General features: G+C 35.6%; 10 protein-coding genes and 1 long non-coding RNA gene across 13 annotated transcripts; 4 read left to right on the top strand and 7 right to left on the bottom strand.

Moving 5' to 3' along the window:
• Window positions 1–421: 421 nt before the first annotated feature.
• Window positions 422–6,071, top strand: LOC136805034 (multiple epidermal growth factor-like domains protein 8). The gene is made up of 5 exons (XM_067061570.1): window positions 422–997; window positions 2,315–2,497; window positions 2,915–3,054; window positions 3,647–3,773; window positions 5,066–6,071. Exons 1-5 carry the CDS (start codon window positions 743–745, stop codon window positions 6,029–6,031), a joined length of 1,671 nt encoding a protein of 556 aa, XP_066917671.1. The 5' UTR covers window positions 422–742; the 3' UTR covers window positions 6,032–6,071.
• A 146-nt stretch (window positions 6,072–6,217) lies between these two features.
• LOC136805036 (alpha-1,3-mannosyl-glycoprotein 4-beta-N-acetylglucosaminyltransferase B-like) lies at window positions 6,218–21,435 on the bottom strand. Its single transcript, XM_067061571.1, has 4 exons — window positions 21,266–21,435; window positions 8,364–8,537; window positions 7,861–7,938; window positions 6,218–7,618 (listed from the first exon to the last, which is right to left on the bottom strand). The coding sequence occupies exons 1-4, from the start codon at window positions 21,378–21,380 to the stop codon at window positions 6,450–6,452; spliced, it is 1,536 nt and encodes a 511-aa protein (XP_066917672.1). The 5' UTR covers window positions 21,381–21,435; the 3' UTR covers window positions 6,218–6,449.
• Window positions 17,517–20,767, bottom strand: LOC136805002 (alpha-1,3-mannosyl-glycoprotein 4-beta-N-acetylglucosaminyltransferase B-like). The gene is made up of 4 exons (XM_067061532.1): window positions 20,701–20,767; window positions 20,285–20,428; window positions 18,864–18,941; window positions 17,517–18,731 (listed from the first exon to the last, which is right to left on the bottom strand). Exons 1-4 carry the CDS (start codon window positions 20,765–20,767, stop codon window positions 17,563–17,565), a joined length of 1,458 nt encoding a protein of 485 aa, XP_066917633.1. The 3' UTR covers window positions 17,517–17,562.
• A 1,236-nt stretch (window positions 21,436–22,671) lies between the features above and the next one.
• Window positions 22,672–25,899, bottom strand: LOC136805037 (alpha-1,3-mannosyl-glycoprotein 4-beta-N-acetylglucosaminyltransferase C-like). Its single transcript, XM_067061572.1, has 4 exons — window positions 25,699–25,899; window positions 24,996–25,142; window positions 24,248–24,325; window positions 22,672–24,115 (listed from the first exon to the last, which is right to left on the bottom strand). The coding sequence occupies exons 1-4, from the start codon at window positions 25,811–25,813 to the stop codon at window positions 22,953–22,955; spliced, it is 1,503 nt and encodes a 500-aa protein (XP_066917673.1). The 5' UTR covers window positions 25,814–25,899; the 3' UTR covers window positions 22,672–22,952.
• Window positions 25,900–35,041: 9,142 nt separating this feature from the next.
• Window positions 35,042–36,973, bottom strand: LOC136805030 (uncharacterized). The gene is made up of 3 exons (XM_067061563.1): window positions 36,834–36,973; window positions 36,065–36,191; window positions 35,042–35,814 (listed from the first exon to the last, which is right to left on the bottom strand). Exons 1-3 carry the CDS (start codon window positions 36,837–36,839, stop codon window positions 35,645–35,647), a joined length of 303 nt encoding a protein of 100 aa, XP_066917664.1. The 5' UTR covers window positions 36,840–36,973; the 3' UTR covers window positions 35,042–35,644.
• Window positions 36,974–47,371: 10,398 nt separating this feature from the next.
• LOC136805031 (serine-rich adhesin for platelets-like) lies at window positions 47,372–68,974 on the top strand. The gene is made up of 9 exons (XM_067061564.1): window positions 47,372–47,516; window positions 49,377–49,517; window positions 59,996–60,119; window positions 60,337–60,606; window positions 62,440–62,629; window positions 65,302–65,574; window positions 65,922–67,850; window positions 68,267–68,341; window positions 68,786–68,974. Exons 1-9 carry the CDS (start codon window positions 47,453–47,455, stop codon window positions 68,885–68,887), a joined length of 3,168 nt encoding a protein of 1,055 aa, XP_066917665.1. The 5' UTR covers window positions 47,372–47,452; the 3' UTR covers window positions 68,888–68,974.
• A 16,300-nt stretch (window positions 68,975–85,274) lies between these two features.
• LOC136805038 (arginyl-tRNA--protein transferase 1-like) lies at window positions 85,275–92,427 on the top strand. 3 transcript variants are annotated; one of them, XM_067061575.1, is made up of 14 exons: window positions 85,275–85,404; window positions 86,247–86,310; window positions 86,663–86,725; window positions 86,916–87,148; window positions 87,546–87,628; window positions 87,834–87,932; window positions 88,424–88,552; window positions 89,109–89,141; window positions 89,562–89,658; window positions 90,073–90,187; window positions 90,465–90,564; window positions 91,158–91,278; window positions 91,529–91,593; window positions 91,809–92,427. In XM_067061575.1, the coding sequence occupies exons 1-14, from the start codon at window positions 85,314–85,316 to the stop codon at window positions 91,923–91,925; spliced, it is 1,410 nt and encodes a 469-aa protein (XP_066917676.1). In that variant the 5' UTR covers window positions 85,275–85,313; the 3' UTR covers window positions 91,926–92,427. The 3 variants fall into 3 exon arrangements, with proteins under 3 accessions (XP_066917676.1, XP_066917674.1, XP_066917677.1); XM_067061573.1 differs by having other exon boundaries at window positions 85,275–86,017; XM_067061576.1 differs by lacking the exon at window positions 85,275–85,404 and adding an exon at window positions 85,857–86,017 and having other exon boundaries at window positions 87,546–87,619.
• A 355-nt stretch (window positions 92,428–92,782) lies between these two features.
• On the top strand, window positions 92,783–93,673 carry LOC136805009 (thiol S-methyltransferase TMT1A-like). The gene has a single exon (XM_067061539.1). The coding sequence runs from the start codon at window positions 92,783–92,785 to the stop codon at window positions 93,671–93,673; it is 891 nt and encodes a 296-aa protein (XP_066917640.1).
• A 3,225-nt stretch (window positions 93,674–96,898) lies between these two features.
• On the bottom strand, window positions 96,899–97,269 carry LOC136805102 (uncharacterized). The gene is made up of 2 exons (XR_010846337.1): window positions 97,230–97,269; window positions 96,899–96,952 (listed from the first exon to the last, which is right to left on the bottom strand). It is a non-coding gene; the product is annotated as an uncharacterized lncRNA (long non-coding RNA).
• A 2,264-nt stretch (window positions 97,270–99,533) lies between these two features.
• On the bottom strand, window positions 99,534–100,574 carry LOC136805029 (tubulin alpha-1 chain-like). The gene is made up of 2 exons (XM_067061561.1): window positions 99,944–100,574; window positions 99,534–99,729 (listed from the first exon to the last, which is right to left on the bottom strand). The coding sequence occupies exons 1-2, from the start codon at window positions 100,557–100,559 to the stop codon at window positions 99,608–99,610; spliced, it is 738 nt and encodes a 245-aa protein (XP_066917662.1). The 5' UTR covers window positions 100,560–100,574; the 3' UTR covers window positions 99,534–99,607.
• A 2,269-nt stretch (window positions 100,575–102,843) lies between these two features.
• LOC136805028 (tubulin alpha-2/alpha-4 chain) lies at window positions 102,844–106,295 on the bottom strand. The gene is made up of 4 exons (XM_067061560.1): window positions 106,185–106,295; window positions 105,726–105,948; window positions 103,266–104,273; window positions 102,844–103,052 (listed from the first exon to the last, which is right to left on the bottom strand). The coding sequence occupies exons 1-4, from the start codon at window positions 106,185–106,187 to the stop codon at window positions 102,931–102,933; spliced, it is 1,356 nt and encodes a 451-aa protein (XP_066917661.1). The 5' UTR covers window positions 106,188–106,295; the 3' UTR covers window positions 102,844–102,930.
• Between the last annotated feature and the right edge of the window lie 15,601 nt (window positions 106,296–121,896).

The following is a 121,896-nucleotide window of genomic DNA, read 5'->3' as shown; positions in this document are numbered from 1 at the left end:
CCCTTTTGAATTTTGAATGGACCAAAACGCCAAAAAGCACTTTTACATTTTAGATAAATCTTTCATATCATGATGCCAAATAGATGAATTCACATTCAGATCTTTCTGTGTGCTGAGCATTCAGGATCAAAACTCGACACTGCATATGGAAAAAACTTAACTGATTTAGACCTAGCATAAAAGGAGTGAGCATAGAAGTATAAGATATCCCCGTGAATTCCTATCTCTTTATTTATCTGAAATATTGAAGCTTTATACTTGATATAAGATTCTGAATAACATATCTCACGTTACTTTTCTAATACATTACTCAGTCTTTGAATTTCTTCTTATCATGTTCTTATAAAAGTTCTAAAATAGCAAATAAGTGTCTTTAATTATCCAAAGTTGTCAAAGTTTCACTTCCACGTCTATTTGATTCGATTTGATTAATTCATTGCATCACTGTTGACAGAATATTTTTTGACAAGAGCATTATTGGTTTTTGTTTTGAATGGAAAGGACTAGCCACTAATGGTCTCTGAGTATACTGTCGCTGAATAAGCCATCGTCATCATAAACATCAGAAAGATTAGATTCAGCAAAGGGGTTTTCATCGCCAGGTTTTCAGGCTTTTAATGATTCGGGTTTCGCAAATGAATAATTCGAGTACCTCTATATTTCAACGAAAAGTAATTTCTATCTTTTGGTCCTTTTGAAGATTAATAAACTGTACCAAACATTCGATGATCAGCTCTTAGAAATGTTAAAGAAGAAAACCAGCTGGTCACTAACAGCTCTGGTGATCCTCAATATCCTTTGTGGGCATCTGAAAGCCAAGAGACAATGTGGAAATATCACTTGTAACTCACTCAATGGATTTTGCATTGGTGATTCTAAATGTGAATGCAACTATGGCTGGTTTGGGCAAACGTGTGGGCAGCCTTGCCAGTGTAATGGTTTGTCTCCCTGTGACCAAGATTCTGGTAAATGTTTGAAATGTGTCAATCATTCTGAGGTAAATAATATCTCAATGATGTTTCACAAAGGATTATCCAGTAATCTGGAGCTTTTTAGACAGTCTTTCAATTTGTTTTGACACCTCTCTGTACCTAAAGTCTGTTCACGATAAGTGTGCACTCTTTTTTCTTTTACCTATAACTTTTGAAGGAATTCTTCAATCTTTGTAAATTTGGTATCGTTGGAAAGATATTTGTGAGTGGAACAATTTGAAGGCGTAGTGGTGTAGTGGTTATCGTGCTTGACTTCTGTCCAGGAGGCTCGAGTTCGATACCCACCGTGGCACTACGATTCACTTGGCAAGTGAATGCTCCTTCGCCCGGGTCAACCCATGCCATGTGAGGGGAATTGGGTACCATAACTCTGATACAAGAGTATGGGTAGATATTTCAGACATTGTGGTGCGCCGTGACACTCAGGAGGTTCTACACCTGCGAGGACATCCGTTCTCCCGTGTAGTTCGATTGTCGTGGTATACACCATGGCTCGGCAGCTCGCATCTGCAGGGTTGCAATGTCTGCTTGCGCTGTGATTCCTACTCCACCGTGGGTAGGACCCATTCTGATGCATCGGAGGGCATATCTATATCTATATCTATATCTACAATTTGAAATAAAAAGTCTTTAAAAAAGTTCTAAAAATGAAAAAAAAAATGAAGATCTTGCAGAAAAGCGCTATAACAATCATTTTCACTGAAGTGAATTCTTGATCATCGAACGTCATCAAACTTCTCAAAAACATTAGTTTAAGCTGTTTTCTGCTGTTTTTTGGGGTCAATCACTTATTAACTTTGTATCATAACTTTATATTGAATGAATAAATATTTCAGTGAAATTTCTTCACAGTGATAACTTCCTAAGATCAAAGAATCTCTCCAGTAAAAATGAAAGTTATAGCACTTTTCTACAAGATCTTCATTTTTTTCTTCTTCATTTTCTCATCTTCGTTTTTAGAATTTTTTCAAAGATTTTTTTATTTCAAATTGTTCCACTCGCAAATATCTTTCCAACGATACCAAATTTACAAAGATTGAAGAATTCCTTCAAAAGTTATAGGTAAAAGAAAAAAGAGTGCACACTTATCGTGAACAGACTTTACATTATATTATCCGCCTGTCTCCATTAGTAGAATTGAGTGTCTTACCCAAAACTGGAGGCAACTGGGGTCGGGACTATTTTCTAAAATTTGAATATCAATATTTGTTGAAAAGGTACGAAAGCGTAACGATTGCAACTATTTTCGATAATTCTCTTTGTTTATGCTATATATCCTTTCCTGTCAACGAATACCACAAATCCTGTCAACCTTTCTTCAGGGTGAAAATTGTCAACGATGCAAACCTGGTTACATAGGAAGTCCACGACACAACCAACAATGTATTTCATGTCAAGAATTTTGTCATGGAAAATCAAACATCTGTGTCACTTCAAATTCTTACAACTTTTGGAAAGGCATCATTGAAAACGATAATCTGAGACCCTATCAAGTTATAAAATTGGTAGGTGTATTATTTTTAGATACCCATGTTTTGCTCTCACTGGAAAATTTGTGGAAAATCATTCATTGAAAAAGTTTTTACATATGCCACCTCACAATAAGTCACTTGGTGCTTGAATTCATTCGCAATAAATGCCCACTAATTTAGAAACTACTCTCATGCTGATATTTTCTCTACATGGTAATGCAAAAAGTCCACAATCAAAACGAATGAGCTTTGGTTATGAGCTTCAATTAAACATAAGAGATGGACCGCTTATGAAATCTTATCAGGAATTCAAATAATGTCAAAAGTCCAGTTAGTTGCTGCTTAAAATCTCTTTGTCTCGGAAAGTATACAAAGTATGCGAGAGTATGCGATATTATGTTTGGATACTCTACATGTATACGAATTACCCTCTTTTTTTCCTTACCATAGCTCTCAGATGCTATGGCCTTGAATCCTTCCATTCCCAATGAAGCGAGCTGTTTGTACTGCAAAGATGGAAGATACGGTCATCGCTGTCAACTTTCTTGTGGTAAAGGTTACTATAGAACAAAAGACAAAGGTTGTAAAAGGTTAGTAATTGTAGCTGAAACTTAAGGGCGTACAGTGAAATCTTCATAACTCAAACATCTATTACTCAAATGTCTCCTTAACTCGAACAAGTTTGTTGGTCCCTTCAATAAACAATGCCTTATAAACTAGTCTCCATAACTCGAAATGTCCAAAACTCGAACAAGTTTGCGTTGGGTGTTTATGGGACTCTACTGTATAATATTTTCCGATATTTGCGTATTTTTCATAAAAAGTAAGTTTTGTGCGTTCCGATGATTAGATATAACACCACAATGCTTCTTCATAGAGATTCAGCCCTCAATTTTTACTGTTTTTGTAAGTTCATAAACAGAGGATATCTGCTCATGAAAATTATATTTTCCTCCAAATCTTGTGCACTTTCTATCGGAAGCCTCCAGCTTCGTGATGTTTTACCGTACGAGCCAGATAAAACAGTGCCAATCAGTAAAAGTAATAAAGCCTTGGTTAGGCTGCTGGTATCCACTAACGGATTCGTGCTCCTTATATATACTACTTGCAGTTTTGCAGTCTTGGTGAGATACACGAGGACGATTAGGTTTTTCAGATAACCGTAAAAAATGTTCGTCTTAGGTGTAGCTGTAACGAGCATGCGACTCAGTGTGACCAAGGAACTGGTCAAGGTTGTCGTTGTCTTCATAACACACTGACTAAAGGCACTTATCAATGCCTCGACCATCGAACTTGTCTTCTACTGCAGGTTAGTAACTCAGCTTTATATACCTTATAACACACGTATTACTAGGCAAGTATTCAACGGCCTTGAAATCTGCTTTTTCAAGGAAACAATGGCTGGTTTTAATTAAGGGGGTTTTTATTAAGACGAAATTTTTCAATTCGTTTTAATAAAATGACTAGGTAATACAAATTATCTTATACAAAACATTTATTAGATAGGGCTACTCCATCCTTCCCAATCCAAGGCATTTAAAGTAAAATATTGCGTCATATTTACAAAAAACAGACCCCAGTCGGCGCCGGGAATCTGTTAATCAAAACAAACCACTACTACTATGGCTCGAAGTGAGAAGGGGAGAGAATAGTCTTGATTCATCAATTTCCAGCAACAAAACCTGATTTACTTTTAATGCATTATTTAGCTTTAGCCAAGGACGGAGTAGCCTATCCATCTAGTACAGACCCAGTAGACCCCAGCCCAGTTACACAATAAAAATTCGCCTCAAAATCGTTGATAAATACACTAAACTCACATTCTTATTAAGAAAAAGACTGAAAAAGATTTTAGCTAATACTAACGAGTCTTTTCGAGCTGTAAAAAATAGTTGAAACTTATAGCTCTAAGCATATACCGTGAAAAGCACAGGTCGAAATCACATATTGACGCTGTGCCGACGAATCGAGATTCTATTCAGCGCGCAATCAACGAAGACAAGAGTTAACCATGACGACCATCCAAGATCTTGGATGAGGTTCAAAGTTGATATTTTTATTCCCGTCGTTGAAAACACAACTAAAAAATATCATCAATGCTTTTTAAAAAGAGTCAGTGATAGAGAATCATAACATAAAGTCTGTCTATTATTTCGATTCAATCAAAGTGGCTTTTCCATAATTAAAAGTTTAGTAATTAGTGTTATACATTTGGGGATCATGTATAAAGATTTCTTTTGAAAGAAACTCATTTCAATTACACTTGGAGGTTTCTGGGGAATTCGTAAATAGTAAACTGCATACTGATACAGTCTGCTAGACATTAATAAGGTAATATTTGCTCTTCATCTTTGATTCTTTCTACAGTGATTAAATTGACACATGCGCGATAAAGTTTCTATTATTGGTCTTCAGAGGTTAATATATTCTTTTAAAACTTAACCTCTGATACTCAGGGTACTAAGCATAGCAATCTGAAAATTCTTACCTCTATTCTCAATGAACTTCTTGATTTTATCACTAGATCCCAATAAGGCAAAAAAAAAAGATTCTTACCTTGCCACTAATTTCTAACTTGTTTAAGCATCAATTTCTTTACAGTGTTCGTATTGTCGTAACGGTTACATCGGGTCCCCTACAAACGGTAAACAATGCTACAAAAAGACCAATGAGAATTTCCTCTACAAAGACAATCTTCATCCGGGAAATATAAAATCGTACGTTTTAAGCTACGATCAAGATCAAGGGATACGACTCAATATTGATGTCCCAGAAGGCGCTGTTGATATTTATCTCACCGATAACGAACATGTTTTCAGAGCAACGTTAAATGAAAATGGTACACAAAACCTGTTTTACAACGACAATGAAAAGCCGACTCCCGAGTATACAGCTGATGAAGATATATCGGCGATACTTCTCGGTAACCAACTAATCACTTTTAAGAGATACCAGAAAGGAGTTTTAGCTATGAAGAATATGCAACACCGCGCCATAATTACTATAGACCCAAAAGATAAACATTTGCGGAGAGTTCAGTTTTACGTAGTGATTAAGAAGAGCGACGATTCAAGACCCATAGCAAAAACAACATTGTATTATGACCAGGGAATGTTGGCCCTAGACATGAAGCTACTCTTTGTTGGCCTCCTAATGAGCGCTTTAACGCTGGTTGTTGAGCTAACTTTAGTGTTCCGATTAAGGAGCGAGTATATGAATAACCTGAACAACGAGCTGAATAATACACATCTAAAGGAGCTTGAAAATAGACCTATGCTTCAATACATATTTGATGCACCACCGTTGAGTTTTCAGCACGAGAGAAGAGACTTAAGAGTATTACCGGTAGCGGTACAACAAACAGCATTTGATGATGATGTTGCATTTTTTTCAGTACTGGTTCAACTACCAGGTTATCAAAACTCGAAATGTGATATCACTTTTGGTACTGGGATTTTCCTTTTGAAAAGTGAGACTAAAGATTCGAAAAGAATTGAACCTATTAAACGAACCACGACAGAAGAGTACGATCTAGAACATATTAATTACGGGCACAATATAGCATGATTTATTTTTTCTGGCGCTTTATAATACAGATATTAGACCATTAAAATTTTTCTTACCATTTTTCTTTTCCCTCTTTCTGACCATCTTGCTCCACATCCGTGTCAATCCAATGTTAAAAAGCTTGTGAATTCAACTTGATGATTGATTAAGCAAACGATATTACTCTTATTCATAAACAAAACTTTTAAATTTTGGACATATTTATATTTACCACATTACCATTTTCGGAAACTTTTAATAAATAATATAAAATCTTCGCGTATAAAATCTTTGTAAACAGAATGAAAATGAACTCACATAACATTTAAAAACGGTTATATTTAAAAATATGTAGGAAATATTGGTTTTTACCAGGGCGTTATCTCCCAACATTTCCATTTAATCTCTAGCGAGTCAACTTCATTTCGAAGGTATTTCATCAACTATCAAGAATAGCAATTTCTTCAATAATCAACCAGTTTGAAATTCCTTTCGTTTTCTGGACAGTTGTCAACTCCAGTTTGACACACCGAACGTTTTCTTTAGGTTCATCAAAAGTAATATCAATTATTGCTTCTTTGTAAAATTTCACCAGCTCAAACTTCCCACATTTCGAATTCGCTTTACCTCTCATTTGAGAGATGTATAATTTAGTTTCATAGAAGCTGTCTTTTTCATGTCCATCCATTCCGCTAGAGATAAAGATGCTCTTGATTTTCTGTGGAGAATTAAACATTATCGTCAGTGTGTCACCATCCTTAGGTTTTGTTGCCCACATTACACCTTTGCTCGAGTATGGGTTCTCTAACACATTGCTTTTATAGAATCCCGATAAATCCGATTCTATTTCGGCAACGGGATTTCCTTTTACCGATTGGAATTGTCGTCGACCAACTATCGGGATATCCTTCAAATCCTCGAGTTTTCTCACTTGACCATTCAAGGAAGAGAATTTACCGACATGCAAGAAAACAGGTTTCTTTATGCGAAAGTTCTTTGGATTTTCATACAAGTAGATATCATTATAAACTCGAAAAAGTAAATCAACCGGCATGGTCCAGAAGAAATATCTGACAAATTTTGCCAACGATTCTAAATGCTCTCCCCGATAAGTCATTCCGATAAATCCTCGGGCACCAAGCTCAAGAACTGACCAACGAAGTTTCTCGTTTTTCGTTATGAATTGTCGCATTTTCTGCATAAAATCGTCCACAGCGATAACGTCATCTTCAAGCTGAACAAAATATTGCGCCATATCTTTACAGTAATAATATAAGTATGAATAATCGAGACATTGCTTCGATCTCCAGCGGACTCGATCTTGTTTATCGCCAAACAGTCTTGGCAAATTATCCAGATTCTTAGGATAGTAGGCTTTATCAGGAGCGACTACTTGAATAATACCGTTTTTAACTTCGCCTGGAAAGTTCTCTCGAACATCTTTTACGACTTTCCTAAGAAAACCTTCGTCAAGATCTGCCACAAAAATGACGATGACAACATTTTTCTTTTCTAAAATGTTCATGTGTTTGAGCAAAGAGGATACCGTTTGGATGACATAATAAGCTTTGCTTCTCTTGACGGTTGGAATCCCAAAAACAACGAAAGCTGAAAGAGCAAAATAAATGAAGGAAATTTCTTGCATATGCAACTTTCTCACATTCGCAAATGCTTGTATTCGGCTAGTCTACACAATAAATAGCTCCAGACTTTTAGGCCTTACTAGTTTTGGTGAAAAGAATGATTTCTAGCTTAAGAGGGCTCCGAGATTGAGACGGGACTCGTTAGATGGGATACGGCACAGTGAATGTACTTTAGGGATATTAACAAACTAAGAATGAGCTCCGTACCTTTCCCTGTTCGTTTCTGACCAAGTTTCAAATTGTTTGACTTGAAATATTTCTCCATGTCATTTATTCCAGCAAAACCTTAAAAAAAATGAAAATTGTTTATTTTGATTCAATTCGGAACCTATAAATAGTTGAACCATCGTCAACTAATTAGGGGGCGTACGCTCTTTTTCTATCGGTATTTCGGTTTCAAAAGTACCGTTCAGTGACCAAATGAGGATTTTGTCTGTGTAATGTTGATAGTGGTTCAAGAAAAATTTGTTGGTTTCTTGGTGTTGACCACTCCCGTACGTCTCCGACAAGAGATAGTTTAATAAGATCACATGGTCAACTACTCAATAAAAGTTATCATTAGAAATTGATGTAAAAATTTTAGGCCTCTATTTTAAGACTTTAAATTTTCATTGATTGTAGACCCACCACCTGATATTTTCAAGGAATTTTTTCTGCTGTAAAAGCAAACATAAATGAATTTTCCAGACCTGTAATACAGTACAACATACCCGGCTTTTTGAGACTTTTGACGACTTGTTTACTTTTCATCCAATCTTTGGAGATCTTCATAAAATCCCCATCAGCCACCGGGTTCGAAGATTGTTTATCAATCCATACGTGTGACACTGCAGAGCTAGTGTTTTGAAAGGACTCTGATGGAAAGGATGACGGTATTTTATCGTCTACAAAGCGAAAGAATATGCATTAGTAAGTCAGTAAGTCTGCGACCGCAGTCGGAGGCGACCAGAAGACTCCTCTTTCGATAGTTATCTACCCGAAGGTACGGAAGGTACGGGAGGGCGCCACTTTTTCTCCCTGGATAGCTCCACTTACCTTGATCCTTCTCTTAATTGCTAAGCATCAAGCAGAGAGGCATCAAGTACCATCTTGGAAATCTTTGGTACGAGGTACGAGCTGGCTGGGGGTTGAACCCACAACCTTGCGAACCATAGCTGGATGCTCTCCCACTGCACTACGGTCGCCTAAATATAAATATGCTTTAGAGAGTGGCTACCATGTGTTTGTAGATGCGCTTTGGTTGTGGTGTAAAAAGATTTTCTAGGGAAATGGGTGTTATGAAACACCCTTTATCCAAAGGCGAACATCATTGACCTTTTTATTTGGATTTTATATGATGAAATTCAGCTCTGGTCTAAAAAAAATACAGAGGCTTTCAGGGCAAATCTCCTGATCAATCTAAAAAGGAGATGAGGCATGGGTACTAGGTAGTGGGTAAACCTATGTTGGACAAATCAAGAGGTTACGTCCATATTTTTACGTCTATGATATCAATTGAATTATATATGCCCTTATAGTTTTTGTTCAAACCGTAGCTGAAAAAGTGTTGGATCCAATAAAGTATAAGCCCGAAGGGCTAGAATCGAATCTATAACCTTTCTCAGGCAAGAAAAAGTGAAGCCTTAAAATATGCACCATATTTTTGACGATGATTGAATCTAGTAATTTTTTTGTTTTTGAGTGATATTCTTTTCGAAATTTAGCGGTAAATCTTAGTTTGAGTCATTTTTTTTAAAACTAGGCGGATCGTGCTAGGCCGCGCAACTTTGGTAGGATTTGTTGGCTTAAAATCCTACCAAGGAGATTCGATTCTAGCCATTTGGGCTTATACTTCATTGGTTGGATCAGTCTTCTATTATGTTTGACCTAAGATCAATTCGAATAATAAGGGCAACATTTGAGGTATATCGCTTGGGGGTGGGGTAAAGCAACAATGTGTACTGAATATGACATAAAGAAAACGTGTCAGAGAGCTGCTGACATACCTGATTCCGCAGAGCGACGAAAAATAAATGACACATTAACAACGATTAGAAAAATGAACATGAAAACTTCTAAAGCATGAAAAATCTTTCTGATGAATATTGCATTCCACATCTTGAATGTTATTTTCACTCGACCATCCGTTATTGATATTTTTTAGTTGATGAACTGCCACTAAGATAAATAATGATAAGTTGGCATTGAAATTATTGACAAAAAACTTATGAATTATTGAGACAAGTTCCGTCATTTCATATTTGATTTGATAAGTTCCGTCCTCGCGCCTGTTTTATTGAAAATAATGATTTTGTCTGATGTTTCTTCAGTTTTTTTTTATAACCAGTAGATAGATGGAAAATACTGGAATCTAGGACTTTTACATACAGAGTTTTTCGATTGTTTTAAGAGTTGTACACAATGAAGTATAAGCCCGAAGGGCTAGAAGTCAATCGCCTTGGTAGGATTTGAAGCCAAAAAATCCTACCAAAGTTGCGCGGTCTAGTGCGATCATTTTTTAAGGCTTCACTTTTTCTTGCCTGAGAAAGGTTAGAGATTGAACTCTAGCCCTTCGGGCTTTAAACTCAATGGTTGTACAGCCAGAATGGTGGGGGGGGGGTACGATATTTCGGAATTGCGGAAATCGACCCTTTTTTCTTAGGAATTTCGGAAATCGGACAATTCCTTCGGTAATTACGGAATGCTTAAATTGTTTCGGTATCGAAAATCCATGAATTTTTGCTTCGAAATTTCGGTAATATAAAGTTTTTATCCACCTTTTTCGGAATTCATACATGAAAAATCAAATTTTATGAAAAATTAGTCAAAAAGAGGAAAGATACCCAAAAAAATGGGTATCGAAATTTCCTTTTTACGGAATTTCGGAAATTTTGGCAAAATTATTCGGTTTTTCGGAAATTGCAAACCCCGTACGCCCCCCCCCGCCAGAATGTAGGCTCAGCTATCATTTAATGAGGCCCCCCCAGCGGTAAATCACGATATCACGCAATTTTTTGTCTTCAATCACGATCACGCAAATCAGCAAAAAAATGAAAAAATCACGCATCCCTTTGAAAAAGTTCATACCACGTATCACGGCTCAAAAATCTTTCAAATCACGATCACGTTTTGATCTCTGATCACGCAATCACAAAGAAAAAAAAATTCAAATCATCACGTAATTACGCTGCAAAAAAGTTCCTACCTTATCGGGGAAAACTTCGCCGGGGTAAATTTTCGTCGGGGAAAATATTCGTCACTTGCTGGTAGTTGATAAACGCATTAAGGCCGGGGAAAATTTTCGTCGGCGAAAAATATTCGTCCCTTGGCCAAAATTTCGTCACTTTTCCCCGACGAAGTGTTCCCCGATAAGGTATCACGTCATCACGATAACCACTTGGGAACCTCTTTAATTGAAAGAGGCTTTTGAGAAAAGCAGGGCTTTTCTTTTAACTACTTCTAAATTTTCTTTTCATCTCGGTAAATAGTTTTTTAAAAATGAACCATTTTTTGAAAATAGCAAGCATCGCAAGAATTCCATGGCCCCTGTGCTGCCCCCAAATAAATTGCAAAGTAATTATTGTACTAATAATATATTCTAAATATACCTTTTGAGGGGTTAAAATAAGGGTTAAAAATCTAAAATATTCTTCCTCGCCCAACTATGGTAGGTGACGATCTTTTGGCCCCTTCAACCTGATTCACACGATTGGGCCATGAGTTAGTGCGCATTTAAAGCTAATAGTAAATCTCATCTACATGGAATCAAGGGGATGAAATAGACTCAAAAGACTAGAAAAGATTAGAAGAGTTTTAGAAGAAAATATTCATGCAAACTCGGAATCTTTGAATTAAAAAAAACCTATTTAGATAACATCCAATCCTCTGGGCTCTGACCATAGTCGGAAAATTGATTTTAGTATTTGAACATGAAGGTTATGTTTTAATTGCAAAAATGACGTTATGGACTTTAAAAAGACGTTAATAATATGTTGCATCACCTTCTTTTATAAAAAGTGCTTTAAGTTTTAATGGGTAATTAACGTTATTGTTTCGAAGTTTTTTCAAACTGTCCGCAAAGAATTGAACTGTTTTAAATTTTTCGGAAAAATTTTCTAGATTAATACATCAAAAATTATGGCTGTTTATCTATGAAAATTGGGATGAAAAATTGGTCAAAAAGCACTATTTTCAAGATTTTGAAGCAAATAAGCTTTTAGAAAAAAAATTTTAGTTCGATAAAAGAATGTTTTTTCTTCGCCGAAACTAGCTCTTCAAAGTTGAAAAATTCTTCTTCGCAAAAGTCTTCATTTTCTTTTTCATCAAATTTTTTCATTGCAATTCTTAAATTTTCAGGCTCACGGAAAATTGGGCTAACAGAAAATGTATAACATGCTACAGTTTTGTGGGCTACATCAAGTAGAACTTTATATTTAGTAAGTGGCAAATATTAAAAAATCACTATGATCAGAGCCCTTAAATTTTGTTATGCCTTTATCCCTGAAATAAACATCGAGCCTGGGGCCACTAGGGTTGTGAGCTGACCGGGGAGTGCCACCCGACTTTCGACCCTTGGCAATTTTAAGGGTGGCACATCCCGTACCCTTCACTTGCCTAGTACCCCCACCCCGGGACATCGATTTAAAAAAACTCTCCAGTAATAATAACAAAAAAAACCTCCATATCCTCCCCCTCTCAAAAAGGTTGGTAACCTTTCATGTACCTGATAAACACTGTTGTAATCAGTATAAAATTCTTCAAAAAAAGCTGAAGATATTTACAGATGTGATGAATGAAAAGTAAACTAATGAAGAAAGCGAAAGTCCTCATGAATCAGAATGATGAATGAATAAAATATAAGTTTTGAAAACTTGTCATCCTGAATTAAAATTTTAGTTGTTATTTCGTTTTTTGAATGATTTAAATACTCACAGCACAGGCTGTCCTTTTTAATATTGTAGGTTTTTTGCCGCAAATCAAAAGGAGCGGGTTGGAGAAGTGAATTTTGTTGATAAGATTATCATTTTGTATCATGTTGAAAGCTACCCTGAGTATCAGAGGTTAAGTTTTCAAAGAATATATTAACCTCTGAAGACCAATAATAGAAATTTTATCGCGCATGTGTCAATCTAATCACTGTAGAAAGAATCAAAGATGAAGAGCAAATATTACCTTATTAATGTCTAGCAGACTGTATCAGTATGCAGTTTACTATTTACGAATTCCCCAGAAACCTCCAAGTGTAATCAGAGTGAGTTTCTTTCGAAAGAAATCTTTTACATGATCCCCAAATGTATAACAGTAATTACTAAACTATTAATTATGGAAATGTCACTTTTAATTGAATCGAAATAATAGACAGACTTTATGTTATGATTCTCTATCACTGACTCTTTTTACAAAGTATTGATGATATTTTTTGTTGTATTTTCAACGACGGGAATAAAAACACTAACTTTGAACCTCATCCAAGATCTTGGATGGTCATCATGGTTACTTTTGTCTTCGTTGATTGCGCGATGAATAGAATCTTGATTCGTCCGCACAGCGTCAATATATGATTTTGGCCTGTGCTTTTCACGGTAGTTGAAAGCTACCGCTGTCAAATACACCTTTTCGACCGTAGCTGCCAATTGCCGTGCATCCATTTTTTGTCCGTTTTACCACCCTAAAACCGTTCCAGTCTTTTTTTCACACCTAAAAACAATACAAAAAAGTTTAAAAAAGGATTGGATCGAGTTTTGGGTGGTAATTTAAATAATAAAGTGGCACACGCCTGACCGCGCGACTACGATCGAAAAGGTGTATAGGCCACTGAAACACAGCTTTAGCTTAGTGAAGATAACATTCAGATTCTTAGTTACAATTATAAATATCTATATTCTGTTGAAAAAGTTAGCTTGATCAAAAATTTATGAAATTTTTGACATTTCATGAATAGCATTACATTGAAAAGTTTTCAATGATTTTTCTGTCTTTCCGTGTTTTCAATGATTTTTCTTAGCACTTATCTGGTACCTGAAAAGTCCGGTCTTGGAAAAACTAGACTGGAGTCGTTTATAATGCGTGTAATACTAATGGGATTTAGTTTGTATAAACTAAAATTGTTCCCTTCATTACTTTTTACTTTATTTCTACTATGTATAAATTAGTCGTCTAGCTTGCTAGACTAGGAAAAACCTGCGCAGGAGAACCTCCGATCGGGGAAACAGCCGTCGGGAAATGAACGCCCAGTTTGCAGAGTGTGGCACGTTTTCTCAAGATCTCGAGTACACAACTCGGAAAAAGTCGAGTGTAAAATTTGAGGTTTTCAGATGCAAGTGTTAGGTGCAACTTTTCCGGACCAAAACTCTTCCAGTGCGGAACTTTGTATTTCCGAATTTTTCCTCGAGTGCAGACTTGCCATATTCTGCAAACTAGATTGAATGGTCGGGGAAACATCAATTGAGGAATAGTACACCTGTACACCTTTCCCCCGAACGCTTGTTTGCCCGACAGATATTACACCGACGGACATTTACCCGATTGGAAATTTCTTCGACGGTTTTTTCCTCGAACAGGTATTTCCCCGAATAAAAATTAGTCCCGCTGCGCTGAGGTCGATAAATGTTTCATTTCGTGACACACATCTTAGAACTAACTTTTTTTGATGGAAACTCACGAATTAGTATATGTAGATTCCAAAATCAAAAAGTTTCGACGATATTATCGTGCAAGTAACGAGTAATTGGCGATTTTTTGCGTTTCCAGGCAAAATTGCAAGGCCTGATTAATTCATGATTTTTGGGGGGTCTTCAAATTAAAAAAATATATATGGTGAAGATCAGAGATCTGACCTCAAGGAGAGAAAGTGTTGAAAATACTAAATAAAATAAAGATGAAACATAAAAAGGCACTAATATTTTTATAATTATATTATATCACATGATAGAGCTCTTCAAACTGAGGGAAAAGTGTTAACTCAAAATTATATCCATGCGCCGCAATATTTTGACACCAAAGAAGAATCATTCAAAATGTCAGTAATACAAAGTCAAAGAAAAGTAGAAAAAAGGCAAATGCCCTGAAGGATATTTTTTTCTTCGGTGGAAATGCCTTCTAGTAGGGTTAATATCCATCACAGGGTAATGTCCACCGGGGAAAAAATCTGCTCAGTGTCCGTCCGATTCTAAATTCTGCTTAAATATGGTGAAATTTTCCACCCATTGAAAATAAACATAGGTGTTACAGGCTTTACCCTCCATGTGAAAAGAGTAACCCACCCCCCGCATTTTTGGAGGTTTACTCCTGCATTTTGTGAGTGTCTCTCTCCTGAGGCTCCTGAGTTTATCACACCCCTGTGTCACATATATCTGACAGGACCCTCTATCAAATGGAAAAACCGACAAAGTAACCCTTCTTGATCAGAAAATTATGCTTAAATTTCAACCTGCTCTAGTATAAGTATAGCTGGATTGGAAAATACTACTCCCACATGAAAATCTCACCTGGATAAACTTTGTGCCCATCTTGCTCGTAAGTATCTAGATCATTTGAATTTGTTTGTAAAATTTGTGAAGATTTCCGATCAACTTGTAAACATTCTATTCGAATCCCATTCAAAAGATTCGAATATTTTCATTGAAATAATTCTTTTAATTTGAATGCATTGGAATGTCTTCTTTTTTTATAACCACACCCCTCTTCCATTCACTCTTTCCTCTTTTTTTTTTTTCTTTATTAAAACGACACTGTACACTACGAACATATATTACAAAACATTACTTAAACTTAAAATATAGTCCCTCCCCCCGCTAGGAACTAACGTTATATCGCCAGAGGTACTAGACTATGAAAAAAAAATAAATAAATAAATAAAAATAAATAAAATAAATAAATAAATAAATAAATATTTCTCTTTCCTCTAGTCCATCCTACACGCTAGGGACCCCAAGGGGGTACAAAAACCGGTTGGCTCGAAAAATCTCGTGTATGTATTGTTCAGGCGTAAATCCTTATCAGAGACAAGGTTTTTGTAAAAAGATTTTGACTGCGAACCCGGCCGGGAGTGGGGGAGGGGTACTTAGGAAAATGAGTACCGGGTGGGTCGGCCGGCCGCCGGGTATGTGCAGCTGTGAGCGCTTAATAAAGGATCTCTTTTTCTAATCCTCAAAAGTCTCTCAAAGGGGTACAAAAACCATTTAAAAGCAAATTGAGTTTCTCTAAGGGTCAAAAATTAAAGAAAATCGAAATTTCCTCTCTCAAAGTCAAAGTGTTGTGATTTTCAAATATTTGGACACAAATTGAGTTAAAATCGACAGAGAAAACTCTCTCTAAGGTCGAGGGTCTTATAAAACACAACCGTTTTGTCAGAAAAAGCTTTTAAAGTTTTGTGGTTATTGACCCTGCAAAATATTTTTGGAGCCTGACAAGATACCTTGACCATTTGCGATTGTACGTCCTGCCTGCTGCTGGTACCAACTTTACCTAACCTGAGATCAGATTGTGAATGTTTTCTGCACACCACGCTGAAGCTCTAAAGCGATGTGTGAAAACATAACAATCTGACGAATACGCAATCTCGAAATCGTAAGGACCGCGTTCGTCTAAAAGGACTAGAAACGACAACAAAGTTGCGTGATTAGGGCGCCGTATCCGTTTTTAACTTTCCGAAGCACAACAAGATTCTTGTTGTAGAATTTTCCGCGGGAGGACTATTTTCCTCAGATGTATAATTTTCAAGCGTCTTCAGAGGTTTACCGTACACGTAAGGAAATTACGAACAGCTGCTATCAGGTTAACTTTACCTCATTGATTGACTTCCCCCACTTTCGGGACAAAGATACTAACCGCTTACAATTGGTACAAAATGGTCTAACATGATGGCATACAATCTCCACGCAACAATGCAGTGAACTGTAAATTTTGTTAATCGGTTTTAAGACACTTATTTGGCTTCCACATTCATAGTAAATAGTCTATGAGTTTAATAAGCCTAGCCATCAAAGATTTCTGTCAACATGAATACGAAAAAAGTGTGATTTGCATACTAAATTTATCTTGGTTACAATTATGTAGATATAAGATAAGTCCCTTTTTAGCATTTCTTTTATCATTTTTTTTAAACTCATTTAATCACCTGTATACGAGGCCCGGAAAACCCGAGTTACTTCAAATGTGACGAAAAAGCGTCCAAAATCTATAATTATTTTACAAAGCAGAAAATATAAAAGAACAGACGTGTTAACGATGGTTCTTTAAACAAACAATTTAAGCAGTTATTTGTTATTCAAAGTATTTGCTTTAACGGCTATAACTCATTACAGTAGACTCCCGGACTTATTGGAATAATTCGGTTATTCGAAATGAGAGGGCGTTCCCCTTGGATCTGCTTACCCAACTCAGGCAAAAACACTCTCGATTATTCGAACTTCGGTTATTCAAAATTTCAGTTATTCGAAGAGATTTCTATTCCCCTTGGGGCCAATTATAGGCTAAATCACCCTCAGTCATTCGAAGTTTTCTTATTGGGAGATTGTCGAGAGTGAGAACATTGATTTTCTACGATTAAGACACTTTTTTTCTTAAAAAATCAGGTTTCAATATTCCTAGTAATGGCTATTTATACTCATCAAGCAATTCCTTCAAAAGTTCTTTGTGTTTATTATGCTCAACTGAACTGCAATGCCTGAATTCCTTCAAAAAAGTCCATTCCATTAAGTTAAATTTTAAATCTGCCTGTAAAGCAAATATTTCAGTTGTTTGAACTCCCGGTTATTTGAAGTAAATTCTTATCCCATCGTCGTCGCACCCACCGCGAGTGGAGTGTTACCTGCGCACGATAAAGCCCTTAGAAATGTGGGGGAGGTTAATAGGGGGTTGATAAGATTGAATTCTAAGCCCAAAGGACGAAACATAGTAGTTATACACTTAGTATATAGATATTTTAAATCAACTAACAAGAATAGCAATTTCTTCAATAATCAACCAGTTTGGAATTCCTTTCGTTTTCTGGACAGCTGTCAACTCCAGTTTGACACACCGAACATTTTTTTTAGGTTCATCAAAAGTAATATCAACTATTGCTTCTTTGTAAAATTTCACCAGCTCAAACTTCCCACATTTCGAATTCGCGTTACCTTTCATTTGAGAGATGTATAGTTTAGTTTCGTGGAAGCAGTCTTTTTTATGTCCATCCATTCCGCTAGAGATAAAGATCCTCTTGATTTTCTGTGGAGAATTAAACATTATCGTCAGTGTGTCACCATCCTTAGGTTTTGTTGCCCACATTACACCTTTGCTCGAGTATGGGTTCTCTAACTTATTGCTTTTATAGAATCCCGATAAATCTGATTCTATTTCTGCAACGGGATTTCCTTTTACCGATTGGAATTGTCGTCGACCAACTATCGGGATATCCTGTAAATCCTCGAGTTTTCTCACTTGACCATCCAAGGATGAGAATTTACCGACATGCAAGAAAACAGGTTTCTTTATGCGAAAATTCTTTGGATTTTTATACAAGTAGATATCATTATAAACTCGAAAAAGTAAATCAACTGGCATGGTCCAATGGAAATATCTGACAAATTTTGCAAACGATTCTAAATGTTCACCCCGATAAGTCATTCCGATAAATCCTCGGGCACCGAACTCAAGGACCGACCAACGAAGTTTCTCGTTTTTCGTTATAAATTCCCGCATTTTCCCCATATAATCATCAACAGCAATTATATCATCTTCAAGTTGAACAAAATATTGTGCCATATCTTTACAGTAATAATACAAATATGAATAATCGAGGCACTGCTTCGATCTCCAGCGGACTCGATATTGTTCATCGCCAAACAGTCTTGGCAAATTATCCAGATTCTTAGGATAATAAGCTTTATCAGGAGCGACCACTTGAATGATACCGTCTTTAACTTCGACTGGAAAGTTATCTCGGACATCTTTTACGACTTTCCTAAGAAAACTATCGTCAAGATCTGCCACAAAAATGACGATGACAACATTTTTCCTTTCTGAAGTTTTCATGTGTTTGAGCAAGGAGGATACCGTTTGGATGACGTAATAAGCTTTACTTCTCTTGACGGTTGGAATCCCAAAAACAACGAAAGCTGAAAGATGAAAACTCATAGGATACATAAGAATTCGACCGTGCATTTCCCTGATAGGCTGCCTGTATTGAAATTTGGCTTTTGGGAAAGATTGAAGTGGCTGGAGAAATATTTGTATGGAGATAATTTTACCTTTCCCTACTCGTTTCTGACCAAGTTTCAAATTGTTTGACTTGAAATACTTCTCAATGTCGTGTATTCCAGCAAAACCTTTTGAAAAGAAAAGAAATTCATATTAGAAGGTTACAAAATGATGGTTTAACCCTCCCTTCAGCAAATCGGTCGAAACAAATATCGCACAAAAGTTCTTGAAGTTGATCGACAAACACTTTCCTCGTCATCATAAATACCACAAGCTGTTCAATCGGAATACAGTCAAAGTTAGCTATAGCTGCACGACCAACATGAAAGCCATCATCGATGGGCATAACAAAGCAGTACTCAAAAAGCAAAACATCGTACAACCAACCAAAACATGCAACTGCATCGTCAAAAATCAATGCCCCATGAACGGTAACTGCTTAGCTAAAAACACTGTTTACGAAGCCACACTGACAACAGACGACGAGAATTTACCACCAAAAATTTACATCGGTCTCGCAGAAACAATCTTCCAAAAGCGATGTGCGAACCACAAGAAATCGTTCAACCACGCCAAATACGAAAATGAAACCGAGCTCTCGAACGAATTTTGGCGGCATTCTCGTAACCAGACCAACCCTAAAGTTACATGGCGAATTGTAAGAAAGTGCAAACCGTTCAACAGAAGCAGCCTGAAATGTGACCTTTGTTTGAATGAAAAATTTGAAATATCTTTGCGCAAAGACAATTTACTGAACTCTAGATCTGAACTTATCTCAAAATGCCGGCACATAAACAAACACCTACTTGAAAACATCGATTCTAAAGATTGACGTCAATTTTTTTATATGAAGATGCTGTATTGAATTTTTTAAATAAACGTGGAATTTTGTTTTGATAGTTATTTCTAATCAACTGATGAATGCGAAAGCAAGAAACTTTAAGTATTGAAAAGAAATACACCGTTTCTTAAATCTTTATGTAACAAGCTCTACTTATGTATTGAGCACTCTTAATTGTGCAGAGAAACACAAGAAGATGATAGGTTTATATAATAGCCAGGAAAACAACCACTGTAAAGTTACTTTTTGAAAAGTTGACTTCGTTACTTGAACGGTTTCACACTAAATTATTTCAAAGATTTCTGTCTAAAAGCCCCGGTGGAACTTTTTTCTCATCGGGGATCAAAATTCCTATCAAAATTCCAATGGGTATAGAAATTCTATTGTTCCGAGGTTAAAAAATTTAGTGGAGGTGATTTTGAAGTGCAATTTTTAAATACTGAATTTCGAATAGGGAAGTCAGAAATTTCCCAGTGGGGCTGAAATTCTAGGGTATTTTCCCACCGGGGACGAAATTCTTGTTAAATTTTCCAGTAGGGCTGGATTCCCAGTGGGTCTGTGACAGAGAGTTGTTTTCAATGACATTTCATGATAATTTTGAAATATAGTAGTAATTATAGTGAGCCAGACCTGGGTTTGTAAGATTTTTGACGACATCTGCATTTTTCATCCAATCTTTGGATATCTTCATGACATCCCCATTGACCATCAGATTCGAAGACCGATTGCTGACCCGTACGTTCATCAAAGACTCTGCTGATGCCAATTTAATGTCTTAAATTAAGTGAAATTATGTGAAGTGAGATCAAATGTTGATAAAAAAAGTCATTAGTGAGAAAACCCGCCTAGAGATATCTATCATTATGCTAAGCAATCCACAAAACATTCATGAAAGACTCACATGGATTATAATTTATACGAGAAAGGATTTGGGCTCGAATCTAAAGCTGAATTGCGTTAAACATCTTTTTTTTTGACATTAGAAATCTGTTTTGCATATTGGCTAGAGTGAGATTCTTTTTTGCATCGCCGTTGCACAGTCTTACGGCCTGAGCTAACTAATGGTTTAGTTATATTGCCATGCAGATGCAGGGATGTGAAGATATCTGACATGATATTAAACTTACTTATTTTCAAGATGTGGATCTGACATAGGAGAATAAATTGAGAGGGAGAAAATGGGAAACATTTTTGATTCATATCTACACAATAAATTGAAGTTGAGATAAGAATTGTTTGATACTCAAAGTTTCACGCAACTTTTCGTCACGATCTTCAGTCAAAAATTCTATACAAAAAATTCGTTTCAAGTTTACAAAAATATACTGTGCACTGTAAAGTCTTCGTCAAAGTAATTGACGTTATTTCAGTCTTTGGTGTCGTGGAGTTTGAGGGTGAGCTTATTCACATGCCGACATTTCGAGATCAGTTCATTCCTTGAATTTAACAGTTTCTCGGGTTGGTCGAATGTGGCAATTTCATATCTAAATGTTTGACAGAGTCAATTTGTCAAACTCCAGTGGCATGTCTCCGTCGGCCGTCCAGGTACAGAAACAGTATTTTGTATGGATGATTAAGGGTGATATTGCAATATTAGAAAGTGGATCATACCTGATTCTGTAGAACGACGGAAAATAAACGACACATTGACAACGATTAGAAATATGAACATGAAAACTTGCAAAACACGAAAAATCCTTCTGATGAACATTGTATTCCACATCATGAATGATTTCTTTACTTTATCCACAATTTTTCTGCTTTGATTTATAGAGTAGATAAAAAATTATAATTCCCAATGAAGTTATGGAAATTTCACGAATTTCACGTTTTTATCTGGACACATCGCAACTATATAGCCTGGTTATTTTACCACATTAAAGAAAAGATATATGACATCCAGTTATCTTAGATTTAGCTTTAACATTTGACGATGAAAAATTTCTTCAAAAATTCACGCCGATCAGAAACTCATCTAATTCATTTGATGTTTCTAATACTAACTACACTTACATAAAACAGAAACTTTTCAAAGCATTTTCTAGGCCTAATTAATCTGTTCCATTAAAAAACACAGTAAAATGATGATTGATGCAATTTAATTAATATATTTGGTCATATGAAAGCTCTTAATGAAAATTCCTCGAAGAACAATGAAATCACATTTAAGGGCTCTGACCATGGTCAAGAGATCGGTTACCAGCCGGTTACGAGTTTGGAAGAGAGAACTTTTGTTTGGAGCTCCTTGACACTTTTAACAAAAAAACTGTCTGGATAAGTTGTTTCTGAATTTATTCTATCAAGAGTAATTAACAATTTACAAAAATGACGTTATAACCTTAAAAAATGTTGTACCCTCTTTTACAAAAAATGCTTAGTTTTAATGGGTAATTAACCTTTTTGTTCCAAATTTTTTCTAAAGACCATCTAAAATCTTTTGGAACAATTTTCTAAATTGATGTATCAAAAGTTATGATTCTTTTTACGAAAATATTCGAATGAAAAATTTGGTCAACAACCATTATTTTCAAGATTTTGAAACGAAAAATTTCCCAAAAATATATTTTTCGTTCAGCAAAAGATACGCCATCTATTTCATATTTTCATTCAAGTTGGTGACCCCTCATTTGATCGAAAATTTTATGGAGAATATGATGAGAGGGTCTATAAGGCTTGAGTGTGACTTTGAAATTTGACTGAATTTTCAGGCGTTTTTAGTTGAAGACGTCATCAAAACAGGAAAATTGTGATATTGCGCGATTGGATAGCGGTTGGGAGGTCGTTGAACCCTCATTGGATCTGGAATTTAATGGACAATAAGTTGGGAGGGGTAAGAGTGGGTATATAGAAACTTTCGAAAAATGATATATCCAAATTGAGACATTTTGGGTCCAATGACGTCATCAAAACCTGAAAAATACAATATTTCGAGTTTGAGAAGGATTTAAGCAATGGATGACCGCGCATTGGATCGGAAATCATTGAGGGAATCTTTTGGGTAAATGACAAATTGATTTCAGTGAAGTAAAGAATTTATTACCATTTCAATGACGTAATTTAGGGCCCAAATGACGTTACAAAACATGAAATATACGATTTTTCGAGTTTTGATCGGTCATAAGGGGCAATTTTTCGTTCTTTGGTATTAAACCAGTCTATAGTTTCCCCTTTACTACCCAAAGGGCTTATGATGTGCACGATAAAGCCCTTTGGATGGTGGGGGAGGGTAATAAGATTGAATTCTAAGCCCAAAGGACGAAACATAGTAGTTATACACTTAGTATATAGATATTTTAAATCAACTAATAAGAATAGCAATTTCTTCAATAATCAACCAGTTTGGAATTCCTTTCGTTTTCTTGACAGTTGTCAACTCCAGTTTGACACACCAAACGTTTTCTTTAGGTTCATCAAAAGTAATATCAACTATTGCTTCTTTGTAAAATTTCACCTTCTCAAACTTCCCACATTTCGAATTCGCGTTACCTCTCATTTGAGAGATGTATAATTCAGTTTCATAGAAGCTGTCTTTTTTATAATCTTCTAACCCACTGACGAAAACAATTCTTTTGACTTTTTGAGTCGAATTAAACATAATTGTAATAGTATCTCCATTGTGAGGTGTTTTACTCCACATCGCCCCTTTTTTGGAATATGGGTTTTCTAAGAAATTCTTCATATAAAAGTCTTTCAAGTCAGACTTGATGATAGCTGGTGGATTTCCGTTTCTCAATTGAAATCGACGTCTCCCGACCAGTGGCAGATCTATAAGATTTGACCTCGTTTGGCCATCTAAGGAAGAGAACTTTCCGATATGTAAGAACAAAGGTTCGCTTGTACGAAAGCTCTTAGGATTTTGATATAAAAAGATATTGTTATAAACTCGAAAAAGCCAGTCGACTGGCATGGTCCAAAAGAAATATCTGGTAAACTTTGCCAACGATTCTAGATGTTCTCCCCGATAAGTCATTCCGATAAATCCTCGGGCACCGAACTCAAGGACCGACCAACGAAGTTTCTCGTTTTTCGTTATAAATTCCCGCATTTTCCCCATATAATCATCAACAGCCATTATATCATCTTCAAGCTGAACAAAATATTGCGCCATATCTTTACAGTAATAATACAAATATGAATAATCGAGGCACTGCTTCGATCTCCAGCGGACTCGATCTTGTTCATCACCAAAAAGTCTTGGCAAATTATCCAGATTCTTAGGATAGTAGGCTTTATCAGGAGCAACCACTTGAATGATACCGTCTTTAACTTCGCCTGTAAAGTCCTGTCGAACATCTTTTACGACTTTCCTAAGAAAACTATCGTCAAGATCTGCCACAAAAATGACGATGACAACATTTTTCCTTTCTGAAATTTTCATGTGTTTGAGCAAGGAAGATACCGTTTGGATGACGTAATAAGCTTTACTTCTCTTGACGGTTGGAATCCCAAAAACAACGAAAGCTGAAAGATAGAAATTCATAGGATACATAAGGATTCGTCCGTGCATTTCCTTGATAGGCTGCCTGCATTGAAGTTTGGCCTTTGGGAAAGATTGAAGTGACTGGATAAATATTTGTATGGAGATAATTTTACCTTTCCCTACTCGTTTCTGACCAAGTTTCAAATTGATTGACTTGAAATACTTCTCAATGTCGTGTATTCCAGCAAAACCTTTTGAAAAGAAAAGAAAATCATATTAGAAGGTTACAATATCAAATAGTTTAAGGTATTGAATATTTATCAAGTTAGGATTCCTTCTATATGGTCCTGAGTAGAATGTTTTGTCTTATATGTCTACAATCTACATTTGGAGGTGTACCTAGAAGGATTTTACTTTTAAGTCCCGAACCTCAGATTTAGATGAATATGATCATTTGTTGACTCCTTTATTCCGAAAAATCAACAACAATATTGATGATAGGTTTATGTAATAGCCAGGAAAGCAACCGCTTGAAAAGTTGACTTCGTTACTTGAAAGGTTTCACTTTAATATTTTCAAATACCCTGTCTAACAGCCCCGGTGGAACTTTTTTCTCATCGGGAATCAAAATTTCTATCAAAATCCCAATAGGTATAGAAATTCTATTGTTCCAAGGTTAAAAAATTTAGTGGGGATGGTTTTTAAGTGCAATTTTGAAATACTGAATTTTTTTGAATAGGGATGAAATAAAAGTCAGTTTCCCAGTGGGGCTGAAATTCTAGGGTATTTTCCCACCAGGGACGAAATTCTTCCCAAATTTTCCAGTAGGGCTGGGGTCCCAGCGGGTCTGTGACAGAGGGTTGTTTTCAATGACATTTCATGATAATTTTAAAATATAGTAGTAATTATAGTGAACTAGACCTGGGTTTCTAAGACTTTTGACGACATCTGCGTTTTTCATCCAATCTTTGGATATCTTCATGACATCCCCATTGACCATCAGATTCGAAGATCGGTTGCTGACCCGTACTTCATTCATCAATGACTCTGTTGACGCCAATTTAATGTCTTAAATTAAGTGAGATCAAGTGTTGATAAAAAACAAGTCATTAATGAGAAAACCCGCCTAGAGATATCTATCATTACGCTAGAAAGCAATCCAAAAACATTTTTGAAAGACTTACTTGGATTATAATTTATATGAGAAGGAGTTTGGGTTCGAGTCTAAAGCTGAATTGAGTTAAACATTTTTTATTTGACATTAGAAATCTGTTTGGTATATTGGCTAGATTGAGACTCTTTTTTGCATCGCCGTTGAACTGTCTTACGGCCTGAGCTAACTAATGGTTTAGTTATATTGTCTTGCAGATGCAGTGATGCAGGGATGTGAAGATATTCTGGCATGATATTAAACTTAATTACTTTCAAGATGCAGATTTGACATAGGAGAATGAATTGAGTGGGAGAAAATTTTTGATTCATATCTAAATGTTTGACAGAGTCAATTTTTCAAACTCCAGCGGCATGTCTCCGTCGGCCGTCCAGGTCAGCCCCCGGGTACAGATACAGTATTTTGTATGGATGATTAAGGGCAATTATTGCAATATTAGAAAGTGGATCATACCTGATTCTGTAGAACGACGGAAAATAAACGACACATTAACAACGATTATAAAAATGAACATGAAAACTTGCAAAACATGAAAAATCTTTCTGATGAACATTGTATTCCACATCATGAATGATTTCTTTACTTATTTATCCACAAATTATTCTGCTTTGATTCATAGAGTAGATAAAAAATTATAATTCCCAATCACTATTAAAGCAAAGTAAGAAGTTATGAAAATTTCACGAATTTCACGTTTTTATCGCAACTATATAGCCTGGTTGTTTTACCACATTAAAGAGAAAGATTTATGACATCCAGTTATCTTAGATTCAGCTTTAACATTTGACGATGAGAGATTTCTTCAAAAATACAAGCCGATCAGTGACTCATCTAATTCATTTGATGTTTCTAATACTACACTTACATAAAACAAAAACTCTTCAAAGCATTTTCTAGGCCTAATTAATCTGTTCCATTAAAGAACACAGTAAAATGATGATTGATCCAATTTAATTAATATATTTGGTCATATGAAATCTGTTAATGAAAATTCCTCGAAACAAAGAACAATGAAATCACATTTAAGGGCTCTGACCATGGTCAAGAGATCGGTCACGAGCCGGTTACGAGTTTTGAATACAGAACTTTTGTTTGAAGCTCCTTTTGAAGAGTAATTAGCAATTTACAAAAATGACGTTATGAACCTTAAAACCGTCTAAAAATTTTCGGAACAATTTTAGATGGACCTTAAAAAGTTAACCTTAAAAAATTTTGTACCCTCTTTTAAAAAAGTGCTTAGTTTTAATGGGTAATTAACCTTTTTGTTCCGAATTTTTTCTAAAGACCATCTAAAATCTTTCGGAACAATTTTCTAAATTGATGTATCAAAAGTTATGATTCTTTTTGAACGAAAAAATAGAACGAAAATTTGGTCAATAACCATTATTTTCAAGATTTTGAAACGAAAGATTTCCCTAAAATATATTTTATGTTCAAAATCTTTTTTCAAAATGTTTTCTCTTCACCGAAAGTAAGATCCTCAAACTTGAAATATTCTTCTTTACAAAAGTCTTCATTTTCATCTTCATCAAATTTTTATCATCGCAACTTTTTACTTTTTTAGATTCAGGCATAGTTATCCTAACAGAAAATATATAATATGTCATGGTTTTGCTGTTTATGTACAACCCATTTTATACACGATAAATATGAAAATTCAATACAGATCAGAGCCCTAGCAAAATTCAATATTTATATTCAATTTCCATATTAATTATATTCAATTTCTAATATTTATATTCAATTTTCCATATTCATGTTCAATTATTTAATATTTTCCTTCAATAATTTTTGCCAATAAAGATTCAACGTTTACTGAAAACATTTTGAATAAGAAAAAAATGTTATTTGCAATATTTATTTTATTGGCAACAAATTTTTAATAATCTTTTAATGTAGCTATGGAAGATTGAATACAAATATTGGAGATTGAATGAAAAATATGAAAGTATTGAATTTTGCTACATACGGCCAGCCATATTCAGATCAAATTTATACTTCCTTGATTTACATGATCCAGCTAAAAATGTTCTGCAGAGAATTATCTTAATCAATTGTGTAATTAGTTATTTAATTGTGATCACCATTTTCGTAGCAGGTCTATCTAGAGCAGCGAAGTCACCATAACTCGAACCCACACGAGAAACACAAATTTCGAGTTATTGAGTAAGATTTATAAAGGCATTGTTAACTGAAGGGACGAGTGAAGGAGAACTTCGAGTTATAGAGGTTCGAGTTAAAGAGACTCTGCTGTAGTATTGTGGTTTCTCTTTGACAAAGAACATCATGATATTCAACAGAAAGACTTTTTCCAAATAAATATCCTTACATATTGGTTTCCTTCAGATTCTGTCTACCAAAACTCCCAAATAGGCTCTGCTGTAGTATTGTGGTTTCTCTTTGACAAAGAACATCATGATATTCAACAGAAAGACTTGTTCCAAATAAATATCCTTACACATGGTTTATGGTTTCATTCAGATTTTGTCTCCCAAACTTCTCTATTGTTTGTTCATAACTAACCAATCAGATATACGTACTGATTTTATTTCGTTATTGTTTTATTGAGAAGTGTCAACCGCGAATTGAAACTTCAAAGTCCATACACACTTATCAATCACAATGTTGATGTAAAAATGATAACACAAACAAATTCGACGAAAAATCACTTTGAGGTATGACTTAATGACCTTTAGTTTATTTTTCTTATGAAGAGAAAAATTTGGAGTACACGTTCTTTTTATAAGAACATCCAAAATATTTGAAGCCTTCGAAAGTTCTTAACTTTTTGAGTTTTAAGACTTAAAATGTTCTTAACATGTTCTTAATTTTGCCATTTTTTGAGCATTTTTGTCCATTTCCCTAAGATGGGTGTTTTAAAGCACTACTTCTGCTTCTTCTCAAACACTACAAAAAGAAGCATGAAAACGACGTTTCAGCAAAATCTGTCTCAAAAAAAGGCGCAATATCCCATCGTCGCTCATTAATTAGAGATTTCTTTTTTGTCATCCATCATATGCGCACGTCTTTGCTAGGATTAAGAATTCGTAGAACACGTTCATTATGGGCTTACCCCAAACAAGAGTTTTGGTTTTCTCGTATGTACGCAGATCAGATTTTTAATCATTTTTAGCGTAACGATATTCGAATGTCGTGAAAGATATTTTTGTCGTTAGTAACACTTTTTCGGCCAAGATTGGAAAAATGTGACACGCAGTTACGCAGAACAATACCTATCAAAAAAGAGTAACAATTGCTATGGTGGCAACAAGAAACTCCCTTAGGACTGTCGCAAAACATTCACCGAGGGAAAATCAACGGCAGTACAAATAATAAAGGAATTTTGTTAAGAACTAACGAGACTCTCCCCAAGGTTTATCAAATTTCCTCAAACAAGAAGAGATACTGCTACAGCGATAGAGGAATTTAAGAAACCGAACCCCCCCCAGGTAGTTGGCGCTTTGAATGGAACTCATATCCAAATACCTGCTCCGAGTCTTGAATCGAAAGCCGACTATAACAGTCGGAACAGTAATACAAAGTATCAGTACAAGGGTTAGTTTGGGCAAATTTAATGTTTTTAGATGTTGCATCGGGATTTCCAGGTAGTTGTCATGACGCTAGAAATCTTCGAAACTCCTCACTCTTTAATAATATAGATTTACAAATTCGCAGGCCACCGTGCGGACACATGAGCCTCTATGAATCGCTCATACATTTTGGGTTAATTATTACATTGTTATAATATAGACAGGTATGCAACAATAGTGACACTTTCAATCATATTCAAACTTTTTATCTTTCCAGGCTACACTAAGGGTCTCTTTAAATTCTTCCACTGAGGATGAGTTGACTACTTTTGTTGAAGTAGTTAAATTATTCCACTGCTTAATTTTAAAAGAGCCGAAAATCAAGAAATTTTGACGAAACCTGTTGATGTAATCGATGATTCAGAAATAAGATCCCGGAGATGGTGCCTATGTCTATATGTTCATGTTATCCCTTAATATCATGGCTAATCACATCACACCACACAAATGCAGACCAGGGCTAGAAAGGGATCAACATGTTTTTAACCAAAAATTATCGAGTGGTCGAGTTCATTTCGAGAGAGCATTTGGCATCCTGAATCTTACTCAAACGACTTGATAATAGGATTGAAAATTTCGCTGCTGTGACAGTCGCCTGGGTCACTCTACACAATTTTTGTCAAAAGAACAATGAAACTTATACAGATGAGGATGGTGTTCAGGGGCAGCCAACGGCTAGAAATTACAAAATATCTGTTCTGAAAGGTAAATTTCCTGGAAAATGTATCTGTTCTTTTCCTGCCAGACTCCTGGATAAAGTTATCTGTTCTTTAAAAAATTCAAGCTCTTGGAAATTTAGATCTATTGTTTAAATCATGACTTCTGGAAAAATCCATCTGTTCTTATGTAATTTAGTTGAACGCCGCGATGTTCCTGGAAAAATAGCACCTGTTCTTTGTTTAAACTTAGTCCTGGATTCTCTAGGCAGGGGAAATCTGAGGCCTGCTAGAAAAGTAAATGATTTTTTTTTTCTATTTAATTGCTCCTGGATTTTCCGAACAGATATTTCATACTCCTTCCAAGATTTTTTGAAGTGCTTGAACAGTAGCTGCCTCCTGGATTTTACTCCAAAATTTCCTCTCCAAAAAAAAAGAACAGATATTTCAAAAAATTCCGCCGCTTGCTGCTCCTGGGTGTTCTCGAAAATATTCCGAGACAAAAGAGAAAGTCAAGACAGAGATTTTCAATTATCGAGCCCCCCCCCCAGCGGACCCTCAATTTACGCAATCACGCAATTTTGTTTCGAAATTCACGCTTTCACGCAAAAAGTACATTTTCACGTTCACGCAATTTTTCTTAATTCACTCATTCAAGCATTTCTTTTTTCAATTTTCACGCATTCACGCAACCGAAAATGCGCATTCACGCAATCACGCAAACCGCTGGGGGGGGGCCCATTATCAAAACAAACTTCTCTTACTTTCGAAACTTTCTTGACTTTTCACTCTTTTTTGTTGCTTTGGTTACTCTTAGAGAGTCTTTGTGAGGGTAGAAGAGGGTAAAAAAACTCAACCCTTAAGGCACACAAGTACCCAGGTGCCCATTTTTCAGATTTTTGCCAAACACAATTTACAGAAGCAGCCGCCGACCTAAAATTTGCAAATATCTGTTCTGATTTGCCAGCTGGAAGCATTTCCCCGAAATTAAGAACAGTTCCTCGTTTTCCAGGGGAGAAATTTTTAATTTAGAACAGTTAATATTTTTCCAGCTAGGAGGTAAAAAAACTTTCGGAACAGGTACGAAATTGCCAGGCGATTGATTTTACGCGAGTTAACTGTTCTTATCTACCAGGGCTGACAAAATCCTATAAGAACAGATCGCTAAATTCCAGCTCGACATTCAAGGACTTTTAAGAACAGAAGCTTGATACCTTGATTTCCAGCTAACAGTTTAACTTTAAATATCTGTGCGAACAGATCGACAATTTCCAGATGCTTTGCTAGAACAGATGGAAAATTTTCAGCTGCCACTCCAGGCAACCACATTCAGAAGGAAAAGAACAGATCTCAAAGACTTTTTGACTTTTTTTGAAATTCCCTCAGAACAGATAGGAAATTCTTAGACACCTTATTTTTTGGATATCAAACTATTTTTTCATAAGATTAAGAACAGATCGTATTTTTCCAGCTGGTCTCAATCTTCAGTAGAACAGATCATATTTTCCAGCTGGTCCCAATCCTCAGTAGAACAGACCACTTTTTTCCAGCACACTTTTTTCTTTAGTTCGCTAAGAACAGACCACCATATCCAGCTGGAACGTGCCTTCAGAACAGATATTTTGAAGTCTCCCTTCGGTGGGTTCGGTGGATGCTTTCGAATTTAAAAATATGAATGAGAATTTATTTCCCGCTGCGCTTAAAACTAATATCGGACGTAAATGGAAGCAGTTATATACAAAGATGGCCCCTTTTGGCGGGAGAAAAAACGTGGATTTGGCAGCAGCGAAGTTCTAAGTTCTGGGGGAGCGATTGCTGTCAACAGTAAAGGAATCCGACAAAAACACAAGTCATTTCACAACGAAAGTGTAAGCTTTTCCTTATTATTTTGCCTTATTAAAATGCAGATTTTTAGAAGTGATTTTTCAATTTTTCATAGCTATCTCAATAACATGAAAAGTTCTAAAAGGATTTATAAAATAATCCTATCCTGCATATCAATGCCCAAACACAGCTACAAGGAGAAAACAAAACCCCCATTGTAAGTTTGTTTACATATGTATGACTCGATCAGTCCACCACATTGTGTCATATAAACAAAACTCAATATCCTTACAAAAGTTTGATTTCCCAAACATTTGTCTTATGCGCTCATTTCCACAATAATTTATGTAATTGCAGTTTCAGTCAGTCTGTCAGTCAGTGCAAATACCTCGATGTACTTGCACTAACTGTCTGTCGGCATTTAAAGTGAAACAAGATGGCGGAGAAGTAGTGATTGGAGGTTTTTGTAATTAGACAGCATGACAAAGGTTTGTTATATTTTAGCATAACAAAGACAAACTCAGGAGGTAAGGTAAATTGCGTTTTGACTGCTTTTAACTGTTTTTCTAATAAAGAATATCTTCAAACTTGACTTCACTGCAGTCAGGCTCATCATATTCCAAGATCAGAAATTAGACGAGACTAAAAAACGGTTAATGTGCCGTGAAGTCAGGTAACTTGTATCAGTGGAAGCTAACATGCATAGCCCTCAAATGACTGACCAATCACAAAGCAGCAAAGTTTCAAAACAAATGAACTATGCAGCTTTGATTGCAGCTCTACTCTACCTTTTTTGTTTTGATTTAACTTTGTATTTTAAGGACCAGACCGGTCATTCATTTGAGGGCTATGCATGTTAGCCTCCACTGATGCAAGTTACCCGACTTCACTGTAAGTAATATCAAATATGAATTCATCATTTCTTTATCTTTACTTTTCACGAATGAAAAATTGACTTAACATACTTTAGGCGTACAAACTTTCGCAAAGTTGAAAAATCGCGAAAATTGCGACACTTTTGCGAATCGTTTGATAAAAATGATAATTTTCGAATAAAAATTGGCATAAAAGTGAAAAATATTCCTTAAATCCGCTAAAGACGGTTTCTCTTTGGCTTTAAAAAGGCATTAAAGGGTGAGCCAGTTTGCCAATTTGAAGAGAGTCACACTCTGTTGACTTCAAAACCCCGAAGGAGCTGCAATCCCACACAAAATATTTAAGACAAAGAAGATTTCCCTGTGAAATTTTAAACACCACAAATGATTTTTAAGCGTGTTAAACTAGAGTTGGAAAGTAGAGTTTTAACTCTGAGTTTTAACATGAGACTTAAGACTAATCACCTTAGGATCTCAAGATTTAAAAGCTCAAAATTGTTTCGATCAGGCTTGCAATAAAGCCTAGAAGCCACCGAACCCCTCAACAATGAAAATATTCAATGGAAGAAAGTGGAATTGCTAATAGCAATTCTCGCCCAAACTTTAAATTCTGAAAAGCGTTAAAATACACTAAAGTCTCAATATATTTCAAGCGAGATTGTAGATCAGAAACTCCTGGATGAGAGATATAGCCACTTATTTCAAAACCTAAGACCATATTTTGAAACATATGCTACTTAAAAAGAAAGAAAGGGCTAGCTTCAATCAGTCATTTTCAAAGAGGCATAAATCTTCAGGCTTCACTTATTCTTGCTTCAGAAAGGTTAAGTATTCATCTCTAGTGCCTTCAGGGCTTTAAACCTAATGAGTCACTCAGATCACTGCTGCTGATTGTTTCAAAATTTTCTCCTGATTCAAGTTTGGATTTTGATTTTAAATACTGTAATTTTTTGGGAAAAAGTTGGCAATTATTACCGTAACTAAGTTGGTCTAAAATCGACACCTCTCATCCAGCTCTGACACCCTTCTTTAGAGGGTATAATAGGAAGATATGGATCACTGATGGAAACTACATTTCTTTGCTAAGCTGGGCTTTTATTAGATTTGCCCCAAAGAATTAAAAAAAAGGGTCGTACCTTAAGGGAAGAAATTTTATTGGGAATTTAATTTGGCGAATAGCTGAAAAAGTATTTTCATGGGAATTTAATTTGGCGGATCAAGGAAAAAGGTAATTTTGGCAAGAATTTAATTTGGCGGATGACAGATTTTTAAATCCAAAATTAGGGTGATAAGGGAGATTTTAGATATATTATTAATAATGATCGTTTGCATCAAATATGTGGTACGTCAGATTTAAATTTATTTATAAAGTTGCAACAGCGCAACCATGCATTACACGTGGTTAGAATGTCCTTGGAGAGAAATGTTAAGTGTTTAACTTTTAACGATGATAAAAATGTTAGAAGAGGTAGACCAGCAAAGTCACTTCTCAATCAGGTGACTGATAATGAAAATGTTTCAATAGACCAATTGTGTAATATTTCCCTAGGCAAGAAACTTGGTAGATCGACTTAAAACCAATTCACTGAACTTGGTTCTAGGTCCAATCTTTTATCTAGAAATAGATTTTGATTGTAAAATTTTACATAATCTCAGTGACAGGGTAACCTTATAGCGGGTCAATTAAAAGTTAAAAAATTTAATTTTTATTGTTATAGATTTTGCTATGTAGTGGCTGTAGCCCAAGCTAAAAAGTACAATGGATAGGCTGTTTGACATTTTCAGACTTAACAACCAAATGATTTTATGCTTATTTTTAGGCTCAGCCTGTGGAGGATTTGTTTAATAAACACAATAAACGCATTGAAATTGATTTACTATCAGGTTATCGTGCTAAAGTGAAATTTAAAGTTCATTTTATTCAACCTATTCATACTAGGCCTTTCTGTACCTTCCTGTATCATCCTTTAACTTTTGATCTAATTTGTTTTTTTTGAATGTAATTTGCCACATTTGATCCTTGTCATATAAGGACAGATTAACAAAAAATTGCTAAGTGAGCAAAAACAAAAGGAATGCTTTCTTTTCTGAATATCCATTGTAAACCAACTATGACCTTTAAAAAAAGTTTTTTGGATTTAAAAGACTTATTTTATCATAAATATTTGATCAGTTACAGTTTGAACAATATGTAAAGGTTTGCTCAAAATGTGAAAATCTCAAAGCATGTAAAATATGATTTTATTTTGAAACTAAATAATAATAAGGAATATACAAAAGACTTCATATTCAAGGGTTTATTATTTCTGGACTCTCCCCTAGTAGCAAAGGGTCAAAAATACACTGATATAATATAGATATAAATGGATATTTTTAAGTTAAATGTGAAATAATTTTTTACAAAAGCTACAAATTTTACATAATACTTCTTTTCATAAAGATTTCGTATACAAAATTCTCAGATGGTATAAAATTTATAAGATCTGTACCATTCTTCTCTCTATCTCTTCCTGTTTGTATTTTATTTTTATTTTTTTATATTGTTGTGTGTCCTTATGTATAATTATACCGGGTGACCCACGAAAAAGTTCAGACGTTTCCCGACATCTTGAGGCCGAACAAATGTCCCAAAGTGCTTGGAGTTTTGATATTTAGAAAGTAGATATCCTAACTTAAAATTTGAGCTATCACTTTTTAAATTTGACCAACTTGTGCTCTACTTATGAGCTTTTAAAGTCAAAATTCACTTTTCGGAAAGTGTAAAAACACGTAAAAAAGAGGTATTAAATTTATGCAATCAATTAGAAAATCACTTACAAATTGACTTATTTAACGAGTTTTATTACATTAATAATTAATAAAAACACCTTTAAAAGTAATTTTTGTTTAAAACAAGACTAGTTTTTATAAAAATTGGCGCTTTTGTAGATTTTTCAGATTTTTTTCAAAAACTGTATATCAAAAACGTCTAAAAATACCAAATTTGATACCCCTTTTTTACGTGTTTTTTACACTTTCCGAAAAGTGAATTTTGACTTTAAAAGCTCATAAGTAGAGAACAAATTGGTCAAATTTAAGAAGTGATAGCTCAAATTTTAAGTTAGGATATCTACTTTCTAAATATCTAAACTCCAAGCACTTTAGGACATTTGTTTGGCCTCAAGACGTCGAGAAACGTCTGAACTTTTTCGTGGGTCACCCGGTATAAAAGATGTTATAAAAGCCATTTCCGAATCGAATACTTTCCGAATCTGAATACCTTCTTTCTAAACATCTGAAGATGGTTTTACCGAAAAGCTTTTGCTGAAAATAAAATAAAACTTTTTGTCTTTTCTTATTACTTTATGGAATGGCTAATTTAAACTTAACTTTCTGGAAACTTCGAAAGTATTTGGTCCAAAAGCACTAGCTTGAAGTTTTAGATCCAATGTGATACTCATCCAGTTTGGCTTGATTAATCGATTTCTTCTAATATTTGTATTTCAGTTACTTCTGGGAGGTCTCTATTGACTAGAGATTGTTGCCAGCCTTCTTGATAATTTGGTGGGATTACATTTGTAGCCATAGAATTGTCTGGACCTTTGATGAGTTTATATCTGGGTGGATCATAAGCCTTCAGCTCACCTATATACAAAAGAACTTCTTCACACTTCACATTAAATCATCAAATTATTTTTTAAATCTCTTCTGATCTACAGAAAGGTGGGATTGTTTTTTAGCTGTTAAAGTCAAAGGAGCTGTCGAGGAAAATGTACTATTTGAAAAAAATCAACTTTTTAACTAAAAATCCATTTTTCACATTCATTTTTTTCATAGACCCAATTTATATAAGGGTTAGAAAAAATTTATTAGGAAATACAATTTGAAGAGGTACCTGCTGTTTCTGGTTTGTAAGGCTCAGGTTTTGGAATTAAGAATGATGAAGTGACAACAGTGATTGACACTACTGTACGTGATTCCACAGTCCCCATCTGGCTTGATTGTGTGAATACTGTAATCTCCTAAAAAATAAAAAGTACGAAAGTAATATTACACACTTGTTATAACAATCCTGATACCATGAGAAAATTGGCTTAGGGATGACCAAAGGGAACCGTGGCAAATGTCTGTTTTAGTCAAGCGCCCATTCAAAGGCTAGAAATATGACGTAATCTGGAATTGGTAAAGATAAACACAATCTCCTTTTATTTTTCATTTGACACAAGGTTTGGTAAAGGTTCACTGGGAATCAATATAAGCATACCCCCAAGTTTCATTTAAAAAATTTTGAGATTATCTTTTTGCTGAGGAAAATGTATGTAAAATCTTAGTGTCACCCTAGTGTTCCCTTTTAAAGCCTGATTATTTCTATTTCTATTCTTTAATTGACATAAACTTATAACAAAAAGTTATTCTCGCCAATGTAACATAAATAATAAAATGAAAACACAGTCTTTTTTAGCCTTCATAATATAATTGTGTCCTTTCTGTGACAGTGTATATAATACAAATTAACACTAAATTTATCATTTTTTTCCTGAAGTGATTTTCCAGTAACTTTAATAGAAATTTAATAGAATTAATAACACAATATATCACATAAATAATTAAATTTTGATTTACATGGGGAAAAAAACAAAGTTTACATCTTCACTTTAGTAGACCTTCATTTTAACTATTTTAGTCTTTTCAACTCCATGAATAATTAACCAAATACTCCATTCGTAGTATTCATGATTCTTTAGATTTCTTGAAGAGCAAATTCATTTAACTTTAACAATGTCTTTATCGAATTGCACGTAAAAAAGCGAAAAAAACATGTGGAGGTGGTTTGTTAAGGTGAAGTTTTATATTTGAGGTTTTGGTATTATAAAAAGATTTAAGAAATATATCTGCCAAAAATTATATCATTTGTCAAATGACTTTTACACGCTTTATTTATAAGATGTTTTTCCATCATAGATATTCTTAACATTTTTGAGGAAATTATCCTAAGTTATTCTTAACAGTATTCTTAGGTTACTAGTAGGATCCGAATTCAACCTAAATGTAACGTGTAATATACGGCAATCCCCCCCCCCCAATTTCTAGATAAAAGAAATGTTCAGTTGCCAAATTTCACGATGGTGATATTCATAGCATATTCTTAATTCTTCTCATGAATATTCTTATAGTGTACATTCTTATAAAAAAGAGCGTGTTGCAAAAGTATATGATTCAAAAGTAAACCATGTTTAAATATAGGTTTTTAAAAATATTGTATTATTGTATAAGGACGAGGTACCTTTCTTTCCTTGTATGTATTTTTCTCATGAAAGTAATTTATACCACATAAATAATCATCATAGATTACCTCTACGTTAAATTTGATTACTGTCATACCAGACCATGGTTTATATCATGTTTGCAAGTTATCAGACATGGTAATATCAGTTATTTGTGTAAAGGCTGTTTATCTTTGGGGGAATACCCTATAAGTATTCTTCTATTAGCTAGCACTGAATTGATTAAAATTCCAATAAGTCCTATTGAAGGGCATGTATGATTTAGATTTGCACGTTATACATCTAAACACCATAATTTGTCCAGAATAATTTTTTGCTTTCTCATTCTCCATTAAAAAGTCTAAGTAAAAATTTCTGTAATTAACTACTTTTTCTATTGTTCTTTAATCGCCATAGTAACCAGCTCGTTATAAGCAGTTGTGACTTCCTTTTAGCTTTCATAGCGAACAAGAATGTTATTTGTCTAGAAAGAGAAGAAAAGGAGTGAGGTATTTAGTCATGTTTTTGTGTTGAGAGTTTGTTTTTATTTTCATGTAAAATTTTATGAAGATTTTTTTTCATGCAGTATTTCTTAAAATGGGTTATTAATGACAGGAATTAGACTGTTGGAATGTTCCTTTGAAAATATGCGTCCTAGCACGTCTTGGCTTGATCCTCCTATGTCACATCAGGAAAATATATTTTTGGGTAGCTATCCTTGGTTCATTTGATTCACATCTAATCTTTCTAGCAATGGTTTACGAAATCAGACATAAAGGGGAAAATCGTTTTCACAGTTCATTCTCTCAACTGTTTTGTTGCACAAGCATTACATGTTTTTTCTTTATAAGAACATCCAAAATTTTTGAAGCCTTCGACTTTTCTTAACTTTTTGAGATTTAAGCCTAAAAATATTCTTAACTTGTTCTTAACATTTTGGGCATCAAAGCATTATGTTCTTATATAGTTTGTTTTTATAAAAAAACGTGTATCTCAAATCACGTTATGTGCTTGATACCTCCTCACTCGTGCTCACTCGCAAGTTTGATTGGTGACCATTTTGTTTTCGAATTATTTTGATGGAGATAGGGATTACTTTTTTAGTGGAGCTTAATCGTGTTGCATATCATTTCAAAGTTCATTGAGATTCTTATTGGCTCCTTATCTCTCAAATTGAAACTAAATTTGAGATATGTTTTAGTTTTCTACATCGAGAATTGAACACACAAGGAAAATCAAGAAAACAGAAGAGAAGAATTAATAAAGTAATATTTTAAACTGAAAATTTTCATTTATCTTCATTCTTAACTTAAACCTTGGTCAGACATATCTAGTTTGATTAACAGGGTTTGATTTTCATAATGATATTGCTTCAAAGCTAAAAAAAAGTCTGATAAAATCTTAATTTCTTTAATATAGTAACGATCTTAGGGGAAAATTCGAAAGTTTTCAGAGATAAATTTTAAGCTGGGTAAATTAATATTTTTTACATCATTTAATTTCCAGTTTCTCCTCCGTTGAACAAGAAAGCAGATAGATTTGTATTTGTTCAATTTCATGGGTGTGCCTGATCGAAATGATTATAAATATAGTACTTCTACTTAACACAGTAGATATTTAAAGATTCAAAACAGAGATTAATGGAAGATTTAAGGAAGTGTAGGTTATTCTATCAGGGAAATACGTAAAGTTTAACCTATTGATATCTTCATTTAAGTCATTCTACAAATCTGTTCCTGTCCTTTTTCCTAATGATTTTCTGTCTTGTTGAAAAAAAAAAGTATTCGAGAGTTGACAACCTCTATACAATTTTAGAAGTTAAATGCCTCAAAGGACTTTTTTTGAATATTAAAAGAAGGGATCATTGAGGGACTTTCTTTGAAGTTTGAAAACCCATCACGGGTAAAAATGTACATGAATCTTTGTATGTTTCATAGCGTTCAAATGTTGCAGCAACTTTAACGCTATGGTAAGATTCGATTTTAGTTGGCACCACAATCCAAATGACTTTTGCTAATGGAAATGAGTCTTTCTTGTTTTCAAAGAGTTTCTCTTCATATGCGTAAGTTTGTTGGAAACTGTGCTTCCTAACGACTATTTTCCTATTTAAATATATTGATGTTTCCTTGCTTATATGTCAGCAGTATGAGACTGCTTTGTCATTGATATGTTTTTATTTCGATTTTTCGTTCGTATAAGTGATAGCTTGTTATCAGCCTACTAAATTACTTTGATCGAAGTTAGGACCTAATCACTTTCACAATAATTACAATTCGATTAAATTACTGTCATAGGTTAGCGATCGCATTGAACGATAGTCTAATGACGGCAAAATCAAATTCGAAGCTGGAGATCTTTCAGCCTAACTAGGTGGAGATTTTTGTGTTCTCTCGTTTTTATTACATGGATCGTGGATATTTTTTACCCTTTTTTAATTTCTTTGTTTACTGGTTGGGAGGAGGTTCTATATCTCCAAAATTGACGTCACGCAACGAATTTGATGACGATTGAGCATCTTTATTTTGATGTGACGTCACAAATTGAAAATTCACATATTTTAAAAAGAATTTTTAGATTCTGGGGGCCACTAGAATTTTGCGACGTCACTTTAAATATACTTCTAATCTTGGTTTGTGTGAAAAGCCATTTGGAAGATTTTTTTGCGATGCCGAAGATGTATTACAAACATTTAGATTGAATATTTTCATACATCACTAATTCTGAGGAAGACTTCAAATTTGACCAGCATTCTGGGGGCCAATTACTGTACTTAGAAACCAGATATATGAGATTATGAGTTGGAATTACAGTAGACTCCCGGTTATTCGAACCTGGACTTATTTAAAAAATTCGGTTATTCGAAGTGATATGGTGTTCCCCTTGGATCTACTTACCCAACTTAGGCAAAAACACTCTCGGCTATTCTAACATCAGCTATTTGAACTTTCAGTTATTCAAAGAGATTTCTCCACTTGGGGCCAATTTTAGGCTAAATCACCCTCAGCTATTGGATTTCTTTTTATTGTGAGAAAATTGATTTTCTGTGATAAAAATATTTTTTTCTTCAAAAAATCAGGCTTCAATATTCATGGCTATTTAATTTACACTCTTCGAGCAATTATTTCAAAAATTCAATATTCTCCTTTCTTTGGTCCAGAGAACCACAATGCCTCAATTACTTCAGAAAAGTCCATCCCATTAGGCTTAAGTTGAAAATTTTGCGTGAAACTGATTTTTCAGTTATTCGAAGTAAATTCTTATCCCCCTTGGAGCTTCGAATAACCGGGAGTCTACTGTGTGCTTGAAAACAAGTAAGACTTTAGCGATGAACGGAAAATTAACCATTTGCCTCGATTTTCTTGCATACATAACTAATTCCGCAAAGGTTATAAATGTGCCCTAAAATAGTTCCTTCTCTCTAGTCAGTTTTGATCGGTTATTTTGTTACTGTACGAATCCTTACATAAGTATTTATAATATAAAAAAACATGTTATTTTCAAAGTGTGGGAAGATTTCTCAAAAGTGTATACCCAGGGGGGGCACTAACCTTGACGGCCGACGGGGACATGCCGCTAGAGCTTAAAAGTGGACCCTGTCAAATATGAATATTTGGTGAATTTGGGACCCTGTCAGAATGAAAAATCGAAAATTTTTCCCATTTTCACCCTGAAATGCAGCCAAAATGACTAAAAGTAGACGAAAAATTGAAAATTGTAATACCACCCTGAAAATTGTAAAAAATTACTGAAAGTCGACCCTGTCAGATACACATCTTGAAAATTTGGGACCCTGTCAGATATCTTCAGGGCCAAAAAAAGGGACCCTAACCAGTGGCACGTCCTCGTACCCAGTTTTGCCTAAGTGCCTCCCCCCGGAGTGTATATCAATGCTGATGTAAACGAAATTTCCATTATTACAGAGCTTCCTTTCGTGGGTTAAAAGGAATCTTTTACCCTTTGACGTTTTTCCCTTTCCGCGATTCCCTTTCCTGATATCCCTTAAAATTTAGTTTTTTAACTTAAAAAGACTTTAAATTATGAAATTTCACAGTTTTCATGAAAAACTAAACAGTATTTATTGCTTTGCTCGTACTATTTTTGTCGTCTGTATTTTTGTTTTTGTCTGTGTCTTTGGACCATATTTATTCTTGAATTATTCAGAGGCATATTTTTTTTTATCTCTCTACGAGCGATCTGATTGGTTGCGATTAGAAAAGTTTTGTTAAAAGTTTTTCAAATCAATTCGAGGGGCTTTTATAACTCTTATGAAATTAGATTTTTAACAATACTGAAATTAGAATTTGCGACGCTTAGCAGTAATTTGTAGGTCCAAAAAAGACACTCTTAATGGTGGTATGGGGTTTGATTTTGAGCTAAAATGTGTCAGAGTCTAATTGTTTTTGAAAATAGGGTGACCATAGACTGAATAAGCTCTTTTTGGTCCAAAAGTATTGGGTTGCTACTTTTGATCGATTGGAGAATCAATGGTTGGGTTTATGTAAAGGTGCTTTACGTGTAATTTAAGCAAAAGAGACGGCGTTCTACCATTATTGTTAACGTTATTGCGAGGTTGAATACATTGAAGTGGACGGACTAATTTGGTCATTGGATGATTTATTGAATAATTCTAAAAAGGCTCAACAGTTTTAAGCCCAAAAAAAAATTAGAGGAAAAATTGGGCAATGAAGATACTTTTCACTTTGGCACCTTTTAAACTCCATAAAACGCCATTTAATTGAATAAAAACAGGATTTTGACCTTTAAAAATATTGGCCTCGTTTTAAAACATGATAGACCATAATTTCAATTTAGACATGAATATTTTTCCAAAATGCTAGTACCATCAATTTGGAACGCCCGGGAACGTTGATTATGTTTAATAATGGCAAAAGTATCTCGGTGTTCAAAATTTGATAACGAGCCCTGTACTTTCATCCACCCCAAGAGCAAGTGTATTTTCACACCCCTGTCTCGTAGCCCGGTAGAATTCGTACCACAGCTGAGATGCCAATGTTAACACTTCTTTATCCACATGCTTTCGACCTGCAAGGGAAACATCGTTATTTCTATTTTTGATTGATTGATTGACAGATATATCTTTCTCGTGTTTATTTTTCTTGTGGTATGAAGTGACAATAAGATGTTATTACTTTATTCAAGAGTTATCAAACCAATATTTTGTAACTGTGCTTTCACAGAAAAAATGACAAGGACAAGGCCAACAACATGTTCGGTTCTGAAATGATAGCTACAATTATGGTCAAAAGATATTGAGATTTTAGTGTATTTTAACGTTTTTCAGAATTTAGAGTTCAAGCGAGAATTATTTTAATACTTCCACTTTCTTTCATTGGATATTTCGATTTTAGAGGGGTTCAATGGCTTTAAGGCTATATTCCAAGCGTTATTTGAGCAAATTTGAGCTTTTAAATCCTAACCTCCTAAGTCGTAAGTCTCCTGTTAAAACTCAGAGTTAAAACTTCACTTTCCAACTGTAGTTTAACGCGCTTAAAAATCATTTGTGGTGTTTAAAATTTCGCAGGGAAATACCCTTTGTATCAAGAATATTTTGTCTATGATAGCTAGGCTGGATAGTTTAATCATTATTGGAACCTTGAACTTTCTTCTCACAAGTTTGATCTTACTAACCACTCCTGTCTTAGTTACTTATTAGAATAATGGTGGGGACAAGGAGAGAATGAGCTGAATATACTACAGTTGAATTTTTTTGATTCGAAGCTGGAACGGGAATTCTAGTTGTAGAGGCGCTACAGAGGGATCCTGATTCTGACTATATGCAGTATTGTTAGGGTTTTACCCTGGTTTTACCCTGGTTGATTGAGAAAGTTCGAAAGAGTTTAATAATATGATGTTCGAATAAGCAAAAGTTTAGTCAAAAGTTTACTTAAACCACCCCAGAGGGGGTAAAAGATTCTGCATATAATTTAATTTTTGTTTATGGAAATAAAGGCTAAAGCAGTTACTTCTAACCATGGTGATAGTGAGAGATCTTTAGATAGTGTATATTTTCAGAATGGTTGGTTTTCCGTTCGAAATTTTGATGCTTTTCAAATTACAGATTTGATATTGATGTTGAAGTAGAAACTTATCAGTCGAGACCCAAAAGACAAAGAAATGGCTTAAGATATCTTTCTTTACAATCTTATCGTATACTTTTCGCCATGCTGTTAATTGATTTTTGATGTTTTCATGTATGATATAAAAATAAGACGGGAATTATTTTGTGTCGATACTTTCATACTTGCTGTACACGTCGTCTGACGGTTGAGTACGTTGTATTTACAATGGTTCTTTATATAATATTCTTAATATTTGTTTCTATCGAAACCTTAGGATCCGTGACATCAATACGATACTTATCATTAGTTCGAATATAGATAGTACTCTTAAGCTGTTGGCTTGTTAAATCGAACTCGAACGGGGAATCTAATTACGAAGATATTTGAATTAGCCCTTTTCAGGCTTGAAGGGGACTGAGAATTAGTTCAAATTATAGAAAGATTCGAATAATAGAAGTTTGAATTGACGAGAGTCCACAATTGTAGTTATCTTGATCGGGGGAATCGAAGTTTTAGTTAACTTAAAAGTTGAATTATATGATAATTTCAATTCTACGATCGAATTGGAATGCTTTTATTTCGTTGACATTAAATACCTTATCGGGGAAAACTTCGTCGGGGAAAAGTGACGAAATTTTGGCCAAGTGACGAATATTTTTCCCCGACGAAAATTTTCCCCGGCCTTAATGCGTTTACCAACTACCAGCAAGTGACGAATATTTTTCCCCGACGAAAATTTTCTCCGACGAAGTTTTCCCCGATAAGGTAAACCAAAAAGGACGGTCAACATCAAGTTCGGTAGAAATCGTGAGATTAATACCCCTTTCATACTATGTTAATACCTTTCTCCTAATATATTTCACTCATTTTTGAGGTAGCAAGTTGATGATTATCATTCGTCTTGAAAAAATATTATCACAGTGCTTTAAAATATATAGATGGCCATTGGATACGGTTTTTTGTTTTGAATCTTATGATAGGGGAAGTGTTGCGTAGGACGATATTGATTTACCTCATTGCTTATTGGAGTTATTTTACGAAATTATCGGTGTGCAGTTTTTTTATGGAATGTTTTTTTTTGCATTTCCACTGATGGGCTACTTTAGTGTACGTTACGAACCCTGGGGGAGGTACTTGAACAAAGAAAGGTGCTGTGTATGTGCGCTCAAAAACTAAACTCAAAAATTTGAGAACATCCGAAGGCTTCAAAAAATTTGGATGTTCTTATAAAAAAACGTGCAATGTCGTCTTCAGCGAAATTCCGCTTTAATTCCAGACTGGGCTTACGTTGAGTTCGATTACAAAGAACGAATTTCTGACATCGGGAAGACTTATCATAGACTGTCGTATACATGTTTTTATTTTATAAGAACATCCAAAAATTTTGAAGAATTTTTCTCGTCCATTTTCTTATAAGAAATTGGCTATTTTAGAGTCTGTATAACCTTTAAATGTTCTTACCTTATTCTTAAAAATTAATTTGGCCATCGAAGCCTTGTGTTCTTATATAGTCTGTTCTTATAAAAAATATTATACTGTATCTCCCTTTTGCATGACTTTTAAACGATTGACACTTCAAGAGATTTTGTAATTTGATGACAGTGTCTACACACGACCTTTTTCGATCAGAATAAAAAAAGAGATAACATTTTATGTGTATCTCAAATAATATGTGATTATCAATGTATCAAAATTCTGTTTGAAAGTTTTTTTTGTATCTTGATTGTTAATGTATGATTTTTTTGTTGTTACTGGATTGATTCTTGAATAATCGGAACACTTTGAGGCTTTGGGCAACCTAGGCATAGAGGCAGGTAGCAGGATAGGAAACTTTCGACCTTTTCATAATTTTATCACTTCATATACTCTGATAATAAACTCTTGGCTGATCTTTATGACTAATGCAGGGGGTACTAACATTGTCGATGACTATTGTATGCCGCTGAGGCGCGAAAATAGACCTTACGTATATCCCGACAGGCCTGTAGCAACCGGGGGCCACAGGGGCATTGCCCCCCCCCCCCAAAAAAAATAAAAAATTCCAAAAGTCGATAGCTTTGAAAAATCTTGTATTAATGGCTTTATTTTGAACATGATCCTTTAATTAGATGCGTTTTCCAGCAATCTAGACACCTTAAATTGCGAATTTTTTTCCCTTGGTTTATATTTCTCACTTTGCCCCTCAAAATGAAAATGCTTCCTACGGGCCTGCCCGATACCTTTTCTTTTTTCTCAGTACCCCGAGCCACCGGGTCTCTTTGGAGAAACCCGTCCTATTTTTAGGAGTCTTCTTGAAAGTGTTCGAATTGGTTTGTTTTCCTTCATTTCTACCGCCGTGTTTGTGTTCGCTTCCTTTTAAACTTGAAAAAGACTTAGAGCAAATAGTGCTATTTGGTAATAATCATTGGTTTGATAAGAACGGCAAATAGCGACCATTTTGTTAACAGAGTAAAAGATTTAGCTTTTTTCATTATTGTACGAAACACTGTGCTTTTGGTTAGATTATAAGAGTCGTCAGAGAGAATAATTTCAGGTCAAATTTTAATCTATATTTTAATCACTTCCTTTGGAATATGTTGCTTAGTCACTGAAAGCTTAAAGAAAGGAGCATGATTCTGGATAGTAGCATGCTTCTAGATAGTAACTTTCCCTTTCGATTCATATATCTTAGCACTAAAAAGTCTGCTTGAATTTTCCTCTTTAGAATAATAATATATATACAATCTCCGTGTACTCTTGTCAAGACTAGTTCAAGTTTAATCGGATGTTAAGTACTTGAGTGATTGATACTTTCTTTAATCGGAATTTTTCGATGTTAAGTGAGTTTTGTATAAATGTCTCTTCACAAATCTGGAATGTGGCAGCTGTGAATAAGCTACATCCTAAAGTGCTACTTTCGTTCTCAATAAACTTTCATTCTGGATGCAACGCAGGTAGCAGAAAAATGAAGGCGATTAGGCCAGTAGGGAATTCGCAGTTTGGCTGTTTGGTTTGGTATAGTTTTTTTAATATTTACACTAGGGCAAGCTTGGGTTTCGTTGAGGTCTTGCTTAAGCACGCTTGAGTTCATAGCTTTTTCTAAACTCTTATGAAAGAGGAACTCTGTATCAGAGTATACTTCAAACTTACCGTTCGCTATAGCACATCTTCCTTCTATCAGGAAAAGGCTTTTCAGGCCTGTTCATAGATCTATAAATATGTCATGCTTAGGCAGAAAAGTGTGCTGGGGTTAGGTAGGAAATCCTACCTAGGTCACGTGACATAAAATAGAATCTCAGCGCTTGACCAATAAGGAGCTTCGCAGGTTTTCGAAAACAAGAGCAGCAATATTTTTTGCGATATTCAATCTTTTTTGCTTGGATGAGCTTAAAGCACGACATCTAGCCCTTCGGGCTTTACAGAAATCTGTGGTCTGATCTTCTAGTTGATAGTTGGCCCTAATTTAACGCCGACTCCATTTACGCCAATTAGGGCCGTAAATAACGCCAAAATTTGTTAGAATGGCTATTTATACTTCAATTTACATTAAAATATCATTTTCAGCAGTAAACTGTTGAAAATTCCATTGAAAATCACTGATTTTTACGAAGTTTTAGATATGGAGTAAAACAATGGATAATTTTTTATCTTCGAATCATACCTAAAATCCTTTAAATAGAGAAAAATGGTCAGAAATTAACGCCACTTTTAAGTAAAATTTGCAAAATTTTGGCCCTTTTTACACCGGCCCTTTTAACGCCGGCCCTTATTACGCCAAGAGCCTAAAAAAACGCCAATAATGGCCGGCGTAAAAAGGGCCGATAAGGTCGTGTATAAGTGTATAAACTCTTAACCCACGTCACTTTTTTATAATTTCAGGGAAAAACTACTAGATGTTCAAAATGAAGACCTGATCATTGATGAAGTTATTTTGAGGAATGACTTTAATGCAAATGCAAGATGGTAGATGTTATGGTGGAGAATATTCACTTGGTGCAAAAGAAACTAATGAGCTTGCAAGAAGGTATGTGCAAAGTTCATCAAAAAAGGACTTTGATATTTAGCATGATCTCTCATAGACGATTCCTAGAGTAATTTAGGAAATGGGAAAACCTATATGCCGCCCATGGGGAAAAGCTGTACGCCGTGTCGGAGGGTGCTTATTCTAGTTTGCGCCAAACTCTACTTTTCTGTATAGTGCCATTTCGGTTGCAAATTCTGCGCTTACATTATCCTGTTTTTATTAAAAGTTTAGTTCAAGCTTTTATTGAAATTAAACGCTTCATTTACTTAACTTTACAATTTCAAACAAAAATTATATCCTGCAAACACAATTTCCTTGTACGACTTGATAAATATTGACAATGAAAAACCTACGCAAGCTTGATAGAAGGAGTCTGTTATTAAAACATACCTTTTTAAACAATTTTGCAGGATTTAAAATCTACAAAAACTATCCAATTTCACTGGCGGATTTAAGACAATAGAGCAAGTACGTCGGAAATATGCGAAGGAGTGCAATGGTTTTTATAAGACAATGAAATTACAATTACAAATCTCTTCCTCTGATAAGCTCGACATGGTTTAAAACCGCCTATGCGATCTTTCTGCTTATTTTCTCCAAATCAAAGCTCTGCAACCATTTTGGCTTTTCAAGCTAATATTTTAAGTTAAAAACATTGAAACGTCAGTGACTAACCTTTAAGACTACCATTTTTGTTTATTCCATTAATCACATGACTGTTTCCATAACGACCATACTTCCCAGTCATCATTTATTGACTAATGATTTTCCAGACATTAATTTGTCTACCTATTACCAACTTTATCGCCTGTTTATTAATCTTGTTTTCAATATCGCATAAGGTCGATAAATTTATTGAAAGGTACTCAGGGTTTATGCTTTTAAGTCAATTGAGACTGTCTTGATCAAAAATGGAGCAAAATTCTGTTTAAGTAAAATGAAATGTTTATTTAACGGAACGCTAGACAAGAAATATTACGAAATTTGAATTTACAATGTTTCCCCTAAGCACAAAACCTGAAAAACAAGCTTTGATTTGAAATCTGGTCATAGGGACTCGAAGGGTTGCGTATTAATTACCAGATGAAATTTAAGGGATGTTTTACAAATTTCACCAATAAAATCAAGCATAAAGACCTGTCTGGAAAAAACAAAAAGTCTTCCTAAAAATTCTTATAGATACTTGTAAAATTTTTTGAATTTGTATATTGGTACCTTTCATCATCCCTTAATGGGATCACTTTACTTAGTCCCATAATAAAACTTCTACGATGGAGCGTTAATCGAATTCAATTCGCCTTTAACGAGTGATGTAAGCGTTCCTCCGTTGTGGTCAAACCAGATACAATCTAGAGGTTCAAAGCCTCCGAGCAAACAAATATTGTTTAAGTAAAAGGCGAGAAATCAGAAAACAAATCGTTTTAAAGCTTATGAAAAAGGAATTGAACTCAGCGCACTACTTACTTTAACACCTTACACTTTGAAGGGAGAAAAGAGGCACTTTAAGATTAACTTCTTAAAAAGACAAGGACCAAAATTAGTACTTGGTTTTCGCGTTCAGTGACAACTAAAGTTTACTGTAGCTTGGTACACCATGTTGTTCAAGCAGAAAAATTGCTAACACAAACACTTTGAAAGTCGGATTCTTTGACTTGTCAAGAAGAATCATTTGTTCCTCGTTTGGATATGGATAAAGAAACTTATCATAACTCGACTTATATTCTTCAAAATTAAAAACGGAACATATACTGAACTCGATAAATGCTGTGTGTGCACCACACAGACGACACTGATCTCAACTTTTCCTTTGGTCGGTTGCCATGCTACTGACAATAATGATGCCAGCTCTCTCCTACTTAGGACACGCCATATGGACAAGTGAAGAGAGTGTGCAACAATGGATCAACACTATTGAACAACGATCTAACGAAATAAGTGAACCCACTTCACCAACCAAAAGTTCATTTGACTGTGATGTTTTCTTGCAATTACCCGGTGGAGGTAAGTTATTGATTTCCTTTATTTGTCAATATTTTCCAATATTTTAACCCTTTCTTAAACCAATTCTACGACCTTATATTATTAAACATATATTTTTTGGTGGGGATTGAATTGCGTAGAGATTTTGCGGATTTCAAGAAAATACATGGATGTATGTCAATTTGTGCCGAATACATGATTTTTCAGCCTGTCGCCCCAATCTTATTACCATAATTTCACCCCCTACTCTTTGTGAGGTGAGATGGCAAAGTGAACGTTTTGCAGTGACGAATCCGAATACATAAAACCTTATTTGAAAAAAGTCTAATAAATCACAGCAAAGTAAGGGTCATTTTTTTTACTATACTGAAACTCTATAATAAAGGGGAGAAAAGTTTCTATGTCAAACCGTCTGGGTTTTGAATAAAAATCATTTTATTGTCATCAAAAGTCACCATAGGCTATTATTATCGTCTTTACATAAAACCTTGTCATAAATGGATGAATTAAGAAACTCTTTAATGATAAAATCGTAATAACAAAAGTTTATAAATCTCTTTCACACGTGGGTTATAAACAGAGCTTTTTAATCCATACCTTTTTCCGAACTTTGATACTACCTATTTACCTTTTCTGATGCAAAATAGGGAGTTATTATAAGCATTAGTTTAGACTTTAATTTGGAAAATCAGTCTCTGTACTCCACTTTAGCTGAAAAGGTCTAACTTTAGCCTACCAGACGGATAACATTATTTTCACGCTTATTTCAAGTAATGTGTACGTTAAATGGACCTTAAATGTACGTTAAATGGATGTTGTTATAACTTTTTTTGTACTAGCTGGGTTTGTTCGTGATGAATCTTTCTAAGAATAAAGAAGCCAAATCAACGAGCGGGTTTCTTGTAAACAGTTTTTCTTATAAGAACAACCTCCCTACTGTGCTATTGCACTTTATATTTAAGAGGTTGACATTGAATTTGTCCACCTTCGTAATACATTATGAAAAGCTATAAAATGCAAATGAACAACCTAGATTTCATCAAACTTATATAAAAAATCACATCGTTGCATTAATATAGGGAAATTTATTTTAAAAAGGTCGTCAGATGATTTATTTCTAGCCTTAGCTTAACTAGATAGCGTGGTAAAAAAGTAGAAATAGCTGTTCAAATAAATTTCAAAATTTTATCTGTTATGTACTTGGAGCTTCATTTTTCTTCGTGTGCGAGTTTTCTTTTTACAAGGAGTTAGTACTCAAGTAATTGCTGAGATTGATCCAATGATGGGTTTGTTTGGCTGAATTTTTATGGAATACAATTTTGGTCAGATCTAATCTGAGAAATAATCAGTCAGGTATAGATGACAGACGAGACTATCATCGAAGTATCAGACACCCTCGCTAGCATATAGTGTGATATATAGTGTGATTTGAAATGTTAGAATTGGAGAAGAATGACTTAGCCTTGAAGGGCTTATTGTAATCTACGGAATCAGATTCCGCCTTTTAATTTGCGGAATCTCATTCCGCAAATTACTAATCTACGGAATTTGCTAATATCTTCCAACCAATTAATATTTTTCAACCAAATTTGGCATGCATATTACCAACTAACAGATGCGCTTTCACAAAAAAATTCAACTCGTATAACCTACGTAAACGGAGGTTACGGCAGAAAAAATTTTAGTTCCGAACTGATTCCGCAAATTACAAATCTACGGAATCTGCTAATAACTCTCGAAGCAATTGGTTATTTCAAACCAAACTTTGCACACATCTTGACATCTATAAGACGCTGTTATGTGCCAGATTTGAACATTTGAAAAGGTTGTTAACGGCAGCTATGACGGAATAACGTAAAATCACGTAAGGGACTCTACAAGCCCTTGTTGAAAAAACTCAAAATCGTTTTATCTCCCGAACCGATATGTTTTAAAGGCCCAAATTTTGCACAAAGAAGCCCCTCACAAATATGAAAATGCGTGCCAAAAATCAAGTCTGACACATGACGTAAGCGAGACTTACGGTGGAAAAACGTAACACTACGTAATACACCCCTGCCTAGGCTGGTTAAGGCAAAACTCGAAGTACTCGTAACTCACAAACCAATGAGTTTCAGAATCCCAAATCTCTCTACAGCATTTTTATTCCGCAAAAGCCTTATTGACGTCATAATATATCGGTTTTAATCGAATTCAAGACGTATTTGTCACTTTTAAGTCATTTTCGTATGAAATTTTTCATTTTGATCATGAAATTCGCGAAAATTGATGCTCGCAAAAAAAACTTTTCCCCTAAATTTGCAAAAGTAAATGTCGTAAACTTTGCAAATTTTCAGCGGTTCGGGAGATACAACGATTTTGAGTTTTTTCAACAAATGCTTGTAGAGTCCCTTACGTGATTTTACGTTATTCCGTCATAGCTGCCGTTAATGACCTTTTCAAATGTTCAAATTTGGCACATAACAGCGTCTTATAGATGTCGAGATGTGTGCAAAGTTTGGTTTGAAATAACCAATTCCTTCGAGAGTTATTAGCAGATTCCGTAGATTTGTAGTTTGCGAAATCAGTTCGGAACTAAAAATTTTTTCTGCCATAACCTCCGTTTACGTAGGTTATAAGAGTTGAATTTTTTTGTGAAGGTGCATCTGTTAGTTGGTAATATGCATGCCAAATTTGGTTGAAAAATATTAATTGGTTGGAAAGATATTAGCAAATTCCGTAGATTAGTAATTTGCGGAATGAGATTCAGTAAATTAAAAGGCGGAATCTGATTCCGTAAATTACAATAAGCCCTTTTGAAGTGAATACGTTGCATTTACACAAATACCATAAGTAGACTGAGCATTTTACCCCAAAGTCCATCCGTTATTCAGGGGAAAAAGATTTTTGCTTAAAGAAATTGTTGGTCACGGGGTAGCCATCTTTATAACAGAGTTTAATCATACTTTTAGGAGAGGTCATCTTGCCTCAATATTCTCAACAGTAGGATAAAAGATCTCCTAGGAAAAACTTAGCTTTTCGATTTGTGTTTAGTGTACCAGTTTGATTTACAATGTATAACTCTTTTAAATTGATCAATATAGCAATGTTAAAATTTTCATGTTTTTCATTTGTGTTTTTTTAGTCTGCCTAGTGCCTACTTCGCAACATTAAAAAGGACGACAAATTTCAACATCTACAACCCAGACAGCTTATAAAATAAAAATTACGCATGCGTTTTAACTTTGTTTTGGAAATGAAACAATAGATGCGCAGTAGACACTTTCTCTATGTGTTACTACCAGCTCAATTAATGAATTACGACTTTTTCTGGGAATATGAAAAATAATTAAGACTGAAAGATTACCCCTTCCAATGTTGCTCTGTTAATAAAACAATGCATGCAAGATAAGGATTAAATTTTTCACCTATCTTACACGTCTTTTTTTTTTAAGAAACTAGTTTTACCAAGCAGCCTCAATGTTTCTTAAGAGATCGGCCTTTTTAGCCTTAAATGTTTCTTACATGTTTCTAAACTTTTTGACATAATTAGCCTTGATTGGAAGGTTCTTATAAAAAACCGAATTAAAAAATGTTATTTTCTCATTCTCAGCATGTTTCTTAGATGTTTCTTAGTTTTTAGGCATTCTGAGCATTCTGAGATTCATTCATGTTTCTTAAAAGTGTGTTTCTTAAAAAAAAAAGACGTGTATTTTTTCCGTTTGCTAAATTAAAAATTGATATTTTTAAGTGGAAAATACCCTCAATGATATCCAACGACTCTCAAAGCTCTCTATAGTATACGAGTCTATGGGAAAAGAGGAAGATTTGCAATAAATCAGGAAATCCAACAATATCTTAAAGAAAAGCGGCGTCTTCATCGAAAGTGGATACGATCGATCGGTACTATTATTATTATTATTATTATTATTATTATTATTATTATTATTACGAATATTTATACAGGATATACACCTCAATATACTGTTTTCCAACGGGTCCTGTGAATATGAAATATAACTATATATAAATATAAAATAAATATTAAAAAAAAAAAAAAAAAAAAAAAAAACCATAAAAAAATTTCTTAAAAACATTCATTTTAAAATCATTTTAAAAGATTTAGAATAATAAAGAATTCTACAGCGTGCCTCATAAAGTTCACGAGAAACAATAGATTAAGAACTATTATTTGAATGAAATTTTATGAGACATTCTGTAAAATACAAGACTCGGAGAAGTGGTGGTAAAATCTAATGCTAAAACGCCACAAGAGACTAGAAGGTGGAAAGACGCTGAGAGAAGAGACTAAGTAGTAAAGCTAGAAACTAAAAACGTATGCTTGTAGCAAAAATCTAAAAGTAGGTGTCAGGTGCACAATAAAATTATTAATATTTTTTCAAAAATGATCTAAATTTTGATTCATCTTTCTCAATTTGAAAGTTCTTTGGTAATTTGTTAAAAGCCAAGGCCCCTTGAACATAGAAAGAATATCGAGCAGATTCTAATTTGAATCTTGGAACATTCACTGTAGATAAATTTCTAGCAGTTTGCTTTTTCTTCAGTTCAAAGTATTTTTGAAAGGGCTCACAAACATTACCAAATACACATTGATGAACAAAACAACACATTCGCTTAATTTTGATCTTATCAGTGCTGTTTACTTTCTCCCCAATTATTCTTGCAGCACGATTCTCAAGTGAAACAGTCCTTTCTTTCAAATAGTTGGGTGTGGCACCATATGTTGCAAAGTTGCAATTGGTCAAGAATGGTAGGATCATGGATCGATAGATGACTATGGCAGTTTCTGTATGCATGAATGCTCTCATTTTCTTCAAAAGGTTTAGTCTTGATGATGCTACCTTGATTGACGAGGTGATGTGTTGTGACATACAGAGTGTGTTTGATAGTGAGAGACCAAGGTATTTGTAACTGTTCGTTTGATTGATAATATTCTCTTTATGTTTTATTGAAAGAGAAGTATCTTCTGTCATGCTGATCCTTTTCCCGGTACCGAAAAGCATCGTTTCAGTTTTACCAATTTTTGTGTTGATGATAAGTTCATTGTGTTCTAACCAAGTGACAAAACTATTAAAGTCACTTTGCAGGTTCTCGTGGATTCGGGCGATATTCTTATCTGAATAGAAAATTACAGTGTCGTCTGCATACATCATCATTTTACAGGTGGTTATGGATTTTGTTGAGTCGTTGAAGATTAACAGAAACAGCAGAGGTCCCAGGATGGATCCTTGAGGTACGCCACAGAAGATCTGAGATGGAGGTGATAATGATCCATTGTAGCGCACACGTTGATGTCGTCCGAAGAGGTAACTTGAGATCCAGTCCTTTGCTAATCCGTTAATTCCGAAGCTCGACAATTTATCGATGATTGTCGAATGACCTATGGTGTCGAAGGCCTTGCTGAGATCGACAAAGATTGCACCAGTCAACTTTCCATTGTCCATCTCACGTCGAATGCTATCACAGAAGTAAGCAGTTGCAAGTTCAGTTGATCTTTTACTTCGATATCCGTATTGATTCGGAGCAAGGAGATGATTGGATTCTAGATAATTCATCAACTGGGCGTGAATACATTTTTCGTAGATCTTGGAAATAACTGGAAGTATACTGATGGGGCGGTAATTTTCAAACTGACGATTATTCCCTGATTTGAAAATCGGTGTAATCCGAGCCGATTTTAGCTCATTTGGTACAATACCAGTTGATATAGAGTTGTTGATAGTGTGGGTTAACGGTTTTGCGATGACATAAGCAATATCTTTGAGGTAAGATGCAGGTAAATCGTCTAACCCAGTAGCACATTTCCGTTTCAAGTTTTTAAGGTATTTGAGTACTTGAATATCAGAAACTCTTGAAAGTTTGAAATTTGGTAATGTGGAGTATCTATTATTGGGTGTCGCATAGCTCCACAGAAAGTTTTTCAAAAGAAAAGACTTTTCCTTTAAGTTTTTCGCGATTGAAGAATAAAACTTGCAGAATCCGTCAGATATCGTGTCTTCGTCAGTCGTTGTTTTACCATCAGAGAGATTAAAACTTTTCGTAATAACGTTCGATTTGTTATTGACAGGAAAAATTTTCTTAACGATTTTCCAATAGCGGTCTGGGTTATTCTCCAGAGTAGAGAGGAACTGTCTAGAGTTGAGTATGTGATTGCACGGAACGAAGCTAACAGAAAGATAACACAAGTAAAAAGGGAACTTGAAAAACGGATATGTGGGCAAGCAAAGAGGAGTCCAAAAAGATTTTGGAGACATGTTCGTAACTCCATGAAAACAAAATCTGGGATCTCGCCTCTCCTGCGCAACCCAAAGGATAAATCTTCTCTTCACTATACGAACGAAGACAAAGCTGATATACTACAGGATCAGTTCTGTAGTGTATTCACGAAAGAGCCCGATGATAGTCTTCCGGAGTTTCAATCACGTACCGATTCTAAAGTAGAGTTTAATCTCACTTTGGAAATGGTCAAAAAAGAACTTAAAGGTCTCAACCCAAATAAGTCAATTGGTCCGGACGAAATTCATCCAATTATGTTGAAGGAGCTAGTGGACTACATAGCTGTCCCGCTCCACACAATCATGACTAAATCATTTGATGAAAGTACTCTACCAGACGGATGGAAGGTTGCACATGTGTCACCAATATATAAAAAAGGGAGCAAAAATCTAGCTGAAAATTACAGACCAGTCAGTCTTACATCCATCGCTTGCAGACTGATGGAAAGAGCGCTAAGGGACCAAATTATGAAACATCTGGTAGATGAAAAACTATTATCTAGTAAACAACATGGGTTCATGCCAAAGAGATCAACGGTAACACAATTACTTACATACCTTGATAAATGTGCGGATTCGATATCAAATAATAAAGTAGTTGATGTGATTTATTTTGACTTTGCGAAGGCCTTTGACACCGTACCACACCGCAGGCTGCTGAAAAAGCTGAATGCTTATGGGGTCAGAGGATCGGAGCTCAACTGGATACAGTCCTTCCTCATTGACCGTTATCAATATGTAAAGGTAAACGGAACATTGTCGAGAAGATGTAAAGTTATGAGTGGAGTTCCACAAGGAAGTGTACTTGGTCCACTACTTTTTGTTTTGTACATCAATGATTTACCAGAGGCTACGAAAGCAGAAATGTTCCTGTTTGCTGACGATACAAAACTGGTGGAAGAAATAAACAACGCCGAAGATGCGCTCAGGCTACAGGAAGACATTGATGCCATGGAAAAATGGTCAAAGGGCTGGCTTTTAGAATTTCATCCGAACAAGTGTCATGTTTTAACACTGGGTAAATTTTGGAACATCAAATATGCCCATCCCTATACCATAGCAGGATCTGTTCTAGAACATGTTGACCAAGAAAAAGATCTCTAGGAGTGATAATCGATAGTGACCTGACCTTTGAAGCCCATATATTCAGTAAAATCAAGAAAGCTAACTCTATCGTTGGCTTGATTAGCAGGAGCTTCGAATTTCTCTCACCAGATATGTTTCGAACGCTTTTCATTGCATTTGTCAGACCCCATTTGGAATATGCACATGTAGTATGGTCTCCAAGGCTAATCAAACATATCAATGCAATCGAGGGCGTCCAACGAAGAGCTACAAGGCTAGTTAGTTGCTATAGAAACTACTCATACGAAGATCGGCTACGACTCATCAATCTACCTAGCCTAAAGACCAGGCGGCAAGTTGGTGATATGGTGGAAGTTTTCAAGAACCTCCACATTTATGACGAGTCTATAAGATCAGAGAAATTTACTTCTCGAACACGACCACGACGGCAGCACGACTACGAGCTTCAAAGGAACTTTGCTAATGACGGTATGAGAGGCTACCAAAGTAACTCTCTTTTTTACAGAAGTGTGAAACCTTGGAATGATCTAGAAGAAGATATTGTTGAAGCACCATCCTTACAAGTCTTCAAAGAGCGTTTGATAAAAGAATGGGAGAAAAAACTTTATAAAATGTAAAATCATAAGTTCTGTTTCATAGAGGTCTATAGACCTGCGAAATATATTGCTATAAAAAAAAAAAAGTATTTGTTTTGCAATCCTAGAAAATTAAGGGATAAAAAAGGGTTAAATTTTTCTTGAAAACCTCCCAAGAGCAAGATGATGAGTGTTTCTATTGTCCATTTTGAATGTTTTATTGGGAAGAAAAGGTTACATCACTTTATATCTCATAATGAGAACTAGTTGACTATTTCCTTTAAAGGTTTTGTTTTAAAATAAGAGTGATATCGTTTGCTTACTCATCAATTTTAATTCGCAAGATTTTTCACATTCGATTGACACGGATGTGGAGCAAAATTGGTCAGAAAGAGAAAAAGAATAACAATTTGTAGCTTATATCAGCATAGTATAACAACACCCCTTCTCACAGACCCTTCCCACTGGAAAAATTGGCCAAAATTTCGTCCCTGGTGGAAAATTATACTCCAATTTTGTATCCACTGAAAGTAATCAAATAAACGCCAATCCTCATTGCAAATTATTGCTGTTTTTCCCATCCCCACTGAATTTTCTGACTTGAAAACAAAAGAATTTAAATCCCCGGTCATAAAAAACATAGGAATATCAATCCCCATCGAGTTTCAGTTTGTTATTTTTACCCCCACTGGCTGAAAAAATCCTACCGGGTCTGTGAGAAGGGGATGTATAACAATAGGCAGACACTGTCCTGATATGAAATATGTGTCTGATATGAAACGGGAGTACTTATGTAAAAATAAAACCTTTAAGTGCGTACTAATTCTTTGTTTTGCTTGCCATTTTTCAACAAATGCTTCAGTTATGTAATTCAGAACACTTTGATTTTTGAGATCATTTCAAAATTTTTCGAAAATAAAGATGAAAAATGAAGAAGAAAAAAATCAACTCTGGAAGCATTCGGAGCCAAATAAGGCAAGAAAAACAAGGATTAGTTGAGCATCTTTTCAACGAGTTATGGTGATCTGGCTTTAGCTTGATAGATATAAAAATCAGTAATTCTTTTCGAAGTGGTTTTAGAATTGATTTTTTTATGCTTTTGGATATAAATAGTAAGTCTGCGACCGCAGTCGGAGGCAACCCGAAGGCTCCTCTTTTGATAGCTATCTACGCGAAGGTAGGGGAAGGTGCCACTCTTTCTCCCTGGATTGCTCCACTCTCCCTTGATCCTTCTCTTAAAATGCTGAGCATCAAGCAGAGAGGCATCAAGTACGATTTTGGGAATCTTTGGTATGATCCGGCTGGGGGTTGAACCCACAACCTTTCGCACCGTAGCCGGATGCTCTACCACTGCACTACGGTCGCTAAAATATTTATAAATAAAATAGAATAGGATACAAATAAAATGGAATCTCTACCATCTCTGGACCGAAATTGTTTTCAGGCTTGAGAAAAGTTCAAAATAAGAAAATAAAATGAGCTCAAAGATACATATAGAGATCAGAAAGGTTTGTTTTGCATAAAGAGTTATTTGAGATGTTATAGGGTACTCTGCAAGATGGAGTTTAATTGGTAACAGGACTCTAAAGCAGGATTTTTGCCTTCCAAGAGAAGTGTAATGGGGGTGGTTATAAATGGGTGGACTTTTCTTTTATTCCACCTTGTAAGCTTGTAAGGTTGCTAGATTTTTTAGATCTCCAGATAGTGTGGTCGTGTTACAAAAACACAGGCTGTTTGAAGGAAAAAAATAAGATCTAGCTGAAACTTTCTCCAGACCTTCTGTATAGGATGCTTATACCTCAGGAAAAATTCCCCTAAAATCCCACTAGTGGAACATCCCTATTTTGGGACATTTCTATTTTCCCCAGGCAAAATCCTAAGGGCGAAATTTTTTGAAAATTTCAAACTTATTTCCAGACAATATCATGTATACCATTCGAAAGCTCTTGAAAAACTATATAGAAGACTTTTAAACGGTTATAGCTGATTTCCTTACCTAACTCGAGATATTTCATGCGCAAGTTCCACTTTTCGCCACACTTTGGTCAAAATTGACCATAAATAGCATCTTCTGCGTGAATTATCTTGAGTTAGGTAATGAAATCGGCTATACCCGTTTAAAAGTCTTCTATATAGTTTTTCGAGAGCTTTGGAATGGTATAATTGATAATGTCTGAAAACGAGTTTGAAATTTTCAAAACATTTCAGCCTTAGGGTTTTGCCTGGGGAAAAAAGAAATGTCCCAAAAAAGGGATGTTCCACCAGTGGGATTTTAGGGGAATTTTTCCTGAGGCATAACCATCCTATAGAGAAGGTCTGGAGAAAGTTTCAGCTAGATCTTATTGCTTTCCCGTAAATTATGCTAAACGACCCCATTAAGATATCCTTCCCCACTATACTCTATGGTAGAGGGAGTTTTTTGTGATCAAGCCTAGCTAGCTTCTAATAGAATTTTTATATTTTCATAGCAAAAATAAATATATAAGCAAAATCTATGAAAGGTGTTGTGACTTGATAATGAGGTCACCCTTATTATTAAAGGTGCCTATTCGCTTCATTACAGACACTGAGGAACTTGCACTAGGCGCTGAAGCAAGACATTATGGACACCTGTCACCGAGATTATCCCCGCTTGTCTCGTTCGAAAAAGAAGAGGGAAGCCCCAACAAGGAGAATGATGATTTGAGGTAAGGTAATTTCGTTGGTCCATCTGTTCTTAACTGTCAATACTCAAAGTCAATAAAAAGTCACAGCCTTTATGCATCTTCCACAAAATGTTCATAGTAGTTTTAGATGTTGATAAAGTGACAATAAGAATGATAAAAGGTGGACTATATAAGGAAGCAAGACCTTTCAAAACGACCGAAACAGGAATATAAATGCTAGTCATACCTCTCTTTTCAGCAACGATAAATTTCCAAACAATAACAACAACAACAACGATGAGCCGTACCAGAATCAAGAGACCTCCATCAAAGAGTTAGACCAAGATTTCGAATCTGGTCGTCTTGAAGATCTCAAACAATTTTTACAACAACAGAAAGCAGCAGCAACGGCCGTTGAAAATGATGAACATTTTTTCACACCAATTTCAATACAAGGCCTTGAGCAAACACCCCCGAGAAGAAGTAATTCGCTGACAAGCCAAGATACATTTTCTTCTTTCTCTAGCAGGTTCGTTTTTCGTCTTTTACTAGGATGGCGAAACCTTCATTCCCGACTACATGTTTTTTTTCTTTATAAGTATTGCACTTATAAGCATAACTAGGCTCATATATGGCAGAAATTAAAGCATATGCTAAACATTACTTTGAGCCTTTATACTCAGAATTTGTTTCTTTTGACTGAAATTTTACGGATTTTTGAAATTTCTCTAAAATTTTGCTTAGGATATAAGCATCCCTCAAAGGGATCCTTCAGCTTTGTAAATCTCTCGATCTAAGCATTTCCAAGCCAGCTTTTGGATTTTTGTATGCTTATAAAAAAAACATGTAATCATTCTTGACGCATTTCCGGGATCTTTCCACTGTCTTTTTTTGGGCATACTGGCTTTTTTGCTGCGTACAAATGCGTAGATAAAACGCGACAGCCCTGGGACAGACCGCCTGACGAATTGAAAATACTCCTTGTTCCCACCCAGAATGTTGGTCGTGACAATAGGAAAGTTTACCTGGAAATGAGAAAGTTTAGCCAAACAATGGTAATCATTCAAAAATCTTCATTTATATTTGTATCTTTCGTAATTTCTCACAGAGCAAACTAACACTACCCCTAAATATTACGAAAAAGTTGAGAACATTTTAAGCCTTTGCGGACTCATAGGATTTCTTAGGAAATTGCACGCAAATACTTAAAAAATGGTGAAAAAAGAACATGTTAAGAATACTTTAAGGTCTTTAACACTTTTAGTTTAGAACATTTTGAAGGCTTCGGAAAAACGCGTACCTCGTTAGGCTAGAAGCGGTACAGATTTAAGCCTTATTTAATTCCTTTCAAAAAGGCATCGAACTAGATATTTTATGCGTAATAGCGAGATATTCGAGTATGAGGGTTTTCGTGATAGAGACTACCTAGTTGCTTGATTGGCTATGTATACACGTTTTATTTTCATAAGAACAAACTATATAAGAACATAAGGCTTCGATGGCCAAAATATTAAGAACAAGTTAAGAACATTTTAAGACTTTGCGGACTCCAAAACAACCGACATTATTATAAAAAACTCGTAAGAACTTCGAAAAATGCTGGAATCGGGCGCTACATTTTCAAAATATCTGATTAATCGCATATTCCGGAGTATTCTACCATTTTAAAGAATAGTTGAGGGAATAGGAAATTGCAGGTTGCGATAGGAAAGTAAAATAGATTAATAGCGAAGCTAGTATGATACCTTTTAATCTCTCTGTTGGTGTGCTTTTTCTCTAAAAAGAATGTAAATGCCTTCCTTTTTAAGCTTGCTTTATAATCCATGTTTCTGTTTCGGAGATATTTTGAATCTCTCCTGTTGTATGTTAGTTAGAGTAGGTTAGAGTGAATTTGTTAAGTTTTTGTTGTGAACCTGTTCATTAAAGTTCTCTCTCGTAATTTCTCTGTTTGTAAAATTGATCAAATCAAATTTTGCCAAGGATAAAAATAAGAATATGAGGCGTGTGACAAATTTGTGATGTCTTTTTGACAGCACGTAGAGTCTTTTTGATCTTGAAATTAGAAATTTTGAAAAATTGAAGTTAGAAATTCGATAAATCCTTTGCTTAGCTGTATAGACTACATGGGTTTATATTTAGTAGTTACGAAAGAAATTCGGACTCTTTTACCTGTGATTTGTAAAGCGTTGTAAAACTTTTCATAAATTTCAATTAAAGTAGTTAAACCTGTTGTTATTTTTTTTCAAAAATGAAAATTATGTTGTTTTTGATCTGACTCCACACTAATCCATAGCAAAATCAATTTTCGGATTAAGTTTTGGCTTGCTTTTGCTAAAACTTTTTCCTCTTTCTATTTTTTCAGTGTTGACAAGCCATCTTCACTAGCCGCATTCCTACGTCCAGATCCTGAAGAACTTTTATTTAGCCTGGGATTTTGTAACCAGGATTCGCTGCTGCAGTCAATTCCTGAACGTTTCTTCGTGAATCAATCAGAAGCATATGGTATAAACGTCGAAGAAATACATAACTCATTACTGATTGATGATCAAGAGGTAATACTCTTTTTTTATGAGAACAATTTTATAACAACACAAGACTTGATTCGCGCAGATTTATAAAGCCCGAAGGGCTAGGTGTCGTGCTTTAAGCCATCGCAGGCAAAAAAAAAATTTGAATATCGGAAAAAATATTGTTGCTATTGTTTCCAAAAATCCTCGAAGCTTCTAATTGGTCAAATGCTGAAATTCTATTATTTAGGATTTCTAGAATTTCCTACCTTACCACGGCACACTTTTCAACCGAAGTACGACATGTAGCCCTTCGGACTTTATAAATCTATGTTGATTCTTGCCAATACCTAAAGTACAAATCAAGAGCCATTTAAGACCAGGAATGAGCAAGAACAGGAAGTTCACCATATTTTCAATCTCGTACCCAGAACCACTTTTTTATTTTACTGATGGATGAGCGCTATGAGAATCATTAAAAAGCGAGCTAAGGGACTGGATACGAGTTTACCATTTCTTCAATAATAAGAACATTCAAAATTTTCAAGCCTTCAAAAAAACTTTAGAATTTAAAGCCTTAAAATTTTCTTAACCTGACTTTGGACTTAAAAATCCAAAAAATTAAGAACATATTTTAAGACTTGAAAGTATTGACATTGTTATAAAAAAGCGAATACTTGATGGTTATCATGCCCTCGGATCACTCTGTTCCTCGAAAATTCTTTTGTTAAAAATTTGCTTATGTTTTTCTGCAATATTTTCAAGTTTTGATTGCATTACTCCTCAAGTATTATTGAAGATCTTAATACCTAAACTCCGCCTCGAGTTCATATTTAAATGGTAAAAATCGAGTGAGATAATCCTTTCGATATTTGATAAGGTTAAAAGATTTATGGATTTATGGATTAACATAGACATGTTGAAGCCTCCATCGACAGACTCTGTACTCACTAAATTTTTCTTGCTTTGAATTTTAGTTACGTTAGTGCTTTGTTACCTTTGTAAGGTAATCGAAAGCCAAAATTCCATGTTTACTGTTACAGCCCTGTGTCACAGGCCCGCTGGGGCCGGTAGAAAAAATACCCTAGACAACCCCACTGAGAAATTGACTTTGATTTCATCCCTATTCGAAATTCATTGTTTAGAAATTGCAATCCAAAACCACACTGGATTCTTTAACCTTGGAACAACAGAATTTTTATTCCCATTGAGATTTCAATCGAAATTTTTATCCCCGCTTTAGGAAAAACTTTCACCGGGGCTGTGAGACAGGGGTGTACTGTTTCAAGGTTTCTCTCGTGGTAACTCGCTTCTAAGAGTTACAAGGGCGAGTTGACTCCTTAAGCCGAGTAGAACCCTTGTATTTTATAAATTGGATCAGGGGGGGGTAGTAGAGCAAGAAGAGTCTTAAAAACATTGAAACACCCCTGTGTCACAGACCCGCTGGGACCCCAGCCCCACTGGAAAATTTGGCAAAAACTTCGTCCCCGGTGGGAAAATACCCTGAAATTTCAGTCCTACTGGGAAATTGACTTTGATTTCATCCCTACTCGAAATTCAATGTTTAAAATGCACTCCAAAACCACAACCCCACTGATTCTTTAACCTTGGAACAATAGAATTGCTATCCCCATTGGAATTCCAATAGAAATTTTTATCCCCACTGAGGAAAAAAGTCCCACCAAAGCTGTGAAACAGGGGTGTATTAAAATAGAAAAATCAGATCCTTCGTAGGTTGACTTTTTGAAATTTTACATTTGAAATAATTTGCAATTAAACAAATACAATTTGGATTGAATCTAATCAAGATCCAATCAGTTTTCCATAAAACAATTATGTCTTATGTTGCATCTCTTAGATTTTTTAATGGATATGTCGATATACATAATCGATTTTTTTAAATAGGAATTGTCTCTCTGTGGTTAGATTTGTGAAGTTTGTGAAATTCGTATAACTTAATTTATAACGGTCTTTTCAAAGGGGAAACCATCGCAACGAGCTTTCTATATTAAAGTATTTGTTGCTCAACATTAGAAGAGAACTTTCAAATCATTTCTCGGTATCATTATAAGACCAGCTTTAGATATATGATTGATAGCATCTTTTAAAGAGAAAACGTTATCATAGCGTGTTACTGGAGTCTCGATAACACGGACATGCATTAAAAACGCGGAAAATAAAATTGAATATTGTTCGAGTTAAATAGGGTTGAACTACGGAGAAAGTACTGTAACACTGCCTCATCATCGATGCGTCTGACTCCAAGAGCTGCGTCAAAAAGGGATTGGGTTTGATTCTTAAATCAAATGCTGTCAAATATCTGAAGTCGTTACATCGAGACCATATTCAGACGTTACGATCATTCCGGTATAGTTTCCGTTTTACGGATCGAGAGCGTTTATACTGATTTCGGAACGTTTCGGAGCAAGAAAACGGAGCAGTTCCGTTCCGATGAAAATAGTGGAGCGAAACCGTTTCGATCTGTTTTGCTTTGTAACGTCTTCTTTTTTGATGTTTTGAATTGATTGACGTTCACACTTGTTTCGGAACCGTTTTGTTTCGGAACGATACGGAAACGTAATGTGTGAACATGGTCTGACTCTCTCAGAGATACGGATATTTGACGTCATTTGGCCCTAGTGAACTTGAAACCAGTCTCTAGTGGCGTTAAGGCCAGCACCAAACAGCCTATATTATTACTTTGTTTTCTTTTTCAGTCAGAGCTAGCGGAACCTGCGTCTCCACACAGCCTGCTACATCGATTCAGTGAAAGTAGCATCGACCTTCATGATTTCAATAGCATTACGTCATCAACTGAAAGTTCGCTACCAGTCTCCTTGACGGCCAAAACACGACGCATTTTGTTTCGAAGTTCACATCAAGATATCCCTTCTATACATTTAACAAGAGACGAAGATCGACCTTTGTCGCCAACTTCGCTATCCTTGACTTCTAGTAGTGGAAATTTTATGCGACTTGAAACTTTAAAGGTATGCGAGTTGAATTTTATGATAAGACTTTTAAGTTACTGGATATATGTGGGTAATTCAAATTGAAAGCCTAAACTCACCATTTCTTTGCCCTGTTTAAGTAATATCAACATACTTTAGTACTAGTCTTGAGGCCTTGAATGATTACCTAATATTTTTCAGTAGATATTTCAAGAAACTCGAAACCTGTTATTGAATCACAAATTTTTATATTTTACTCCGAATATCTTGGCTTGGCTTGATGAATTTTCTCGTACTTGCTCAAAATATTTGACAATGACTAATACAATTATGGATATTTATATGCATATTTCATTGAATGTCATAATGTGTTTTTTCTTTCATAGGAATTACCAGAACCAAGCTCCCGATTAAGTAGCTTCGATATTGACGTTCCACTAACGCCCGTTAACAAATCTATACGTAGTCGGCTTACGACAAGTTGTTCCGTGTCGGAAATCAGTCGAAAATTGTCGGATACCGATTTAAGTCGGGGAGGAACACTCGTTGATGAGGAGACCGAACAGAACCATTTTGTCAGCAACAGTCTACAAATGCCAAATGTTTACAAAAGAACTTTAAGCGATAAGAGTTTTAGTAGTCTAGTGACTGTTATTGATCGGTCGGGAACCGAAGATTCGTCGGCAGAAACGACAAATAACGAGGCTCTTTTTAAACCGATTTCTTCGAACGAAATGTCGTCCGCTTCCTTTGATGACTCTTTTTCGGCAAGACACGAGTCGACGTCATCAACGAGAAACGAATCTTCGTCGCCGAGAAATCATTCCCATTCGTCGGAAACACAGGCAGGCTTTCGTTCACCGAAAACCGGGTCGCAATCTCCGAAAAGTCATCCGTCTTCTCCATCACTCTCGGCCGCAAATCGTCGCTCGCTTTTTGGCTCCTCTAAAAATATTTCAAAAACGAATTCTTCAACAGATCATGTTTTCAGTAGCGGTGAAACAGCAATAAGAACGACAACGAAACCTGAACATTTAACCGTCACTGAAACGCTTATAAACGAAGAAATCACCGAAGTAACGAATTTCCCGAAACCGATAATGGATTTAAATGACGCACGAAAAGCCTCATTAAATGATTCTTTTAAAGACTTTATTAAAAATCTTGCCAGTGATAGTTCAATAAATGGAAGTAGCCATAACGGTAGCCCCGTGCCGCCACATTCCACTGAAAATGACGAACAAATAGATATTATTATGAACGAGGAAAATGCTGAAGAAACGAACCTAAATATTGATATTCAATCTCCAGTGTCAAGTGAACTTGACGAGGAACTTTCAAATGAAAATACACCACAAGAACAATTTACCAATGGAGATATTGTGCATTCTCCAGAGCCTACAAATCCACCAAAGCAAGAAACTTTAGAAGCCAGTCTAGCATCAGTAGAGACTCAAAAAGCAGAACCGAATTCAAACATCACTCAAAACAAGAAAGGATATTTTTCAGCCGCTTTTAATTCTATTTCCAACGTTTTTAATAAATACCAAGACTCCAAGCAATCATCAGTGGATGAAACTTTACCTCCTGTTAAAAATGAGCAGGATGCAGAATCTGAGAATCTTGTTGACAAAAAGGAGGAAAGTTCATCAATTCCAACAAAGAGTCAACCTAATAAAAAACAAGGACCTTTATTTCGATTATTTAACCACCAGACGTTATCGATGCATTCGAATTCTGCGTTTTCATCGTTTGTATCGGGTTTATCGAATGGAGTTGAAGTCGAGTTAGATCGAGCATCAGATATCAGTATCGAAGTCAGTCAAACGTCATCAAAGCTCACCACAAATCAACCGAAAGCATCTTCAGTTTCACCTCTTGGTGATTCGCTATCATCCGATGAAAATGTGTGTGACTGTCCGAAATCACCCGATCGGAATAGTAGTAAAAGTCGAAGATACGGTGGCAAAAAATCACCTCATTTTAATAAAGGACGTAGTTTAGAAAGTAGCGGCTTTGAAGAAGAAACGAACAATATCAAATGCCCGTTCGGTAAAAATTGTTCACTCGGTCATAAAAATGGTCGCCACGTATACCCGGTTGAAAATAATGACAGGTTAAGCATTCGGAAGGGAAGCGAGGCAAGTTCTATGATGAGGTCTTGCTCACCCACATCAACTTATTTTACCCATGAACATTTTGATTATTTGGTACAACAAATGACGTATTTAAGGGCAGAGCTCAAAGAAGAGTTTCAACAGTCTATCACCAGAGAAAAAAAAATGAAAGAACATTTCGAATCACAACTCGATGATGTAAGTCCTATTTTGAATTCTTAATATTTTTTATAAGTAAGTAAGTAAACATAAGCAACAAAACCAGTGGGAAACTTGAGAATTTCCGATTGATTCTATATTGTTTGGAGATCTGACATCAATTTTATAGAACACAAAACTTTCGGCTTTTTTGCGAGAAAACTTGTTTAAATTTAGATTTTCAGCAAAAAGCTTCAGTAAATACATTGTATCGTTCCCGTGTATTATCGGTTTTTATTTACGTTTAGTTACGCGATGGACGCTAGAGAATTATATGGCTTTCAGTAGCCATTAAAAGGCAGATAATACGCTGGGAACGAGGTTGAATTCTTTGGCCACACCCAGAATCTTAATACGATCCTCTGTTTGAACAAATAAATTTTAATACTTTGTTTCCAATATATTTCCACCTTCAGATGAAGAAAACCATGACGACGGATTACATGGGTTGGATCGCCAACGAAATGAAACAACTCAAAACAAAATTACACGTAAGTCGAAGTTGAAATGATAATTTAGGGGATTTTGATTGGAAGATGGAAGATCATATAACCTTAACTTTGATTTTGAATTATCTATATGTATCTGTGTATTACTCATACAAAAACAAACTGTTGATTTTTTAACTTGTACCCAATTTTGGCTAGAACAAGCTAAGTAAAAATCCGATCTTTGGATTTCAACAATGGAAAAAGAAAAGAAAGTACTAATTTGAAGTCCTCGTCTTTAAAGAAAATTAAAAGCCGAACGCATATTGACACGGTTGTGCGCTAGCTCGTTGAAACCAGAGTCGGGTAACCTTATAGTCGACTTCTAGGCTGCTGGCGTCCACAATCGGATTCGTGCTCCTTATTATACCTGCAGTTTTGTAGAGGTTTGCGATTTAGACTAAATAGAAATCAATTCTCAACGGAATTATTTACATTTCTTTACAGGAAAAAGACGAAGAAATTCGGAGGCTCCGTGACATTATTGCTGAAAACGAAGCCCAAGCATCCAAAACAAAGCGACGTGAATCCTTTGGGACGCCCGTTTAGTTTAGTTTTCTTGACGGTTACAGTATGTCCGGAAAAAGCGGGACAGAATTTGTACAGTTGGCACTCTCTAATTCGATTTTTAAATAAAGGGAATTTGATTTTGATCAAATAAGGTAGTGTATTGAAAAGAAGAACGTCGTTTATGAGATTTCCTTGTTGAAAATTTACTGATACAAAATCTGTCCCGCTTTTTTCCAGACATACTGTATTTTATTTATACAAACATCATTACGTAAATTGGTGGACATTCTCAAACATCCAGTATAGATTACCAGCTGTAAATTACTTTCAGAATCGTTTTATTCTTCCATATAACTGAATTTCAAGTCAATTCGCTTTAAATGTGCACTGTTGTATAGTTCTGTTTTCAGTCGTTTTTTGCTTTCCATTTTTCACTGAGTGTTTCGATTACATACCGTTGAAAAAGATAATTCAAAGGACTTATTTGGGGAATTATGCTTAAAAGGATTTTGTTTTTTCATAACTTTCCACAAATTTAAATTTAGTAGTGAAGTTAAGTAAATCGGTAAAATCACGACAACGAACGAAAATTTAACAGGCTAGTTAGCGAGTTTCAACCAATCAAATTTCGTATTTTCACTAGCCTATTACATTTTTCGTCTGTCGTCGTGATTATCCTGGTATGCTTAACATCAGTAATATGTTTAGATTAGAATAGGTCTGAGAATGTATGAGGTTGCGTACTTTTTTATATACTTTTTTTCATTAAATTTAATCACCCTGACCACCCATATTTACACAGATTATTTTATCATGCTATTTCATAGACCAAAACAGATAATTTTCTAGACTTTTTTATATTAATTTATTTTTTTCGACAGGATTCTAAGGGGACTTTATTTCACATTTATTTAGAAACGTTTTCTTAGAAAAAAAATATTTTCTATGACAATATTATTATATGATCATTTTAAATAATAATCCTTGAGTTTCTCTTTGTGAAGCCTACATTGACTTTCTTGAAAACCTCTTATCTATGTCTTCTACTGCATCTTGAGACAATTTACTTTCATCCATCCATAATCTCGGTCAAAATATATTGAGAATTTTGGTTAATTCCTCGTTTTTAGCAATTTAAAGTTCGGGTGAGAAAGTCGCTTTTGGGCTAATTGATAAATTTATTGGAATATTTCAATTCGAGAGGGGTTTATAGACTTCCAAGCTATATTCTGAGCCCTATTGGACCTTTCTTGGACTTTTGAAGTCTAGTGTTAAAACTCAGAGTTAAAACTCTACCCTTCCAACCTGATTTAGAGCGCTTCCAAATCGTTTGTGGTTGTAAGATTTCTTGGGAATTTCCCTTTTTTCTCAAATATTATGACTTTGATTGCAGTAGCTCTGAGTGCTGATGAGCTACTGATGGCAATAACCTACATTCCAAAAAAGGGAACTGTGCCTCGCAAATGTGTAATAGTAATTGCCCAGTAATTGATAATTTTTTCGATTCTCTAAACGCATTTCAATAAATTTCTACTTATAGAAAGATCTTAATGATGCGATGTTCTGAAATGACTTCCTTTCATCAAATCTTTATATTTGTCAGATCTTGGATGATTGCCGGCATTTGTCGTCAAACAAGTACTGGTTAAGGCTAACAATACCGTACTTACCCGAACAATCCAAACGCTCCCTTTTAACAATCAAGAGCACCAAAATCCCCAAAAAGTATCTAATCCCAACAATATCCGTTTTTTGCGATGTTAGCACTTTTGGATTGTTATATAGGTCAGTACAGTACGCTGCGATACTCATGACCGGTCTCCACTTTCGCGCAAAATGGGCGACAGTTTTTTTTCTTAACCTTTTTTGCCTGAAGAAAAGATTACATCATAAAAAAGACCAATGACCTTACAGAAACGTCAAAGAGTTTTTGCTCATGTGGCGCGAAAGTAAGTGGAGACCGGCTTTCACGGTTAATGTCCGGGGAGAATAGGTGCTTTGGCAGAGTATGTACGCCGTGGGGGTACTTAGGCAAAATGGGTGCCCCGGGCGGGTATGTGCGGGCCACAATAGCCCCTGTTTACATCCTCGAAAGTCCCTCGGGTACAAAAATCATTAAAAAGCATTTGAGTCTCCGTGTTATGTAAAGGGGGTTTCAAAATTATTAATTATCCAAACGATGCAGAACGATGCGGCGGTGGTTCTTAACCCAAGTCCGGCAAGTGTCTGCTTTCGCTGACCAACTTTAATCTTTTCTCTTGAAAGTCACAGATATAGAGATAAATGGCGAGCGCGCGCAGCGTGCGATAAATTTACGTTTCTGCTTTTTTTTGCGAAGCGAATTTATGAGCGAAGCAGTTTTGCTGTATTGTGCACGTACCTTTAACTTCTATCCCAAGCGAAAATTTGCTATAAAATTTGCTATATAAATCACATCTTCAAACCGATGATTTTATCAAAATGACCTTGAATGGTTTGGCTTGAAGCCACGAAAACTTTCTCGGTTTGGTAGCTAGGACTGCGAAAAATGCCGTTTTAAAATGGTGTACCCTAGCAGTGAACAGCAAAACATTACCGGAAGCCGAAACACGGACTTAGAATCTGAAGTTGATCAAATTGCCTCGCGCGGGCGGCACGCATATAAGCAGTGGTTCTTCGGTTTTAAATGTTTATTTTGCTGTTAAATGGGAAAAAATTAGTTTGAACATTGACAGAAAGGATCTTCATCATCCCTTGACTTTTAACAGCAAGTATCAAGTATCAAATAAGGTCAATTAATGAGAGGTTTTTGCAAGTCGCGCGGGCGGGCGGGCGGTAGGAGTGCTCTTTTTTAGTGAACGAAACTTACCTTGCAAAACCAAGTGGATAATCTATGATAAAGAAGTATGGAGGTAATCAAATTTGTCGAATTTGTCAAGAAATAAATCAAAACTGCCCAAGAACCAACAAGCCATCTTTGTACATTTTTGTTTTTGTTTTATTTTTATGTTTTGATGATTTCGACAGGCGATTCGTGATTCGAATAAAAATGTTCGATCGTTCGACGAGTATCGTTCGATTTTATTAAGGCACCATTTACACTAGAATAACTAGAAGGACAAAAAAAGAGCGATGCAATGCGTGGCGGGAGGCGACGGGTGTTGTGCCGCCGTGGATTATGTGGTGTGTTTGGGGCATTAAGGCTCTTACGACCCTGTCTCTATTATAGCGGCTTTTTAGAGTGTCTCTTATTTTGCTAGCAACTTGCGAATTGAGGTGGAGTCTGGATCGCTTCGCAACCGTTATACAATACGGCTAGACGATGCTATCGTCCGTATAATATGTTATTATGATATAACATAGTTTGTATATTATAAAACGTAATATGTTTCGCGACGGATAGAGTCTGTGTTTACGGACGATATCAATTTGGCGCTTTTCTTGATTTCATCTTTGCCCTTACCGACCTTGGAGAAGGGTCGGTGATTTTTGCGGAAAATCCTTGCAGATTTATAGACGAACTTGGTAGAGAAAACCAAAACAACACAAAATCGAAGGGAAGGATGCAAGTAGGGAGTGAACAAAAAATGGTTGTTTTCTTTGAGATGATGGTTCTGGGTCTGGTGAAGAAGAATACTCTTGAAGGATAATTTGGAGGCTGAAGACCTTACATAAATGCATTTGCTGTTTCTTTAGCTTTTTTGACAATATTAGTTAGAAGGGATTGTTTTCCTCAAGGCCCACAAACAAATTCTAACTTTGATTTTTTGGAAATTTTATTCAACTTGATGCCTGACACCTGAAGCTTGAAGTAGCATCTAAATAAAGGTAAGCTTTACATTCACTGGATTTTGTAGTTTCTTTTATGGTAGCAGGAATCAGTGTCAGTTGAGACTGAAATATTGACTTTTTCCCAGTTCTGTCAAGTATGATTTTGTGCACGTCAAAAATCTTCAATCTCTGTAAAGTTTCTTCTAAGAAAGAAGGCCTAAATTTTAATAGATTCTACTTTCTGTTTATTTTTTTGTTGGGTTTGATTGAGTTTAAAGTTAGCTATCTTTTATATTTTTTGATAGTCAATTTTTCAGCTTGGCACTTGAGTGACATATTTCAATAACCAATGCATTTCTACAAAATTCAACCAACACCTTTAACGATATCAGACCGACACCCTCTACCGTGTCTAAACAACACTTTCTGCGATATCTAAATAACACTTTCCACGGCGGCTGATCAACACTTTCCATTATGACTGAAGGAAACCCTCCACGATATCTGAACAACAATTTCCACAACATCTGAACAATGACACCTTATATGATACAAAAGCAGTACTCAAGCATCTTCAAAGATCTGAACAAAAAGTTTCTGAACTGATCATGGGTGGAGTTGTGGCTACGAACTTAACTGATCATGGGTGGAGTTGTGGCTACGAACTGAACTGATCATGGGTGGAGTTGTGGCTACGAACTTAACTGATCATGGGTGGAGTTGTGGCTACGAGCTGAACTGATCTCAGTTGAGGTTCTGGCTACGAGCTGAACTGATCTTGGGTAGCACCCTGGTTAGGAGCTGAACTGATCATGGGTGGAGTTGTGGCTACGAACTGAACTGATCATGGGTGGAGTTGTGGCTACGAGCTGAACTGATCTCAGTTGAGGTTCTGGCTACGAGCTGAACTGATCTTGGGTAGCACCTTGGTTAGGAGCTGAACTGATCATGGGTGGAGTTGTGGCTACGAACTGAACTGATCATGGGTGGGGTTCTGGCTACGAACTGAACTGATCTTGGTTGGGGTTCTGGCTACGAACTGAACTGATCATGGGCGGGGTTCTGGCACGAGCTGAACTGATCTTGGGTAGCACCCTGGTTAGGAGCTGAACTGATCATGGGTGGAGTTGTGGCTACGAGCTGAACTGATCATGGGTGTGGTTCTGGCTACGAACTGAACTGATCTTGGGTGGGGTTCTGGCTACGAGCTGAACTGATCCTGTGTGGGGTTCTTCTGGCTACGAGCTGAACTGATCCTCTGTGGGGTTCTGGCTACGAACTGAACTGATCTTGGGTGGGGTTCTGGCTACGAACTGAACTGATCATGGGTGGGGTTCTGGCTACGAACTGAACTGATCATAGGTGGGGTTCTGGCTACGAGCTGAACTGATCATGGGTGGAATCCTGGCCAGGAACTGAACAGTGAAAGTAGGAGGAGCAGTTGTCGGTCTGTATTTTTATCATATTCAATTCCTGGCTACCAACTGAACAGTGAAAATATCAATTCAGTTCGTGGCCATGCCTCACGCTAACCCGACCTGATCCGATCAACTTTCTGTCGCCCTGTTTTGGAATCATTGTTCCAGTCGGGTCAATCTGTATTCACAGCAAGAACTGCCCTGGGATTTACCAGTCAGACCCGACTGTTTGTTTACATTTGTTCGAACCGGGCCGGCCGATCACACCGCTAACCAAAATCCAAAATTTCCGCTTTTCTACCAAATTGATATAGTCTAAGACAACGGCCACTCCCGTAAAAAAATTCCCCTCTTCACGTTTGTTCCTTTTTTAGATGAAACTCGTCTTAGACTATAGCATAGTCTACAATACGGCTAGTTACATTTCCCTGCTGGGCGGGTCACGCCCGCCTGAATAGGTTATGCCGCCAATTCAAAAATGGTAGGCAAAGTGGTGGCAGTGAAGAAAACGACGAAAACGAGCAAGCTAGCTGTCATCACAAACCTTTAAAGAAATGTGTTCAGCTGTACCTGGCTGTGTCAACCCAAATTTCCAAGACTTAAACCAATGGTTCCTTTTATTACTCTTTATTTTTTTGTTTTTATTTCTGGATCATGTCAATGCTAAAACACCCAAGATTGCCAGTCAGGCACATCCTGGCAAATGAACGGGGTGAGCATTTGCATGGGGTATTCGTCACCCAGTGTAAATGAGATAGGACGTCTCAGGCTAAAAGCGTAAAAATGAATAAAAATGAACTTCAAACTGAAAAAGGGAAAAAAGGAAGAAAACTGGGAACTTTATTTTTTCGTTAAAAGTTTCTTCAATCTTCGAAGACAAAATTGACCCATGGAAAAAAAATTTCATCTATGCAGTTCTTTGAAATGAAGCAAAATATTTCCAACCCGGTTCAATTAAACTGGGTATTCGGCTCTATTACGTCACTTTCGTTTTCAACCCCGTTCATTTGCCAATGGTCGCAAGTGAAAAATACCCCGTTCATTTGCCAGGATGTGCCTGACTGCCAATTATGCATGTAAGTTTTATATTACATTAAAGGAAGAAATTTTGGCGCAAATTTAATTTGGCGGATGGCCGAAAAAGTTTTTTAGAGGGAATTTAATTTGGCGGATGGACGATAAATTCCTTTAAAATGGCGTAAAACAGCAAAAAAAATGCAAAAACACCTTAACCCTTTCTAGTCGCGCGGCTGAGGTCGAAAAAAGTGGCTAGAAAATGATTTTCGTGATACACCTCTTAGATTCCACTTTTTTCGATGGAAACTCTCGAATTAGTATGTGTAGATTACAAAATCAAAAATTTCCACGATATTATCGTGCAAGTAACGAGTAATTGGCGATTTTTTGCGTTTCCGGGCAAAATTGCAAGGCCTGGAAATTCATGATTTTTGGGGGGTCTTCAAATTAAAAAAAGACCTATATCACATGATAGAGCTCTTCAAACTGAGTAAAAAAGTATATTACACCAAAGTCCCAACTTCTCTAGATCAAAAGTTATGGGCCTATTTGTGGTCAAAAAGGTGTTTAATTTTGCATAAATTAATGCAGATTGTGGGGAAATTCCCTGTTTTCCATCAGTTTTTTACCACAAATAGGCCAATAAATTTTGATCTAGAGAAGTTGGGACTTTGGTATAATACACTTTTTTGCTCAGTTTGAAGAGCTCTATCATGTGATATAGGTCTTTTTTTAATTTGAAGACACCCCCCCAAAATCATGAATTTCCAGGCCTTGCAATTTTGCCTGGAAACGCAAAAAATCGCCAATTACTCGTTACTTGCACGATAATATCGTGGAAACTTTTTGATTTTGTAATCTACACATACTAATTCGCGAGTTTCCGTTGTTTTTTTTGGAATCTAAAAGATGTATCACGAAATGAAACGTTTTTCGACCTCAGCCGCGCGACTATTCCAGACGCATGATTTCACAGCTATATGACACAAACAAAAATTCTATTTTTGACTGGCTTCACTAAAATTGCAATAGAAAGTGATTGATAAAATTTTTAATTTATTTTTTTAATTTACAGTAATATATTTCTCAGGTCTATCGACCTCTATGAAATAATCATGCTTAACATTTTACAATTTTACAGTTGTAGGCGCACGGTGGGCCTCTTAACCAGTCGTCTTTACAATATTTCATTGTCAGTAACGGGTTTGTTACAGATCTTCTTAAAGTAGAGTTTTGTCCGAGGACTTCCTCTAACCTTATATATCCAGCTGCCATCCTTTTGTAATTCTGTTTTCTCCTTTGCCTTCCTATGCCACTCTTTGATGGTTTCGCGTTCTTTTCGAAAAATCGTCGGATACTCTAAATTCGTCTTTCTCTAATTTGTGGACTGATGCCAGAATATGACGTTTCTCTTCTTCGTTCTTTAGCACGACTTTCAAGGGTCGCCATCTTTTTGTTTTGAACATTTCGTCCTTCCGAGCTCCTATTCTTTCTGCGCTGACGATGTTTACCTTTAATCCCATTTGGTTTTGTACAACTTCTTCAACATAATCCTTATCACCTACACGTTGTTCTTCTAGGTCTTCATGTTTGTTCTCTCCGAGGTTGTGAACAATGATATTGTACTTTGTTAAGTTTAACCATCGTTCTTCTTCTTTCTCTTCTTTGATGAAATTCTTGATCGTTACCTCTTGTTTCTTTAGCTCATCTTTAGTAATGCTAGCGTATGTCTGTTGTTGCTTTGATTCTATATCGTGGTCTTTTTTCTTTAGCTCATCTTTAGCGATGCTAGCGTATGTCTGCTGTTGTTTGGATCCTTTAACGACATCATCTTTGTTTACAAGATCGTCGATCTTCTTCTCCAGTCTATCCAGTCTAGCGAAAACACATTGCTCATTCTTGATCTTTCTCTTTACCTCCAGTATTTGTTGCCTTGTTATTGGTCGTTCTTTGTTTACTTGTTTTGAACTTCTCTAATAATATTGGCGTGACTGTGATGCATTTCGCGCATTCGAATCTCCTTGCTTTGTACTGAAGGCAAATCTGTACTTGGTAGGCTGGAAGCTCCGAACAGGCATAATGAACAAATCTTTGACACTTCCTACACTGCAAGACATCGTTATCCCGTATTATTTCATTTATAAAGCATTCATTTGGGGTGCAGGATCCATATTTTGATGAAATTTCCGTGTTAAGATTTTCAGAAGTTTTCGCCATTTTGTTGCATTGTCAAGAGCACAACCGCACAGATTTTATTTGACGTCAAAATAAAAGATATCACGATAAGTAATACCTCATTTTTTTCACATGTAATAGGGGTTTTGAAATACCAAAAAAAATATTTTAAATATGGCTGACACCTGGATACGTGACCGAAAAATCGGCAGATTTTTTTTCGGAAAGGCAAAATTTTTGACTTTGAATAAAGAAATAGAGTAAAAGGCATTTGCTTTACGCCTTGAACTTTGAATATGATTTAGAGAATTGAATTACTGACCGGGTAAAAAAAATTTCATGTCATAAGCTTTCCAAGAATCTGAGTAAAGTGATTTTTTGTTCAAATTTTTGAGCAATTTTTCCCTTACAGATTTAGCCTGAGTAAATTTGCAACAAACATTGAAAATTTATAATTCTTGTTGTAAACAAGATATAGAAAAGCGGTTTTTTGCAGGTTACGGGAAATCTATCTCAAAATCATTATTCAAAACCATGTTATTGTATTTTGGCGCGAAAACTGTTAAAATCTTTTACAAAGCTATGGGCCACCCAGTGGCCCATGCGTCATATAGGAACACGATTCATGGGCCACCCAGTGGCCCGTGCATCCGGAAAGGGTTAATAGAGATTATATTTGGTGGGAATTTAATTTGGCGGATTGTAGAAAAAAGAAATTTTGGCGGGAACTTAATTTGGCAGATTCTGGCCGAATCCACCAAATCCGCCAAATTTTCTTTCCGCCAAAATTTCTTCCTTTAAGGTAATACTTTCTTTTTGCATATGTTTTGTATATACTTTCTAAGGGAATTTCACCACGGCAATTCGGCCACCATAATTTTTGCATACAATTCAATATGGCGAATGGAAAGGCGAAAAGGTCTACGCGAAAAGGTCTATGCCAAAGGATATTTCTTTACTTAAAGAATAACCTGCTGTGTTGCTTCCACACTTACCCCCGGATTGTTTTAGTAGGTACTTCAGTCACGTGACTAAAAACCGCATATATGTTAAACCCGACTGACCAAAAGAGTAATTACATAAATTATTGTGGAAGTGAACGCTTGAAAATCAAAAAGACAACTTTTGTAAGGATGTTGAGTTTTATGTATATCCCACTTTGCAATGCACTGATCAGTGCAGGGAAACTTGCATAGCCATCAAATGCCTGACCAACCAAAGTAGCTAAATTACAAAACAAATGTTTGTGCTCAAAGCTCTACTCTACCATTTTAGAATCTCATATACTGCTGTGCGAGTATTTTTGCTGAGTTACTTCATAGTTTCTACCCCCTACATTTAGGGGGGGGGGTCTTGGGTTTTGATGAAACAAAAGCAAGGGGGTGTTAAAAGTATGACTTTCCTAAGGGGGGTTGTCAGTTAAGGGGGCGTCTTCTTACCGTCTTCTTAGATAAGGGGATCTTCCTTGAATTATGCGAAATTTCAATTTTTTCATTTATACTGATTTTCTAAGGGGGGGGGTGTGAAATTTTAAATGAATTTCCTAAGGGGGGATTAGCACTTAAGGGGGGGGGGGGGGGGGGGTCCTCTTACCTAAGGGTAGGGTTGACCCCTCTAGAAACTATGTTACTTGCCGACAGAATCGAGGGTGAAGAAAACACTGTGACTGTGGTTGGATAATAAAAAATCATGCACGATCATAAATTTTAAGATGGCGGGAATTTAGATGTTTCTCGATGGCTGCTGGACATGTAATCTCAAATTTAATAATGATATTAGCCAGAGATCACATTCATTAGGAGAATTTGTTTGATTTAACCAGACGGTGTCAATCAAACGAATCGAACGCCGAATCAATTGAACGCAATTGAACACAATCGAATAATTGCAATTCGATTGTAGAACGCAATCGAATCGCAATGGAATATTACCCAGGATCTGCCGTTCGATTGCTTCGATTACGTTCGATTGTATTCGATTATGTTTGAGTAAATTCGTTTGATTTAGATTTTATTTGCTTTCGTACGATACTTAATAAGCGCTCGGCTGCCCACGCTAAAAAGCTCTAACAAACAGAGTGATCCAATTTAATTTAATCGCAATCAAACTTAATTTAATCACAATCAAACTCATCTTTAATAATCGTAATCGAATCAATGGAACATAGTCAACTATTAATCGAACCAATCCACCCGCAATGCCGGATCCGAAAAATATATTTGTGTCTTTCACACTTTTATGAAGAAGCCATCACCTTATCATTATATACAGTTAGGGAAACCATCCAGGATCCTGCCATTCTATAAGCCAGCAAAAACTAAGTGATACTTGTAAACTTAAGTTTCATACCATTTTCCATAAAACAATCGAAAACATTACTAGTTCCCAAAGCCGGAGACCAGAGCAAATGATCTTCCTTGATGAGAGTGCCCTTTTGGATCTATTGTTAACTCATTTAAAATGGTGGACATAGTTGCGGACTGATAAAGGCGCCCGCCGCTTCGAGGGTGGTAACGCCAAAACACCCAATATGATCAGCCAACAGAAGGCGAGTTTGTTGCCGCGCGAGTTACGTCATGCACTCCACCGTAGCGAAACCACAAACAATATTTTGCAATTATAAGAATATCTTATGTGCTTAATTCTATTTGACTTTGAAAGCTTCATTGAAAATGAAAAAGTAGAAAGATAAGAACGGCGCTGGTTAATTTTGTTTAAATAGGTGTGTTCTATCATTGTTGAAAGTTGGAGGAATTTCTACCGGCGCAAAGATTTTTTACAGCCAATTAAAGGCACAGTCTGCTTATAATTACTATGTTTGCTATATCGTCTAGGCAAAAAACGGTAAAAAAAGACGCAAACGTATTTTTTTTATGAGTGCGGTTATGATTTTTTTGATTGCAGCCGCGTACAGGAACTCGCCAAATGTTCCTAACTGATATAAATCCCTTTACAGAAACTGTATTTTCATTTCTGGAACTTTTGCAAAAAAAAGGAAAATATAAAGTTTTCTTTTTTACTGCTCTATTTTCACAAACTGAATTTGAAAGATCTTCTATGATGACTATGTGGTGTTTTTTCGCAAACTTGCAAAAACTGATTTTTTTCCTGCTTTTGCAGGACTTTACAGTAGCTTAAAGTGCTTGCCTGCAGCATTTGGGAAATATGCGTTTCCAGTAAATTTTATATGAAGAGTTCAGAGTTAGGGCTATTATACTGGTCGACTGTTGAAATAGGAAAGAGAACAGCAGAGGCTAGGTAATTGTCGTCAGCTGTCTGGCTCTGGTCTGGAGAACATGAGAGCTTATCTATTTATATCTAGCTATCATAAACAATCAAAAACAAAACACACAAATTTTATTGCGAAGCGAATTTATGAGCGAAGCAGTTTTGTTATATTGTGCACGTACCTTTAACTTCTATCCCAAGCGATGCCAAACGATCAAATCAAAACATTGATCTGAACCCGCTGAATGTGTGAAATCATAATTACTGCTTTCAGTTTCCGTATTTTGAAAGTTTGATGTGTGTACTTCGTCTTGGTGGAATTTTTTAATGGTATGAAAAAAGAATATGCAATGTCTTTAAGACCAAATTTCTAAAAGGATTGTGCTGTTCTGTAAATATTTCTTTTTGGATTAAGAAATCCCATCTTTTATTGTTCTTATGATTATAATATTTCTTTATAAGATGCTTTGTTGTCTTTTTAATCTTTGTGTAAACTTGCATATGTTTTGCATATTTTCCAACTAAATCCAACCACGGCTTTTTCGTTCCTCTATTTTTGCATACAATTCAAGATGGCGGATGAAAAGGCGAAAAGGTCTATATTGACAATCAAATATAATTATATTATATTTCCTTAATTCAAAAATACAAAAATTCACTTTGCAAAAAATAAAAATAACAAAATGATGAATTAATATTACATACTAAAACACCCCCCGTCTTTTAGTCTTGTCTAATTTCCGATCTCAGAACGTGCAAAACGCCCGTCCGCCCAATATCCACCCAATTATCTTGAATTCACATTAATTGTCCTTTGACTTTCAAAAAATAGTATTTAAAAACTATGAATTTATGATAAGTACAAAAAACAAAACGTTTGATGCTTCATTAGTGAAAAATTCAATAAATTTCTAGTTTCAATTTTCAGTGGGCGTTTTTCTAGTGCTTCGTTTATCATGCAATTTTTGCGTCCCACAAATTTTCTCGAACGTTCGTAATAATTATACATTACCAATTTGGTTCTCCATTGTTCTTACCATCAAGTCAGGATCGATGGTGACTTCACCTAAGAATAAGAAAGAAAGGAATTTGTCAGTTTTATGCATATATTAATTTGCGAGACATTCTATTTGCTGCGCGTGAGCATATTTTCGTAGACTAGTTGGAATCCCTTTTTTTACTCGCAGGATCAATGGTAACTCTTTATCTTCGTTATTTTTAAAATGAAGCACAACCGAAAAAAGTTAAACGTCAGAAAGTTGCGTATTTCCAGTGAGTAAACGATTCTGACTATTGACAAAATTGATGATGATAATTTTTTTTTTCGGTCAGCCAAATGTCTCGTATTGGGAGTTCTAGTCTTGAGCCTTAAGCCTACGCGAGATTGCAGCGTTTGGGTAATCGAGATAAAACTTAAAAAAAGCTGGTGTTTTGAAGCACTTGGGTAAAGGCCACATTTTTGGTACACCTGTCCCTTCCGTTACGCTTTTGACTTTTACTGCTCATATCTTGAAAACTAGCATTAAACTTGCAAAACTTCCAATTGATTATTGATCTGGGGTAGAAAGTGCCCTTACAATCAGAGTTTGGCCAGCAATAGGACAGTCTTTCCTCTTACAGACCCTGCAGAAGTCTAAATTTCACATTTTTCTACGAAAAATGCAAAAAAAATAAGATTCAAAATTGTTTTTTCTTCAACTGGGATAAAATATTCACTTTCAATTTTTTTTCAGTCCACCTAATATTGATTGGAGCGAGTTTTCACAATATTTTGAGTAAATACTTTTTTCACTGTTGCTCAGGTTTTGCATTTTTCTAAAAAGCATGTTTTGCGACTCTGATCTTGTCCCTTCCGTTAGGCAAATTCATTTTCAAGAAAATCTTTCTCAAATAGCTATAGTTTATGTTAAATTCTCACAAGTTACCATTGGGATTACTCCAAATTCAATTTGCAAACCATTATCCTCTATTTTTGACATGTTTTTTCATTGACAGTCCTTCCCATTGGAAATGTGCCTTGGTTTTGTCCCTTCCGTTACGCAAACATTAAATTGAACAGCATCTCAAGTCTTCGACTTAAAAACTTTTCCTTTCGGTTGACTACTACCCTCATTAGACTTCTTACTTGCAGGTACATTTAAACTTTATATTAACAATGTGGTGGGAGTTATCTCCTTGGAAAATTTGATGTCCCTTCCGTTATGCCTTTTTTAAAAGGGAGTGTTACAGGGACTTGGATGTTCATTATAGTGTTTCTTTCTTCAAAGCCAAGATATCTGAAGTTATTGCATGCCCGTAGAACAACAAATTAAATTGGTCTCGCCTTATAGCTAGAAAATACCCCGGGGTACATATCAGTCTAAACAGGTTTCAATTGGATTTGTTTTAGCTTTTGAGTATAATGACTGTAAATGAGTAATAAGTATAAATGAATTTGAAGTTTGTTTATTTTGGACTTTTTCGATATTTTCAAGTTTTATTTTTGATCAAGCCTGAAGCAAAAACATTTTTTCTGTGATAGCATTTGGTAATGAGTGAATCTATTCTGTTCTAAAATTATGTACTAATAAGAGCTTCTCCTAGTTTTTGCACATTAATTATATTCAGATAATATTGATTCAGATTGATTTTGCTAGCTTCATTGGGTTTGTTTTTATTATATTGTCAGTTTTCAGTCATTTTCTATTTTAGCACATGACATTTTTTGTGTTGTGTTGAAGAAAGAGTATTTCAAAAATGAGTTTTTTTGAAGTTTCTCTTAGTACCCTGTTTGTGTGGGAGGGGGTGGGTCCCCTTTAAACAGCTTTAAACTCAAATTTGTCAGATTGGTATTGGTACTAAATTAGGGGGTGGGTCCCATGATATTTTGTTAAATTCAAAAAGTCATGTTGGTATCGATACCAAATTAAGGGGGTGGGTCCCCCCTTTTTCTGAAAATTATGATTTTCAAGTTGGTATCGATACCAAAATAAGGGGGTGGGTCCCCCCTTTTTCTGAAAATTATGATTTTCAAGTTGGTATCAATACCAATTTTGGGGTGGTGGTGTTAACTTAGCTCAAAAGGTCAAAAGTCAGGTTTTTGGGCTATGGGTTGGTATTATAAATGTTGACCCCCCCCCTGATTTTTCAACATTTTCAAAACTACTGCGCGCTCAAAGGGTTAACCAAAAAATTTTTGATTTTTTTTGACGACTCCAAACTGCTCAAAATGCCTGAAAATGACAATTAGGAGTTATTCGAAGTTGTTTTGACCATAACAAATTTTACCAGAGGTCTCATTAACCCTTAGGCTCCATAGGACGCGTTTTTGCGTCTTCTTTTTTGAATGCTTTATATAAAATTTTAAAGAAAAACTGAAATGCAAGTCACATTTTCGGTTTCAGGGATCACCTACAGTGGGTCACCTAAATTTTAGGGATAATCTAAAACTTGGGATGAGGCTTGGATGGCCCAAAACAGAGCTATTTTCAAATTTTGAAAATTTTTCAGAAAATTTGTCCCTTCCGTTACACTTATTCTATACCTAATATTTACAATTTTTACGAGTATTTGTAAGTTTATATAGTTAGTTCTGGTTAGTTCTATCATTTTAGGTTAAAAGATCATATTTGACTATCAAAATTCAAACTATCTTTTGAAACAAGTTTTTTCCTAGTAAAGATGTTAATTAAAAATTTGAAAGCTGTCCCTTCCGTTACGCAAATTAGGCTACCCCTCCAACCCGAAAATGTAAATTCATGAAAAACGTTGAAAATGGTTGAAAATGAGAAAAAAATCAACCACAACAACTTCTAGGGTCCTACAGTTCTGCAAAAAGGTAATATAGAGGAGCACATACTTGATTATCATCATAGAGGTATATACACATCCAAATAAATAGGTTTTGGATGTGTATATGGATGTGTGGTTTGGATATTGTTGTGTATCAGACTGGTTAGGAAAAGGGTTATTATCAGTTAGGGTCAGGGTTGGAGCTCAAAACAAGCACTCTTTTGTGATTTTCTCTTAATATAGTCTGGTCTGTAGTTTGTATAAGAGATCTCACAATTTTCCGCGGAAGAATGCTATGGACTTTCTTGATATCTGTGCTTGGACGCTTGCGGGAAAGCGCACGATCGCATTTACACGTTTCTCATCGCAATTATTTGTTCCTTTTGTTGTGTGAAAGCTTACCTGATGAGAGTAGCGTATTCACATTATTTGCTATCTATAATTCACGGTATGTTAATTAAATGACTTTGGAGGTTCGGTGAAATGGTGGCCGAATGGCCGTTCCATGTTTCGTCAGATAGTCCCAAGTTAGAGCAGTTGACGGTAGTCATCTACGATGTATCAGGATGTATCCTCTATATGAAATTATTTTCAAAAATTAATAAATGGGGGTTTGTAATAAGGTCCCGGAGGGGGAGGGGAGTGGAGTTCTAAAATAAAAAAATGACATCTGAAAATAGCTGTTGTGTGAATCTTTGGTGTTTTAAAAACAAGGTTCCCACTTTTTTATTCCAAAGACATAATTAAAAAATCTTTCAAAAAAACATTGCCTAAAAAGGTTTTTTTTCCAGAAGCTGTACTTTTTGAATGGCTTTCATTCTAATTTTATCGAAAGTTACAACCTTTTTGGTTTCAGCTGCACCTTGTTGAGTTGAAGAACAACAATGTTATGATAAACATTACATCATACTATCAATGATGGAAACAGTGGTTTTGTTTGCTAAGATTTACCAGGGAGTTTTAGATTTAGAGCTCTCTTGGCTAAGTTTCATTATTCAGAAACTGAGATGTGTTCTTTCTAAGTTACTTGCGTAGGAAATTAAATTTGTATTGTTTTGCCTTTTTTCAGAATATAATGAAATAAAACAGAATTAATTAACAGAATTATGGGTAGAAATACAATTGTTGAATATTACGGGGAAAGACCATTTCAAAAGTGTGGATATTGCAAAGGCAGAAAATGCAAGATTAATCATGGTACCCCTTATTTTTTTCATTTTTATTTTTTATTCTTCATTTGGTAGACTAAAAAGAATTCAAAATTCCTATGATCCTCTCATAAACCTGTCAAGCATGTTTTGTTTGTGGCTATGTGATTAAATCTTTAAACATTAAAACCAAGAAATGTCTCATTTCAACAGTTAAACCTACGTCATTTTTAAAACAAATATTCATTTCAAATTCTATCAAAAGATCAACCGTTTTGAAAATAGTAAATAATTAATCTTAACAAATCTGAATGGGTAAAAAATTCAATTTTTAATTTTATCATTAATATTTACAACCTTTATTGAATCAGGGAACAAGGTTTCCTTTTTTGCAAAAAGATGATGAAATTTTATGGACAGTTTTTATCATACTGGGCTTGACACTCAAACCAGTATGGTTGTCCCTTCCCTCCCATCCTATAAACCCTTTCCCTTCTCTCAGTTCAAATCAAAACAAAACAAAACAAAATCCGAACATTCTCAATACTAAGTAAGAGAGTTACTGGACATGAATAAACATTCCATAGTTGAGTTCTTTGGTCGTGAAGAGACTGGTCACCGGTGTGGATATTGTAAATCAAAAGAAAGTAGCATTGCAGATGGTAAGTCTTCTAGAGATTAAGTAGAATTGTCGCCTGAAAACATGGTCTTAAACTAATGGATTTTTTTGTACTAAAATTACCTCATATATCGCATAGGATCTTACTTTCGTTTATAAAGCTTTTACTTATTCATCCCAAAAACTAAGGGGTTTTATGAGGAGGAACCAACAACTGTATTTCCAGTGCATTGAATACTCAACACCTGATATGATTTTATTTCTTACTTCAGGAATGTGGGCACACTATTTGACATGTCAAGATTACCAAGATCTTTTAGACAGGGGATGGAGAAGGTATGTATGTGTTTTGTCTCTTCTTTACTTAAATTTTAAGGACGACGATTTATTACATATACCTAAATGAATCAAAATTCAGAAATATTCAGCATATATTGTCTCCAATGTTTTACGTAAATAATACAGTTGATGCTCTCTAATTCGATCTTTAAGTGGAATTTGATTTTCATCGAATAAGGGAGCTTATCGAATAAGGGAGCATGGTTTATGGGAGTTTATTGTTGACGGTGACTTTCAATACTATCACATGATGGAACGTATGGAATAGTAAAACCTCGAATTAGAGAGCGTCAACTGTATTATCCAACTCATGTAAAAATGGAGGTTTTTAATTTTTTTTTTACTTTAGGAGTGGGAAATATTGTTACAAGCCAATCATGGATAGAACATGTTGTCCCCAGTACACAATCAGGTGAGTTTATCAAGTTTGTATACTAACTATTTAGATCTTTGCAAGAGGTCAGATGTGATTTTCTTATGATAAATACTAATGGCTAAAGGTATTTCACACCCTTAATGCTTTCGAAGCTTGTTAAAGTTAGAATATTAACTAATTTAGTGAGCTTCATTTGATATGATTATTTAATTTTCATTTTTTTAAGACTTGATGTCACCAACGCCAAATTACGGAAATCTCAAAAGAAAGTCATCAAAAACTTCAACAAATACTTAACCACTGGTATTCGTCCAAAGCAACCATCCAAAACAGATCAAAAAGCTTCTGGGGGAGGAGAAGTAGACGAGGATAACAATTGTATAGATGAACCTTGTGGTGGAGCAAGAGAAGTAAAAGCCCCTAAGATGGATATCAGTTTTACTGGTGGCATTGTGAATGGTTCGTTTCTTTTCTTTTTGGGCTCTTCCTTATAAGATGAGATTATGAAAAAACACAATGAAATTGACATCCTTAAATAAGATAGTAAAACGTTCGAAAATGTCATAAAAAGAGAGCAAGACTGAATGAAATACGGCTTTTCTGGCTTTTCTGCTAATCGGTGAACGATAAACCATATATTCAACGTGAAAAATTGGATATCGAAAATAATTATTCAGTCTCGCTTATTCAACTCAGCTTCGCTTCGTCGAATATCCATCAAGCTCGACTGAATAATTATTTTCGATATCCAATTTTTCTTGTCGAATATCTGCTTAATATAATTATTTAAATAATACATTTTTTTGGATTCTGATGGTATAAAGATCCTCCTAATAATACTTATTTTTTTCTCGAGGTGCTGACCCAAGTAAACCAAAATGTCGGAAAGCTAAAGAAGTGAGAAAAGAACGGAAACAGATGAAACAAAAGGTTAATACAGTAAACAGACTATTCAAAAGATTTCCATATCATTAAAGCACCGAAACTCTTATATTTCTGATGCAGATAGTCAGCTGGTTCAGGGTTTTTGATTTGATTCTGCTATGAAGCAGAAGCCCCCTTAAATGAGATTCAATAACAGGTTAATCACCCAAACAGGTTACAGACTTTGAATTCCTTTCAGCTCTCTGTCTTCATTTTTTAGCCACACGAACAAATAACAAGTAAACAAAACAAGAACAAAGAAAAAACATACGAAGAATGGATAGACGGTGTACCCGAAGATGCTAAAATAAAGTTTGAGGTATAAACTCGATGCGGTAAAAGACTGATTTTAGTTCGCCCACCCTCACTTTAGGGCATCAAGAAGAATTTCAAGGGGTTTTTTTCACAAATTTTACGATTTTCCAAGGTATCTTTGACACAATGTCAAGAATATTTTTGCCTTGAAAATAGTTGACCACCCCCTGTATGGATATTAAAAAAGACAGGCTAGTTATTCAACCATTTAAAATATTTTATTATAGTTAGACAAAAATACTTGGCAATTTTACTCAAAACCACAGAGGGTTTCTTCAGGCAAAAAATCTCAAACCATCTTTAATATGAATAACAAATGCTATGTTTTCTCAGCTCTTCGTCTGAAGCATTAGGTATCTAGAATTTTCATTTTTTTTGTTATTCTGGGAACAGCTATAAAGGCGTTGAAAAAGACCAAGAAAGGCTCTTTTTTATTATAAGGTTTTTATCATAGTTCAAAAGAAATGTTTTAAAGATATTTTGCCTTGCTTTTAGGTGAAATTAGTTCGTTGCTGTCCAGAAGATGAAGATTTTAAACAGACTTTTCGTCAAGAGTTGGAAGTCTATCAGAAATATCAAATTGAAATACATAAAGATGACCCTGACGAGGTCGATGAAAGACAGGTTGATTTTTCAATTTAATTCTTCAAATTCTTCAAATTCTTCAAATAGGAGCAAACCCCCATGAACAAAGACACGCGTTGCTAGTCCTTTGCTATCACTCAAAAACTGCTTACACTACACAATATATCGGTGAATAATATTCGACAATATATATTTTCGGACCGTAATGTACGGAGTAAACAACTCTATTATAAAAAAGAAATTTCAATTCTGTAACAGTTCCCATATATTGTTGGAATATTGCAAATCGAGCTTGCAAAATATTGTGAACACCTTTTCAATATATTTTGAACACTTTACAATATATGGCCGGCACTCGCTGTGTAGTGTATTTTAGGATTCTTACTACCGTTCGAAAATAAAGACACCTGATTGTATTGAACTTTTATTTCACCTTTAGGGTATAAATACCTTCCGCATGCAATATGATACGCTATTTATGTCATTCGTAAATTCAATTATATTGATTTGACAAATATGAATTATAATGATTAATTAATGATTAATTAATTATATTTTTTGGTGTGTAATATCTTGCTTTCTTTTTCTTTTATAGTTTCGGAGATTTTTATGTGAAGGTCCACTCGTGGTGAGTTCTATGTTTGTATGTACCCACCTAATAGTAAACTGCATTGATTTCTATCAGAATCATGCATGAGTGACTTGGTCTCGTGCAGTCTTTCATGTAGTGATCTTCTTTTCACTTTTCAACACATTTAGATTCGAATTAAGTCAAATTGCTCTTACAAACGTGAATTTGTCTTTACAGTTTTTTTACATAAGTCTGAGAATGTGAACTAAAGACCCTTGATTGCAATTGATTGTATTCATGATATGCATCATTACAATGTCTTCTGACATTACATCATTGACCCAATAGCTAATTGACAGTTGTAAGTGACTTAAAACCAGGCAATACGTCACTTTCAACCAATCAGCTGTTGGGTTCGTGGAAGACATTGTAATGGTGCATATCATGAATTGAATATTTACCTTTTTTTATCAAAAGCCAGTATACGGGGACGATGATGAAGATGAAGACTTGGACATCAATGGAATCCCTTCTTGTGGTTTAGGTGCTTTCCATCAACAATATTACCTCGATGGTATGAAATAGCTTTCCTTTTAGATCCAATAACATGTCTCGTTCGATACGCCATTTTGTTTCTTTCACTTGCTACAATAGTCTTTTCCATGAAAAAATTGAATATGGGGGGTGAAGGATATATTGGATATTTTGTCCGGGGGTAGTGAAAATCTGCAAAATTTGCTTTTCCTCTGGTACAATTGTTACATTAGAGAGTTTATATCTGATTAAATAATGGACGTGCTCCTACTGAACTGACTTTGCTTATAGAAGTGTCGGCGAAGTTTTGTTGTTTTTTTTAGGATGAGACGAGGATAGATATTTTAACTCGAACTCTTATACTCGTTACTGGCTCCTAATATATCCTCAAATCAATTTTTAGTTAAAAAACTACCGATTCAAAAAGTTATTCAAAATAATATTCATATTTCAGGTCGATTAGTTGCGGTTGGTGTTCTAGACATTTTACCGAACATTGTTTCTTCGAAATATTTGTTTTACGATCCTGAATATCAATTCCTTTCTTTGGGAACTTACTCTGCATTAAGGTAATTGATTATCGCTAGTACCTCTTTTTTTTTTATAGTTTTCCCACCCCAATTATTGCGTATTTAAATACATTGCAATACACACTCTTGTGCACACTGTGCAAACTAATTTTGCGAATGTCAAGCATTGAAAAATCAGTCACGCCCTTTTCATGTTTAAGTGAAGTTATCAACCAACATCCAACCAGCACACTCACAAGCTTTGATTTTTTTGTGGTTATATCAATTAATTGTAACTTCTGTCTGTACCTGTGACTCCTTATTTGTTTATTTCCAGGGAGATATATTTTATCCGTTCGTTGTATCGAGAAAGTTTATCCATCAAATACTACTACATGGGTTTCTACATTCATTCTTGTCTAAAAATGAAATATAAGGTATGGGAGTTTTTTTATTTTCGTTGGGTTTATTCCTTCTTTCATTTAATTCTGAAATCCCGGGCGTGGCACTCGGGGCACACGGCATGTGCCGCCAAAATAATGGCTTTCAAAATCGGACCCTTACAGTGCAGCCCTTTAGCAGTGAAAAGGTGCCCTCACAGTACATTTTACCGAACATTTCTGACCCTTACAGTGTAGCTTGACTTCATATCTTATTTTGCTGAAGCCATTCGAAAATGAACCTGAGATGTCGACACAATGTTGAAAACAAATTATAATAGGTGCGAGTCAAAACTATAAAGATACAACAGATTTTTACTGTCAGGCTTGCAATTCAGCAGTTCCAAAACACACCCTTACAGTGTTTTCAGATAATAGATGACCCTTGTAGTGCAATTCATCAAAAGTACACCCTTACAGTGTATTTCGAGGGTCTCGTAAAACCTACCCTTAAAGACGGCATATGCCGTGGGTCGGACTATATGAGTGCCCCCTCCCCCGGGTCTGAAATATTCTTTAATGGTAAGGCTTAATTTTTACCGTGTCATGTGGCCTATGAGTGGATTTTGGATGTTCTTTTTGTTTTTCAGGGTAGCTTTTTCCCGTCGTATTTATTATGTCCCGAAACATACATGTGGAAAAGTATAGAAGACTGCTTCGAAAAGTTAGATGCAAGTAAATACGCTAGATTGGAAGAAGATAAAAATAAAGGTAAAGTTTTATTGGTATCTTAATGGAAAACATCAGCATCGAATGTCTTTGAAATCCATCATTCTTTTGAAGTGGAGTGTATTTTCTTGTTCTTCGCCTTGCATTCGAAGGCTAACCCCACATCCCTCGATTGGTGATTCATACTTGAATTATAGGGAGTTTTCTTTGGTAGGCTCTAAACAAGGCACTCAACGTTAATTGTACTGAAGTGAACGAAATAATATTTTTATATGAACTTTTTCTCACTTAGTTGCGGAACAAGTCAATGCATCTGATTCGCTAATTTTGCACAAAGGACGTGCCATGCCATTTCAGGTAAAGTATACTTTTTCAACTGAAATTATAAGAAAATGTGTGTTTCATTTCATAGTTGGCTCTCTACATTCGATCTTCAAGAGACCAATTTTCATCGAATTAAAGAAGGATTTTCGAGATTGAGATTTGAATTAAAAAAGATTGGCTTCCTCAATTTATTTAAAGCCGTTTTACACAGAATTTTATCTTAATTCTATCGAATTTATTGCTTTTAGGTCTTCATATCATTAGTGAGTAGTGAATCTGAAATATCTGACCACAAAAACACTGTTGAAGAATATACTACTTTAGTTGGAGAAGCTTGTAAATCCATACTGTTGTTTCGAAGCTGATATAAAATGGTACCGCTATGAATAGAAAATATCTTTGAATCTAAAATTGTTTGATTTGTTTTGGAGGCTCTTACTTTGGAGTCATCCGTGAAGTCAAAAGAATCCTGTCATTTTCTTTAGCAGTCGATTTACAATTCCCATAGCTCATTAATTTAATTATGCACATTGCATCTTTTGTTCATTGTTTTATTATAAAAATTGGTTATTTAGAAGTTTCTTTAATTTATTTAGTTAATTTAAAAGATTGTAGAGAAATCGCAAATTTGCACTTAGAAATATTTCGATGATCTTCAAAAATCATTAGATAATCCATTCATCGGGAATTACATAAATTTCGTAAATATCATTTTCCTTGTAAATACTAGAACGTGATGATAGAAGTCAGCTAATTCAAATTTTATCGGTTTTTTCTAAAATTTTGACACGATTGGACACCCCACAAATTTGTAATTAGTTATTTTTATATGTATTTTGCATGATCAATCACTCATCTGAAGTAGAATTCTCGAATTAAAATTCAATATCCTCAATCTTCGAACCAAAATTTTCATACAGGAAAGTGTATTGCGCGTCTTCATAACTTCAATTTAGGGGGTTCCTAAATTTTTGAAGATTTGTTAAGGTTTCTTGAAGTTAAAAGAAATGTTTGCATGCTAATCTTTTTCTGTTTTTTTTTTGCCTGTGAGTTGAGATTTTAAGATTAAAATGAACTTGATAAGCTCCTATTCTTAAAGCTTCCAAGACAAGCACCTTGCTTCTATAAGGATTCATTCTAATATCACCTTTATTTATTCCTCAGAAAAAATGGACATGAAAATCAAGAAACAAAAAAAAATTGAAAAAGCCACGAATTGACAATGTTTTTCGAAGTTTTGGGCGCCTTTTCAGGCGTGGTGAAGGCGTTTAGCATAGAAGATTTCGGTGAATTCTTGGAATCAATTTCAGAATTCTTTTCAACATTAAATTCTTACTTACCACAAAACCGAGTTATTCGTTTTGTATTTTATGGTTCTGGTGTGGTTGGATTGATGAGTTTAGCGCCGTATGTTTTGAGACATACCGAATGGATGGATTATCATTATCGACATTTGAGTTATTTTCATCGCTACTGTCCACTTATCGACGAACAAAAACGCTTGATATTTGATAACATGATTCAAAGCTATGACGAGTTACCAAAATACAAGGATAAATTCTTGGTGGTGGAGATCCAAGCTGGAGGTGGGTCAAACTTATTATATTATCCAGAGAATACAAGACTTATAGCTGTCGACCACGATGAAAAATATAAGGATCAAATGAGTTTGAATTTTCCTGACGATGAAGATGAGAGATTAATGAAAAACGTGAATTTAGAACGTTTTATTTGTTCACATCCGGAACAGTTGATTGGTGTTCCTGATGGAACAATAAGTGCTATCGTGTCTGTTCACTCCTTGTGTTATCCGATGAACTTAGATCATTGTTTTGAAGAATTTAAACGTGTCTTGATGCCTGGTGGACGGATATACTTCATTGAGCATGCGCAAGAAACGAATTTCTTCTCATGGGCTTATTTCAATCAACTGAGATTTGTATTTGTTTTCGCGCTGGTTAGATGCCACGTGAGGCGTGATGTTGAGAAATTTTTGAGGAGAGCGAATTTCTCGTTTTTAAAGATTGATCGATTTTGTTTGGATACTGAGGAGATTGCAACGAGACCTTTACAGGTATTAGCACCTCACATCTATGGATATGCTATCAAATAAATTGATCATATAATGTTTTTTAACACGAAGATATTCGACAAGAAAAATAAAATTGGATATCAAAAAATATTCAGTCGAGCTTGATGGATATCAGCATGCGAGATCAACACAAAACAACTTATCTGCTTCATACTAGATACTATCTTCCATAGGTATCGCAACGAGTTTTCCTTTTCGTGAACCTGTATTATCGTCACAATACATAGAGTAGGGGGACATTTGTTCGATTTTTTCGAAAAAAAATGGAACCAATGTTATTTTCATTCCCCTACCCCTTACCGTTCAAAAAATGTATAACAAGTGCTTTTAAAAAAGTCGAGCGATTTTACAAATTTCCCCCTACTGATATAGGTTATTACATTTTACACATTTAAAAGAATATATTTTGTATAAATTTAGATTTTTGTATACAGTATCCTCTTTTGTACCATACAAATTATGAAAATTTTCATTTAGAGATACCATTACTCTCTGACATTTATATTTTTCATATTTATATTTGATGAATTAAAATTACCCGTTTTCGTTGTCATGAATGTCGACCGGCTCATCATTCAAAGCACATATAAAGAAGGACATGACCCAAAAAGTAATTCCATATATTTTTGTCTAAAAAAGATGTTTTAAGGAAAAGTTACGGCTTACTTTAGAAAATCTTAAAGGAACTTGCTTATTTTGGTGAGGTAGCATTTTATCTAATTTCGGCGAGAATAAATTCGGACGATCTTTGGCAAAACTTACCAGATTTATACGATACGCCAAAATTTGTTTCCTTCCCTAGATTTTCGAAATAGAATTAACTCAAACTAATACTAGCGTCCGAGATTCAGAAAAGGCCTTAAAACCGGTTTTCGTAGGGCCAGGTAGGGCACCTGTTTGCTAACTTTCGATGTCTTGAAAATTATTGATATTTTTTGCTGAGTTAGCAGTTTTTCATTCAGCATATTTACCCACCTTTAAAAATGAATTATCTCGAAACACGGAGACAAACCATACCTATTTTGGATACTAAAAACTCAGGGCTATCCAGCTGTGGTAATGATTTTTTCTGAAAATGCCCCTAAGAAAATGCTGACGTCGTCATCATTTGTAGCATTTTCAGACCTTGAAAAAACCCTTAAAAGGCCGGTCTGCACTTTCGCGCGACATTAGCGAGAACTTTTTGTAAGATCATTGGTTACCGTGAAAAGCACAGGTCGAAATCATATATTGACGCTGTGCCGACGAATCGAGATTCTATTCAGCGCGCAATCAACGAAGACAAAAGTAACCATGACGACCATCCAAGATCTTGGATGCGGTTCAAAGCTGATATTTTTATTCCCGTCGTTGAAACACAACTTACAAAAAGTCATCAATGCTTTGTAAAAAGAGTCAGTGATAGAGAATCATAACATAAAGTCTGTCTATTATTTCGATTCAATTGAAGTGACATTTCCATAATTAAAAGTTTAGTAATTACTGTTATACATTTGGGGATCATATAAAAGATTTCTTTCGAAATAAACTCATTTCAATTACACTTGGAGGTTTCTGGGGAATTCGTAAATAGTAAACTGCATACTGATACAGTCTGCTAGACATTAATATGGTAATATTTGCTCTTCATCTTTGTTTTTTGTACAGTGATTAAATTGACACATGCGCGATAAAATTTCAATTATTTGTCTTCAGAGGTTAATATATTTTTTGAAAACTTAACCTCTGATACTCAGGGTATAATATTTGCTCTTCATCTTTGATTCTTTCTACAGTGATTAGATTGACACATGCGCGATAAAATTTCTATTATGGTCTTCAGAGGTTAATATATCAGGGCCGGCGAAACTGGGGGGGGCCATGCCCCCCCCACTTTTTTGCTAAGAAAAAAAAAATCAACCAACCATGGTGGCGCCTCCTTAGACACTTACTATTTGGCCCCTCCACTTTCAAAATTGATTCGCCGGCCCTGTATATTCTTTGAAAACTTAACCTCTGATACTCAGGGTAGTCATTGGTCGATTAAAAATAAATTCCATTGATCAAAATTGACGTAGCGGATGAAAAAAGTAGAACTTCCTTTAACTTTTTTTTGTTCGCGAAAAAATTTTTTATGACCTAATCATTTCTTCAGGCAAAAGAGGTTAAGAAAAAAAATTCGCCCATTTCGCGCGAGAGTGGAGACCGCCGGCCTTTAGTAAAGAGGGACCCTTGATATAGAAATTAAAGTTTCCCTGTTAACTAATCTTTCGAACCCTCACTTTAACAAAATTTTCTGATTAACTGAGGGTGATTTTGCCTATAATTTTACCCAAGGAGAAAATTGCTTCGAATAACCGAGTGTTTTTTCCTGAGTTGGGTGAGCAGATCTAAGAGGAAAGCCATCTCACTTCGGATAACAGAATTATTCCAATAAATGCAGGTTCGAATAACCGGGAGTCTACTGTAGTTATAGATGAAATTTAAACGATGTTTTTATTGTTTTATTTACACGTGAAATTTTATATTTTTTAAATTAATACCAACTTTTGTATGTAATTCTAGTAGTTGTATTACGTCCAGTCTACTGTAGTTATCTTTATCCTTGAAGTACTCTTTTGTGCTTAATTGTAGGGGATGGGTACTCCAGACAAAAATCAACAAAATGGGGGTCATAATTATACTTTAATGGGATTAAATTTCGCGAGATTAAATTTCACGAGCGAAAAATATCGCGAAATTTTCTGGATTTAATTTCGCGAGTAAGAGTTTTGAAAAATTTCGCGTGGATTTAATTTTGCGAATAAGCTTGAAAACAGCTAAAAAATAGCCATTTTTTGCCACAAATGGTGACTTTAGACTGGTTTCTCCGCCAAAAATACGATCTTCAAAATTTTGTGGTGGATTTAATTTCGCGAGTCAGGAATCTCACGCGTTTTCAAGAGTTTTATGAATATTGAATCATCGCATGACGACGGGCCTACACTGTCCAGAGTTGCCCGTCGTTAGGAAAATTAATTGTGACGTCACTTTTTCAAAGGAAAATGAACAGTGCGTTGACATCATTTTTCTCATTTTTGATTTCTGACGTCAGAAATTATAGCAATTTTGATCTCTTCTCCTTCTCGCTTTATTTGACAAGCGTAGAAAATTATATATATAACTCATTGATTTAAATCGCTTTATTTCGCTATTTTTCCTGGGTAAAGCTAAAAATCTGGCTAAAAATCAATCAAAGCTGAAGGAAACGGTTAACAAATACAATAATGACCGGTTTTTTCGGGCTGTACTGAAAATATTGCCCTCGGTCAACGCAACAACCTCGCTAGCCTATACTAGACGTCACCCGCATTTTTTTATGCAATTAATGTCTATTCCACTTTGTGACTCTTTCGAATGTTTTGAGCCCGGGGTTTTCGGGCTCTAATCATTCGATTTTTTGACGTCACATTTAACTTTCGAAGCTTCTGCAGTAGCAAAGTAATCGAATTTGCGTCAAAACACTTGAAAGACTCATATTTCTCGAAAATCGTCAAAGTGGAACTCACTAAGAAACAAGATGAAAAATCCCGGTTTTCGGTGAGGTGCTCGCTACAACCTCGCAAGCTCGGTCGTTACTTGACCTCGGGCAATATTTCTCATTGTTAACCGGTTACTTTTTCGAAGCGGGCTACACGACTTTTTGCGCAATGCAATTGGTTCTTTTCGAATGACGATGGGCCTACATTGTCCAGAGTTGCCCGTCGGTTGGAAAATTCATTGTGAAGTCACTTTTTCAAAGGAAAATGAACAATGCGTTGACATCATTTCTCTCATTTTTTATTTCTGACGTCAGAAATTATAGCAATTTTTTATCTCTATTCGCTTGTTTTTTCTGCTTTATTTCGCTATTTTTCCTGGATAAAGCGCTAAAAATCAATCGAAGCTGAAGGAAACGGTTCACAAATACAATAATGACCGGTTTTTTTCGGGCTATACTGAAAATATTGCCCTCGGTCAACGCAACAACCTCGCAAGCTCGGTCGTTACTTGACCTCGGGCAATATTTCTCAGTACAGCCCTCACTAACCGGCCATTATTGCGCCCGTCAAGGGCGCCTTTAATGAGAAGTACCTAAGGAAAATCTCAGAAAAACTCGTTCTCGGAAAACTTGCCTCAATTGTTCAATTTCATCAAATACCTTTTTTACGTGAATATCTCGAAGAGGTGAGTCAAGCTTTCGTCTCGATTGTTTTACGAAGCAATTCGTCTCGATTGTTTTACGAGGCATTGCTAGGAAATGCCTCGATTGACAAACAAGTATCCTCTGACTAAGTTTTGATACCTGTCAATCAACGTCAATCATATATCGACCAAGTGGGATTTGAACCACCACTAAAGGTAGCTCTTCGAATTCGGACGCCAGCGCTTTATACATTGAGCCACCGACTCACATCCAAAACCTGTGATAAGTAGTCTCCCAATTATTAATTCTTAAGAAAATTTTCTGCTTTCAAAGTAGAGGTCCTTTATTTTCCTCTAAACAGCCTGATTTTAGCCTATACTGTATACTGTATTTGCGTTAAAATTCTATTATAATGTCACGTGACTTAGATAACATTTCCTACCTACAGCTAGATTTGACCTTCGGCTGGCTGACACGCCATTGGTCTAAATATCAGATAAGTATCGCCCTTCCGCGATAAAAGTCAATTCCTCCCCCCTTCTACATTTTTACTTTCAGCAGGATTTTTTTCCTGGTTTAGAAAGGGTAAGGTCGATCGTCGCCTGGAAACTCACATCAACGGGCGCATCATGGCTTGGCTATTGGCTAGTTGTATTAATATAATATGGGGTGATTTTTTTTCCAAAAATTGCTAAATTCCTTAGGGAATTTACTCTAGAGGTACAATTTTTTTGCAATTTCCCCGAAATTTGGCCTTTTCGTGACAGTAAATGCAAATTTATCATCTAAAAAATTTTCTTCAAATTGGTAGGCTGATATTTTCAAAAGGAGGCCCGGAATCTTCGAGTTAGAAAACTTCAAGTTAGCGATTTTCGAGTAAGCTAAATTACGACGTCATAAAAGTGCAAATTATGACGTCACTTGAATCTAACTCGATTTTTATTTAAAATAATATTTTTCGAGTTAAAATTAACTCGATTTTATTTTTCGAGTTAGCTAGCTCGAATTTCTTTTTCACAAAACCTTTCTTCGAGTTAGCTAACTCAGAATTTATTTTTCCTTCACAAGAGTCGAGTTACGTCATGATTTGCACTTTTATGACGTCATAATTTAGCTAACTCGAAAATTCCTAACTCGAAGTTTTTTAACTTGAAGATTCCGGGCCTCTTTTCAAAAGGACTGCAAAATAATTTTACTATAACAATAGCGTTCAATTTGAGGTCGTTGTTGTTATTTTCTGCCCGCACAGTTTGATTATTAGCCCGAGAGTGTCATTTGGGCCCGACGCGAAGCGGAGGGCGCAAATGGCACTAGAGGGCTAATAATCAAACTGCAAGGGCAGAATTAATGACAACAACGAACGAAAGCTTAACGCTATTACTATTATTATCCATATCGGAAATTCAAACAAGGTTTTTTTCTAGCGTCAGCCAAGTCTTTTCGCTTCAATGCAATGACTTCAACAAGTTTTGAGTACCCTTGCGAGCGGGCCGCAAATGACCAAAAATTGTTTTTTTTCTGACGTCGGTTTAGTCTCACCGTAGACTAGTCTAGTCTCACCGCTTCAATGCAACGACTTCAATAAAGTTCCGAGCGGGACGCAAATGACGTTATCGCCCTATAACCAGGGCGGTTAATGATATTTCAGCCCTCTGAAGCACGACGCCTTAGTTTTCTCAGCGCGGGATGACTATTTGAGTCATAGAAAGAACAGAAAGAATGAGTTATTACTTTTCAATCATCAATAAATTTATTCGGAACAAGACTATTTACACTATTTACAAGTTTTTGGTGAAGGGAGGGATGATGATTTAATATTCATCTCCTTCTTCTTCCCCTTCGGCGTCAACGGAATCGACACCGACTTCTTCGTAATCTTTCTCCAAAGCAGCCAAATCCTCACGAGCTTCAGAGAATTCTCCTTCTTCCATACCTGAAGTGAAAGTAAGTTTTTGAAAGTGATTAGAAAGTTGATAGGTATAGACCACGGTGGTATGTTAAGATTTGAATGGAGAAAAATACACAAATTACTGTCAGGATTTCTAGCGATACAGAAATGAATAAATTTGAACTAAAAACTTTGTTGAAATCTGTAAAACTAACAAACAAACAAACTAACAACAGGAGAAAATAACATTTCATCTTACCTTCTCCGACATACCAGTGGACGAAAGCACGTTTAGCGTACATCAAATCGAATTTGTGATCCAAACGGGCCCAAGCCTCAGCGATGGCAGTGGTGTTGGACAACATGCAGACGGCACGTTGGACTTTGGCAAGATCACCTCCTGGAACGACAGTTGGTGGTTGATAGTTGATTCCGACTTTGAATCCAGTTGGACACCAGTCGACAAATTGGATGGTTCGTTTGGTTTTGATGGTGGCAATGGCAGCATTGACATCCTTTGGGACAACATCACCACGGTACAACATACAACAGGCCATGTATTTTCCATGACGAGGATCACATTTGACCATTTGGTTGGATGGTTCGAAACAAGCGTTGGTGATTTCAGCAACGGTGAGTTGTTCGTGGTAAGCTTTCTCAGCAGAGATGATTGGTGCGTAGGTAGCAAGTGGGAAATGAATACGTGGGTATGGGACCAAGTTGGTTTGGAACTCAGTCAAATCAACGTTCAAAGCACCATCAAATCGAAGAGAAGCAGTAATGGATGAGACGATTTGTCCAATCAATCTGTTCAAGTTGGTAAGTTGAACGTTCGATGTCCAAGTTGCGACGGCAGATGTCGTAAATGGCTTCATTGTCAACCATGAAAGCACAGTCAGAGTGCTCCAAAGTGGTGTGGGTAGTCAAGATAGAGTTATATGGCTCAACAACAGCAGTTGAGATTTGAGGAGCTGGGTAGATGGCAAATTCCAACTTGGATTTTTTGCCGAAATCGACGGAGAGACGTTCCATCAACAAGGAAGAGAATCCAGATCCGGTACCACCACCGAAGGAGTGGAAGATCAAGAAACCTTGAAGACCAGTACATTGATCAGCGAGTTTTCGGATTCTGTCGAGGACCAAATCGATGATTTCTTTACCGACGGTGTAATGTCCACGGGCGTAGTTGTTGGCAGCATCTTCTTTGCCGGTAATCAATTGTTCAGGATGGAAAAGTTGACGGTAGGTACCTGTACGGACTTCGTCTAAAGAACAAGAAGAGATCCGAATTCAATTTTTCGCAGGGCCTAGTTCAAGAGTGAACCGGCTAAACGTAGAAACCCAAACAATAAAATCTGGAAACTAATGAGAATAACTTTCTTTTTATCATTTTCTCTATTACCACCAGCTAGGAAGATAAATAGGATGGACAGTCTAGTCGAACTTCGAAAACAGAACTTTTCTTTGACCCTTTAAGTACCAATACCGAGTTTATGCATTTGCACTTTTGAGGACGGTAGAGTGACTGAAGCGATTTGGAAAAACCCGCAATTCCGCCCCGCAAAATCGAGGACGGTAAAAGTGCTGATTTACCGTTGTCCTCAGCTGGTCAGGATGTACTCAAATTAGAACCTTACCGTCTCCGTCGCTGAAAAACACACATACATAAACTCGCTAATATCGTATATATTAGACATGGGCTATGTAGGAGGGCGAAGCCCTCCTGTAATGCCCAGTTTGAGTTGATCCCAGTGATCCAAGATATAAAAAAGTGACTGTGGCACTAAAAAAGTGACTGTGGCACTTAAAGGGTTAAGTTTCAAAAATGAAACTTTTTTTATAACACCCAATTCTCACAGACCCACTGGGAACCCTCCCATACTGGAAAAATTGGCCAAAATATCGTCCTCGGTGGAAAGTTATACTCCAACTTTGTCCCCACTGAAAATAATCAGATAAGTCTATCCTCACTGCAAAATACTATGCTACTTTTCTTATCCCCACTGAATTTTCTGACTTGCAAACAAAAGAATTCAAATCCGTGGTCATACTATTTTGCCTCGTCTTGCTTCAACTTTAAGCCATTTCAATAGAATTTCGGGAAAATGCCTTAAAATTCCATCTTTCTTCTTTTAAACCAAAAAAAAATTGAAAAGGTACGGTTTTTTGAAAATATGTGGCTTAATGAGAAATACCTTTACAAATTTTAAATTGCGCGTGGATCAAACATAGAAAAGTTCCGATAATGAAACATTTAATTTCATGGTTTCATCAAGAATTTATTATAGACACTGGATAGACAACGAGCTATTCTTTCATTGATTACCGATAAGGTAATTGTTTTACACGTGAAATTTTGCCCTTTTCGTTAAAGGGAATAGCGCTATACTTATAGTAGGGGTCGGAGTTGCTGGTAATTCCATGGTATACTCTGAAATACATGCTGATGTCAGCCCGAAAGCTGATTGGCTTAACCGACAGTTATACGTGGTTTGAGAGTATAGCTAAAACTTTGTTATGTTTTCAACAGTAAACGAAAGTGAATGAAGACAAAATGTAAACAAAAAGATTGCAAAGAAGTTTTCGAATAAATTCACAATAGAATGTCTTCATTTAAAAATAGAAACACTCGATTTCATTCAAAAGAAAAAGACATTCTTTTTTTCTTTCAGTTTTATGTAAGTCTTTTTGTGTTGTTGTTGAACATTATAGTAAATTATATTCACTTTTTTGAATATATTTTTTGGAATAAAGTCACTTTTGGTTTTTGTTATGATCCAGCACTCCTAAATACTCCTCCGTATGGGTGTTTGTGCCAATGCTAGATCAGCATTTCATAAATATACCATGCGTCGTTCCCTTTAAAGTAAATGCAAATTTATCTAAAGACATTTAGATTTTCTACATAAAAGAAAAAAATCTACAAAGAAATCCGAGTTATGAAAAAAAGCTAACTCGAAAAACTTTTTAGTGGACATATCAAGAATATGGGAACTCGAACCCAGTCCGCTTTTTCTGTCTTTTTTTACTACTAAATTTTTGTACTGACCCCCCGCCTCTACACATATGAAAAGTTAGTCCAATCTTCAAAAGGTATTTTGTTTGACGTGACAGGTATCCGAAATTTTTGTAATAAAAAAAATAAAACAGAAAGATTAGTTATAATTTTCCTATCATCAATAAATTTATTCGGAACAAGACTATTTACACTATTTACAAGTTTTTGGTGAAGGGAGGGATGATGATTTAATATTCATCTCCTTCTTCTTCCCCTTCGGCTTCAACGGAATCGACACCGACTTCTTCGTAATCTTTCTCCAAAGCAGCCAAATCCTCACGAGCTTCAGAGAATTCTCCTTCTTCCATACCTGAAGTGAAAGTAAGTTTTAAAAAGTGATTAGAAAGTTGATAGGTATAGACCACGGTAGTATGTTAAGATTTGAATGGAGAAAATACACACAAGTTGATGTCAGGATTTCTAGTGATACAGAAATGAATAAATTTGATCTAAAACCTTTGTTGAAATCTCTAAAACTAACAACGGTTACAATAGACAGGAGAAAATAACATTTCTATCTTACCTTCTCCGACATACCAGTGGACGAAAGCACGTTTAGCGTACATCAAATCGAATTTGTGATCCAAACGGGCCCAAGCCTCAGCGATGGCAGTGGTGTTGGACAACATGCAGACGGCACGTTGGACTTTGGCAAGATCACCTCCTGGAACGACAGTTGGTGGTTGATAGTTGATTCCGACTTTGAATCCAGTTGGACACCAGTCGACAAATTGGATGGTTCGTTTGGTTTTGATGGTGGCAATGGCAGCATTGACATCCTTTGGGACAACATCACCACGGTACAACATACAACAGGCCATGTATTTTCCATGACGAGGATCACATTTGACCATTTGGTTGGATGGTTCGAAACAAGCGTTGGTGATTTCAGCAACGGTGAGTTGTTCGTGGTAAGCTTTCTCAGCAGAGATGATTGGTGCGTAGGTAGCAAGTGGGAAATGAATACGTGGGTATGGGACCAAGTTAGTTTGGAACTCAGTCAAATCGACGTTCAAAGCACCATCAAATCGAAGAGAAGCAGTGATGGATGAGACGATTTGTCCAATCAATCTGTTCAAGTTGGTGTAAGTTGGACGTTCGATGTCCAAGTTGCGACGGCAGATATCATAAATGGCTTCATTGTCAACCATGAAAGCACAGTCAGAGTGCTCCAAGGTGGTGTGGGTGGTCAAGATAGAGTTATATGGCTCAACAACAGCAGTTGAGATTTGAGGAGCTGGGTAGATGGCAAATTCCAACTTGGATTTTTTACCGAAATCGACGGAGAGACGTTCCATCAATAAGGAGGAGAATCCAGATCCGGTACCACCACCAAAGGAGTGGAAGATCAAGAAACCTTGAAGACCAGTACATTGATCAGCGAGTTTTCGGATTCTGTCGAGGACCAAATCGATGATTTCTTTACCGACGGTGTAATGTCCGCGGGCGTAGTTATTGGCAGCATCTTCTTTGCCAGTAATCAATTGTTCGGGGTGGAAAAGTTGACGGTAGGTACCGGTACGGACTTCGTCTAAAGAACAAAAAGAGATCCGAATTAAATGAACCAGCCAAACATAGAAGCTCAAACAAAAAATTTCTTAAGCATCAACATTCGCAACCACAAAAAAACAGGTTCAGTGTAAGACCTTGAATTATGTAAAAATAACTTTACAGTTGCATTAAACACTCCCAAAAGACCCATTAAGTACTTGTGTGACGGACGGGACAAATTTTGTATACAAAACAAGATTTTTGCAAAAATTGATGTAAAAAAACCTTGTCACGCATAAAACTTCCCAAAACCATATTGAAGTCTATACTTTCTAAAAAGAAAACCAGTGTCATCTAAAGGTGTACCCGTTAGAAATTATTTTGCCTTGAAATTACACGGTTTTTCATTTTTTTCCGAAAAAACGGAAAAGATGCTCCTTCAACCAGGATTTTTAAAGTGATATTTGACCAGAAATGAATGTTTAAAGTTTGTATCTAACTGTATCACTCTTGTACTTGGCTATGTAAGAAAAAGTGTGACGGACGGGACACGGTACAAATCTGGTGCAATTCACCAAGACCAGACGGTGTCAATCGAACAACTTCGAACAAAAATTGCAATCGAACCAATCGAACGTAATCGAACGCGATCGAATAATTGCAATTCGATTATCGAACGTAATCGAAGCAATCGAACGGCAAATCCTGGGTAATATTCGATTGCGTTCAATTGATTCGGCGTTCGATTTGTTCGATTGACACCGTCTGGCTAAGAAAAAAAAGGCTTTCAAAATTGAAACGAACTTAGCAACAAAAGGTGCGTAAGCCTGTAAAGCATAATGGGAATCTAGAAACAATGAGAATAATTTCTATTTTCATTATCTCTATAGAACCATTTCTAAGAAACCTTCTGGTGTCGGTCAACCACTATCTAGGAAGATAAATAGGATGGACAGTCTTGTCGAACTTCCAAGAAAAAGGAACTTTTCTTTAAGTTCCAAAAATGAAACTTTTTTTATAATTCTCAGACCCATTGGAAAAATCGACAAAAATATCTTCCCCGGCGGAAAGTTATACTCCAACTTTGTCCCAACTGAAAATAATCAAATAAAGCTATCCTCGCTGCAAAATATTATGCTATTTTTCTTATCCCCACTGAATTTTGCCTCGTCTTGCTTCAACTTAACTTATTAGGCCATTTCAATAGAATTTTGGAAAAATGCCTTAAAATTCAATCTTTCTTCTTTTGAACCATGAAAAAAAAGTGAAACGGTACGGTTTTTTGAAAATCTGTAGCTTTGTGAGAAATAACTTTACAAATTTTAGATCGCGTGTCGTCGATCAAACATAGAAAAGTTGAGAACATTTAATTTCATGGTTTCAAAGATTTAAAAAAAGAGATGAAAGAGTTCCATTTTCGGAACCAAAATTTTTCTCAGTTTTTGGAATTCGACTAGACTGATAAGTAGATTGCCGAAAAGATTTTTCTTACCAACAACGGTTGGTTCCAAATCAACGAAGACAGCTCTTGGGACGTGTTTACCAGCACCAGTTTCACTGAAGAAAGTGTTGAATGAATCATCACCACCTCCAATGGTTTTGTCTGATGGCATCTGACCGTCAGGTTGGATTCCATGTTCCAAACAGTACAATTCCCAACAAGCGTTTCCGATTTGGACACCGGCTTGTCCGACGTGGATAGAAATACACTCTCTCTAAAGAATGAAAAGAATGAAGTCAAAGCCTCGAACTTGCTGAATCCTTGTACGGGATATCCACAGAAAATCTTCAGCAAAACAAAAATCAAGATTTGCTTAATCCCCTTAAGAACCAACCTTTGATATTCGCTTTACCTTTTGTAAAAGTTAGGAAATAAAAGGTAGAACCCAACAGTATCACTATAACAAATCTTCTCCCAATGTTTTTAAAATAAAGAAGTCCAAATGCTTACCATGATGAAATTTATTGGAGTTTTATCGTAGAAAAATCTTCAATGAAGTTACGTAGTAGAAGACTTTCAATGAACTAACCATTTCGAAAATGTTTAACAACGATCATTTCCAGAGACGTTCGATTCGGAAACGTTCGAATTTCCAAATATGGTCATGAAAATTTCTGATTGGTCAGCTTTTCTAACAAACGTTCGAATCTTGATTCGAATGCGTGTTAAAGGCCTGGGCACATCACATCTCTAAAAAAAACAAAAACAAAACACAAACATGGCGGCGTTGTTGGTTGTTGAGAGAAGAAAGAAAGAAGAAAGCAGAAAGGGAGTGTGGTTCTTCCAGTTGATGGGATTTTATTGGGAGAATGACTTATCCTTTTTATAGAATTATTGGTGAGAATGATATTTATCCTTTTTTATAAGACTTTAGCACAATTTTTCGTTCATGGTGAAATCAAGTCTTGAAAGTGGGGAAAAATCCCGATGACACCGACTTTGAAGAGGTTCCATCAAATTTTGAAAGGGGGTAGAACTCTAGACTGGGTAGTGACCCTCTTCCGAATTATACAGTATGTGGGTCCAGACCAGAGAAAATTTGATTCTGACGATCAAGGACGATCATATGGCCCTGCTGGGCATATGATTGTGATGACGTGGTACTTTCTTTTGGTTTGGTTGGTGAAATATTATTGAAATTACAATTTCCGTACGATCCCCTAAAACAACCAAGCTTTGTTTTTCAAAATTTTAAAAATGGCCAAAAGTGTGAAATGAAAATCTTTGGTCGGGTAGAAAAAATCTAAGATCTATCCATTTAAAATTATTTTTTCTCTCAAGGTTAGAAAATTACTCACAACCTATTTTTCGGGAACAGGCTTTAAAACGTTAGAAGCAAGGGTAACATTAGTCACGTTAGAAGGAAGATTAGATAAATGCTTTTAAAACGGGTGAAAAAGTCGAGGAAGGATAGTATACAAGGCATTTTCAAGATCCTCTCCCAAAGTCCAATATCGTGATATTTAATTTTGGAGTAATAAAAACAAAGCTTAATTACATAATTAGTATTGATTAAATGCATCAGTTAGGATGAAATTTGAAGCAATTTTTTATGTTTCGTACGTGATGAAGAGACGAAAATGAAAATTATTTTCTTCAATTTCATGACGGATGTATAAAATAAATCAAAATATACGTGAGAAAATGAAAATGGTGTTTTCAAAAATTGAAGAGATTGCGCAATATTTGTTAGGTAGGAAGTTAAAACCACGAAACCAAGTACCACCTAGTAAAATTCAAATTAGTATAATACTTTTAAATAAGTTTTGCTTTCTGTTCATGCTATGCTGAGTGTTGCAAACCTATTATGAAAAAATTGGCAGTCCCTATTAAAACCATCCGCTTAAGATAATCTTTTCAACGTGGTATTTTTTTGAATTATATTTTCCCCATTCAAGAAGAATGTATCAAAATGTGTGAGCTGTCAACTTTTTGGAATTCACTTTGGCTAAATACTCTCTTTTACTGGACATAATTGAATTTTCGATGTAGATACGGCAATATTGCTGGGCTACACCAACCTTAAACAAAACTCTTTTGTAAAATCGAGGAAAGAAACCAAAATGGTGTGAATTTTGGGCACCTTGATGGGACATTTGGGATATATATTGGAGTTCTTGATTTTTTGTATCCCTTAGGGGGACTGAAATTAGATATTGTGAACGTCATGAAAGTGTTCAAAAAGCCTTAAACTTATTCGGTTTATTTTTATGCCCCCAAGAAATGTAGTGGTCTTGATGACTGACTCGACATGAACTTTTGTTTCACCGTTCAGTGCCAAAATAGGAATCTTTGAACAAACTCGGGATTATTCTTTTTCCGTGAATCTGCTTTTTCATTTAAGCAGTTTTCTTTTTCACTTTCCGTAAACACAAGGAAATGAAACCACTGGCTGGATAATCGATATTTGTTGATTAAATGAAACAGTTTTAATTGATTTCATCCTATTTATTCTATGTAGGGTGTGCTGTGTTTACTGCCGGTGTTTAAACATAATCCAAATCGGAATAAGGTGAAAGTGAATACCAATCGCGGGATCTTTTAATCTTTTAAGTATTAAGAAAATGATTGATTGTATTGCTACAACGCGGATCTTTTAAAGCATTTAAGAAATGATTGATTGTAGGCTACAACTCATTAATGTGCCTATTTAAAGTTTCCATATAAAACTCGTCAAATATAGTTGTGTTTAGACACTTAACGGGTTTTAAACATTCTTCTACAAAATGTTTTTTACCGTATGCTGTCACTGTCTGTCAAAGAGAGTCCAACGAATTATGGCCATGATATTGAATTTGATCAGTCACGCCTAGTCACACAACGAATGAGCGTAGACGGCCGAGCAACTGCAAAAGTTGATTTTTATTTTGCTATGAAATTTTAGAATAGTACGTCCAAGTCCCAAGCCTCTCCACATATGTTGTATAATGACTTTTCAAAAAATGATAACCTTGTCAAAGGGTAGCCTTATCATAGGAAGCCGTATAATCTTGGTGAAAATCGTGAATTACCTTTAAGTCTTTAAGTTCAACATATGCAATGCGTTATATTTATTGGAACTAATTTAGCCTTTGTGCAAAGGTATAAAAGAAATATGACCTCACCAAAGCCAACAAAGTTCGTTAATGTAAACATTGAAATCCAAAGGTTTTATTTTTATGATACTATTCATATAAAGTTCTGCCATGTTTCATGACGTAATCTCATTGTCGTTATGCTTTTTATTTGCTGATGACGTCGATGCAGTATATAACTGCTTCCGATGCCATTGGAGTCATCTGCTATATGTTGGTATTCACGAAATTTCTGTTTAGCCGGTTTTGATGAGGTTGTTAAATTTTAGATTTCAACGAGGTTGTTAAATTTTAGATTTCAACGGCCTGATCTCTAATGAAATATTTAAAAAATTGATCATCGGTTAAAAGGACACCCTGAAATTAAAGAAAACCCCTCCCGCGTAAAGTTTGAGTTAATAAAATTCAAAACAAAGATTTAAAAATAAGGTGCGTAATATTTTCAAAACCCTTGTACATTAGGATGTGGCTAAAATTGTGACATGGTTACCGAGACATAACCTCCACTACTCAATGATGCACGTTATGCAAGAGTCTTAACCTCATATTTACTGAGATAGTTGTGCCCTCATAAATTAAATTAGAAATATACAAAAGGCACAAAATAAAACCTTGAGCACTGAAAAAAATCGATCAAAATCTTAAGATTTTAAAAACACTGCAACATAAAATATAAAAGGCAGTCAGCTAACATTGTGAACTAAAATTTACAAAACTTTCCACAGAGATAGCACACTTTGGTATTGTAGTGCCCCATGGATTTTTAGTGTTTTTTAGTTTTTTTATCAACATCCTGCGAACATCCTTCCCGCTGATTTTTCGTACGACTGGAAAGCCGAAAAGATATTGACCTGTCAGCGTTTTTTGCTAAATTATAATCCTAATAAGGAAATTGTTTGTGTTTGTGATTAATGTACGGGATATGGGTTTTTTGCTGATTTCCACATGATTAGATCATTCTTCATAATTCTTTGAAAATCTCTATTTCGCTCATCCGTCATTTTGTCAAAGATTTATGCTTAGCAAATTAGCAGAACGTAATTACTATATTTTTTCCGTAGTTTATCAAAGAAAATAGGGATTTCTTTGGGAAAGCTAGCTGATCATTTCGGTCCTTTGGCATTTTTGGGTTTCTAGACAGGGTAACATATATACAAAACAGATATGATAGCACTATCTTAATTTTGCTCGAAGTTGTTTTTCGATAGAAAAAGAATTGCCAAGAATTATCCAAAGGTTGTTTACCGACCCTGCTGTAAGGCAATGTACCCAAAACCCCGAAAAGCTGAATCATTTACGGTCCAAATCATTTACGGTGAAATTTAGAAAAGACAATTTTTGTCTCGTAATTACAGTTACTGCAATTACAGTTACCAATTTTCGAGAATCTAAATGTTTGTGAATAATTATAGAGTCTTGTGCCGAATCTAAAAAACTGTTGGGTTTACGGGCCAAAAATGTAGGTGTTTATTGTATAAAAATGAAAACCTATATTCCAAAATCTGTTAGCATCATAAAACACATGTACATTAAGTTGACATCACGTTTACAACTAACAGTTTCGTCATTCCCTCAAACATTGTGTCCAAAAAAGAAAAACCGGCATCAGTCGCATTGAAATTATGGTTTGGCATTAATGGAAACATACTATTAATAAAATCGATTTCAATTACACTTAAACGTAGGTTTTTTAAAGTTTTAGTTGGATTTATTCTCCTGCCAGAATTGTGTGCTTGTTACGTAGAACTTTACTTTCTATTCTTGTTTACGTACAAATTATAACATTTGATTTCTGGAATTCCAGACTTTGATTACCTTTGTTGACAGGAAAATCAATCACAAGAGATTTCAATTTTTTTCTAATTGTTTTGGAATTTATGACGGTAGTTCATCAGATTTTCTTCGAAAATTAGTCTTGATTATTCTTAATTGCAACTTTCCCTCCTGTTCGATATTCGAAAACAGTTTTCAAAGATATTTGTGGTAACCCAAAAGCTATTCGAAGGAAGCCAAAAATATCGAGTTATTTGAATACGTAAGAAAGTCAAAACCGAAAAAGAAAACTAATTTTCACGCCGACATTTTTACTTCCTACATAGTACCCAAATTTGATATATATTTTTAGCCATGACAAAATTGAATGGTCAAATTATAATATGATGGCAAAGAAATTACTCTACTTTTTTAAGGTGGGATTCGGTAGATTAGTACAAGACTAGCCCACACTGGCCAAAGTAGCCATATAATGTTCAAATTAATGTCCCAGTGACCCGATGAGAGTTTTTGTTGTGAATAAATTGAGCCAAATACGAATAGGATGAAAGTCTCTGAGAATTCAAGCTCTTTTTAGATATACATACTACCTTCAGTTTTCAAAATTGACTTGTCAGTCCAGGGCATTAGAAATGGGCGAATATTCTAAACGATACTCTAATGTTGCAAAAAAACATAAAAAAGCTTATTAACCGGAACTATTCTTGAATTCTTGTCTTGACTTCCGCAAACAAAATGTTTTGTTTTTATTTTTCGCAAATTATTTCATAACTAAGAATTTCAATGTGATGGTAATTAATAGCAATTAATTAGTTTGGGTTGGTCTAAAAAGCAGGGTAGCCAATTGGGGCAATCGAACAAAGCGAATCTGAAAGTTGCGCGATAAAGTATTCGATTCGAATTTCGATTGATAAATGGGGCCCCATAAATTGATTACAGTAAAAAATTTGTTCGAGCTATGGAGTAAGGTTTATAAGGCATTTTTAACTGAAGGGCCCATAAAACTTATTCGAGTTAAGAAAACATTCGAGTTATGTAGTTCAAGATAAAGAGACTCCACTCAGTCTGCAATTTGACTAATCAATCGATCATCGTAATCTTCGAGAGCTCGATTCAGTTCGATAGCACGTAGCAAAGGACTCCCGTAAACAATTTTAACATTTTGGAACGTGATAATTTTAGTATCTGTGACATAATAAGGAGCCAGAGATGTACACAACACTAAAAATAAACCTTTCCGAATCCTTTTAAACTAATTTTGATTTCTCTTGCTTTCAAAAAAAATTGATTGCGATTTTTTTCTTAACAATAAAGCTTTTTCTCTTAGCAGTGATTTCCCGAAGTTTAGAGACTTGTTTACAAAGAATTAACCTACGCGTTGTAAAATAACTGAAAATGCCCAGGAAATAAATCATTGTCCTGTCCAGCCAAAAGGTTTTTAAAAATATTGATTTTCCATGCTTTTGAAAATATTGAGAGGGGTAAAAAGTTCTTTATTAGAACATATCAAAACGACATCATCTTTAAAAGTTTCAGAACCGCGTAGTTGAGTAATGAAGAAGTGAACCTTTTGGCAGAAAAAAGGGAGAGAGTGGCTTACAATTTGCAAAGGGCTAACATTCTAAACTATGCGCTGACAGTACCACAGTATTCAAACAAAGTTAAGATTCTTACTAAATCCCGTTCGTTAAGGACGAGACCAGATATTGCTTTGACAGTTCTATATTTATCATTGATCAAGAAATGGAAAAATGTTAATGAGCGTTATTACTTTACTTGGAGCGGATTATGATGTAGTGGGGAGATGATTTGTTGGAGCCTCTTGATGAGACTTTTTATGTAACATTGACAGACAACTTCTTGAAAACAAACTTTGTAAAGTCACGTAATTTTGACCTCCTATGAGGAGGTTATGCTACAGTAGAATCTTCATAACTCGAACACGTATGAACACATGAGAAACGCAAATAAGTTCGACTTATGGAAATTCGAGTTATGAAGACTTGTTGTATCAGAGAAGTGGTACCCAATTCCCCTCACATGGCATGGGTTGACCCGGATGAAGGTATATTCACTTGCCAAGTGAATCGTAGAGACACGGTGGGTATCGAACTCGGGCCTCCCAGGCGGGAGTCAAGAACGATGATAACAACTATACCTCATCAGACTACACTACATTTAATTATCGGACAATAATTATGTATCTTACAATAATGTCCAATGGCTCCACTTTCCTTCTTTAAGAGCTACCCGCCCTCAACGGGATTGGTGTTTCCACCACTAAAAAAGATAGAAGGTGAATTTGTTATATTTTATCCAAAACCACTGAATCTCCAAAATTTTCAACATAAGGCATTGTCCACATGGCACATGAAGTTGTCCTTATGCCTATCTAACTTTACATGAGCGTTATAAATGTTTGATGGACAAGACCGGGTGATATTGCGCGTGTATCCTCCACCCATAATAGTCATGTAAACCCTATCACGCAAATCAGCGGGGGTCTCCTTATTATGTGCGTAAAAAATCATTTTTTCCGGTCGAATATTTGAACCCCCTCAGTCATAACCAATTAGCAAGAAGAAAACAAAAACCCCTATTAATTTAGAGCAAAGCTGCTAATTGGGTGGGAGGCTCATTCAAATACAAGCTTAAAGTTTAATGTTTAAATTGATTAAATCACAACATTGGTCTGACATCAAAAGGTTTTAGAGAGTTGAAAGCTAGGTGTAAACTGTTCTTGACAAATATTGAAGATTTAATTACGGATGGTATTTCCCTTAAAAGGTTAAAATAAAAGAATTGGAATGCTGATAAATCAAATTTGTGATAATTAGTCATAAAAACTTTAATGACGTTTTTGAGATATCGCAGACACTAAGTCCGTAACCCTAGTCATGGTCCAACTAGTCCTTATAGAATTGCATCATGGTCATCATACTTAAATGTTGCATTTCAATTGGATAAAATAGTTTTGGGCGTTCTAATCCTTACCTATTTGTCTCTTACGATTCAGCATGCCTAGGGAAATTTAAATCGGCGAAACCACAATTTTTGTTATGATTTAGAAATTTCATCCAACTTTTTCACATGACTTTTTAAACTAAAATGGCTGAAGTCATCCTTTTGATATCCATGACACTATCATAAACAAAGGGCAAAATCTTTGTTAAAGTGAAAAGCATTGAACTTTGTTCACTATATCTTTGTCTTGTGATGCGACTATCATTTTGTCATAAAAGCCGTCGATGTTGACGATTTGTTTTGGAAAACTGTAGAATGCAAAAATGGCATTTTTATCTTAAGGGGATCTTTCATTTTTGTATTCAACAAATTTAGTTAGACTCGTAAAAAACATCATTTCCTAAACTACCACACCCTTATTTCAACTATTTTTTGGTCAATAAAAATATTTTCTTACGTATTTAGGCGACTGGAAAATAATTCAAACTTTTATAAACGTTTTCCCATCCTCCAGTACAATCGTACAATAGATGTGTTGTAGGGCACTTTGCGAAACTTCATCTCCCCTAAAACGTCATTTTGTTCTCGATGAACTCTCCTGTTAACCCTTTAAGTGCCGATGTCGTATATATACGACATGGGCTATATAGGAGGGCGAAGCCCTCCTGTAATGCCCAGTTTTAGTTAGAAATCGTTATTTTTGGTCGAACTCGTAGGAATTAGATTGTCCTTTACGGTCAAGCAAAAAAAAATTCAAAAGTGAGTCTTTCCAGCGAAATTTTAAGCAAAAAAGTCAAAAAAATGCAAAAAATTGACAAAAATTCACTTTTTTGAGATTCTGACCGTTTTTTGACTATTTTTGGTCAACGAGTGATCCAAGAACCTCCAAATTTGGCCCTGTTTTACTTTATTCTGTCTTCTAGTGAATTGATTTGAAATTTTACCACTGGGCACCTTTTCATCAGTTCAGTCAGGTCCGCGCAGCGGGCCTGACTGCTTTAATTCCCTAACCTACCCCCCCCCTTGGCCGCCGCCCACCACGCCCTTCCTAAATCGGGCGGCGCCGAAGGCGCCCAAAAGAAAGAAGAGACTCTAAGCTATCCAACGAGCTATATACGAGCTTCTAATTCCTTCTAGATCAGGAGATATAAGCCCTTAAAGTTTGAACTAGCGATTTTAAAAAAAAAACTTAGAAAAAAGGACCCTGGCACTCAAAGGGTTAAATGTTAGCGGTTAAAATGACACGTGTAATTTACTGTAAAATTCCCTATATCTATCTCCTCAAAATACCGCAGAAAATATGATTTCAAATCTAAAGTCAATTTTAGAGTAGGAGATACACAAGGCGCAGATCCCCAGTGATCTCTGTACTTTTTTAATGCTACATGGAGACATGGGGCTGAAATGAAGAACTTTATGGTGCTAAATGCTAGTTGGTTGATAAACCTCTTGTTACGAATTCCATTGTTAATGACTCAAAGGATACAGTAAAGTTTAGCAAAGAAATTTTCTTTTGTTTTTCAAAGTGAAGATAAAACAAATATGAAATTTCAGAATATTTTTCTAACCGAGAATTTTGTGGAACGCTTTTTCGGAGTGGGGTTGATATTTATGAATTGTGGTTTATCCATAATCCTCATATTAAACTAGTACGAGATCAGCAATCTCTGTCAAGGGTTTGTCAGTAGCGTAGACAGGGTTGAACAACGATCTGCGTAGAAGAGCAGATTTTTACGACAAAGCACTTACCTATTCGGTATAAAAACAAAAATAAGTTCGCAATGTATGCCGTTTAAATCTGATCTCCTAAGAAAAAATTCCTTCACCTCTGTCTACGCTACTGCTGAAGACCTTGCCTTTCCGTGAATAAAGCGTGACTTAAGTTAAAGTGATTGTGATACCCAGAATTATTTCTTATAGTTATAGTTTTTCATGCAACATTATGCAACTCAAATATTGATAATGATACCTTGATACCAAAATTGCTTGAAAATGTCGGTGGTTTTCAGAGGGTGTTGACAAGTGGGTAAGTTTTGCTTGAAGTTGACATTGTTGCGACATAAGGAATCAACTCTTTGAAATGTCAAGACATTAAAGGTGTGAACAGGTTGAGATCGTTACATTACACTTTGGAAATGTTCTGTTGTAATGAAAACTGATGTCAGAAGGTAGCATTGATATTCTTTCGACTTACCTGAAATCAGTAGATTAGTTTGATTTTCTGGTAAATGAAGATGATAAATCTTCTTATAAGAACAAACTATATAAGAACATATAAGGCTCCGATGGCCAAAATGTTAAGAACATAAGTTAAGAACATTTTAAGGCTAATTTGTAGACTCTAAAACATCCAATTTCTCAGAAAAATGGACAAAAATACTCGGAAAATGTTACAAATAATAACATGTTAAGAACATTTAGGCTTAAAACTCAAAAAGTTAAGAACATCCAAGGGTTCAAAAATTTTGGATGTTCTTATTATTCAAAAAAACGTTTATCTTAAAAAAGCCTCAAAAAGGACATAAACTCGAGGATTTAGCTCAGGAATATTTCACATAACCAGGGTTAACGGTGTTATGTATATGGTGTATATTTCCGAAACTGGTTCTCCAGAGAAACTCTAAACATCCTGTGTGTAAAATCTCATGTGAAACGTCATAAAATGGGTTGGGCACTAGAGAAGTACTTCCGAAATTCATCACTAAAGAGAAGTAAAATATCACAAGAAGGTCTGAGAAATTGTGTGTAAATAAGATCAAAGGGAAAAGTACATTACCTAATGAAATACGTAATTGCGTACCCTGTCAGGGGTCAATTGCACCCTAGTTACACCATCCTAATGATTTTACAAGACTAATGCTATTAATGAAATGGAATAAATTGAATTGGCACCTATTTACGACATTTGTTAGTTTCATTTGACGGATAGGAAGGATTTGAAGGAAGAAAAAATGAGCAACGACAGCTAGGGTTTCAAATTCACATAATTTTTGCCGAAGGAAGAAAAATTCAGTCAAAACATGGTGTAAAATAACCTAAAGATGACAATACAAGAAAGGTCGTTTCAGAAACAAACTTCAATTTCTATTCTAACGTCAATTCGAGATTGATACCAGTCTGCGTATTACTGAATTGGCCTCCCTGGGTAGCATATTTAAAGGGCGACTGCAAAAACAGTTTATTTGCGTTTCTACTCAAAAAGTGGAAGCATTTTCCATATTTTGAGGCTCAAGTAGGAAAAACAATGCCGCAGTATTTTGGAGATTAAGCAATTTGTTTGAGTATCTTTCATCGAAAGGAAAAGAGAGATTAAGTTCAGGGACTAATGGTATCGGGTGAAAAGGTTGTGCGTCAGTAAATGGAAATTGATACCCTTAAAAGTGACTTAAAAGGAGTCAGTACTATACTTGTATCAGTAATTTGCTTACTTTTTGAATGTTCGATGTATCAAAAGAGCTCGGAATCTTGTTTGATCGGGGTAAGAGTTTGCAAAAGATCACTTACTTATGGTGAGTCTTTATTTCTTTCAAAAGAAGTTTCGTTAAACTGCTACGTATTAAGATTAGAAATTTTGGCAATGATTTAGAACGGTTTTCTCATGGATTCAGTATCTACCAACTTACTTAACGTTGTCTCGACGTTGTTTTAACATCCATACAGATGAACGTTGAATCAAGGTGTCAACTGACAATTGATTAGACCTCTAATGCTTATTTTCAATTGCAAGCAAAGTCACATACACATACACCTCGCCATTCGGCGTACTGTACAACCAGGACCCGGACCGGACCCTGGACCCAAGAAAACCCAGACCCTGGACCTTTACGAAAACACGGACCCCCCTCAAAATTTTGCGAAAACACGGACCCCCCTCAAATTTTTGCGAAAACACGGACCCCCCTCAAATTTTTGCGAAAACACGGACCCCCCTCAAAATTTTGCGAAAACACGGATCCCCCCTCAAAATTTTGCGAAAACTCGAATCTATATTTTCTTTCTCTATAAGAAACTTTATTCGCTAGAGGATGAGCAGAAGCCTACCTAATTTTTTGGGCCCAAAACAAAAACCGATGTTTCACTTTTTAGTTCCATCATTGATTCCAAATGAAGACTTTTTTCGACCCATCAGTCAAACTTAATTTCAGTAGGGCATCATTTCAACCTCTCAATATAGATTTTCGCCGAAATTTAAGAGGGTCCGTGTTTTCGCCGAAATTTGAGGGGGGTCTATGTTTTCACAAAAAATTTACGGTCCGTGTTTTCGCCAAAAATTGAGAGGGGACCTTATTTTCGAAAAAAATTGAGGGGGTCCGTGTTTTTGCAAAAATTTGAGGGGGGTCCGTGTTTTTGCAAAAATCTACGGGGCGTCCGTGTTTTCGTAAAAGTCCGGGGTCCGGGTTTTCTTAGGGTCCAGGGTCCGGTCCGGGTCCTGGTTGTACAGTACGCCTCGCCATTCTGCGCTTATATTTTAGGTATTTTTTGACGAAATTCAACATATTTTGCCCAGATTAGACCAGCTCGTTGTAATACAGTTGACGCTCTCTAATTCGATTTTCAAGAGGAATTGGATTTTCATCGAATGGGGAGCGACAATTTATCGAATATTGGGGAGTATCGAATAGTGGAACTTTGAATTAGAGAACATCAACTGTATTTGTTTTCTGATGTTAGAAGATTTTTGGTGCAAAAGAATCGTGGCATGGGCCCCGTCTACCTCACTTTTTTTGCAGATTAAAGGTTTTATCCAATAAAAGGGTGCGTAGGGTGTTTAGTAGACGCAAAAAGTGAAACATTTTCTTCGATATTGCCCAACCATGGTGGACGTCAACTTTTTTCAAAGTTTGGGTCCCCTCACTTCAAACGGCTCGCAAGGGCTCACGGTGTGTACCTGACTTTCCAAGGGACATGTTGTAGACTTAATGACAAGTTTGTAGACCCAAGTGACGTACTAGAATTTCACGTCTACGTAATCAGAAAATTGCTACATAGAGGAGATACGTGAAAAATTTGGACTCAAAAATAACACATCAAAAATTTGTTTCTATATCTGTCAAAGAAATGAAAACAAATATGAGCCAAAAATAACAAGACTACGTTTCTCTTCTGTGTGTTCAAATGGACTAACGTACTAAGATTAAATTTGAAGCCTGGTATATAAATATAAAAGCGTGACGGAACAAGTGAAGGCATTTGAGATGATGCAAGGGGGTTGAAAAGAGCATAAAAAGAGATGTGTAAAGAGGTTCTTGACAATTATTGAGAAACTCTAAGGAAGAATTGCATTTTTGACTTTAGTCGAGGTATGTCTATTGTGTTGTTGCTTCTTGTGGTATAGCATGGTTTTAGTAGCAGGACAATTAAGCTCACTGGGTTGTTGTTTAGATTTCAAATATCCATCTTGTAATATGTGAAGAAAAGTAAATCAATCAAAGTTTGATCGAATGCTTTAAAGACGGCCTTATTAGGGTAAGGGGAATGAAAATGGTCTTTTATATTTAACAGTTTCGTATTTTTCAAGGAATTGAATGAATAAGTTATAGTGTTCAGCATTTTTCATACTTTACTTTTGGCATTGTGATGAGGAAGAAGTGAAATTCCATCAAAATTTTCTGAAGATGATGTCAATATACGAAAAAGAAGAAGAAGGGTTTTTCAATAAATGACTTCTTGAAGTCATCATTGATGAGATTGTAAGAAACATTAAGGATGTCATAAAACTTGAACTGTTTGCACGAATTATTACATAGCGTGGTAGTTGTCGTTAGTGAACTCCTAGGTAGAAAATTAAACGAAAAACAAAGGAACCAGTGCCCTAGGAATTTAAAAAGTAACAAATTTTGATTGGATGACGAACTCACTATTTTTGTTGTTAGAAACGATGGGAAAATGCCTTCCACAAGGTCAAGTACTTATCAATCATGTGATACAACAACTGATTTTTAACACAGGCAGATAAAAATTACAAATCAAAACAACAGTGTAACTCTTAGAAACATGTCCTGTTTGAAAAAAGGTTAAGTGCTTGTCTACTAAGTTGGACTATAAAGTATTCTGAGAGTTAGGGCAATTTTGGTAATACTGTATTTTATCATGTATTGTTAACCGGTTACTTTTCCAAAGCGGGCTACATGGCTTTTTGAGCAATGCAATTGGGTTGACTGTTTTTTTTTCGGGCTGTACTGTGAAATATTGCCCTCGGTCAACACAACGGCCTCGCAAGCTCAGTGGTTACTTGACCTCGTCAATATTTCTCAGTACAGCCCTCACTAACCTGTCATTATTGTATTAAAAGAAAAAGTTTTTCTTTATACCATTATAAAATAAGCGATAAGACAGACGAAAATCTTTTCACTTGGCCCCAGTCTGATGATTTTAACCGGTGCTCTAAATCCTAAATCTCGGTGGCGGTGTAGCTTAGTGTGCTTGAGGAGCATGTTCTGAAAGCGCAACTGAGAAAAAAATCAAAATAAGAGAGGCATTTCAATGTAATTAATTGTCAAAAGTTGTCGTAATTAAAAATGATTAACAATGCATTTATGTAATTTGAGTAGGATTTTGTAAGGACGTCAAGAAGACATTCTTCATAGAACGGTAATCAGATATTACTATAAAGGAATGCGCTTGATTGTCACAAATAATCATTTTGTGTTTGTAAGTCGGAGAGGCATCATCTTGAGGGTGGTGAAGCATTTTGAGATTTTTTTCAAATATGTTTTGAGAAACGTCTTCAAAGACTTTTCTATGAGTTTGGTTATTTTAAAAGCGGTTTTTGGTTTGGTTTGTAGAAATTTCTGAGATTCCTATGTTTTTTTTTTGTTACTTATTATTTTCAAGTACATAACCACCCTCGGTATTATTTCGGAGTTTTATAATTTTTCTATTCTCTATATTTTCAGACACAAATAAAATACAAAGAAAAATTTAAAGAATCAAAATGACTTACAGCTGTGGAGAACTGATTGATGATGATGTCGAAACATTGGAATATTGTCCGCGATCATTCATTGAAGAAAATCCGGACGAAATGAATAAACCCGAAAAGATCACACCAAAACGAGGCTCCTTTACTGAATTACGTAATACCATTCTAACTAAAGTTTCAACACCGCGCGGTAATCGGCGTTCAAAAACACTGATTCAAAGATGTGAAAGTGCGGGTAAAGGATTGAAAGATAAACTAGGCCGAACATCTAGTGTAGATGTGTTGGGAAACCCGCTTCGTAAACCACAACAAAAACATCACAAGAGCTTGGAAGAAGACTTCATGTTTACTGGATTCAGTCAATTAGCTGATAAAACCCTAGTTACACGATCAAAAGTAGCAGAAGTGCGACGAACCAGCGCTGATAACGCAACATATGAAGAGGAGAAAAGACGAGAACTTTTAAATCGAATGAAAGATCGATCAATGAGTTGTCCGTCTTACCCAACAATCAAAGAGGAAGAAATCAAAGTCGTCAAATCATCAAGTTACGATAGCAGTAACTATAAACAAACAGACTCTGATAAACTAAACATCGAGTACCCGACTATTAAAATCGAACTTTGCAAAAATGAAAGTTTGGGTCCAAAAAGTGCACCACTTCAACGTAAAAATTCTAAATGGAGTGACAAAAGCGCTAGTATGTCTAGCCTGAGTTCAACAAAAACAAACGGGAGTAATGGATACCTTTCTAGTGACAATTCATCTGTTTTTAACAGTGAAACTTCTATAAATGGAGGACGGGACGAAATGCCCATGCACCGAAGACCGGTCAGTTTTATTGATATCTTCAAAAGAGACAATATTGATGAATTTTCAGCCCCATCACATAACCATACATACACTTTACCGCGAGGCTTACCACGAAACACCACAGACTGCAATTGTAATACTTTACAGAAAAATGGGGAGCTGTCCAGCAGCGAAACAGACTTGGATCACGCGCGCACCGTACGCGGTCGCGCATCCAGTATGATTGAAATCGGGGCGAATAAGAATACCTCGATGTCACAACCCAAAACACAACGTCGACATGAACAATTGAAAAAGACAACCAGTAATATTTATGGTCTCGCTTCACCAGCTGCTCTTAAGAAACTGTTTAAAAAGAAAAGGCGTTCGATGCCCTCAGACACCCGTAAAGCGCCCGCAACGCCTGTGTTGGCTGAGGGCCAAAGGCGGTGCATTCATATAGAGTCATTTGTATAAAAAGAAGCATGAATTCTAATGACCCTTGGAATCTCGTGAATAACTTGAAATGACAAGATAGTTAGGTTTTGACTCGAATGTATGTCTGCAATAACTTTTGTATAGATTTCTTTGTATTCGACATTTTATATATCATGGATTATTTTTTATAATTTTAAAT

This window comes from Clytia hemisphaerica, unplaced genomic scaffold (assembly GCF_902728285.1).
Source record: "Clytia hemisphaerica strain Z4C2 unplaced genomic scaffold, Clytia hemisphaerica genome assembly, whole genome shotgun sequence".
NCBI classification, from domain to species: Eukaryota; Metazoa; Cnidaria; class Hydrozoa; order Leptothecata; family Clytiidae; genus Clytia; species Clytia hemisphaerica.
The sequence above is the reverse complement of the archived record's forward strand: the minus strand, read 5'-3'. Positions and strand labels throughout refer to the sequence as shown.

Excerpts from the sequence above, each read along its gene's own strand:
- LOC136805034 (XM_067061570.1), top strand. The coding sequence starts at position 743 with ATGTTAAAGAAGAAAACCAGCTGGTCACTAACAGCTCTGGTGATCCTC. Across the intron at positions 2,498-2,914 it reads CCTATCAAGTTATAAAATTG|CTCTCAGATGCTATGGCCTT; the intron begins GTAGGTGTATTA and ends TCCTTACCATAG. Across the intron at positions 3,055-3,646 it reads AAAGACAAAGGTTGTAAAAG|GTGTAGCTGTAACGAGCATG; the intron begins GTTAGTAATTGT and ends TGTTCGTCTTAG.
- LOC136805002 (XM_067061532.1), bottom strand. The coding sequence starts at position 20,767 with ATGTCAGATATCTTCACATCCCTGCATCTGCATGGCAATATAACTAAA. Across the intron at positions 20,429-20,700 it reads ACCATTAGTTAGCTCAGGCC|ACATTAAATTGGCATCAGCA; the intron begins GTAAGACTGTGC and ends ACTTAATTTAAG. Across the intron at positions 18,732-18,863 it reads TCAGAAACGAGTAGGGAAAG|CTTTCGTTGTTTTTGGGATT; the intron begins GTAAAATTATCT and ends TTCATCTTTCAG.
- LOC136805036 (XM_067061571.1), bottom strand. The coding sequence starts at position 21,380 with ATGATGTGGAATACAATGTTCATCAGAAGGATTTTTCGTGTTTTGCAA. Across the intron at positions 7,939-8,363 it reads CAAAAGTCTCAAAAAGCCGG|GTTTTGCTGGAATAAATGAC; the intron begins GTATGTTGTACT and ends ATTTTTTTTAAG. Across the intron at positions 7,619-7,860 it reads TCAGAAACGAACAGGGAAAG|CTTTCGTTGTTTTTGGGATT; the intron begins GTACGGAGCTCA and ends TTGCTCTTTCAG.
- LOC136805037 (XM_067061572.1), bottom strand. The coding sequence starts at position 25,813 with ATGATGTGGAATACAATGTTCATCAGAAAGATTTTTCATGTTTTGCAA. Across the intron at positions 24,326-24,995 it reads CAAAAGTCTTAGAAACCCAG|GTTTTGCTGGAATACACGAC; the intron begins GTCTAGTTCACT and ends TCTTTTCAAAAG. Across the intron at positions 24,116-24,247 it reads TCAGAAACGAGTAGGGAAAG|CTTTCGTTGTTTTTGGGATT; the intron begins GTAAAATTATCT and ends TCTATCTTTCAG.
- LOC136805030 (XM_067061563.1), bottom strand. Across the intron at positions 35,815-36,064 it reads TTACAAACCAGAAACAGCAG|GTGAGCTGAAGGCTTATGAT; the intron begins GTACCTCTTCAA and ends TTTTGTATATAG.
- LOC136805031 (XM_067061564.1), top strand. The coding sequence starts at position 47,453 with ATGGTAGATGTTATGGTGGAGAATATTCACTTGGTGCAAAAGAAACTA. Across the intron at positions 49,518-59,995 it reads CTTGCAATTACCCGGTGGAG|ACACTGAGGAACTTGCACTA; the intron begins GTAAGTTATTGA and ends GCTTCATTACAG. Across the intron at positions 60,120-60,336 it reads AAGGAGAATGATGATTTGAG|CAACGATAAATTTCCAAACA; the intron begins GTAAGGTAATTT and ends CTCTCTTTTCAG.
- LOC136805038 (XM_067061573.1), top strand. The coding sequence starts at position 85,924 with ATGAATAAACATTCCATAGTTGAGTTCTTTGGTCGTGAAGAGACTGGT. Across the intron at positions 87,149-87,545 it reads TACTGGTGGCATTGTGAATG|GTGCTGACCCAAGTAAACCA; the intron begins GTTCGTTTCTTT and ends TTTTTTCTCGAG. Across the intron at positions 87,629-87,833 it reads TGAAACAAAAGGTTAATACA|CCACACGAACAAATAACAAG; the intron begins GTAAACAGACTA and ends TTCATTTTTTAG.
- LOC136805009 (XM_067061539.1), top strand. The coding sequence starts at position 92,783 with ATGTTTTTCGAAGTTTTGGGCGCCTTTTCAGGCGTGGTGAAGGCGTTT.
- LOC136805029 (XM_067061561.1), bottom strand. The coding sequence starts at position 100,559 with ATGAAGCCATTTACGACATCTGCCGTCGCAACTTGGACATCGAACGTT. Across the intron at positions 99,730-99,943 it reads CCACTGGTATGTCGGAGAAG|GTATGGAAGAAGGAGAATTC; the intron begins GTAAGATGAAAT and ends CTTTCACTTCAG.
- LOC136805028 (XM_067061560.1), bottom strand. Across the intron at positions 104,274-105,725 it reads TTTGGAACCAACCGTTGTTG|ACGAAGTCCGTACCGGTACC; the intron begins GTAAGAAAAATC and ends TTTGTTCTTTAG. Across the intron at positions 103,053-103,265 it reads CCACTGGTATGTCGGAGAAG|GTATGGAAGAAGGAGAATTC; the intron begins GTAAGATAGAAA and ends CTTTCACTTCAG.